The following is a 144,179-nucleotide window of genomic DNA, read 5'->3' as shown; positions in this document are numbered from 1 at the left end:
CTCTTAGTTGAAATGGATGTGTGGCAAGTCAATAGGATGCTAAAAGGTTCTGGTGTCCAGCCAAAAACAAACAAACAAAAAAATAAACTAAAAGCACAATTATAATAGATTCAGAGTTCTCTGCTAAACACTTACATGAAATTCTAACTCCTGATTCTGACATGCTAAGGTGGACTGTATAAGTGTGATTTCTGTAGTGTTTGATACACTGGTATCTCTATGTGCAGATAATGTGCATATCCACAATTCAGGATCTTAATATTGGAGCTATTCAAATATAATTGTAACTATTGGAAATTTTATTGTCATAAATACAATATGGTGTCAATCATGCATAGGGGATAATACAATTAGCCGTGAGGGGTGCGAATCAGGTGTGTTTTGCCGTTGCCAAGGCATTCAGACGACAGCAACGGCACTGCATCTCGCACCCCTCGTGACCCTCTTTCAGGCTGAACTTGCTCAATTTTGTACGCAGCCCTATGAGCCTGTACACAGTTTTGAGCGAGTTCAGGCTACTGCTGATTTACCACTCTGGTTTTCTGAATAACAAATCCCATACCTGTATATGTAAAAGCTATTGCTAAATTAATGATGAATTTATTGTATAAATATGCTTAGAATTGATTGGAATTTTAAAATATGTGATGAGCGTTCATATAGGATACAGACTTAAATTATCAAGTTAAAATGTTAATAATAATAATAATAATAATAATAAAATGTTTCATTTATGATATTTAAAAACATATTTGGTAATGTAAAAAGCCACCAATGTGCTTGTGATTGCAGATGAAAAGGTGACAGCATTTGCAGAAGATGAAGAGAGGAGTAGTGCAGAGTCTGTTACTCGAATTGCAAGGCAAAGGCACAACAATACTGTACATCTATTTTTGCAAAGTCCTTTTGTGGAGTGGAAGTGCCAGTATTCCTTTCTGCAAAGCAGGGAACAACATTAAAAATGACAGCACCCTCCATCCCTTTATGTCATTCCAACAGCAACAGCTCTGAGTTGCTGGCGATCAAAGGGTATATTTATAAAGCAACAGCTTTTAAGAGTCACTGCTTCTCGGTGGATGGAATAGAAATTTTAAGCAGCATTAATATTAAGTGCAAAATTCAGGCTTTGCTTAGTGCCACTTTAACAACTTGCCTAGCGTGGTCACATCAGATGCGACCAGACCAGGCTGGGCTTTCCCTGAAATAGTGATATCTGATGCGACAAGTCTGAAATGCCCACTGGGTGGCTTCTGTAAAATAATCTTTCAACAGCCATCAATCTCAGAATGACCTCCTGGCCCCCCTGCATCCTTGTAACCTCCTTCAGTGTCTGCTGTGCAGATGATCACACCCACCCAGTGCCTGCATCCTTGTAACCTCCTTCAGTGTCTGCTGTGCAGGTGATCACACCCACCCAGTGCCTGCATCCTTGTAACCTCCTTCAGTGTCTGCTGTGCAGGTGATCACACCCACCCAGTGGCTGCAGAAAGGAACATTCGCCCGGCAAATGTAAAGTTGCGATGCCGCAATGTTCTAATTATTGATAATCTTATATAAAAATAGGCAATATTTTAATCTTAATCTATATCAATGTTGTATTTTAAAAAATTGTTTGTTTTTTAAATAAATCCTGCTGGATAACTTTTAAATAGATGTCCTTCACCTAACACAATAATAGAAAAACAGACAATTTCTGAGCATTTTTTTTTTTATTATATTTACCCAGTTAAGTGGTCAAAAAAATAATTAAATGGTTGGAGGGAAATTTTAGTCAGTGTATCTCCCAAACCATATAACATCAAAAGATGGGGGTAGTCTCATCTGAAAGAGGGGTTGTCCACTGATCACCAGGTGCCCTTTTGTACTTATTGCCTGGTAATCGTTAGGTAGTGTTGCCCCATGCTATAAATCACATAACATTTTGAATATATGAGCGGGAAGGCCCTTAAATGCCCCAAATTACATTTTTTAAATGTGGGGACATCCACATATGACAGATGAGGAGCTAAAGCCAATATCTTCCTGATCCTGTGTCAAATAAAAAAGGGGAAAGGGGCTGCCTCATTTAATGAGGTAGGTTGTCTATTTTAAAAAATGGTAAGCCTTGTTGAGCTGCCAAATTATTCCTACATATAGTAAGAGTTTAAATTCAAATATAGATTTTTTTGGTGAAAACCAACACTTAGAAGGCTGCTGTTTGTTTTGAAAAAGTGGATTAATGTAGAAACAAGAAATTAAAAGTATTTCTTTGTGCTGTTTATAAAAAAAAATCACGTTTGTTTATGGTTGACTTTATTCAAATTTTAATTAGTAAACTCTTTTTGGTAACTCTGGTTAAATTTTATTTGATGTGTTAAAATGAGCAAAAGTCTAGTGGTATTTTCTGACATTACAAAACCTTCTGGAAAAAAAACAAGGTATACTTTGTGTGGGAACTGCATAAAAAGTGATCTTGCTATTGGAATTGTGATGAGTGCTAACGTCGAAAAATGGTGTCAGCACAGTGCTGAAAAACTTCTAAGCAGGCAAAGGGTTAAATTTTAAAGTCAAACCCGCTAAAGTGTTAACTTACAAAAGCCTTCACTTCATAAATATATATGCACAAGTCTTGTATTAAACTATTCTTGAGACATATTTTTGCACCTGGCAGTTGCACTGCATGAGAGTTGTACATTTATATTAGAGATGTGCGCAGACCCCTGTGTTTTGGTTTTGGTTCTAATTAATTTTCTTGTTTTGGTTTTGCCAAAACAGCCCTCATGTGTTTTGATTTTGGATTTCTATCTGTTTTTTTTTCAACAATTAGTAAACAACAGCAAAAATCACATAATTTGACCCTGTTTTGTTCCTACAGTATCATTAACTTCAAAAACATTAATATCCAGTTATTTCCAGTCAATTTTGACCAACTCTCAGCTCTGCTCACAATATTGTTATTACTAGTTTTCACTGATATAGGTCAAAGGCTGCAGTGAGCTGGCTGGGCAAACAGAACAGTGGCACAAATGTACGGCAATTTAAAAGAATATAGGACATCTATGAAACATTGCCATACAGCAGTGGCAGACAGTATGGCAGTTTAATAAATTATAAAAATGTTTGTCGTCTATACAAAATAATAGTCATCAATGTCCCACAGCGCATAATGCAAAACAAAAGAGGTGCAAGGTGCAATTGTCCTTGGGCACTCCCATCCACCTTCATGTTGTATATTAAAAAGGACATGCACAGTTTAACAAATGAAACACTTCAGTAACAGGCACTGCCACTTGTGGCTGAAGTGATTGGTTTGTTTGGGTCCCCACAAAACAAGTTATCAATGGACAGCTCTACAGAGACTTGATGTTGCTGCCATTATCATCCTCATCTTCACACAATATTAATTTGTCCACAATTACAGGTGCCTCTGTACTTTCATGTAATTGCTGGTAAAGGTCTTCCTCAAGGAATTTGTAGTTCATTTTGATGGACATCATCTTTTCCACATTTTGAGGAAGTAGCCTCCTACACCGATCACTAAAAAGGTTTCCAGCTGTGCTGAAAACTCTTTCCAAGTACACACTGGAGGGTGGACAGCATAAGTAAAGCAAAGCCAGTTTGTACAAGGTCCTCCAAAGTGCCTTTTTTTCCTCCCAGTAGACAAAGGGACTGTCTTACATGCCAATTTGATTGCTGTCATTAAAATAATCCTCCACCATTGTTTGGATGGTGACAGTATCAGATGGAATCACAGTAGAGGTTTAGGCAATTCTTTTTGACCCGACCAGCTGTCAAAACATTGTGTTGACTCATCTGCATCACCAGTGATTCTCTTGGGAATGCTGAGTTTTTTTCTTGGCAACCACTGTTGCTGGAGAAACTGAAGGAGGAGATGTCATAGCGTCAGGTTTTGAACTGACAACTTGCTCATCAGTGGCTAAGTGTATCTCTTAATATCTGTGTCTGTTGGAAAGAAAGACACAACATATGACTTAATCCTAGCATCAAGCATTGTCGCCAAAATGTATTAATCAGAATTTAAGATGTTGACAACCCTTGGAATTTGGTGAAGCAAATAAAGGACTTGATCTACAAGTCCAACATACGTAGTGGAATCACTTAATTTCATCTCCTTCAGTTTCTCAAGCTGTTTTTCCAAAAGTCTAATTAGGGGAATCACCTGACTCAGGCTGGCAGTGTCTGAACTACTTCACAGGTAACCACTTTGAAGGGTTTCAGCACTTTGCACAACATGGAAGTATTCTCCATTGAGATGGAGTAAGGGACATTCTCCCTATATCATGGCTTGTTGTGTAGCTTTGGATGGCCTTTTGCTGTTCCTCCATCTGCTGAAGCATATAATAGATGGCATTCCACCTTGTTACCACTTCTTGCTTCAGCTGGTAGCAAAGAAAATTGAACTGTTCTTGCAGGTGCTGCAATCTTCTGAAATTTTTTGGACCACAGGCAGCATATCTTGCATGCTCCTTTCATTTTTCACAAAAAATCTGCCCCACCAAATTGGTTGTGTGAGCATGACATGGGATGTGTTTGAAATCACCCAGCAGTAATGTTCTCACAATATTTGTAGCATTATCACAAATCACAAATCCCGAGGAGAGTCCAAGCAGGGTATGTCATTTTGCAGTGGCATCCCTGAGTTTTTCTAAAAGGTTGACAGTGGTATGTCTCTTAGTGAAGCCAGTGATACAGAAAGTAGCCTGCCTCTGAATGAGCTTGTGTTTGTTAGATGTTGCTGCTGTTCATGCTGCTAAAGGCAATACACCTACCCAGTGGGCTGTCACAGTCATGCAATCTTTAGTTTGCCCAGTTCTGCTTGTCCACATATCTTTGGTTAAGTGGACAGTGGGTACAATTACATTTTGTATGCCAATAATTATGTTTTTTTAATGTCCAAGTACAGGCGGGGAATTGCTTTTCTAGAGTACAATGGATTCTAGATGGAATTTTGTAGTGGGGACACTGGACCTCAATTAACTGTCTGAAACCCACTGCATTAATGGCAGATATTGGACGCAGATCTAATACTAGAATAGCCGTCATGGTGTCAGTGATCCACTGTGCAACTTAGTGACAGCTGTCATACTTGCTTTCTCTAGCAAACGATTGTTTGACAGTCATTTGTTTCTTTAAACTACTATTAGTAGGTCTAGTGCTCAAGGATTCTTCTGTGGAATGCTTGATAGGGGAGCACTCGGTTGACTTTATCAAATTGGATTCAAAGGGAGAAAGAAGAAAGTAACTCCTTTGTTTGAGGCACACTATGTCAGATATATAGTAAAATTTACTTTTTTTTATAAATTAGTTAAAAACGGAATAATGTAAAAAATATATTATATAGTCATCATAATCAAATCAAATATCAGAAGGCATGGAAATTATAGCCAATAATACCTGGTGACAATGAAGAAGAGTGTATTCATATTTCTACACTTTTTCATGTTTGACAAAATAGTAATGTATGTATATCTTTGAATATTCTTGTGATTTAAGAATGTTTGCACTCTGCACTTTGGATTTTGTATTTATTCACTGGTAGAAACAATATTTCATGAGAACAGGTATTGCTCATTTATACAATGAATGTATTTAATTGTACTTGCACTTTCACGTATATTGATCGCTGCTTTAGATTGATTTAATATTAGCATATTTCTAAGGACATTCTTAATTACACTAGCACTTTGGTATCTCTTGCTGCTAATTCAGATGATAATGGTATCATATAATATAATCAAACAAAGGCATTACTTTCTTCTTTCTCCCTTTGAACTCAGCTTTATAACTCCCTAGGAGCACCTTTGTCAAATATGACAAACCCATTCTATGATTTCTCTTATACAATATTTCCTAAATTGGAGAACATCTTTTCCATTTCCTTGTGCTGCATTCCCCTTTTTTCCACCATCCTCTTTCCCTTATATATTTATCAAATTGGATACAGGACTACTTCCAATCATTATTGAGGATTTTGATGAAGAAGGTGTTGGTGGTGGAGCTTACAGGTGCTTGGATCTAGCAGAAAGAAAGGAGCTAGCTGACATTGGACTGCTTGTTGTTACTTTTTTAGCATAAGTTTATGATTTTGCCAATAACTTTTCATAAACGAGCTGCAAATTATGTAACAGGGAGGAGGTTCCTAAATAGTTAAAGTGTTTACCTCTTATTGTGGTGTTACAAACACCACAAATGTCAAGACAATTGTCAGGATTTGGGTAAAAATCCATACATACGAGGATGATTTTTTCATCTTATGCTCAGGCATGATAATGGCCTTCTTCTTATCATGGGCAAGAACTGCTTCCACTGTTGTCTCACTTACACAAACAACATCCTCATCAGCAAAATTCTCATTAGCGCCAGCATCAGCTACACAAATAATCTCCTTATCATGTTGTACTTCCCCAGTGGCATCCTGAATTTGTAGGTCAGCATCTTCTTGACTTGTGCTGCTCATCCCCACATTGGCAGAGAGTGCAGAAATGTTGGAAGGATGCTTCTCTACGAGTACAGTATCACAAAGGTCAGGCTCACACTCATGGACACACTTCTCCTCAGGGATTTGTGACATTTCTGAACAGAGAGTTTGTTCTACTGCCTAAGTGTTTTTTTTCAGCATTGATATTCTAGTTTTCAATTTTTGACACCTCTTCTAGACTGTCTTGCATCTTTATGTGAGATAGAAAATACCACCACTCAGAAATATAGGACAGGGCCTGAGCCTTTTCTTGCAACTGCATGTGGAGTATGGCAATTTTATGTTTTTCTGCAGGATTTTTTTCTTTTACTAGAGGTGTTTTTTTCTTTAGCAATGTAAAATATGTTTTTTTTTATTTTAGATGCCCTGACTGAAACTCTCTATGCCCTTGAGCATTGGCTTTAGTGGATGTCATTGAAATGGTATCGTCATGACTGGTGGTCGCAGTGGCTGTAGTGCTAGTGCTTGGTTGCTGCTCCTGCTGTTCTACTGATTGATCATTGTGATCCATATTGACACCTGAAATCTTTGAACAAACCCTTTAAAAAAAAATAAAATAACAAACTGCCCACTGACTAAGATGCACTGTGCAGATAATATTAAGAAGGTGGCCCTTGACCTATTGACCATTACTATTAGACTTAAAAAAAGTATCACAGCCTGAAGTTTTTTCAAAAATATACTTTTTTTAAGAAAAAAGCAAACTGCCCACCGACTGCTATGCACTGAGCAGCTAAGAGTAAGGCAGTGGACCTTGACTGACTGACCGTTAGTGTTAAACATAAAAACATGTATCATGGCCAGAAGTTATTTCAATAAACACATGTTTGTTTATTAAACCACTCACAACAAGTAATTATTTTTATTACTATAATTACTAATCTTATATATCAAAATTCATTGGTCTGTTTGTTTATTTGTTTGTCTGTCTTTCTGGTTATGCACTTGGACACACCTGCATGGATTGGGATGAAACCAACGCAAGGTGGTCCCGTTGGAACATGGCCAGGTTTTAGGGGGGTTAGGGTCCCAGTTGGACCTCCCTTTGGTGTATGCCAGGCAGAAATTTGAACCAGGGCCAGAGTTCCGGGCCTTCTACTCGATCGATTTGGGCCAAATCTTCACAGAGTGGTAACACTGGATCCCAGAAGATATACAAGGGGGTTGAGGTCCTAGTCTCGAGTGATGTCAGTGATGAGCTTCCTGCTCTATTAGAGGGGCTTGCGGGAACGAGACCCTAACACAAGGGTCTCGTCGCAAGCCCCGATGGTCGCGATGGTCGTCACCATCGCCACCATCACCTGGCCACTCGCTAAAGCTGTGGGTGGTCACCCACAGCTATGCAAGTGGCCAGGAGTCCATCTTTAAAAGAAAAAACAGGGATGCCCTGATTCAGAGCGAGCGCTGCTAAAGAGCATCTGGCTCTGAATCAGGCCCTCAGTGCCACAGCTTCACCGATCAGTTTAAAATAGGTAATTGTAATCATTCTCTCAATTTTCCATGTTGATAAAAAGGGAAAAAATTAATTTCAGTTGTGCAAAAGAGAAGTCAATTCAGCCTTTTCCCAATATTTGGATCAGGCCTAGTCTACATAATGCTAAATTCAACATAGATTATTCATTGTAAATACATTATTCAATTTCATAACTAGTGCCAAACCACATGATCTTTTCAAAACTGAAAACAAGAAAATATTGTAGAAATATTTTTCTCAGGTTCTCATCTATCTATTCTAACACAGCACCACCTCTTCTCTTTCTTGAAACTTTTTAATCACTTAACAAGTAGAGTATTTTTGTGGCAAAGTGATCTGAATCCCTATTTTGATGATAAAATCAAGTAAGAAGGTTCCCCTGGCAAAACAGGATTTATACTACAGACACTGATCAAAGATAAGCACTTGGATGGCAAAGAATATGAAAAGAAGCCTTTGATGATATGACATTCACTGTGCTATTTGTAGTCACTGACAACATTATTGAAATATGACCCATGGAGTCATACATTTAATGTATAAGTTTACAAATTATAGAAAAAAAAGACAGTTGAACATCTCACACTGTATGTTTTCAATACTTTATCTACAGCATCAACACATGTTACTTTGGAGACTGACAGTCCCTTTCATGATTATACTTGCCCTTTTATGTGTTCTGCTATCTTTGCCAATTTGATGGCACTCAGATCTAAGCAGTTGAACAATATAATGATGGCACAGCAAGTGTTAGGTCATATCAGGAAACTGCAAGTATATATTATATATATATATATATATATATATATATATATATATATATATATATATATATATATATATATATCAGGGAGGAGCACGTTCGGATTTCTGAAATCCGAACACCCCCGATCCGAGTTCGACAAAACGTCGTCATCCCGCCTTCCGGATCTCGCAGGTTTTGGATTCTATAAAAGGCCCCTGCATCGGCGCCATATCTCACTCTGGCTGTTGACAGTGAAGAGGGAGGGTGGGAGCTAGGGCTGGCTGGGCTGTGTTGTGCTGCTGTTGTCCATAGGAGCTGTGTCCACTCAGTCCATAGGGGCTGACTGGGCTGTGTTGTGCTGCTGTTGTCCATAGGGGCTGGCTGGGCTGTGTTGTGCTGCTGTCATAGGAGCTAGCTGGGCTGTGTTGTGCAGTCAGTTGTCCAAAGGGTCTGTGGGTCTCATTCAGACCCGCTCGCAAGCGCAGGACGCTCGCAAGCGGGTCGATGTTACCCCAATGCGCATGCGCACAACGGAGCGAGCTCCGTCGTGCGCATGCGCAAGACCCAGATAGTGACAGCCAAGCTGTCGCTCCGGGTCTCGCACCAAAGGGGGCGTGCTGTCGATGGTGACTGACAGCACGCCCCCTCTGGTGGGCGTGCTGGGGGCATGGCTGCCAGACGGAGGCGTTCCCATGGGAACGCCTACCGTCTGGGTCCGGCCCCACTGACATCACTAGTGATGACAGTGGGAGTGATTTTGGCTCTGATAGTGCCAAAATCACTCCAGGGCTTGCGGCCACGAGACCCTACTGCAGGGTCTCATCGCAAGCCCGATGGTCGCGATGGTCTTGATGATCGCGACCATCATCATGGACGCTCGCATAAGCTGTGGGTGGCATCCAAAAGGCCGCTCCACATTTAAATAGGACGGCCATGATTCAGAGCGAGTGTCCCATAAGTACACGTGGTCCATCTAGGAGTGACACTGCAGTGGCAGACAGGATGGCAGTTTGAAAAACAAGGCCCCAAACAGTACATAATTCAAAGAAAAAAAAGAGGTGCAAGATGGAATTGTCCTTGGGCCCTCCCACCCACCCTTATGTTGTATAAACAGGACATGCACACTTTAACAAACCAAACATTTCAGCGCCAGGGTCTGCCACACGACTGTGGCTGAAATGATTGGTTCGTTTGGGCCCCCACAAAACAAGCTGGCAATTAATCTGTCCCTGCACAAACTGGCTCTACGGAGGCAAGATGTCATCCTCATCCTCCTCATCCACCGATTCCTCACCCTCTTCAGTGTTGTGTACATCCTCATCCTCACAGAGTATTAATTCGTCCCCGCTGGAATCCACAACCACAGGTCCCTCTGTACGTTCTGGAGGCTGGTCTCCCTGGAAGAGTTGATAATTCATTTTATGAACATCATCTTCTCCACATTTTGTGGAAGCAACCTCCTACGCCTTTCGCTGACAGGGTTCCCAGCTGCACTAAACACTCTTTCAGAGTGCACAATGGAGGGGGGGCAACTCAGGTAAAATAGAGCCAGTTTGTACAGGGACCTCCAAATTGCTTCTTTTTCCTGCCAGTACAGGTACGGACTATCTGACATGCCTACTTGGATGCTGTCACCGATGTAATCCTTTAACAGACAGATGCACGCTTGTCGCTGCTGCTTTGAGGATGCAAGTGCGGCTACAGCCCACACAATTCACAAAGACAGGAAAAAAAAGAGGAATTTTTTTATTGTTTGTGGAGTGCACTTTGAGGGTTACACCACCCTTTAACAGACAGACGCACGCTTGTCGCTGCTGCTTTAAGGATGCAGGTGCGGCTACAGCCCACACATTTCACAAAGACAAAAAAAAGAAGAATTTTTATATTGTTTGTGGAGCGCACTTTGAGGGTTACACCACCCTTTAACAGACAGACGCATGCCTGTCGCTGCTGCTTTGAGGACAGTATCATATGCAGTGACAGTAGACTTGTCAGAAACTGTTGGCACCTCCTTCAGTCCGGACCAGATGTCCAAACTGGCCCTTGACTTATGACACAGGCGCACGCTTGGCGCTGCTACTGTGTTGATGCATGTGTGCCTACATCGCATACAAGTCACAAACACATAAAAGAAATAGTTTTTTCTTTTTTGGAGCACTTTGAGGGTTACACCACCCTTTAACAGACAGACGCACGCTTGTCGCTGCTGCTTTGAGAACAGTAACATATGCAGTGACAGTAGACTTGTCAGAAATTGTTGGAACGTCCTTCAGTCCGGACCAGATGTCCAAACCGACCCTTGACTTATGACACAGGCGCATGCTTGGCGCTGCTACTGTGTTGATGCACATGCGTCTACATCGCACACAAGTCACAAACACATAAAAAATAGTCTTTTATTTTTTGGAGCACTTTGAGGGTTACACCACCCTTTAACAGACAGACGTACGCTTGTCGCTGCTGCTTTGAGGATGCAAGTGCGGCTACAGCCCACACAATTCACAAAGAGAAAAAAAAAGAGGAATTTTTTTATTGTTTGTGGAGTGCACTTTGAGGGTTACACCACCCTTTAACAGACAGACGCACGCTTGTCGCTGCTGCTTTAAGGATGCAGGTGCGGCTACAGCCCACACATTTCACAAAGACAAAAAAAAGAAGAATTTTTATATTGTTTGTGGAGCGCACTTTGAGGGTTACACCACCCTTTAACAAACAGACGCACGCCTGTCGCTGCTGCTTTGAGGACAGTATCATATGCAGTGACAGTAGACTTGTCAGAAACTGTTGGCACCTCCTTCAGTCCGGACCAGATGTCCAAACTGGCCCTTGACTTATGACACAGGCGCACGCTTGGCGCTGCTACTGTGTTGATGCATGTGCGCCTACATCGCACATAAGTCACAAACACATAAAAAAAATAGTTTTTTCTTTTTTGGAGCACTTTGAGGGTTACACCACCCTTTAACAGACAGACGCACGCTTGTCGCTGCTGCTTTAAGGATGCAGGTGCGGCTACAGCCCACACATTTCACAAAGAGAAAAAAAAGAAGAATTTTTTTATTGTTTGTGGAGCGCACCTTGAGGGTTACACCACCCTTTAACAGACAGACGCACACTTGTCGCTGCTGCTTTAAGGATGCAGGTGCGGCTACAGCCCACACATTTCACAAAGAGAAAAAAAAGAAGAATTTTTTTATTGTTTGTGGAGCGCACTTTGAGGGTTACACCACCCTTTAACAGACAGACGCACGCTTGTCGCTGCTGCTTTGAGGATGCAGGTGGAATCTAGACGGGATTTGGAACCAGGGACACACTACCTCCATCAATTGTCTAAATCACACTGCACTAATGGCGGATACCGGACGCACGTCTAACACCAACATAGCAGTCAAGGCCTCAGTTATACATTTTGTTTCAGGATGACTGCTGTCGTACTTAATCCTCATCGCTAGGGACTGTTGGAGGGTCAATTGTTTAGTAAAAGTAGTGGTGTTCCTACTTCCTCTCTGGGATGATGAACAACTCCCAGCAGCAGCAACAGCACTAGGAGGAAGTGGTTCTTGATCTTTCCCTATTTTATTTTTATCGGAGAAAGTTTGGTCCTCCATTTATGTTATATTGATATATACGTGCGGCTAAGGCGCACACAAACACAGAAAATATTTTTTTATTTTTGCTGGAGAGTAGTGCACTTTGTGGGTTACACGACCCTTTAATAAATGAGCCAGCCGGCTCTTTACTTATGGGACACAGGCGCACGCCTGGCGCTGCTCCTTTGTTGATGCAGCCACAGTGAACACATTTCACAAACACAGAAAATATTTTTTTATTTGGTTTGGAGTGTACTTTGTTGGTTACAGCACCCTTTGACGGTCAAGCCAGCCGGCCATTTACTTATGACACAGGCGCACGCTTGGCACTACTTTGTTGATGCACGTGCGGCTACTGCGCACACAATTCACAAACACAGAAAATATTTTTTTATTTGGTTTGGAGTGTATTTTGGGGGTTACAGCACCCTTTAACGGTCAAGCCAGCTGGCCCTTTACTTATGACACAGGTGCACGCTTGGCACTACTTTGTTGATGCACGTGCGGCTACTGCACACACAATTCACAAACACAGAAAAAATATATATTTTTTTAGCATTTGGGGGGAGCACCCCTGATGGACAGAGCACCCCCTGGACAACACTACAGCACCCCTTTAGGACTGGGACACTACACAGGACTTTGGAGTGGACACAGCCCCTATGGACAACTGACTGCACAGCACAGTCCAGTCAGCCCCTATGGACTTTGAAGTAGTGGACACAGCCCCTATGGACAACAGCAGCACAGCACAACACAGCCAGCCCCTATGGATTTCGAAGTAGTGGACACAGCCCCTATGGACAACAGTAGCACAGCACAGCACAACACTACCCTGCACTACACTACACTACACAGCCCAGCCAGCCCTAACTCCCACCCTCCCTCTTCACTGTCCAAAGCCAAGTGAGAAAATGGCACTGACGTGGGTACCTTATATAGGATCCAAAACCCGCGAGACCCGGAAGGCGGGATGATGACGTTCTGCCTCGATTTCAGATCCGAGTCAGGCGGGAAAAGTCGAGCCTGACTCGGATCGGCCTCAGATTGGCGGGGCTCAGGGGGGTTCGGATTTCAGAAATCCGAACCCGCTCACCCCTAATATATATATATATATATATATGCTGTACTACTACATTTACACTGGTGCTGGCCTGTAAAAACTTAACTGAGGGCTGCAGTTCTATTAACCCTTAGTGCACAACTGCACTGTTTTCTAGAGATGTGCGCTGTGCCATTTTTGCTAGTTTTGGTTTTGGATCTATATCACCTTGTGTGTTTTGAATCTGGATTTGGTGTTGTAAAACCACCCTTGCGTGTTTTGGTTATGGATCTGTATTTTTTCTAAAAAATTGTTAAAATAGCTGAAACCATATAATTTGGACCTGTGTGTATTATTACAGTATTAGTAACCTCAATAAAATGTATTTCTAGTCAGTTTTGACCACCTCACAGCTCACAATATTGATTTCATCCAGTTTAGGCCAAAAGTTTGCACCCAGCTAGCTGGCTGACTAAGCTAAGCAAAAGCACTGGGTGTTACAAACATGTGGGAGTTCAGTTTCCAACATGGCACATCTAGGAAAGAGAGTGGCACTGCAGTGGCAGACAGTATGGCAGTTTAATAAACTATACAACTGCATAGTGAAACCAAGAATGTTTTCATTAATCTAAAACTAGATCAGAGGCCCAAAGGAAATGGAGCATGTTTATGGATTAGTTGAAGGCAGGGAAAGGAAGCATTGATTATTTTGTACATTTATTAAAAATGTTTGATTCTGAAGAAAATGTATGAGGGAGGATCAATGTAGGAACTTCAGTTCCTGAAAGACATCTTTAATCTGGAGAAGTTTCTCTATTTGAGCATTAAGAGTTTGACAGAAGATTTTATACAGTGTCTGCACCATAGCACAGAGCTGCTTGGGGCATAGATGGGAGCACTGAAGCCCCATTGTGTTCAAACTTATGTAAACCAACCACCAAAAACCTGATCACCTGAGTGACATCTGCCGAGCACCTGTCGCTAACACACAGTGAGAGCAGCCATTTTGTGCCACATCCTGATTGAATATTGATTCATCCCATATACGCTGTATATTGTTTATAAACCTAATAGAAATGTCGTGGCCTTGCTAGTGGAGGTGCAAAATAATATACACTGTAAACAGATGGATAATGGGACCAAGACTTTCTGTTTACATCAGAGGAAAACAGCCTGTAGCTCTCCAGATGAACTACAACTCCCAGCATCCATGCTGTTTGCCAGACATGCTGGAGGTTGGAGTGCATCAGGTCACCTTAGCCTGCTTAACGCCCGGTATGTACCATGTAAATATGTATGTGACCAATAAATACAACTAATTTTTGTATTAACCTTATTTGCAATTTATTGCAAACATCTGGGCAGGAAGATACACTTTGCTGCTGCTCATATTTCTGGTCTCTCGCATGACACCCACCATCTACATTATCCAGTTATTCCACTTAGAGTCACTTACATACAAAGGAGGCAGGCGTTTATTGAGCTGCACTGCAGTGGCAAACAAGATGGTAGTTTAAAAAACTTTAAAAATGTTTGTCTTCTATGCAAAAAGACAGCACACAGTACTTATATGGAAACACTGGGGTACGGCCTGTAGCATCACAGTACTTATAGGGATACATTGTGGTTGGGCCTGCAGCATCACAGTACTTGTGTGTTAGGGATACACACTGGGGTATGGTCTCTAGCATCATAGTACTTGTATGGATACACTGGGGAACAGCACAAAAAAAACTATTTTTTTTACTTGTATTACTTTTTTTAAATTTTTTAAACTTTTCTTGATTTTACACTTTTTTTTATATTTTAACACTGAGGCAGATGAACACTGGACATTGGAGCAGATGGACACTGGACAGGTGTGTCAGCAGTAGTGGAGCAGATGGACACCAGACAGAAGCATTGGTAGCACTGGAGCAGATGGACACTGGACAGGTGCTTCGGTAGCACAGGAGTGGGTGGACACAGTACAGCACTGAGCACAGGAGCAGCCACTGGAGTGTATGGACAGAGCACAGTACAGACCCTGGATGGACACAGCACAGCCCCTGGACAGACAGCACAGCCCCTGGATGGACTCAGCACACAACCCCTGGATGGCCTTCAACGGACAGCACACAACCCCTAGATGGACAGCACAGCCACTGGATAGCACAGCCCCTAGATGGGCTCAGCAAAGCCCACAACTCAGCCTCACATCAGAGTACAGCACAGATGGAATAAGCAAATGGCGCCAATCACTGCAGGGAGGAACTTATATGCAATCCAAAACCCGTGAGAATCTGAAGTGGGAATGATAAAATTTTCACTTGATTTCGTATCTGAGTAAGGCAGGAAGACCTGAGCCTGACTTTGATCCGGTTCGTATCTGCAATGTTCATGTGGGTCCAGTTCTCAGAGAAACATATTGGCTCATTTATTCACTGTCTGCAGTGCAACATTAACCCTTTTTTGGTGCACACTGGTGCCCACCATTAAAAATGATTTGCAGCAGTGTGTAAAAAAATGTTAAATAAATTTTGTGTGTCTGTTCAAAAAACTTCAGGCTGTGATACAGTGTTTAAGAATACTGACTATCAGTAGGCCAAGGGCCACTGCCGTGGTATTATCTGAGCAGTGCCTCGCAGTTGATGGGCAGTTGTTCGTTTTATAAAAGTAAACTTTTTATGTGTTTTTAAAAAACTTCAGGCAGTGATACAGAGTTCAAGAGCACTATTGGTCAGTAGGTCAAGGGGCACTGCCTTAATTATTATCTGTGCAGTGACTTGCAATTGATGGGCAGTTGTTCATTTTATAAAAATGTTTGTGTGTGTTCACAAAACTTCAGGCCATAATATAGTGTTTAATAACACTAACGGTCAATAGGTCAACGGCTACCACATTAAAATTATCTGCGCAGTGCCTTGCAGTTGTTTGTTTTATAACGAAAAACCCTTGTTAGTTTGTGTTCAAAAAACTTCAAGCCCTGATAGTGTTTACAAAAAACTAATGGACAGTAGGTCAAGGGCTACTGCCTTAATATTATTTGCACAGTGCCTCAGAGTTGGTGGACAGTTGTTAATTTTATAAAAATAAAAATAAACTTTTTGTGTGTGTTCACAAAATTAAGGCCATGATAAAGTGTTTAAGAATACTAACAGTCAGTGGGTCAAGGGCTTACTGCTCCAGGTGAGCAAGTTGTCAACTCAAGCGGCACATGACCCAACAATATCTCCTCCTTCAGTTTCTTCAGCAACCATGGCTGCCAGAAAAAATGTGAGGTTTCCCAGGAGACCCACTGGTGATGTGAATGAGTCAAAATATCATTTTGACATCTGGTCAGGTCTAAAAGAGTTGCCTAAAATTAGTGACACCTCTACCATAATGCAATCTGATATGGTCACTGTCCATAGAATGGTGGCGGATTATTTTAATGACAGTATATAAATAGACATGTCATATACATTTTTAAACAGGCATAATGTGGTGCCTCACACATCTTATTTTTTTAATGTTTCAATCTATCAATCAAGCAATCAATTGATCATTTTAGTATTCCACTTAAATGTGGAAGGGTGGCAAAGGGGAGTGCAAAAACCCTGCTACTCTCCTGGTTGATGGTCCTGGAACCTCAATGGTCACGGAGTAAAACTGGATGACCACCACTGGAGTCAGTGGATGGTCATCATTGGCACTGTTGGCCTTAGACTCATAACATTGATGTGCCAAAGCACAGGGTATAACCTGGCATTTCTGTCCAGGTTACACCCTGTGCTTTGGCACATCAATGTTATCAGTCTAAGAGAGGAAAGGGGTAGAGATGACAATGCCCATGACAGTCCCCTTGATTGATGGATATTTTAATTAATGATTCAAAATTAATCAATCATTCTTGTATTCTTCATTTGGGTAAGGGTGGGCTGTGTGTGCTGTATTTTTTAAGGGGGATTGGAGAATTTTAAATTATTTGTAGCTCTACAGTGCAGCTATTACATTTCTTGGCTTACTAAGCCTTTGACAGGAATCCTAGGCTTTTAAATTGGGATTTTTTTTGGTTAACAAAATATTGCAAATTAGTAATAGATTAGATCAATAATAACCAATAAAATGTTGATCTAAGCAAAACAGACAATCCACAATGCCGCTAAAGATAAATTAAAATTTTATGAATTTTATAAATCAATCCTTCCTTTCTGTGCCTTCCACTACATATATACTCCACCTCCCTCGGGCCCTTGATCTAGTTCTTGATTAATGAAAACCTTCTTGGTTTCAACTTTCTATAAGGTTGTATAGTTTATTAAAATACCATCCTGTCTGCCACTGTGGAGCTTCCTAGATGTGCCATGTTTGAAGTTGGACTGCCATGTGTTTGTGCCACCCACTGCGGTTGTTTAGCTTAGTCAGCCAGCTAGCTCGGTGCAACCTTTTGGCCTATAGTAGATGAAAACAAGCTGTAAGGTGGTCAAAAATTACTGGAAATTAATATTATTAAGGTTAGTAATACTGTAGAAACAATAACAAGCCCATATTTTGTGACTTTAGCTGTTTTTATAATATTCTTTAAAAAAATGCAGATCCAAAACCAAAACAAAACATGTAAGAGTAATTTTAGCAAAACCAAAGCATGACAATAAATTAGATCTAAAAGAAAAAATGGGGGATGGTGCACATCTCTACAGTTTTCTTTGATTCTCATGCATATAGATGCTCTAGCTGTTTTGCCTCATGCCATCCCATACCTCCAGTGCCAGGACTACTCCTATCTCTCTTTCCCATTCCAATTCATAGGGTTTCTTAGTAAGTTGATTAAATACATGATATGAAGGTGTGCTAATTCATATATTACAAGCAAAAGGTCTCCAAAGGAGTATATGGTGGTTTATGGCAGGAACCAAATTGAAAGGAATGGAAGTGGAAGCTGGAAATACTGTTAAAAACATTTGGAGGGATGGCCAAATTTATCCTGCAGAATGGAGTACTCAGGAAATGTAGATAATTGTGAGAGGTCATGAAGAACCCTGATGTTGTATATTATATGTAAAAGGGAATGCAGTCGCAAAGGCTAGGGGTGTCAGTTAATGTACTCAAGTCAATAGTGAAACAATATACTGTACAATACATTTATTATAAAACAAATAAACTAGTAATGACAGCAATAAACATCACATAATATCTATAATAAAAGGTGATAATAACCTATATGATTCTTTAAAAATACATTGTACACATGTAACTTTACAATAAAAGATCCCTAAATTCTGGCCAAATATTAAGAAAATTCTTTCTCTCCATAGAGATACTTGCATTCTTTGAATTTAATGCCAATAATCATTCATGAGTAGATATTGACCCACACGCTTAGTGAAAGGTGAATTGACAGTCAGTTGATATTACAAGCAGACTTTTGTTCCGTATTGAGGGCCGACAGCTGGGGCTGAAGGGTGATGATTTTTTAGTGGGGGGGGCAGAATAGTGCAAAAAGGGAAGGGCTGTGGTGAAGAATTCTCTCCAGGAGTCGTACATATTGTGGGATTTCAGTAAATTGAGGAGTTTTCTAGATTCTCTAGACTGAGAAGGTGGTGATTTAGAGCCAGAAGATCTATCAATGGAAGATTCCATAACCGGATTGAAGTTTCCTCCCAATATAATGCGAGCCTTGGGTAGTCTAGAGAAATCCAAGAAAACAGAGGAAAAAACCTTGAGCCACATTCGGAGCATATATATTAGCAACAGTAACTGGTATCCCATTAATATTACCCACAAAGAACAGGAGATGAGTTATGTAAGAGAATTAATACACCTTTTTTTGTTGGTCAAACTAGGGTGGATCTGTAGGAAATGTGTTTCTTGGAGTAAAGCTATGTGAACATGTTGGCATTTAAGATATTGTAGGGCCATTGTCTGTTGTATGGAGAATTAAGGCCATTGATGTTGATTGAGAAGGGGCTAGAAAAGGTCAGTCACAGCACAAAAGGGAAAATAGACACCTTGAATCATTCACAATCCTTGCATAAGCTGTTTAAAGAGAAACTAAAGCAACTCTGCTACAATTGTAATGGGAATTTGATACTTTATTGCAAACAAACTGCAAACAGTTACTACATTGTCAACAACAACAGAGGCGAGGAACAGAGGGTTACTGCTGACATTAAGCACCTTCTCTATTTTAAACTCTTTTAAGCCATTCTAAGCTATTTAAGTTAATTTAAGCTTTTTAAATAGGTGTAATAATTTGATATGTAAAGTACATCCTTTAATAATAAAATCTTTTATAAAGCACTTTTTATGAATATAAATTTTATTTAAAAGTGTACACAATTATAATTGTCTTTAGTATACATCTGTGCATGTTATATCCATTCCTTCCATTATATTAATAAAGCATCCAAAAGAAATAGGAGTGCAGTGCTATTACCCTTACATCTATACTATTCCTACCTCTATGTATGTCTGTTATTATTACCCAGTTTTGTTCTATTACTGTTCCAAATGTAAAGCACAACGGAATATGCTGCACTATAAAATAAACTGTTAATAATAATAATAATAATAATAATAATAATAATAATAATAATAATCTAGATATATTTGCTATTTAGCATGCAGAGATTTTTTACTGCCGAATACACTTGTCTATTCAAGTATGCAGAGGCTAGATTATGGCATAAGCTTTCCTGTGACCAGAACAGGTAGAACTTCATAACATGCATGATTAACAGGAAAAAAGTATATAAGAGAACATTTGCACAACTTAGATATACTACTATACATTGACAACTCTTATTAGTAATCTGTTAGGCTGCTAAAGCCTTTGGCTGCTAAAGTTAGTGTTAGTTTCAAAGTGTTAGATTATAAGTGTACTCACAATTTAATAACTACGATGGAGTTATGCTGAAGATTTTATTAGCCATATGCACACCATGCAAAGACTGATCTGACTTATCTTTCTTCTGAATTTCAGGTAATCTGCTACCACTGTTCTCATCAGATGCTATTACCTTGATTGCTATTGCGCAGGTTTGAAAATTTATTTTAGGTAATCTGCTACCACTGTTCTCATCAGATGCTGTTACCTTGATTGCTATTGTGCAGTTTAAAAAAATGATTTTAGGTAATCTGCTACTACTTTTATATTAGCTGATATTACTATAAATGAAGTAAGAGTTTTTTTTTCAGGTGAATGTGTGATGGTCTACTCCCATCTCAATATTTGTTTATCTTAGACTTTATTGCATCCCAATCTAGTGTGTGTTGAGTACTGGGGAAGGGTTCACAATCAGTGAACACACGGACACATGTTTGTAGCTATACTTATTAGTGATCTTTTAGGATGCTAAAGCCTTTGGCTGCTAAAGTTAATGTTAGTTTCAATGTGTTAGATTATAAGTGTACTTACACTTTAATAGCTAAGACAGAGTTACGCTGGAGTTAAACTGGAGAAAAACTGAAAGAGAACATCCTGAAAGCCAGAACAATTTCTAAGGGACATCAAACTTACTTATGTGAATAAGCCAATTCACCACCACTAACAGCTGCTGTATGTATATCCAGGAAACTCCTTACTGCACTCCCTGCTTAAACATTGCAAGTACTTCGCAAACTCTGTGCTGCCCTCACTGATTGCTCTTGTTGTTAAAAACACCTTTGACTAGATGCCATGAGAAATCTTGGACCCGAGTATAGCAACATCCTGGGGTCCCCCCCTGGAGGGGGCATAGTCACTGCATTTTGGGGATGGCTGCACCTCTCTGTGGGTGGGCCTAGCATGTAAGAAGCACCCACTAACAGCAGCATGGCATAGTATCCAGCAGCCAGGACTATAGTACTCACTATTAGGATGGCGGGGCAGTCCCATATAGCCACATTTTTAGCTGGATGTATTTAGATGCTAAAATGTAACAGACAAAAGTTATAGGGCAACTACTTTATTTTGTACATTTCTCATGCAAATAACACATAAATAAAATCTATTTTTGTCATAGAGATAGATGAAGAAGGATTTAATTTTGACATAACACAATGTCATCTTATAACATACACATTCCACGGCATATATCCTAACCAACTGCTCCATGCTTCTTCCTCACTATTTACCCATCTGTCTTGCCCCTGTATGTCTGCCCCTCCCCTTTAGAATGTAATGAGCAGGGCCCTTGTCCCTCATGTGCTTTGCCTTCCCTACTTATACTGTCATGTACTGCTAACTCCCCAACTGGCACCTAACACTTGGTTGCTAATGCCCTGCTGCTTGTGCTATGCAGCAATGTTTATAAACCATGTCCTTGTCCTGCATTGTTTTGTACTACTATTACTGTTTTTTCTAGTGTGCTCATTTATGTACTGTGTAAGGCACTGCGGAACCTTTGTGACACCATATAAATAAAGGCTAATAATAATTATAATAATAATAACTTAAAACACGACACAACCTACTGTTCCTCCAGTACACTCAGCCTGCAGCTTTTGTTAAACTCCAACATTTCTAAACAGAGAGAAGTGGCAGTAAGCTTGACACATCTTATAATGTGTTATATTAAATATAATGCCACTAATTATATATAATTCATTTAAAATGTGTTGAAGATATAGATAGAAAATATATAAGATAGTTTTTCTAAATTGTTAAAACTTTGACCCTAATAAATAAAAATTAGAAAAGTGTCCTAAATTCAAATTGAATGCAATGTTTTATAACTTTAATTTTCATTAAGTTACCTGGAAATATATCAAAGTCCTTGTTAATTTATTAATCAGGCATCAGGGTAAATGAGAAACTTTTGCATTTTCTGCTTCTGTTTTAAACTATATTTTTTCTGTTACAATCGTATATTCAATGATGTCTCCCAAGTGTTAAGCATGTTATATATGAAGAGACATAGAAAAGAAATAAAGGTGGAGGAAAGAGGTGCTGTATTTTGATTAGGACCGCACCCATTTTAAAATAAACCAGTAAAGTATGTTTTTTAACTTATACACTAACATGGATTATAAGTGCCACCAATTACAAATATTCTGTTTTCTTTTGGTTTGACCTTAACAGAAGGGTCATGCAAAATGAGTCTATAAATATTTTGATTGCAAACACCAGTTAAATAGCTAATTTGAAACATCACTATTGTTCTTATTGTTTCCCAGATCCAGTACCACTCATTTTTAGATCACCCAATTGTATGTGCAAGTACTTTAATTTATTCTCAGACATAGCTGGGAATAAACTATAAGTGAATGGAGGGGATCAGAGCAACTTCTGAAGACCACTTATTGTTGCTTCTGTGTATTAGCAAAGACACAAAATAATGGAACATAAAAACATAATATTTTGATAATTATATTCCTGTCCACTTGGTAGTAGTAATAGTTAGTAGTTGTAGTTTACGTAAAGAAAATGGTTCTGGGAGTTTGGCATGGCACATTACATGCTGGAGTGCAATGAAGCTGGATAGCTTAATTATGTTATTCCTCATGCATGTCACTAGGAGTAGCAGAGGACTGATGCTGCAGAGTAATTAGCAGAACAGGTATCGAGAACTTGTGCAGGCTAGCATGATATCCCATGGCTGGAGCAGACTGCAATTATACTGGAACTGGGTACTGGGAGCTCAACTGAAGCAGGCTGCAGTGAAATGTTATGAAGAAATACTGGAGCAGGTTTCCTGAATTATACTGGAGATAAATGCTGAGAAGCAATTACTGGCGCAGGTGTGCTGGAATGCACTTAGGCAGAATGCTGGTAAAGCAAATCCTGGAGCAGGTTAACTGGATAGCACTGGAGCAGAATTCTATGAAGCAATAATGGAGCAGGTACTTGCCATGAGCAGGGGTACTAATCCTCAGAGAGAGATGTTGTACTGGCAATGTGCCGTTGGCAGTCCCTGGTTTAAGTAGGGCACACTGAGTGCTGACAGGCTCGGTGAGACATGTGACTGGAGTACTGGGAGCTGGTTATAAAGATGGATGTGGTGGGGTGTGGCTTGTCTGGCACTGTGAGGAGACGTGCTCTTCCTAAGCTCATGCAGCCTTGTCACTAAATGGCACTTTTAAAGGGCTCTCCGGCCCCCAGTTTTGATATATATAGTGTCCCTATACTGCCTACAAGCCTTGGGATTGTATTCAATCGCGACTAGTCTCACTCCAGACGGGACACCACGTGTGGGCCTTCTCCTTGGCTGAAGCCACTTACTCGAGTGGGTGGATACCTCTGCTGGATACTGTCGCGGCTGGCCCCAGACCGAATTGTGATTGCCCGGCAGTGCTGTCATGCACCCCAGGCTCCTGTGCACATCGGGGAAACATCTCCTGCTCTGGGTGTCCGGAGACCAGCTCCCTCAAAGTGCCCACTGTGTGTGCTGCATTCCGATTCTCTGTTACCTTTCCTAAGCCTCTGCTGCGGCATTGAATGGAGGGCTGGTGCTGCCCTGTTCAGCTACTGGTGCGGTCGTGGCTGGACCCGGACCTGCCCGTCCCTCCCTCTGCTGTACTGCCACTGTACTCCCCCAGATCCCTCTTACATTAGGAACAGTGGCTATTGGGTTTCCAGGATACCCACCATCTTGCTACACCTTATCCTCTATAGAAGAGAGAGACTGGGGGCGTGACTTAGCTACCATCGTCGTGGTCCGGCATCTGCCGGAGACACCTATGCTACCCACCCATGGACTCTGCTGACAGCCTCTCACATCACACCACTGAGAGCCCTCACCTGTGCCTGCTTATGGCCCCCTGACTAAGACAATCACTTCAGCTACTCTCAGCAGGTTCACTCAAACAGTGACCCACCTCTCACAGCCTGCAGACCTCTATCAAGAGAGGAGACATCCGAACCCTCACAATAGCCTGCTTCTTCAATCTTGCTGGGGCCACGGCATGCAGTAGAGCTTCCCTGCTTGCTGCCTCCTATGGAGCAGGTCTCTACTTGTTTGTCAGTCCACAGGAGACTTGGCAAGACCACCACCCCAGCAGCCTCCTCGCGACGTCATTCTGCGCTTTTACTATTTCAAAGCTAAAGATCAAATTATTACATCTATCAGAGGGATCTTGACTGTTTTGTACTCTGGATCTCATTTACAAATATTCCAGGACCTTGTTCAATCCACGCTTAAGAAGAGACGAGACCTTATTAATGTGACTAAAACTCTACAGAGTCATGCTATAAAATACAAATGGGGCTTTCCTTTACAGCTGCTTGTAACCAGAAATGGGACTGCTCACGTGATTAAGATGCCTACGCAAGGCTACGAACTGCTTCAAACTTTCCGCTTTATAGATGAACTTCCTGAAGCTCTCAGGAAACAACAGTCAATAAGTGCCTATCTCGGAGAGGTCAACAGTGTAATTAACTCTTTGTTTATATATTTACTGTCTTGCATGTTGCTATGCCACTCACTAACGCACTTGCTTTGCATCTGTTCTGATTTTGATGTAGGCTATATGTTTATAGTTATAATTATTGTTCCTATTTACTCTACCGCTCCTATATACTCTATCGCAATTTATTGTATTTCCAATTGTGAAGCCTTATGCCTCATGCCTCTCTAAACCTCCTCTGATTGTGTTATGTTTTCCAGGCTTATATACTCTGTTACTCACTGGGATTTCATTTACATGGTATACAAAGTTTATATCTATTGGGTTTCCTAATAACTGTTGTGTACTATAATTTTGATTAGCTTATAGAGAGGTTTCCTGCTTGTGCAACTACTCCTCCAATTCCTCTGTTTTATTGTGAAGATTATTTGTTTGCGGTATGTACCTCCCCCTATCACTGGGTCACCCTCTATTTTATTTTAATTACTTTTAGACATATTTCCTGCTCTACTCTGTTTTTTACTAAGCTTTTGCCATGCTCCCCACCAAAAGGAATGTCTATATGACACCTACTCTTTCCATGACAGACCTGACCCCGCTACAAGTAAGGGTCACCTACCCTTAACTACCCCCCTCATATCCCAGCATAATGTTTATATTTTCATTTACTCTTACCCTATTTTTTCTATCCATCAGTCGGTGCATGTTCTTTCATTTTTTCTCTGTTCTGACACATATTACTCTCCATGAAACTGAAGATTCTTACCCTTCATGTTAACTGTCTCAACTCCCCTACCAAACATGCCATGGTCATTCAATATTTTTCCAGATGCAACCCTGACATCATTATGCTACAGGAGACTCATCTCAAAGACCCGCACCCTGTGCTAGCTTGCAAACTATATCCCCACGTCTATTACTCTTCTATGTCAGCTAAATGCAGGGGTACCACCATCATACTCCGCCGCGATCTCCCTACCATTGTTTAAGACTCCATTTCGGATGCCCAAGGCCGATTTCTTATTCTAACAGGAACTTATAACCAAGCTCCAATTATACTAGCCTTCGTTTATGCCCCACATGTGCAGCAGGGTTCCATGTACTCCACCTTTTTTAAACACCTCGATCAACTCCCCCGCTGTCTAACTATTATTGGAGGTGACTTTAATGCCACTTTGAATCACTCTTTAGATAGATCTCATACAAACTCCTCTCTCCCAGCGCATGCTAAACTTTCCAAATCTTTCCTTTCCCAACTCTCTTTTTACGATCTATATGATGGTTGGCGAATCACCTATCCCCCTTTACACACATATGGATTACTTTTTTGTTGACAGAGCAACTACACAAAATCTCTTTGGGGCTCAGACCCTTCCTATATTCTGGTCAGATCAGTCCGCTATAGAATTAGAGATTGCAGTCCCACGAACCCTGCTTATAACCAGCAATGGCATCTAAATGATTCTTTGTTATTAAAGCCATCCAATGTTCAAGATCCCACCAAAAAATTTTCAGATTTTTATTCATTTATTGCAACTTCTGAAGTTACTCCCTCCATTCTCTGGGAAGCTCACAAAGCAACTATGCGGGGCTACTCATTAGCTTATCAGCTGCACAGAAAAAATCTGAGACTGCGACCCTTTTGACTCTTGAATCCACCCATGCCTCTCTAACCCAGCTCCATCAATGCAATGCCAAACGACGTACCTACTTAAAAATGCTAGCAACTAAAGGCCAGTTGTCTCAGATATTGTCAAAAAAGCTTGCAAAAACAATCTAATGGACTCAGCAGAGATTTTGCGAGAAATCACATAAAGTAGATGCATTGTTAGCTCAAAAATTGCAAGACAAATGTACCCGTAATCACATACATTTACTGAAATGCTTAGATAACTCCAATACTCATGATCATCCTGAGATGGCCAAGCAATTTAGTAGCTTTTATGCATCATTATATAATCTACCCTCTATAGCCTTAGATACACTTACCTCGATGGCTGCTATCAGTCAGTACTGCTCCCTTCCTAAACTTAATGTAGCCCAAGTCACTACTCTTAACTCCCCTATTACTGAAGATGAAATCTCTGAGGCAATTAAGCAGCTTTGGCGATCCACTGCCCCAGGACCTGATGGATTCACGGCCCTGTACTATAAAATATTCTCTGGCTCTCTCCTACTTATGCTTTGTTCACTGTTTGAGGGTAACACACTCGGTTATGCCACCACCAGGGCTGACATAGTGTGTCGCGATCTGGTTTAGGGATAACAACTATCTATGGGTAAATATAGACCAATTTCCCTTTTAAATGCTGATCTTAAATTATATGCTAAGATTCTTGCTAACAGTTTGTCTCCATTGTTGCCATCTCTTGTTCACCCAGACCAAGTGGGTTTCTTCCTGAATAGACAGGCTGCAGACAATACAAGATGACTTATTAACCTTATTCATATTGCACAGCACCGGTCTTTGTCAACCCTGGTGGTGGCTCTCGACGCAGAAAAGGCCTTTGACAGGGTTGCCTGACCTTTCATGTATCACATGCTTCAATGTATGGGATTTACGGGTCCATTCTATAAGGGTATCACATTAACCCTTAGGCATCTGTACTAGTTAATGGTTTCACTTGTGATCCTTTTATCATAGGAAATGGCAATCAACAGGGTTGCCTCCTTTCCCCTCTCTTGTTTGCCTTAGTGATGGAACGATTAGCTGCTAGAATTAGACTCAATCCTACTATCTTGGGCATCACTGTGCTATATGCAGACGATGTGATGCTAACTGACTAATCCCTGACAATCTCTCCCTAGTATGTTTGAAGAAATGGATGCATATATTCGGCTCTCTAACTATAAAATCAACACGATAAATCTGAAATACTATACCTCAATGTCCCCTCCATAGACATCACTTTCCTCCAAACAACCTCACAAAATTAAATATTTAGGGGTTTATCTTATCAAATATTACACTGATCTCTATGCTGCTAATTTTCCGAGGCTTATGGCTTCTATCAACTCCGATTTATCAATCTGGAATAGATTATTCATATTTTGGTTTGGTCAAATTGCTGCGGTGAAAATGAATATTTTACCCTGCCTGCTTTATCTTAGGCAAACACTCCTAGTGCATATATCAACAAAAATATTAAAATACCTTCAAGGTAAATTATCCGACTTCATTTGGGCAGGTAGGAAACTCAGAGTCAAGATGTGCCTACTACAGAAACACCATACCGCCGGAGGATTGGGAACACCAGATCTCCTCAAATATTATCGGGCAACACACCTCTCATCATGTATACACTCTGGTGTTCTCTTGCTAGCCACCCTACCACCATATCTTCGTTACCGACTGTTCGTTTCACATTGACCATTTGGGATTTTTGCACCAGATTATATGACATTCGGTCCTCCCACCCCTTACTAACTCCTCTCTGGAATAACCCTGCTTTTCATCAGGTATGGACCACAATGTATTCTATTTTTGGGCCCGCCAGAATATTCTTTTTCCCTTAGTCTTTGCGCCTTTATGCTCCTTTCCTGATTTTGCTAGTTTACAAACTTGTTATTCTCTCCCACATAAAGTTTTCTATCAATATCTACAAATATGACACTTTTATCAAACACTCCCACGGGGCCCTCTTCCCACCTCTAGTTCCCCCATAGAATCACTACGCAAACACTCTCAAAATACTAAAGGGCTTATCTCTACCATATATCAATTGCTCCTCTCCCACAATCAGCCCCAAAAGGAAGCACATGAGTTGGCATGGGAGCGCGATGTGGGTGAGGCTCTGACCCCCAAGGAGTGGTACGAAATCAGACTGGCAGTTGCCAAAAGCTCCAATGCCATTTGCATTAAAGAAAATTCCTATAAACTCTATTTCCACTGGTACTTAGTACCTACCCATCTTCACACGATATATCCTACATCTTCCAACCTCTGCTGGTGACAATGTGGGCAGCGGCGAACCCTGTTGCACATCTGGTGGACATGCCCCTACATCCAATCCTTTTGTAAAGAGGTCCATGATTTTATTAAATCTATAACTGGACTGCAAATGCCAGATATCCCTCTCTATTCGTTATTATCTAGACCCATTCCATCTTTCCCACGCCACACACAGAAGTTTATCAAGTATAATTTAAGTGCAGCCAAATGTCATATTGCATCGCAATGGAAATCGACCAAACCTCCCTCTATTTCTATTTCAGCCACAATTAAAGCTGTTTGGTCCATCTATAGACTCGAAAGATTCACATCATTCCTACATGATACCCCTGCTACATTGATTAAAATCTGGACCCCATGGATAAATCATTTTGAGGCCTAACCTCCTCTATCTCCAATTTAGTTTTGCTCACTTTTTACGTTTCTGGATGACACATCCTGACTGACTCTCTCCCTTTTTCTATATTTCTCCTTCTTTCCTCTTCCCCTCCCTTCTCCAATATTTTTAGTTTTTGTTTCTGATGTAAACACATTTTCTATTTTATTATTTGTTGTTCTACTGTTTTTATCTGAAGACATATATATACATATTTTTGTGATGTCAAATATACTTTATGATTATTTTTATTTTATTTCTAATGTCCTATATTGTTCATTCTATTTTTGGACTGTTTATCTGTATATCGCATATAATTGAAACATTCAATAAACAAATTTTTAATTAATAATAATAATAAAAAAAAAGATGGATGTGGTACAGTTCAAGATGGTGGAGCCCATGATTCAGAACAGCAGGAACTGATAGGAGTGGAACATCAGCCACATTGACATATAAGTGACCACAGGTCTCGGTATTGCTGCAGGTAGTCAACGGGGACACAGATGGTAGTAAGGTGACACAGCCAGACCCAGTAATGGGAACCTGGACCCCGATGTGTGACAGAACATACATCAATGTTTTGTCATCACCATGTGGTAAGATATCAAAATATAGTAAATCATTTTAAAATGTAGTTAACCCATAGTAAAGCAAGCACTCTTGTGTAGCAAATAGTTGAACCATCAATCTAGAAACCCCTTTGCTCATACCTAATACCAGTGTGCAGATTGTCAAGAGCTTACTCATTGAGTTCTATTAAAGATGACTGTATGGACTGAGTCTTCCAACATTGTGAGCTCCGAGCTTAAGGTTAAAATTATTTATCTAGATGACTATTACTATTTTCCAATACTCAAAGTGACATGGGCAATACAGAGCAATGTTGTACATTACACAATTCATCTTAGTTTTCTTAAATAATGTAACATATCAATTAAATTAAATTTCTGGGTGCTTTTGGAAATGTCACCATTGTGTTTAAATATACTATGTAATGTTATTTATATATTAATGTTTAAATATGACTTCATTTTTAATACAATGTTTCATGTAAACATTGAACTTATTGCACTGATATATTTGTTTTCTCACTTTTAGGCAAGTGATATAACATTTGAAAAGGAAAAATTAAAGATAGTTTATTATGTATTACCAATTCCATTCCTTTGTGTTTTTAATTTAATCAAGTAATAGAAGACAAAACATAATGTTTAATCATAAAATGTTTCCAATTATATGTTGTATGACAGTGACCCGCACACTCAGTCACCTTCAATTGTCAGCCATAAAATGTAAGGTTTATTATTACATGGATCATTCACTCCATACATGTACAGATAATTTATGACAAATACATTAATCACAACATGCTGCCACCTAGTAGCAACCATTTAGCCATAAGTGGAGAGCTGGCCGACTTCTGTACTACATAAAGTAGCTTGAGTATAAGCATAAATAAATAAAAAATCGCAGATCTAGCCACTTTGCTTGCAATCAGCAACTGACACATTCAATCATAAGAAGTTGATTAGTTTGTAAAAGATTTTGTTTAAGTTTTGGAAGAAATTGTGATTTCTAAATGCAGTAATTCTAGAAAGCACAACACGTACAAATGCTGATTTACCATTGTAAGGGCATATTAAAGCAAAGGGGATACTCTTCCCCTGTCACAAGAGAGCACTTCAGCTCTGCCAGATAGTCATTTCACATATCAAAGAGAGATGAGTGAAACTGCAGCAAAATTTTACATGAGTCAAACTTTTTAAATGAAACAGGTCATTTCTCAGAGGTGCAATATTCAGGCAATACAATCAAAGTTCACCACTCCGAAGAATTGGTATTTCACTTTGTATTTGTAAATGTGCAATTTGTTAACTTTATAGCCCATGAATAGAGCTGGGATAACAATGGTAAAATAATTCTACAGTGTGGTGGTGTTGGGGTGGGAATGGGATCACTTAATCTTGCAGCCAGATATGGAGTGAAATGAATTTTTGTGGAACAGTTTTAAAAAAAGTTACTATCATTTGAAGGTCACTCTTTTCAAACTAATTACCTTGACATTATATCATGTCAGTAGCTGCATTAATACTTTTTTATAGTGGAATACTGTAATTTATAAACCTGTAAACTTTGATAATAATTTTTTTTTTATAATAGTTATCATTATAAACAATGGATTAAGGTTATCCTTCTTGGTCAATTCAGAAGTTTCAGGAAAAAGTGTTTAAAAGATAAAGACTTTCTGGAACTATCCCAAAGAACATGTTAACTTGCTGTATATTTAAGTATATCCAAAAGATATTTTAGATAAGACCTGTCACAACTCTCGGATGGTTAATGGACGCAACCCATATTTTGAGAATTGGCAAGACCTATTTCCAAAGCGCAGAGTCTATTGTACTGGCGGTGTTCACCAGGGACCCTCGCAAGAGGGTATGGACTTATCTGCGTCTGACACACAGGTTTACGGCCCTTAGAATAGGTTCCCCTATACAGGTGCTGGTGTACTCTGGATGTAATGGAGAAGATTCCCAGCGTAGTCAACAGGCCGGGTCAAAACCAAATGGACAAATGGTACCAGGGAGCAGATGTATGCAGGTCACAGAAGATAGCCAGGGTCAGAGCCAGATAACCAAATGCAGTACCAGGGATTAGGCAGAAGCAGGTCAGAAACAAAAACAGGGTCAGGAACAGACTTGCAGAAGCTGATTGCAGAAATTCTCTAATCAATGCAGCTGGTGATTGCACTGAGCTGGATAACAGGCTGAAACTGTTGTTTTCTAAGTTCTTAGGAAAAGCTTATTATTCCTAAACTGGAATACAGCAACACACGAATCAGTACACAGGAACTGTAGATAATGAGCCAGATAGCAGTGATGGTTTTCTGCACAAAGGAGCCACAGGATAAAACTGAACTCTAGGAAGCAACTCTTTGCTCTGGCACCAGTGGGAGTTCTCACAGGGGATATGAATCTGCTGCAAGTCCTTGATAGGCTGCTGAGGACAGCTGAGGCAGGAGCACTCCCACTGGAAGAATGCTATCAGCTGACATAGTGCATAATGGTGATGTCACTGCATAGTTCTTGAACAAGGTCAAGCAGAAATCCTGACCTGCAGCAAATGGCAAATATGTCACACAATTTGAGCAGAGTGTTACAAGACCATCACTAATCTGAACATTCATAATAGGGGGAGTCTTCTAATATAAAGACCCTAAGCCTTTCCATTCTCATAATTCATATCCTTTTTGTTTCTAGTTCTACATGTAAAATCAGAAAGTTTTTTTTAAGCTAGAACATTCTTAATGATCAGATAATACTTGGGTGATTGTTTTTTAAAGCTAGAATCCTTAAAAATTTATTACTGTAGCACTATTTTTTCTTCTTTTTTTTAGCAACCTAATATTCGGAGTAGAATCAATAGTCGGTAGTTGGTCATTACAATCAATGCCTTTGCAGATGTTTTAGGTGTGGTTAAACAGTATAGCATGCCTCATTTGTACCCAATTAGAATATATTTCTAATAAAGATCCCAAAGAACCGACAACAACCAAATTCAGGGGTTACAAGTCAAAATGAGTTCTGAATCACTTTGGTGTACTGAGTCGAACCGAGTCCCGGTTCGGATCTTCCCGCGGTTCAGAACATGTATTTTAAAATCGAACTCGGGTTTTGGATTGCATGTAAACAGGTAAAAATTACATAATTTAAGCTGTTTTTTTTAATTTATTTAAAAAAAATACAGATCCAAAACCAAAAACAAAACACGTGAGGGTGGTATTGCTAAACCAAAACACAAAGATGAATCCGGATCCAAAACCAAAATCAAAATATGGGGTCAGCGTGCATCTTTAATTTCTAATAAAGGTACAAGTTTACACTATTGAAGATTTCATTAGTTGTGATAGCAACCATGTGATCAATATATTGGAATTTACATGGCATAAGGGTAGGAAAGACAGATGTAAAAGTCTTTGTTAGAGCTTTTTGACTCTTTATTTATGCAGTTTTACTACTGGACAGACTTAAATAGCCAAAAAACCTTAATAATTTAAATTAGAATTATCAATCACTCTTTTTACATATGGGTTATATGTACCTACCATTTGCACTTTATTATTATATGTATATACAGTGACAATGATATAATTTGTTAACATTTATGAGAAAATATATTATTTTTTTATATTATTTACATGTAGTGTGTTACTTTAATTAAATCCTGGTCCTGAATCGTAGATTCATGCATTCTGCATACAATGCCAATATTCACATAGTTGACTGATTATTTGCAACTGCGCATGCATGAAAAGTCCTGAGAACCCCTATGGCGCATGCGTTACACAGAGGGTATGCACATAGGTGCTGTTGCATTTGAGTCAGACAGTATCAGAAATGTGGTGGAAACATGGTGGGCATTCCTGGGTGGCGACTGGGAGGTGGATAGTATTGCATACAAAATGGTCCATTCACTGGGTGTACTATTGGGGTGTCACATGTGTGTCAATGCAAGCAGCTGTGTTCCCAGATGCACTTCCACAGACATAGGAGAAACTGCACCTCCCATAGGGCTGCTGGAAGTTTTGATGGTGCATGGATACTAAAAGTAGGCATCTCAGTCCTTACTCATTTGAGCGAATGGATGTACACAATGGATGAAGTTTGTAGGCCATTTGCAAAAAGTTGCAAACAGGTGACCAGGTGCTGCTGTGTGCACTTTTGTGTGCGACTCAGGCCCACTGTGTTTTTCACATTTAGCTTGTAGGCATATCTTCATTAGCATATTAGAATCTGATATTCACTGCACTGCACACTGTAAGCTAAACCCCCATACTCCACACATGGCCATAACAGTACAGTGGATCTGGCCCTTCATGCATCTTTGTCACTCCCAGTTCTCAACTGATGAAATTAGCAAATACACACAAGTCTATCTTTGCTGGCACACATGGAGAGGATGCAGAGCACACACCAGTGGGTATTTTTAGTAAAGTGAGAGTTTTTAGAAATGGAGATTTTCCCCATAGCAACCAATCAGATTGTAGCTATTATCTCCTAGAAGGTGCTAGTTAAATGTTAAGTAGAATCTGGTTGCTATGGGCAGTATCTCCATTTCTAAAAGCTCTCACTTTAGTAAATATACCCCCTAATCTCTTTTTATCCTAGACAGCCTGAGATACATGGATAATTCATTCCTATACAAGATTGGATGAGTATAGGAAAAATACTGTAAAGGGATCTCTTGATATTCAGATAACCAACATAAATGTATAAAAGTTTACAGAGAGCCTAATCTTTTTATCAGGTTGGTGGTGCTCCCAAGAGTCCAAAAAAGAATATATTTGGTTAATACAGGAAAATGGGAAGGGGACTCTTTTTGCTGGGGAACACTTTTAGTTTTGAAAATGTGTGTGATAACATAGCTTTCATTAGCAAAAAATATATTAAAATAGGTATCTTTACAACACAATAAACAAACAACTCAGAGTAAAATTCTATCTAATTACAAGTATTAGTCAATACTTGCTTTACCTGCAATACCTGCAGAGTTGGCAAAATATTCAGTTAAGATAAATAAGCTACTAATTCCATAATATAGTGAATATATATATATATATATATATATATATATGTGTGTTTGTATATATATATATAAAAGTAGAAAAAAGTATGCACAGGACCTAAACGTCGGATTTTGAAATGTTGTAACATTTTTACTGAGATATAATAAAGAGATGTTTTTAAGAAGACTGGTGAGTGCTACTCCCCCCTTTTTTTCTACTTTTGCATGAAGAGGATAATTGTGATCCCATATGGGTGTGTCACCCCAGCAATTTATTACTGAAGATGAGAGTGTGGATCTTTTTGGACTATATATATATATATATATATATATATATATATACTGTATATGGAAAATAATGGTATGGAGGCGGACTTAAAGTCAGGTGTAGGGTACCTTCAGTGAGAAAGTATGAACACTGGAAGAAATAACTGTGGCTCTCCAAATTCAGAATATTGCAAAGTGTATTGGCATATACTGCCGATGTTTCAGAGCTCTCTAAGCCCTTTTCTCAAGGCTGCTAAATACAACACGAATAAGCATCAAATTGGCTTTCACTCAGAAGATGTCGGAACAGCCAGTGGCACGCCATTTTTTGGAACACAGACATAATGTGAGTTTCCTCAAACATATGGTCATTGACCATATACCAGTATCTCTACGGGGGGGGGGGCGATAAACAGAAAAAAACTATTGAAACTGGAGACCCAGTGGATACACCAGTTTGACACTATCTTGCCACATGGCTTAAATTAAAAAATAATTGCAACATAATGTACTGATACATATTCGATATAATATCTACATATGATCGGCTCATTATGTACCATATTTATCATATTTTTGTCCATGGTCTAAATTCCTTCCTCAGGGTCATTTTAACTGTTATTGTTCTTAGTTTGTATCATATCTTCCAATTCACTTTGGGTTTGATATACTAGCCATGTTTTCTGGATTTTCTGGCATATGTTTCCCTGTATTAGGGAGCTCCAGAGATGGCACCTGCCTTCCATTATGACTCAGTCCAGGTCTGAATAATAGTATTATGTTCACACTATGTATATACCATTGACCCCTTAGAATGATTCGCCGTGTCACATTAGCACAGGTGTACCCTTGTTTTAGCATATAGACATCGTATATCCAGCTCCATAGTCATGGCTTTATTACATTGGTGCACATAACGCGACTATGCACATTGATCTATGCCATGCACTCTCATCACTTTGGTCTGTGTTGCAGACCGCAGATATGTAGTCAGCGTCTAACAGGTTGCTTGGCAACCTGGGCGCCGAATGCTGACGTCATCATGATGGGAGCCGCCTCGGCGATCTTCCATGCTGCTCCGGTCCGCTGTAGTTCAGTGATCCAGACTGCTTCTATAAGGTAAGACTTGTTACCATTTGCTTGTTTGTTTCTGTATACTTATTCGTGTTGTATTGGCTGCCTTGAGAATTTAGAGAGCTCTGAAACGTTGGCAGTATATGCCAATACACTTTGATATATTCTGAATTCGGAGTGCTGCTGTTATTTCTTACAGAGTTATATGGAAAATGCTGTTAAATTAGGAGTATGTACAATATATCTCAAGCTCCAGGTAATATTGTTAATATAGTTTTATCAACCACATGAGACCTTTTACCATGTGTGCATCAATATAACATATAGAATGGTACCAATATTTCTACCACAATTATAGAGAGGGTCAAGACAGATTATCAGAGTTACATGGAAATGCCTAACTGCTTCTACTTCTCCCCTGTGTGCAAATTGCAGTGAACAAGGGAATGAGAACACAGTGAGGAAGAAATATCTCAGATGAATGAAAGTAAAGTTGTTAGATCTTTTGTGGGAGCTCTTGATCTCTGCAGTCCCTGATGGAAAAAATCAGCACAGGGTGAGTAAGAGATCGGCCCCACAATGAAAGTCCAACAAGAATAAGTGGATATGATAAAGAAGACTAGTAAGTATTTGCAGTTAATACCAAGTATGCAAATGATTGGCAGTAAGTAAAATTTAGGGGTGAGTGGGTTCGATTTTACTCGGTTTTACTCGGTTCTTATCGCCACTTTACCGCAAATTTGGCTCGATTTTATTCGCTATCCAAAACACATGTTCAGCGATAGCCAATAAAAAGATCCGGGTAAAACCGAGTAAAACCGAACCCGCTCACCCCTAGTAAAATTATATAAGATAACTGATTAGCAGCAAGATAGTATAAAGTAACAGTGCATATGTAGGATATATAATATGCAGTTTTAAGGAAGACAGCTCAATGAACATATGCAACTGAATAACAGCATGTAATAGTATAAAGTGACTGATTATTAACAAATAAAGATATCAAGTGACTTGTTAGCAACAACAATTATGTAAAGTTACAATGCTTTTAGGTCTAAGACAGCAAGAGAGCTTCACCAGGAAAATATGCATAAAGTGATGGTGAAATAGTTTATAAATATAAATGGAGCACAATATATTATATGCATGCAACACAGGGAAATCCAGAACCTAACAACTGCACATCTAGAAGATTCCAACAAGCATAAAAAATGATGGTACTAATTTATGCATGTAAAATGCAAAATATACTTCCTATGTATATATCTAAGAGGATTGAAGCCTATCTGCCTAAAGACAAAGAGAGTGGCAGTGCAAATATAATACATTTATATAAATTAAGTAGGGGTGAGTGGGTTCGGATTTCTGAAATCCGAACCCCCCCCCGAGCCCCCCCGATCCGAGGCTGATCCGAGTCAGGCTCGACTTTTCCCGCCTGACTCGGATCTGAAATCGAGGATTCTATATAAGGTACCCACGTTGGCACCATTTTCTCACTCGGCTGTGGACAGTGAAGAGGGAGGGTGGGAGTTAGGGCTGGCTGAACTGTGTAGTGTAGTGCAGTGTAGTGTTGTGCTGTGCTGTGCTGCGCTGTGCTGCTGTTGTCCATAGCGGCTGTGTCCACTCCTCCAAAGTCCATAGGGGCTGGCTGTGTTGTGCTGTGCTGCTGTTGTCCATAGGGACTGTGTCCACTCCTCCAAAGTCCACAGGGGCTGGCTGTACTGTGTTGTGCAGTCAGTTGTCCATAGCGGCTGTGTCTACTCCAAAGTCCTGTACAGTGTCCCAGTCGTAAAGGGGTGCTGTAGTGTTGTCCAGGGGGTGCTCTGTCCATCAGGGGTGCTCCCACAGAGTGCAAAAAATAATAATAATTTTTTCTGTGTTTGTGAATTGTGTGTGCAGTAGCCGCACGTGCATCAACAAAGGAGCAGTGCCAAGCATGCGCCTGTGTCCCATAAGTAAAGGGCTGGCTGGCTTGTCCGTTAACCCTCAAAGTGCAATCCAAAAAAAATAAAAAAACATATTTTTTTGTGAATTGTGTGCGCAGTAGCCGCACGTGCATCAACAAAGTAGCGCCAAGCGTGCGCCTGTCATAAGTAAAGGGCTGGCTGGCTTGTCCATTAAAGGGTGCTGTAACCCCAAAAGTGCACTCCCAAAAAATAAAAAAATATAGTTTTTTGTGTTTGTGAATTGTGTGCGCAGTAGCCGCACGCGCATCAACAAAGTAGCGCCAAGCGTGCACCTGTCATAAGTAAAGGGCCGGCTGGCTTGACCGTTAAAGGGTGCTGTAACCCCCAAAGTGCACTCCAAATCAAATAAAAAAATATTTTCTGTGTTTGTGAATTGTGTGCACTGAGACTGCACGTGCATCCTCAAAGCAGCAGCGCCAAGCGTGCGTCTGTCTGTTAAAGGGTGGTGTAACCCCCAAAGTGCACTCCAACAAAAATAAAGCATTTTCTTCTGTGTTTGTGAATTGTGTGCACTGTACGTGCATCCTCAAAGCAGCAGCACCAAGCGTGCATCTGTCTGCTAAAGGGTGGTGTAACCCCCAAAGTGCACTCCAACAAAAATAAAACATTTTCTTCTGTGTTTGTGAATTGTCTGCACTGCACATGCATCCTCAAAGCAGCAGCACCAAGCGTGCGTCTGTCTGTTAAAGGGTGGTGTAACCCTCAAAGTGCACTCCACAAAGAATAAAAAATTCTTCTTTTTTTTCTGTCTTTGTGAATTGTGTGCACTGTAGCTGCATGTGCATCAACAAAGGAGCAGCGCCAAGCATGCGCCTCTGTCCCATAAGTAAAGAGCCGGCTGGCTCATTTCTTAAAGGGTGGTGTAACCCACAAAGTGCACTAGTCTCCATCAAAAATAAAAATATATTTTCTGTGTTTGTGTGCGCCTTAGCCGCACGTATATATCAATATAACATAAATGGAGGACCAAACTTTCTCCTATAAAAATAAAATAGGGAAAGATCAAGAACCACTTCCTCCTAGTGCTGAAGCTGCTGCCACTAGTCATGACATAGACGATAACATGCCATCAACGTCGTCTGCCAAGGCCGATGCCGAATGTCATAGTAGAGGGCACATACAATCCCAAATGACAAAGTTCAGGAAAATTACCTTAAAAAAACATTTAAATCATCTGAGGAGAAACGTAAACTTGCCAATATGCCATTTACAACACGGAGTGGCAAGGAACGGCTAAGGTCTTTCCCTGTGTTCATGACTAGTAGTTCAGCTTCACATGACGATGGAAGCCCTCCTCCCACTAAAAAAATCAAATGAGTTAAGCTGGCAAAAGCACAGCGAAGAACTGTGCATTCTAAGAAGATATCACAAATCCCCAAGGAGAGTCCAAGTGTGGTGGTGGTTGCGATGCCTGACCTTCCCAGCACTGGACGGGAAGAGGTGGCTTTTTCCACCATTTGCATGCCCCCTGCAAGAGCTGAAAGGAGCATCCACAGTCCACTTGCTGATATGCAAATTGAACATGTCACTGTTGAAGTACAACAGGATGAGGATACTGGTGTAGCTGGCGCTGAGGAGAAAGTTGGCGAGGAGGATTCTGATGGTGATGTGGTTTGTTTAAATCAGACTACGGGGGAGACTGTTGTTGTCTGTTGGATGAAAAAGCCCATCACGGTCATGCCTGGGCAGAAGACCAAACATTCCACCTCTTTGGTCTGGCAATATTTCTATCCAAATCTGGACAACAACTGTCTTGCCATATGTACCATATGTAAAGGTGAAATAAGTAGGGGTAGGGACGTTAACCACCTAAGAACATTCTCCCTTATACGGCACCTGCAGTGCGTTCATTAAAAGTTACTGTCAAGTTCAGAAACTTTGACTAAGACCGTAAGCAGTCCAGGGACACCTAAATCCCGTTGTCCTGTTGTATCCAAGCGCCTGCAAACCACACCGTCAACTCCCTCCTCATCAATTTCCTCCTTAGTCAGGATCGGAAGTAGTCCTGCAGGCCATGTCACTGGCATGAAAGAATCTCCTATCCGGGATTCCTCCGGAGGATCCTGTATTGCTATGCCTACTGCTGCTGCTGCTGGGAGTTGTTCATCATCCCAGAGAGGAAGTAGGAACACCAATACTTCTACTAAACAATTGACCCTCCAACAGTCCTTAGCGAGGAGGATGAAGTACGACAGCAATCATCCTGAAGCAAAACGTATAACTGAGGCCTTGACTGCTATGTTGGTGTTAGACGTGCGTGCGGTATCCGCCATTAGTGCAGTGAGATTTAGACAATTGATGGAGGTAGTGTGTCCCCGGTTCCAAATCCCATCTAGATTCCACTTCACTAGCAGGCGATACCAAGACTGTACAGAAACATCATAAAAAGTGTCCTCAGTGTCCTGAAAAATGCGGTTGTAACCAGTGTCCACTTAACCATGGACATGTGGACAAGTGGAACAGGGCAGACTAAGGATTATATGACTGTGACAGCCCACTGAGTAGATGTATCACCTTATGCAGCAACAACAGAAGCGTCACCAGTAGCATCATCTCAGAAACACCAGCTCGTTTCAAGGCAGGCTACGCTGTGTATCACCGGTTTCAGTAAGAGACACACCACCGACAACCTCTTAGAGAAACTGAGGGAAATCTTTGCCCAGTGGCTTACCCCACTTAGACTCTCCTGGGGATTTGTGATATCTGACAAAGCCACCAATATTGTGCGGGCATTACATCTGGGCAAATTTCAGCACATCCCATATTTTGCTCACACAGCTTGGTGGTGCAGAATTTTCTGAAAAGCGACAGGGGCATGCAGGAGACGCTTTGGGTGGCCCGAAAAATTTCTGGCCACTTTCGCCATTCAGCGACTGCATGCCGAAGACTGGGGCACCAGCAAACAATCTTGAACCAGCCATGCCATCACCTGAAGCAAGAGGTTGTGACGTGGTGGAAATCAACCCTCTATATGCTTCAGAGCATGGGGGAGCAGCAAAAGGCCATTCAAGCCTATACATCCACCTATGACATAGGCAAAGGAGGGGGTATGCACCTGACTCAAGTGCAGTGGAGAATGATTTCTGTGTTGTGCAAGGTTCTCCAGCCCTTCGAACTTGCCACATGTGAAGTCAGTTCAGACACTGCCAGCTTGAGTCAGGTCATTCCCCTCATCAGGCTTTTGCAGAAGCAGCTGGAGAAAGTAAAGGAGGAGCCAAGATGGAGTGATTCTGCTCAGCATGTGGGACTTGTGGATGAAGCCCTTCATTCGCTTTGCCAGGATTCCAGGGTGGTCAATCTGTTGAAATCAGACCACTACATTTTGGCCACCATGCTCGATCCTAGGTTTAAAGCCTATGTGGTGTCTCTCTTTCCGGCCAACACAAGCCTGCAGAGGTGCAAAGACCTGCTGGTGAAAACACTGTCAGCTGAAGCGGAACGTGACATGTCAACAGCTCATATTCATTTTCTACCGCAACTGGGGCTGCCAGGAAAAAACGTAGGCATCCTGAGCAACCTGCTGGCGGTGATGCAGAGCAGGCAGGACCAAGTTTGGACATCTGGTCTGGACTGAAGGACGTGCCAAAAATTTCTGACATGTCTACTGTCACTGCATATGATATTGACAGAATGGTGGAGGATTACATCGGTGACAGCATCCAAGTAGGCATGTCAGACAGTCCGTACCTGTACTGGCAGGAAAAAGAGGGAATTTGGAGGCCCATGTACAAACTGGCTCTATTTTACCTGAGTTGCCCCCCCTCCAGTGTGTGCTCCAAAAGAGTGTTTAGTGCAGCCAGGAGCCTTGTCAGCGAAAGGCGTAGGAGGTTGCTTCCACAAAATGTGGAGAAGATGATGTTCATAAAAATGAATTATCAACTCAACCAGCCTCCAGAATGTACAGAGGGACCTGTGGTGGTGGATTCCAGCGGGGACGAATTAATACTCTGTGAGGATGAGGATGTACACAACACTGAAGAGGGTGAGGAATCGGTGGATGAGAAGAATGAGGACGACATCTTGCCTCCGTAGAGCCAGTTTGTGCAGGGACAGATTAATTGCCAGCTTGTTTTGTTGGGGCCCAAACGAACCAATCATTTCAGCCACAGTCGTGTGGATGACCCTGACGCTGAAATGATTGGTTTGCTAAAGTGTGCATGTCCTGTTTATACAACATAAGGGTGGGTGGGAGGGCCCAAGGACAATTCCATCTTGCACCTCTTTTTTTTCTTTGCATTATGTACTGTTTGGGGCCTAGTTTTTCAAACTGCCATCCTGTCTGCCACTGCAGTGTCACTCCTAGATGGGCTACGTGTTTGTGCTGCCCACTCGTGTCGCTTAGCATAGTCATCCAGCTACCTCGGTGCAACCTTTTGGACATAAAAACACTATTGTGAGGTGTGAGGTGTTCAGAATAGACTGGAAATGAGTGGAAATTAAGGTTAATGAGGTTAATAATAGCATAGGAGCAGAAAGACCCACAAATTCTGTGATTTTAGCTGTTTTTATGCTTTTTTTCAAAAAAATACAGATCCAAAACATAAAACCCAGAACCCAAAACACGGAAGGGTGGTTTTGGCAAAACCAAGCCAGATCCAAAACACGAAATAAAGATCCAGGTCCAAAACCAAAACACAAAACACGAAAAGTGGACGGTGCACACCCCTAAAATTAAGTATGTCAATTTAAGGTAAATATGTATAGACTATGTCTATCCTATTGATAGATAATAGAAACTGTGCAATGGTAATCTAGGTCAGACATGATGGTCTGTTAGTGGAAGATAAAAAATCCCATTAGAATTATACCAGGTATAGTCAGAGGGGTCCAGTCCATGCATAGACCATGACAACCGGTTAGGACTCAACGTTTCACCAGGTGTTGACTTGTTCACCTAAACATGGTATTTGTACTATTAGCCATGTAGTAAAAAAATATTTAGTATTATGTTTTGTGTGTAGTAGCTTATATATTTTTACTGTTGTATGAATGTACCCGTGGTTACATAGTGGAGTAGATTATTATAGATATGATTATAGGTAGTGAATAAATCAGGTTCTGTGTTTTAAATATTTGTGGTGAACTGTATATACAGTAGATATGGTTAACTAATTCCTGCAGTTTGTGTTTGCAGGATGGGTTATACCAGTGGCATAACTTCATCCCAGGTGCCCGGAGGCAAGATAAATGTTGGTGCCCCCCCACAAATTTTAATGTACCACCCCCCAGCACCTATGCCAGCCCCAGTTGCCGCCGCCCCCTATGCAGTTCCTCTCATACAGTGCCCCCAGTAGTGCCCCATATACAGTGTCACCAGTAGTGGTCCCCTTATGCAGTACCCCCAGTAGAGGTCCACCTATGTAGTGCCCCTTATGCAGTGCCCCTTATACAGTGCCCCTTATACAGTGCCTGCCTATGTAGTGCCCCCCAGTAGTGGTCCCCCTATGCAGTGCCCCCAGAAGTGCCCTTTATACAGTGCCCTCAGTAGTGGCCCTTCCTATGCAGTGCCCCTAGTAGTACCCCTTATACAGTGCCCTGTTATGTAATGCCCCCAGTAATTGGTCCCCCCTATGCAGTGCCCCGTTATGTAGAGCTCCCAGTAGTTGGTCCCCCCTATGCAATGCCCCATTATGTAGTGCCCCCAGTAGTGGGTCCTCCCTATGCAGTGCCCTGTTATGTAGTGCCCCCAGTAGTGGATCCCTCCTATTCAGTGCCCCTTACAGATATAACACATAACACAAACACACACAGATTACTTACCTGAATCCTGTTCCTGTGCCTGCCACCATTCGCTCCTCTGTCCTCCCACTCAGCACTATGGGAGAAACATCATGACATCTCTCCCATCACCACTGCGAGAGCCAGAAGGCAGAGCTTATGAGTGAGGTCCGCCTGGCTCTCTCCGTGGATAAAGCAGCTAACGAGAGTCTATCTGACTCTCATTGGCTGCTAAAACAATCACATCGCCGCCGGCGCCGCTGGTGATGTGTTTGTTACTGATCAGCGGGCAGGGGGGGTTTCAGTTTACTCAGAAACCCCCCCTGCATGCGCATCCGGTGCTCAGGCAGATTGCGGCGGTCACATGCTATATGATGTCCGCGACCATAGAGCACTCCGGCAGCAGCAGGTCATGGAGGTTGAGCGCCAATCAGTGTCGCTCATCCTCCATTCAGCTCCTCAGCAGTGCAACAGGTGCGGGTCCTCAGTAGTGCCCGGAACGGCCGGGTGACACTGGAGCTGGGTGCCCCTTCAGGGCTAGTGCCCGGCAGCAAATGACTCCATTGTCTCTGGGAGTTCCACCACTGGGCTACACATCTCTCTCCTTCCCTATGATGACTCTAAGGAGCAAAGATCTTATGCTGAGAATGTGTAAGATTTGCTGTATAGGAGTTATTGTATTAGATATTCAGGAATTGCATAAGTGGATGTGTAGATGTGTTCGCTGGAACATATGGAAGCTGTTGCTCAATATACATATATTTTTTATCTAACTATGGTGTTTTGTGAAGATCAAAATAGAGGTCAGTATGTGTGTTTATACCACACATTTATACATAGCATGGCATAGAGTTTAGACTGTATATGTAACTTATCAAACAATAGATTATATGAGGCAAGAAGGAGTGGCCAGGCAAGGTTTAATGGGATACACTCACATCTCCCCATCACACATCACATCACACTCACACATATATAGTTACACACATAAAAAACAGATAAAAATATATTGTATTGTATTTCATGATAGAATATACTGTTTTATATTATATATAATTATTATTGAATTTTAGTTCTAAAATAAAAATACATATTTCCTTAAATGAAACTACATATTTTGGTTGCAATCTTTCTAATTATAAATATAATAGACCTAGTATTACAGATGCATTACACCTATATTTTTTTTAAAAACATGCGGGACTCCCTTCCTGGGTCCAACCAGCCATAGCCCTAGTTCCAAAAGCACCAATTTTATTTGTCTTGGCAAAATAAAAATATATGAACTGTTAGACTGATGCTGAGAACAGTCTCTTGGTCAGTACCAGTACATAGGAATGAATAGGGCCACTCTACGGTCACACTGTATTGACCCTTGCTGTGCAGTTTTGCAAAATTTGTTGGATACATGTGTGGCGAATGGGCCCTCAATATGATAATGTACAATGTATGATGTTCTGTCATTTTATATTCTGTATGAACATGGGGGGCCAATGTAATAGGGTGAGAGATTAGAAAATGTGAGAGAAAACTCACTTTTTGAAACTCAGCCAATGTAATAAAGTCACAGAACAAGCAAACTCGCATGTGTTTCAGACTCAAAAAACTCTCAAGATTTAAACTCTCATCCAGGTGTTTCCTGTATTGAAAATACAACTCAATCAATGTATTAGTGTGAGAGTTTTACTGCTAAACTTTCACATTTTTTAAACCTTCACCCTATTACATTTGGTCCGGTATGTCAATTGCTGCATTTGATGTCTTTTAATTGACCTGTGTGTGTTCAGAGGAGCTGATGGATAGGCTGTGGTTTACAACCCTTTAAAGCCAGCCACACCAGGAAGAGGAATTGATAGTGATCTCTGTCAATTTGTGCAATTTGAGAAGTGTTTATATAACTGTCTTGTCTCCTAACATACAGTTATGATCAGTTGAGGAAAATAGACAAGTTGAGGAAAATGTGAAATTGTCTTGTGTTATTTGAAGAGCAGAATGTGTGTAAGTCACATAATTTATTACAGCTAGAATTGGGAGAGTTAATCAGAAAAGTGAGGGAGTTATATAGTCACACATGTTTATAGCAGGGATCCTGTTAGTTTGGCCAGGTAACCCTGTATTGGAAATCTATTGATCTCACCCTGCTGACCTGATAGGGAGAACCTGTTTAAGTATGAACAAATAATTAGAAATGTATAAAAAGAAAGGACCTCCAGCATTTAGTTTTCACTAATTGGGGATCAGACGGAAGTGCTGGGAGTGCACCAGGATATTATTGTGGGTAAAATCCCCCACCTCATCAGCAGTGCTAAGACCTATATTGTAAGTTGTCTTAGGAATGCTGAGTTATTTATCTTTTATTTTTAGAAACTATTTGTATATACTGTATAATCTGTGTGTAATTTTATTCATATTTTTGTAACTAAGCCTTGAAAATATTTTTTGGATTAAACACATTTAATCTAGTTTATTCTCTGTGATTCTTATTGAACTTGCAAGCCTGTGAGGACCATTCTACATACCTGTGTGTAATTAAAGGTGATTTATTAATAATCTGTTTGGATATTGCAGAACTCCAGAAAAATTCCGTGTGGTGGCAGAAGAATCTTGTATTTTGGTAAGTGACCGAGGTGCACCGGCATCACATACTGCTGATCCAAATTGCTGTATCTGGGAGTCAGCCCAGGTTCGTGACACATGTGCTTTACAGTACTTTGCACAATTATATGAAAGCGGTACTGGACAATATTCATGTACTTGCATGAAGAGTATTATAGTTAACCAAGAGCATAGCAATGAATCCTTCATCATTTCCGAAATTGTCACAGATCTCTTCCGAAATTGTAGCACACCGCTTTGTAAATTGTCACACATTGCATTAGAAAACTTGTCCCAGTCAGAATTGTATTGTGTTGTGTACTGAATGTTCACATTTGTGATTGCTTAATGTACGTTCTCAATGTGCCACCAGTCAAGGCTTACTATAGTGCTGCCTCCACCCACTGCTACTGTATATTGTAGTATTCATTAGCCGAGCACTGGCCAACCAGCAGTTAGCTGTGTACTAAATGACGTGTACTATCTTGCATCTTAGAGTGCTGAGCCACAGCTTTTCCGCTAGCTTTATGCCATGACAAGGACAACTGTATGGCATGATTTGAGTAAGTGTATGTGGACACATCTGTATTTTGAGTAAATATGGTAAACTGGTACTTTGCAAGTGGTTTATTTAATGAATTATACTATTGACCAATTAATAACAATTTATAACAAATAAATATATATATATAGTTTTGCACATCAGCATTTACTAGACAAATCTGATGGAAATTTACTGAATAAATGAAATTTTGCATGTCAATAGATGGCAATAGACTGTTGGACTAACTATTGTGTATTTAACATAGATAACAATAGAAAACCTGTATTTACTAAGCATAGGCTTCCAAAAATTATTAGAATGCACTGAAAAATGCATAACATATTTCAGAAGAAATAGACTATCAATTGAGTGATGAGTTTGTATCTAAAAGAGATTCTATTCGACCAAGCTTTATCATGATGCCAATAAAAAGGGACAGAACCACCTGCAGCTTGTGGCTGTAGGACAAATGACAGCATCAGGATTTTCAGTGATCACCACTTACCAGAGATATGCAGCACTTCATCAGCTGACTAAAAGAGTCCTAGAGACAGAAGCAAAGGAATATCAGCAGCTTCCAGAGGTATTGCAGAGATAACACAGCCCTAGATTCTTCTGTAGGTGGTTGAGCCTCAATGCAGTGTCTTGGTGAGGTCGTACAGACCACCAGGTATCTGCCTCAACCATACAAACTTAATGAACCTCTATGACTATGTCAAGAATCAGCCTGAGCCATACACTAAAAGGTTATATGCTGTATCAGACCTGCGTGAACTTCTGGCTGCTCTGCAATTGTTTTCCACTAATTCCTTACAGTCAGTGTCCTCTACAGTATTGATCATAACTGGTCATCATTCTCCTGTCATCTCACACAGGTCATGGCAACTGTGAAAACCCTCTCCTACATCTGCTTTTGAATCCAGGAGTCCAAGTGGCACGAGCTAAGGACAGTCTTGCTGGGATGTTTAATATCCTGGTCACTATAAAATGCACACACATTGGGCTAAGACCACCTAAGAATAGTGCTGAAATATCTATATTTATAAACATCACACCTATTCTATTAATGTGCAGGTGGTATGTGATGCAAAACAATAAATCATGAATGTTGTAGCTGGCTATCCTGACTCATGTCACAATGCCTTTATCCTCAGTCATTCATCCCTCCTCTATTGATTAGGCCCATTAGTAATCAATAGAAATTAGATATCATGACCTCTTTATGTATAAAGCAACTTTATTCTATTGAACTATGTGTGTTTAGTGTATAAAATGGTCCTGTGTGTTCATGTACCAAATAGATGCCAGGTACTATGTCTTATAGATGACCTAGGTCTGTACTGAAGTGGGGATGATGGGATGATGGGTAGAATGAGGTTTATGACTGTTGAGCCCTTTAAAGCCAACCCAGACCAGTAAGGGTCCGATAACCATCCATTTTCCAGATTGACAGAGGTTGTGTTCTGTTTGAAGCTCTTCCAAAACAGTGGGTGTTGTGCAGGGGATCAACAGAAAGAGAAAATCTTTTTATGGGGATTATGCCTGTGTGTAAATCCAGAGCATGACTGGATATTCACAAAGATCTAGCTCTCAAATGTTTCTGCAAAATGTGAAAAAATAACCTGGACAAATCTGACAGAAGAAGGGGTGTGAGTCACAGAATATATTAACAGTTGGCACTGAGAGAGTTAACTAGAAGGTGGGGCTAGGCAGACCCCTTAACAGCATAAAGAGGAATCTCTGCCAGCAACTAGTGTGAAATCATTTGGGGAAGTCTGTGCAGGTTTGATTGGTCCATTTCTCCTCACGTTAGTACTTTTATGATTTCTTACAATTAAGTTATTCTGTTTCTATTCCTTTTAATGTATTAAAATTATTTTTCATATTAATCTGTGTGTTCTTTATTTAATATTTTTGTGTTTGACGCATTAGAGTAATTTTATAAACAGATTAAAATCCTTATACTTTGTTTGCTTTCTACAGTTTTTTTCAATGTACCTATATGCTAGGATTGCTAAGGTCTATGCAACAGATATATATGTGTGACATTATCATTGAAAATAATAATTATGTGAAGATAGAATCTAAGGGCTACCTTCAATTAGCCCTTGATGGTGAAAGCTGAATTGTATTGTTCAGCATGAGTGATGTGTCCAGAATCACTGACATTGATATCAGATTGAGGTATCTGGGGACTGGCTGATTGTGACATTTCCATGATAAGTTTGAAGTGGTACTAATGCCATAGATATGGCTACTGGGCATGTATACATTTTGTTTTTGCCTTAATTCTAAACAGACGCACATATATGAATGTTAATATTTTTTTGTTTCCCAATTCTCTTTTAAATTACAGGAAATTCTGGGAATGGCTGTTACTCCTGGCTTCTGACTCCATTGTCACTTTTGAAGACTCCTGATGAGCATATAAATCTAATAGATCAATGATAAAAAGCACTTTTGGGGTGTTAAAAACTAAGTTCAGGTTTATTGACATATCTAGTGGTGTATTGATTTATTTTCTGGCTAAAGGCCTGATATTATGCACTGCTGTTGTCTACTGCATAATCTGGCATTCAATAAACCTCCTCCCTCAGATTATGCAATATGTAGTGAGCAAGTAGGGGTCTTGTTACCAAGTAGTGACTCTCAGAACATGGAAAATGGAAGGCAGTTCAGTGAGATGCTAATAATCAACTTTTCACCTGTAATTATATGTAACACCATGAGGGATGCTGAAGAAAACCATAAATTGCAAAAATATTTGTTTAAAAAAAGTGAATTATACTCACATTATATTTAAGTAAGGTGTCATATGTAAATGTATGCTTATAGCTATTGTACTAATTAATCCTGCATAATGTTATACTACATGTGTTTAAATTAATTACTCCCTTTATATGCAGCAGGGATTGTTTTGTTAAAATTGTGTTTCACATTGTAGTTAAAGTAACTGAACCATAATGTTCCATTTTGAAACAATCTTCACTTCTACTATTTGTCTTATATTGTAAATATGAAAACAGGATTTTAGCAATAATGTACATAGTTAAACCATTTCCAGGGTTGTAACTAGGGGTGTGTGAGCAGTGCCACCACACAGCACAGGATCCTGTGGTTAGGTCCATCACTGCCCCATGGTTCCTGCAACTGGCTAGCAGGGTGCCTGGAATGGCACCATGTAGTCAGAATCACTGCTATGGTGCCAACCAGAACATCATCTGGATGCTCCAGACGTGGATATCACAGCCTATAAAGCCCCATTGAGCATCCTGAGGATACTCTGGACACTGCTTTTCTTCTGGGCATGGATGGCCCTGCCCCTCCTCAGCATGATGTCATGCGCTCAAGGGGATGTGGTCGGCAGAGTGCACCATAACACCCAGTTATGGCATTGACCATTTCTCTATGTGTATAGATAAAACAGGTAGCAATTTCAAAGTTTATGCAAACTTCAAATCTACAAAAGGAATAATTCCTGTAGTGGCCTGACACCTAATAAGCAGCAACTAATTACTCAAGAAAACAGGTTATACCCTTCAATCCTCTCAGATAACAGAAATAAAAATATTGATAACTCAGATGTACTAATGTCACACAACAAAAATAAACAAAAATTATATACTTCGCTTAAAGAAGCAAACAGCCGGTCTCATATGTAGATGGTTATGATCCATTACAGGCAAGATAAAAACATTGCACATGACATAGTGAAGTATATCAATACAAAATTTATTTCTCCACAATTCAAATACAAAATAGTGTATTTCAGGAAAATCCACAATCCACAAAAATATAAAACATTAATAAAGATGGGGAATTACCATAAGTACCTCTCGTAAGGGACCATAGATTTTATGTGGTGGAGGTCTCCAAAAAACCTCTTACAGGTTCCTTATCAGGGAGTTACTCTGGTTAGTTCTTAGTCATGAGTAGTCCTGTCACACTGCACCTACATGTTTTGGGAGTGGCTTCTCCCTTCCTCAAGGTAGAATGACAAGGGCTCTCAGGTTGCATCTTAAATACCCTGTGTGTGATACACTTCCATGTTGTGAGGAGTTTCTAATAGGAATGCCTTGAATCAGCTTAATTTTATTACACCTAGTGTAAAGCTAACACTCCATCCATCATCCATCAATTATGGTATTCATAAGTATATTAATGTATATAAATGGTATAATACATTAAAATCATAAGGAACGCCAGACCAGACGTTCGGCAATTACACTTCCAGTATGCACCGTCAGGAGTAATAATGGCCAGTGAATAGTCAATATGTCTAACATATATGTCCTCTTGTATTAGTGTCCATCACATAATGGCTGTGTTCTCCTCTAATAATAAACAAAACTCCTCGAGTCTCTCCTTGTTCCAGACTGGAGAACTTTCTATGTTTGGAATGCAAGATGAACCACACGGGCTTCCGGTTTGGTAGTCATCTTGGAATGAGTTGATTCCTTGCTGTGGTAGAAGCAGCCAATTTTAAATGGGGAATCATTGTTAAGTGCAGGTGTCTGTAAGGAATATTGCCTATAGTACACAAATTTGTGCAAACATCATACAAAATTATAAAAAAATAGCAAGACCATTTACTGCAATAAGCAATGTTGTTTATATAAGGTGTATATAATGCCAAGTAGATTGTGCAATGCAACCATTATTTGTGCTTTTAGGATGTAGACTAGGAGGGGGTCCTTTAGGGCTTTTTTACACATAACAACAATGAGTGTGGAGGCACCACCTGGGCAGAGATAATTGGCCAAACTTTTGTGGAATGCTGCATGAAAATTTTGTTGTATGCAAGCAATCTTTTATGCTCCTAATGACAGCATATCAGTGTTTACATTTCTTAACCACTTAACCAAAAGCTGCTCAGAAATTGTTATTTTTTTATGATTGAATTAGGTCAAGAAGATCTATTTAAAATGTATCCAACATGTTTTGTTAATTATTTTTCTTTAAACACAGGATACCATAAAAATAGCAATTTTTATGGTATACTATAGGGATGGTCATCGATAGCTCTGTCATCATGAATGGTTGATGGTTTTAAACCATCATTAGAAAACCATTGATAGTACAGCCATGAATGGTTGGGTTTTTACGCATGTGCAGAGTGCAACCATCGGGTCTGCACCACCAGTGTTTTGTTAACATTGGGCGCTGCCACTGATGGGGTGACATCAGTGCTTGCTTTCAAGCACAGACCATCAATGGTTTTATATCATCAATGATATACTGTGCATGAACTTTAAAAAAAAAATTATATATGGGTCTTTAATAGCAATAATTTAAAAAAACATTTTTACAATTCTGTAGTATACCATACTGAACATGGCTGGGCTACAACAATATGGCACCTATGATTAAATATATTGGTTTTCCCACATACACCTATTTGAGTTTTTTTATTCCTTTGAGTAAAACATTATACTTTTAAATTACTACACTATGCTGCGCCTCCTTGTTTTCTCTTTTTGAACAAATAGATTCAACCTTCAAGGAAAGGTTATACAATGGCACTGGATTTTTAAACATTCTGGATGAAATATTGTGAACATACTAGACTGTGTGCAATAACAGGAGGCTATGTTTTATATGTGTTTAATATATGCATGTGTATACAACAGTGTTCACTTAAAAATACCCATGAACATTCATATCCACTTCCAACTTGAATCAATTAAAAAATATCCAGAAATTGCAAATCAGATCAAACCTTTATTTAATTACAATAGCTTCTTAACTTAAAAAAGTACACAAAATAGTGCTGTTCCTAATTTAATGTGCCCTATCTGTGAGATCTCAAATATTGTACCATCACATGAATAAAAAACGTGTCTGTTAATTGATGCCTCTACATTTTTGTAATTACTGGTACCTAATTCACTGGTCTTTTTTATAATTTTTTAATGAACTCCTCTACAAAATCCTTCCCTATTTGTTGTTTCAAAAATCACAAAAAGTAAACCACAAATGACCCTCTAATACATTACCTTTTAGCACATTTAATAAAAACTACAATGTATCTATAAAATGTCACTAGTGGGTTAAATGGTAACTGGTGATTTCGACACCAGTTAGAGACAGTTGATAGGGAGTTGTTCCAATAGCAAAAATATAATTTGGTCCCCAGAATGCATAGAATATTAGAAGGGCTTCTTCTATGTATTATTGGGATTAAACTGTTAAACTATAGTCTAAATAGCAGGAGGTAGTTAGCCTACCTGTAGTTGAAAGCATTTATGATGTCTTGCTTCCTGCATGCTGTGCATTGCTCTGGAATCTGCTTTCTGTATCCTGTCCTAATGAAATTTATGTTACTGGAAATCTGCTGTTTGATGACTGCCCTGACCTTAGATGATGCTGAAAAGCAGCTATAGAGAGGCTTTCCTAACCTTTCCTAATGTTTGACTTTGTTTGCTAATGTACACTTGACCCATATTCCTGCAGTCAGAAAAAATGCATTACTAAACTGTAGTTAAAAACATAAATATGTCCAGTTCTAAATATACATCGGTGTGTTCAACATAAGCCAAGCCATGACATACTGCATGTGACATATTATATCATGTAACCAAAAATATTCTCTAGTCCAAAAATATTTATAAATCTGCGTAACACTAAATAATTATAAAAAGTGTAACTTATAAAGCTGTGTTATCACATACAGTACCAGTAATTTAGTGATACATTGAAAGCAAACTCCTCCCATTAAAAAAACAAGGCTCATCAAATCCCCCCAAAAATCATTAGTCTTTCCTAAAAATGACCATCTATCATGATAGCTCTTGTACAACAAATAAATATATTATGTGTACATCCAATATTTATCCCAAGATTAGCTAAAATGATGAGTACCCTTTACTGGATAAATACATTTCTGTTTATGCTAATATTGTTCTGCAGTTATCCTTTCAAACTTTCAATCATATTTTTTTGTTTTTGTATCATATTGAGAAATACCAATTTTTTTACAACCTATTTTCAAAGGCATTTGTAAAGCAGTCCTTACAAATGTTCATATTTATATATACATTTAGGTGGATATGCAATAATATTACTGACTAAATCATCTTTTTTCTAGTTGCCTGGATTGGCTACTAAATTTAACAATAAAGGATAATATCAACCACTGTTTTTCATTTTTTCTTCAAATATTTTCTGTCAATGCTATGTGCATTTTTGGCAGCTCTGTTGACTGAGTAAAATTTCAGTCTGTATACAACTGAGATATATCTACCTATTACATCTCTTTACACATACATTACAGTAAGCATATGTTATGTATATGTTAATACACAACATACATTATCCCTTTACTGTAAAAGAAATTGTTCTAGTGCACAACCCCTAGGCTGGTCGATGCAAAGCTGAGATAAAATGCCAGGCTCATGAAATTACAGCAAGGAAGGCCATATCATAGGGTCCCCCTGCCATAGTTCCAACCAACCCTAAGCTGGTCATCACTGGGCTCTATTCTCTATAGTAATATGGCACACACACAAATCATCTCACACTTGAGAACAAAGCAACATAACACTGTCGTTATTCCTAAAACTCCTGATTGGTGGGTGATGCTTACTATGGTGAAAAATCATCATTTATACCTGCACACTACAGGTCCCATCATGTGAAGGCTATTTTGAAGAGATTTGGAATGCTGGCACTTATAATATTATAAGCTCTAGCATACAACTGACTGTCAGAGCATGTTGGCACTCATAGTGTGCCAAATAAAAACTATTTAAAAAACAAAACAGCAAATTGATGAAAAAATTTATTTAAAATAAAAATTTCCATATACGGTACATACCCTTATTATCTAATATATTGCACTGCTTACCTAAGTGTCCAGGGGTGTTCATATTTGATATGGCATCTGTGATCCTTGTCTGCAGAAAATGCTCATGAACATATTTGCACAACTAGGGGTAAATCAGGTGCCCATTGCAGTACCAATTCTCTGGATGCAAAGTGATCCTTAATCCAAAATAAATTATTTATTCATTCGATACTTTCCAGTGAAAAGGATTTCAGAGCATCTGTGTAACAATTTTATTTATTTATTTTATTGTTTTTTTATTGTTTCTCATATTAGCTGATGATTAATAATGGTGTTTAAAGAACTGACACAATCAGTTACTAAGATGAAGTCCTCCTGCTAGGTAATGTTACCAAGTAAAAATATACAATCATATTCTTCAAATATATTTTTATATTCATCACATATGCATTTGAAGGATGGTTAATATAGTTATATACATTTGTTGTTATAGAATAAGTGCCTTCTCCTGTGGGTCTACCATAGGTGGAATATTTGGGTCCTTTTGAGCTTTGGTAGAATATATAGTAAATGAACTGTCTGATTTTGGACAATTAGATATTCATCCTTGTGAGAGATGATTTTCCTATTGTTATATATTTTGTATCAATAGATGTATGTTTTGCATTGGGTTTCTTTTCATCTAACTATCTTATGACTTCCAACTCGTAATCATCTATATTCAAGGCAACAATCCCACACCCTTCATCCACTGATTTATAATTTACTAATTATTACTTTTAATGATTTTAAAGCCTCTTTCATTCTGTGAGGTTTTAATGTCACTCACTGATTTCTAAAAATTATCCCTTTTGTAAACAGTATCAAATTTGTATTTATTTATTTTCTATATCCTGAATTATTTTCAATAGGACTTTTGTGTCTTCTTATGAACAAAACAGTATTACACCATACAGAGAAATTTTATATATCTGATTAATGCATATAACTAATCTTGGCAAAACAGTGCACCCAATTGTTTGTTTACAAATGACATCAGAGAGACATGACAAAAGTAGGAGGGAATAACTACCAATCATGGAATTTCAATTCCAGCAGCGTGACCACTTATCTTGCCCTAAGACAGCTCTGTAGCCAAATGTGCATCAACATGTTCACTGCTTGTGTGCTTACAGTATGTGTCAATATCAAATTGAAACTTGTAGAGGGTTGAGCCACTGCATGATCAGAAAGTAAAATAACCTATGAAGTAGATCAGATAGTCAGCTTTACTATATATTCACAACGCACCCTATATTTAGGAATAGGGAAACCAAGCACTGTGAAAAGCTTTATTCTAATAGGAGAAATTGTATATGAAACAAATGTTTAAATTAATTGCTGTCTATCCATAATGCATCAGAGATACACTACAAAAACAGTAAATACAATGCTACATATCCACTTAAATGGTATATCGATATACAGCATGATCCAGCAGTGAGGAGAAACCATCAGCATGTCAGTACAAAAAATACAAATAAACAGAAAACAAAAAATAACGTAACTCATAGGACATGTAGTGTATATAACTACTATTACAAGAATGTATTAAACAGGTAATATGTGTCTGAAATTGAAAGTAGTAGCTAAATGAATATTATTAAAATAATACAACCCACTGTCTTTCAGCAATAGATAAAGGAAGATTTCCCAGCAGGATTGTAAAGTTTTTATCTATCCAGTAAACTTTCACATTCTACGTAATTATATAATACTGTACTTACTATGGGGAGAGCTACAGTGTATACTAATAGACTGCTCCAGTCAGGCAACAGTATATGGGAAAGGGAGAATGTGAATAGCTGGTAAATGTATACAACATCTGACCCTCTTCATTATTATGGGAAATATTTTTATTAGGGAGACATCACCTACAGTATCTTCACTTTATTTCTAAGCAGGTATTCACAGGGTATCCTCTACTGATATAAGTATAGAAGTAATTTGATGCTACTAACATTGTGACATTAACTGTTAACAAACACACACATCATTACAGTAAACCATTCATATTTCACAAAATGTAACTTCTTTTTCACTTATATTTTAATATCTTAAAAAAATGTATATATATATATATATATATATATATGTGTGTGTATGTATATATATATATATACGTGTATAGATATATATATATATATATATATACAGTCAGTATATATATATATATATATATATATATATATATATCCCAGTGTGTATGAATGGCACTCAGAGTCTCGGCAATGTTTAATAGAACACAGGTAATGCTGGTATTGTAATAGCCAATGTTTCGGAGCTAGAGTAGAGGCTCTTTTATCAAGACATGAATATATATAACTGACAAAACATATAAATACCTGAGTGAGCACCTCTGGTGTCTGTTCAATTCCTGCCCTCGCTCCCACCTGCAGCCTAGTGATGTCATGAGCCTGAGCTGCACTGAACACCCAGGACATCACAGGGGGCGTGGACATGGGGGTGAAACCAATCACCATAGTGACTGTAAACAACAATATTATACATAGGAAGCAGGGCAAAATATAATAAGCAGTATACAGAATACAATATCAAAATAACATGGCAATGTATGTGGACTGAACTGTGTGTAATCAGAAGCTAACAAGGCACAGGCATTGCCAACTAAACCAAGCAGCAACACAGCTTCACTGTCATTGAATAGCACTGAACAAATGTGTGATGTAGTATCCGCTCACACTTGTCTATGCTCAGAAAATGTTGCCATATTTATCTAAAGCCAGCATCCTGGCTTTCTAATGGCAGTTGTCTAATAATGTAATGAACTAAAAGGCAAGAGACTTGAAGTATCAGGTGATATACTCTGCTCAACAGGGAAAGCCTTTTATATATATTAGAGATGTGCGCCAGACCATTTTTGCTGGATTTGGATTTTTGGATTTGGATTTGCCAAAGTGCCGTGACTGGTTTTGGATTTGGATTTTTTACAAAAATTTACATAAAATCAAATAATTTTGGCTTTTCTTTGTTCCTAGAGTATTATTAAACTAATAACATTAATTTCAAGTCACTTACAGTCAACTTAGACCAGCTCACATGGTTACTCATCGCTGGATGGTTACTAAGCAACAGAGTAGTGGCACAGACACCACAGTTTAAAGTGCATCTATGAAACATTGCCACACAGCAGTGACAGCAATGAAAGGTAGTGCAAGATGGAATTGTCCTTGGGTCATCCCACCCAGTGGGGTATGGCCAACGGAGTCACAGTAATTGTATACACAGTGGGCTATGGCCAACAGAGTCACAGTAATTTTATACACAGTGGGCTACAGCCAACAGAGTCACAGTGCTTGTATGCACAGTGGGCTACAGCCCAAGGAGTCACAGTGCTTGTAAACACAATGGGCTATGACCCAAGGAGTCATGGTACTTGTATACACAGTGGGGTACAGCACCAAAAAAAAGGTTTTTTTTTACTTTTTAAACTTTTAACTTTCTTGAAAGTTTTTTTTACTTATTTAAACTTTTTTTAAAAATATAATTTTACTTTTTTATTACACTGGAATAGATGGGCATAAGTACAGCACAGCATACATCAGCATGCCTTGTACACACAGGCACTTGTGAGACTGGACAAAGCTAATTTAATCAGCAGACTACTGCACAACATACATGAGCGTGCAGTGTGCCCCTAATACATAGTTACTTTAACAGCACAGCCACTTGTGAGTCTGGACAAAGCATATTTAATCAGCAGACTAAAGTGCAGCATACATCAGCGTGCAGTGTGCCCCCTATACACAGTCACTTTACCAGCACATCCACTTGTGAGGCTGGACACAGCCACTTTAGTCTGAGGAGTATAGCGCAGCGTACATCAGCATGCAGTGTGCCCCCTAAACACAGTCACTTTAACAATACATCAAGCCACTTGTGATTCTGGAAACAACACAGCCAGCCAATACAGCAGAGCATAGCGCAGCATACAGCAGTGTGCCCCATACACAGTCACTTAACAGAACAGCCAGCCACTTGTTGTGAGTCTGGACACAGCAGCTGCCCAACCAAAACAGCAGAGCAGTGTGCAGCATTCAGCAGCATGTGAGTGAAATGGCGTCAAGTCCCGGATGCGGTGGCTTATATAGAAGCCAACTATAATGAGAATCCGACGTTGGGAAGATGAATACGTTTCAGAGAAAATAAAATTAAAAAATGGTGCATTATTTACAAATAATTAATAAGTTTTGTAGCGGGATTGATTATCAGACATATTTTTATTACATGTACGTTTATAAGAAAAAAGGGAATGATCCTGCACCTGACCAAATAATATATGACGACAACATAAATTAAGGAACAATGCATTTGTAATACATATGAAAATCAAGGTAGTATGTGAAGGGTTACTGGTGCTCCTCAGAGTTTACAGTGTCTGTTTGAACAGGAAAATGTATGCAAGAGAGCAAAAACAAAGAAGAAGATAAAAACTTTTTGGGGGCAGTTTTTGAAATGATAATAACATTAAAAGGCAGAGCCGGCCCTAGCCAATTCGGTGCCCTAGGCAAAATTTTGGCTGATGCCCCCTAGCATTTATTATTTTATATATATATATATATATATATATATATATATATATCTAATCTATCTATCTATCTATCTATCTATCTATATATATATATATACGTAATAAAAGGCCAGCACCCCACCTTGCAGTTCCACCAGCCCCATTCCCCCAGACCTAGTGAGTGTCTCAGCCCCATTCCCCCAGACCTAGTATGTGTCTCAGCCCCATTCCCTTAGACCCAGTGTTTCTCTCGGCACCATTCCCCCACTGTGTCAGCCTCATTCCCCCCCAGCCCCAGGGTGTGTCAGCATCATTCTCCCCTCCAGCATGTTTCCCTGCCCCAGTGTGTCAGCCTCTTTCGCCCCACCCCCAGTGTGTCAGCCTCTTTCTCCCCCCAAGCCCCAGAGTGTGTCTCAGCCTTGCCTTCCCCCTCCAGCCCCAGTGTGTCTCAGCCTTCTCCCCCCAGCCCCAGTGCATGTCTCAGCCTTCCCCCCAGCCCCAGTGCATGTCTCAGCCTTCCCCCCAGCCCCAGTGCATGTCTCAGCATTCCCCCCCAGCCCCAGTGCGTGTCTCAGCCTCCCCCCAGCCCCAGTGCATGTCTCAGCCTCCCCGCCCCAGAATGTGTCTCAGCCTCCCCGCCCCAGAGTGTGTCTCAGCCGTGCATCCTCCCCATCCCATACCAGCGCAGCCACCACCACTTACCTTGGCTGCTTCTTCTCCGCGGCTCCTCTCAATCCTCTCCTTCCAGCAGCCCGGCCCCTTGTTATGACACGGCGCGCATGATGTCACGCGTGCCATGTCATAACAAGGGGCCAGGCAGTGGTGGGTGGCTTTTATGTTGGTAGAGCCAGAGCGGCCGAAGTGGGCCCGCTCTGACTCCAACCATTTAAATAATGGGGACCGGGTCGGCGGGCAGCGGCGCTGTTGGATGCAGGCTGCCACGGGCCCCTGCACCACAGCAAGCCCCGGTGCAAGGCACCGGCTGCACCGCCGCTAGTTCCACCCCTGTCCTGTAGCCAGAATGAGCTTTTGTGCAGAAGCTCATTCTGACCAGTCAAAGTCACCTGACCGGCTGACAGGTGTGCTGCCAGGTCGGAGCGGAGCTCCGATCGTGGCGGTGGCCTGTGGGAGGCAGCGGCAGAGCCTTGAATGCCCCTAGGCATTCAAGTCGCCCCTAGGCATTAGCTTATTATGCCTATGCCTAGGGCTGGCTCTGCTTGGAGGGATGAAAGAAGATCCTTCCAAAAGCTTATTTTGACCTTATAGGTCTCCTCCCTAAACACACACACACACACACACTATTATTATATTGATCATATCTACCTATTAATCAATAAATATGCTATTTTGTATAACATTTGGATCGAAATGTTCACACACCTCTATAATGTTTTTCGAACTATGCACTAAGTACTTTTAGTCCAAATTTGCCTTCCAATAACAGAGAAATGGGAAATCTCTGATTATAAATGTCCCAAGAGGCAACATTTTGAGAAAGCTTTTTGCACTCTATTAATCCACTGGGAAAGGTGTGCAGATTTGTATAGCACCAGATTTGCACTACCTTACCTAATAATAAAACATAATATATAATACTATTTATATTTTTTTTCCTTTGTGAACTATACAAAGCAGTATTATCAATTTATTTCTACAAAACATTTAATTGAATCCTTCAAATAGTCACCAATGACTGAACTAGACTAACAGCTCTATGATTTGCTCGTTATAATTTTATTCTCTTCATTAAAAATTTGCAATGAATCTGCTTTCGCAAAATTTAATAGTTACAGAGTTAATCCACAATAGCTGAATTTAATTTCTTTAGCATATTTGAGTAGATGTGTAGATTCCATCTGGGTCAAGTGCCTTACCTTTGTTAATTTGTTTAAACTTAAATGAACCATCTAAAGTAAAGCAACTAATCTTTAAAATGAGAATATAGATAAACAGTATAACTTATTATTTTTTTCTTATTTATGTATAATAAAGTTCTGTAAAACCACCCACACTTTATGTATAATAATCAAATCAAATCCAGGGTACAGTGACATAAAATTATTATAATCTTTAGGAATCAAGCTCAAGTAAACCAGCACACCTCAATTTCAATATGTAAAAATGTAGATGCATTTAATGAAAGTCAATAAAAAGGTCATCATTCCATTAAAACAAATGTAATACTTATCAGGAAAGCCTAAATAGAACCATTGTCAATCTATGAAGGACCCAACGACCAAATATACACATTTTTCAATTACTCACAATATCAAGAATGAAAATATGCATCGCATAAAGGACCGAAGGACATGTAAACAAAAATATAAACACTCATCTGTGGAATCGTATGTTTAATGGCCAGATAAAAACAGAAACTGTAATTTTTGATGCCGCCAAATTGCACATTGACACACACCACAAGATATGTCAGCCTAATGCATATCCCTAGCTTCCAGCATCATCATCTGAGGTCACAACACCAGAAAGGATACAACATCATGTGAATGGGAGCATGTCAGGACAATTGCAATAGAAGAGAAGATGTGACAGAGAGCGTCTCACGTGGTCCAGGATAAAACATAAATAACAGAAACATACACATACACCGAACCTTAAACTGTGCCAAATAGCCCCATTTAGCGTGCAACAGACTTAGCTTTTTAGGGGTCCATTTACTAAGCAGTGTTAGGAAACAGAGTGCCAGCCAATCAGCTCCCAACTGTCATTTTTCAAACACAGCCCATGAGATGACAGTTGGGAGCTGCTGGGAGGTGAGGTGGCTGCTGGGATAAGTAGTTCTCTCTTATTCTGCCTCCAGGGGGGGCTCACACACATTGGGGGTCACATAGACACACACACTCACACATACTACACACACTCACAATATACTTACACACCGCTGCTGCAGAAGACCAGATCCCGACACTGGCGGATGAAGACATCGCTTTGGAAGGTGAATAAGTACTGACTAATTAAGCTAATTGGAAACTTCCAATTGCTTAATTAGTCATTAGGGGGGATTCCACAAGGGTCTCAGAGCAATTCCAAATATGGCTAATGATGCATACACACGTAGCAATCAGCCAGCGATACAATATCACTGGCTGATCATCCTGCACCCTCTCTGGTGTGCTGGATGATCGATATCGATCATCCAGCACACCATTAACTCACTGATGACTATAGCGATCCGCGATCAATGATCGCAGGTCCCTATAGTGACCTGCTCGATATCAACTCATCCCCAAAACTAATAACTATATCCAATTTGGGTCATATAATTGCCCAATATAAGACCACATGATAATGGCACATACAAATATACCTGAATTGAGAGCCAGCTTACCTTGGAGTCACCCCTAAGTCCTAATGGTTACAAGAACTATGCCTCTCTGATTGATATAGCAATAAGTTTTGGGGATGAGTTTGGGGCGTGGTGCCCCCCGGGGTTTGTGGCTAGGCTGCTCTGGGGTGGCACACTCTAACACTTTATTTAGCACTTTAACACCTTCAAATTATATTTTTTTCCCTTAGCATATATACTGTATATATATTTTTTTCTCTTAGCATTTTAATTACACCCTTCACCTATGTATCACTTATTAACACATAGTTTTTGCTTTATTCTTATCAACACTTACTAACACTTTAGTCTTTTACTGGTGTGATTCCCTAGGGTGGATGGCCTTCGTCGGCTTTTTGGGGTTCTGTGCCCCTGACTTTGACCAAGTATTAGGGACCTCCAGTATCAAAGAAGTTGTAATGTCGCCTGTAGGCTTAGCAATATTTTTGCAAATATATGCAACTGAGATCTCTGAAATATCTACCACCATGTAGTTTTTCAAATTTTATTGCTGATTTTATTCTGAGTGCTGGAGGAATACTTTTTGCTGTTTCTTGTATAGAATAACTCCTCCTTTACATGCACCTGAGTGATATTACTGAATTGATTGAGCAGCTATCAACATGTATTATTATTAAATCGGCATCCGATGAGGTAAAGAATGTATCTGCTCTTGCAATTTAGTTGATGGTTGATCTCGCATAACACCCCATTTTGTGGATATACAAATGTGTCACCAACAATCATGTGCCCACATTTAACATAGCCCAGACACTTGAATGCCAATGGTTTCAATGCCATCCAGTTTTACTCCTTGTTGCCAGAACTGACATCTATGAAACCATGTCTTTGATTCTCAAGCTGTGTGTATAGCAAAATATGAGAATTACACTGCATCTTGAGGTCAGCACTGGATCAACCTGGATTACATGCTCATGTTTAGGGATGTCTTATTTTACTTTGGCAAAATAAATTGAGATTGTTCTGAAAAAAATTATTTTCTCAACAGACTCCTTGTTGATGATTTTGGGATGTAATAATTGGCTTGTACCCAGCTTAAAAATTCTAGCAATTGCGTGGGATCTGATGTGATTTCAGTAACTCTCACCAGTTATGAAAAGTGTATTGTAGTCCTGTTTGAGGGAGTTTGAGTGAAAGCTATCCACATAAAGAAGTGTGTTTCTGTCTTTTTTTGTAGACAGTTCTGAGAAAATATACATTAATGATGTTAACTGATACATCCAAATAGTTGATGCTATTAGGGCTAGAAACAAATGTCAATCTGATTGTGCCCGCTAAGCTATTAAGATGGATGACACAATCAACATGTCTTTCCTAACCACCAATCCACACCGAGAAAAGGTCATCAATATTTCACAAATACAGTGCAATATATTAACTGTTATAATTTGCCATTTTTCATATGCACATATATATATATATATATATATATATATATATATATATATACAGTCAGGTGCATATATATTGGGACATTGACAGAATTTTCATATTTTGGCCTCTATTCACCACCACAATGGCTTTGAAATGAAACAAACAAGATGTGCTTTAACTGCAGACTTTCAGATTTAATTTGAGGGTAATTACATCCAAATCAGGTGAACGGTGTAGGAATTACAACGGTTTCTATTTGTGCCTTCCACTTTTTAAGGGGCCAAAAGTAATGGGACTATCAACTCAAAAGCTATTTTGTGGACAGGTGTGGGCTATTCCCTCATTATTTAAATTATCAATTAAGCAGGTAAAAGGTCTGGAGTTGATTCTAGGTGTGACATCTGCATTTGGAATCAGTTGCTGTTGACTCTCAATATGAGATCCTAAGAGCTGTCACTATCAGTGAAGCAAGCCATCATTAGGCTGAAAAATCAAAACAAACCCATCAGAGAGATAGCAAAAACATTAGGTGTCGCCAAATCAACTGTTTGGAACATTCTTAAAAAGAAAGAACGCACCGGAGAGCTCAGCAACACCAAAAGACCCGGAAGACCACGGAAAACAACTATGGTGGATGACAGAAGAATTATTTCCCTGGTGAAGAAAAACCCCTTCACAACAGTTGGCCAAATCAAGAACACTCTCCAGGAGGTAGGTGTACCGGTATATGTGTCAAAGTCAACAATCAAGAGAAGACTTCACAAGAATGAATATAGAGGGTTCACCACAAGATGTACGCCATTGGTGAGCCACAGAAACAGGAAGACCAGATTAGAGTTTGCCAAACAACATCTAAAAAAGCCATTACAGTTCAGGAACAACATCCTATGGACAGATGAGACAAAGATCAACTTGTACCACAGTGATGGGAAGAGAAGAGTATGGAGAAGGAAAGGAACTGCTCATGATCCAAAACATACCACCTCTTCAGTGAAGTATGTTGGTGATAGTGTCATGTATGGCTGCCAATGGAACTGGTTCCCTTGTATTTATTGATGATGTGACTGCTGACAAAAGCAGCATAATTAATTCTGAAGTGTTTCGGGCAATATTATATGCTCTTATTCAGTCAAATGCTTCAGAACTCATTGCACGGCGCTTCACAGTGCAGATGGACAATAACCCGAAGCATACTGCAAAAGCAATCAAAGAGTTTTTTAAGGTTAAAAAGTGGAATGTTATGCAATGGCCAAGTCAATCCCCTGACCTGAATCCGATTGTGCATGCATTTCACTTGATGAAGACAAAACTGAAGGGAAAATGCCCCAAGAACAAGCAGGAACTGAAGACATTTGCAGTAGAGGCCTGGCAGAGCATCACCAGGGATGAAACCCAGCATCTGGTGATGTCTATGTGTTCCAGACTTCAGGCTGTAATTGCCTGCAAAGGATTTGCAACGAAGTATTAAAAAGTGAAAGTTAGATTTAGGATTGTTTAGTTTGTCCCATTACTTTTGGCCCCTTAAAAAGTGGGAGGCACATATAGAAACCGTTGTAATTCCTACACCGTTCACCTGATTTGGATTTAATTACCCTCAAATTAAATCTGAAAGTCTGCAGTTAAAACACATCTTGCTTGTTTCATTTCAAAGCCATTGTGGTGGTGAATAGAGGCCAAAATATGAACATTCTGTCAATGTCCCAATATTTATGCACCTGACTGTATATTCACATTTGATAGGTTCACATACATTGGGGCCATATATGACCCAATTTCTGTACCATGGTACTGCAATAGACCATTGCCTATAGAACTTCTATTGTTACTCCCAATACTTATCTTATATTTTTATTCTAAAGCTTCTGCAGACATTCCACCTGGCCAGGTGCTAGGCATTTCTTCATCATCACAGTGAAAGTTTGTCTGATTGCTCACCGATATGTTTATAAGGCTGAGTTATTCTCATGTGTTGCCTGTAGAAGCTTTTACTAGTCTGGCTTTCATGCTGTAGTTGTTGTTTGACATTTTACTCATTACTGACTTTGCTACTGACCAATCTTTTCTGTTACCTGCCTCAACCTCTAAGATTGACACAGTAATTAATACTATTTGAAAACTATATTTTATGTTTTGAAGCTGGCCCTCTTAACTCTTTGGCCCCCATTTACTAATGAGTTTTATCAACAAAATGAGTTATAAATTTCACTGTGTATGAAAAATGGTGCTCCAGCCAATCAGCTCCTAACAGTCATTTTTCTAATAGTTGACAGTTGGGAGCTGATTGGCTGGAGCACCATTTATCATACACAGTGAAATTTATCACTCGTTTTGGTGATAAAACTCGTTAGTAAATGAGGCCCTTTGTCTGTTATTATGCAGTCTCTTCTTATTACTCTTTTGTTCTCAAATGAAAAGCACATTGGAATATACTAGCACTATACTGTATATAAGAACATAACTAAATATTCATAATGGTAACTTTTGTGCTAAATATAGTTTTTCATTTGTCACTTTCTCTAATCCGAACAAGATTTTAAATTCTTTGTAAATCTAACCTGCAAAAAGATAAGTTCCCTTGAACTGATCTAACATCATATAAATCAAAGGTAGTAGTGCAGGAGTCACCAGACTTTTGGACTTGGTGACCTACTTTCAAAGCTAAAAATCTTCTATGATCTACCAAGTATCTACATTTGTGGATGCCGCAGGTGCAACCCTAAAAATTGGGCATGGCATGCCAGAAAGGGGGCATGATCTCGCAGCAAGGGGCATGAGGACTATCCTGCCAAAATAACACATTGGCCCCCACAGGGAAAGAAAAAAACATACACACATTGGCCCTCATAGCAAAAAACCCAAATACAATGTCTCCCCACAGGGGAAAAAAAATCATTGTTCCTAACATAAAAAAATAAATCATACATTCAATTGTCCCAGCTCTCCACAGAAGACCTGTCTTTATAGAGAGGGGCACCCAGTCCCTCCCTGCCTTCAGCCATGGGCAACATCAGCAGCAGCCTCGGTGCAGGCCCATCAGTCTTGATCAGTACAGGCTGCTTCCCCCTGCCACCCCCTTAACCTGGCTCCAGCACCAGTGCAATGGAGGATGTTACATGTGACAGTATCAGCCAATAAGAATCAGCCAAATTCTTATTGGCTATTGCTGTCACAGTGACAGCCAATAGAGACAGCCACAGCTTCAGTTCGGTGCTGCTGAGCTAGCCAATACAAATCATCCTAATTCTTATTGGCTGCTAATGGACACTTGACATGACAGCCATAGCTTTAGCTAGCTGTGGCTTCAGCTCCCCACCTGTGATTTCGGCACAGCAGCCAATAAGAATCACACTGTTTATTATTGGACTCTGCTAACTGCTGCTGGATGGGCCAATGCTATTGACAGGTCAAATATCTGCAGTCAGCCAGTTGATCACGATCATTGCTCCGGCCACATCTGCACTAGGGTATCTATCCTTGGTAGTAAATTTATTAAAGCCTTAGAAGTCAATACAAGAACCTGTTAAGAAACTCCTGCACTATTACATAAGACTCCTAGGGGTAAATTTACTAAGGTGAGAGTTTGTAGAACCAATCAGATTTTGCTTAACATTTAACTATGCACCCACTCACAGGAGCATGGCATAGCACCCAGCAGCTGGAACTAAAGTAGTCACTACTGTATTAGGATGGCGGGACAGTCCCATAATAGCTGCATTTCTTGTCAGGCTGTATATAGATGCTAAAATGTAACACACAAATTAAAGTGCTTCTACTTTACTTTGTACATCTCTCATGTAAATAACACAAACAATCTATTTTCTATCATAGAGATAGATGTATGAAGGACTTAATTTTTACATAACATCAGGTCGTCTTATACACACACATTCCGCAGCACATATCCTAACCCACTGCTCCATGCTCCTTCTTCACTATCTACCCCTCTGTGTCGCCCCTGTCTGTCTGCCCTTCCCCTTTAGAATGTAAGCTCTCACGAGCAGGGCCCTCATCCTCACGTGCTTCTCCTCCCCCTACTTATAGTATAATTTACTCCTAACTCCCTACAATGGCACCTACCACCTGGTTGCTCATGTCCTGCTGCTTGTGTTTTGCAGCTGAGTTTATAACCTTGTCCTTGTCCTGCATTGTTTTGTATTACTATTAACTGTTTTTCTTGTGTGCTCATTTATGTACTGTGTAAGGCGCTGCGGAACCTTTGTGGCGCCATATAAATAAAGGATAATAATAATAATAATAATAATAACTAGCACCTTCTAGAAGATAATAGCTAGAATCTGATTGGTTACTATGGGCAACATCTCTATTTCTAAAAACTCTCACTTTAGTAAATTTACCACCTAGAGCAGAGGTTCCCAAATGTGGTCCTCAAGGCTCCCCAACAGTTCAGGTTTTGGAGATATCCATGGTTGACCACAGGTGACTTAATTAGAGCCTTAGTCAATTTGATTTAACAACCTGTGTTACACCATGGATATCTCTAAAACCGGAACTGTTGGGGAGCCTTGAGGACCATGTTTGGGAACCTCTGCCCTAGAGTTCCTCTATGGAGGGTCTTTTGCCTGTAACAGCCACTCACTGTTCCCTTAGTGTTAGATGCACTCACCGGTACTTAGGCAGCCTCCATGTCTTATACCCCCAAACAGTAGGGTAATTTGAAATATTTTACAAGAAATTTGATTATGTGAACTTGTTTACTTTCCTGCATTTTTACTCTTACAGAGAGTTCCTCAATTGCATTGGAGGGTACTAGAATTAGCCATGGCTATACCTATATGCTGCATTAATAGATACATTGGGAGAGTTTAATGGTCATGCTGATAATTCCCAATGTCACCCATAATGATGTTTGTGCTTAGGATGTGGCTCCCAAGATAGCTGTATAAAGATCAAGGTTGGTTAATAATAAACAAAACAAAGTTCTGTACAGACCTGACAGATGTATCTGCAGATGGTGGTTGTTCATACACACTGAACAACCATCATCTGTCATCTGGTGTGAGTCCCACTGGCTGACGTCTTTCACAGACATATCACTGGTACACACTGGCCGAGAGGCACCCAATACATCTGCCAGTGTGTACCCAGCATAAGCAAAATCAGGTTTAAAGAAAATATATTAGAACAGCAAGTGAAGCAAATAAAGTACAATAAAATAAGTTTAGGCAAAGTAACTATTGCTGATGATTTCAGCATTGATCTGTCTATGTATGTATGTATAGTATGTCCCAACCAGTATTATGTCAAAATTAAGAATTTTAGCACGGCCAAAATGTCGACATTGTCATTATTTCAACATTATGATTGCTGACAGTCACAATGTCAACAGTACAGGTTTAGGATTACTCTTAGATATAGGGTTAGGTTTAGATTTAGGCTGCATTTAAATGCTAAAAAAATTGCAGTGTACAGTTACAATTGAGTGCGGTCGTGGCTAAAACTTCCCCATTTGTTTGATGTCAGTGTAAAGGAAAATTCTATTGTAAAACTGTTATATTTTAACAGCCATAGCTTACATCAATTTTACAGGCACCCCACAGGTGGACTCAATACCAGCCCCAATGCTGCTTTAAATTATTTTAGTGCATATTATTCCTTAAAGAATGATACACAGTTGTGGGATGGATTCCTTTGGAGGAATATTTGAGTGTTGTAATGTATCTAGTCTAAAGGACTAAAATCTCTCTGTTTGCTCTAGAGGAACATGCAATAAAATCTTCAGCTTTTTGTGACATGTCTGGAGTAGTCCAACGTATATAGGGGGACCTAAGAGGGTGGTTTATTGGGCTAGGGAGGAAACACTTTATGTACAGTATGTATAGAAATTGTGTGTATACACAATGTGGTGTATTCTTTTTAAAGAACAACTTAGACCTGCTTTCTCATCTCACATCTGATTGCTGCTTATGCTTTTCAAAGGGCTAGTTTCTTAAAAATAGGACAGCTCTGGAATTAGAGACAGTAAGCGCGATAAGCTATATGTTTAGTTCCATCAGCGTTCAGCAGTGAGCTGCAAAGAATTATGAGATACAGAGGTTGCTATGGAAACTCTGTGATAGTTGAGCCTTTTGCTAACCTGATATTTGTATGTTATACCGATGCTAAAGCATGATTAAAAATGAGTGCAGTTATGGTTTAGCTATTCAAAACACAGTACATGAAACATATCAGGCTAGATATATTTATTCATATAAGAATAAGTCTATTTTTGTTATCATGAGTTAGCACAGCATGCTATATTACTGTACATAGTTTATGTCATTTGCATGGGAAATCCAACTTGTGCAGATCAAGCTGTTTAACACAATAATCCAATGTGGTAACTTTTGATTGCCTTGTGTGCCTTTTCCTTATTCTGGAAGCATGTGTAGTTTTTATACTTTGTTTTTTCCCAATTTACAGTTTCCTGGATTTTGCTAAAGTAAGGTGACACCAATTTGCAGGTGTTCCTGCTAATTTATACACCGTTTATTAACCATGCAAATTTACTTAAAGCAAAAAATGCAATAAAATGCATATTAAATTGCACACAAAAAATAAAAACTTTGAGGTCTTAGGTTCCCATTTATTAATAATTATATTTACAATGCGATTTGGGTGCGGTATTAGCACCCATGATCACATTGTAGGATGTGATCATAGCCCTCAAATGTATCAAAATGCACCCGCACGGACAGGGGCTCCAAAAGAAGCCTATCCCTATGATGTGATATGATACTTTTTAAAGAAAAGGTTGTGATTGTAATAAGAAGGATAACTATAATGTCCTAAAGAAAGGAGACAATACCTGCACCAAACTTGTTTTAGATCATATGATCAGTAATAATCATTTAGTACATCGTTTATCAACATTACTTGACAGTTTAAAATGGAACAATGCCAATTTATGTATATTGATTGTTAGTGTTGCTCCCCAGGGCTTGTGTTTATGGATTCTAGGGGTAGCTTTTGGCAAGTGAACAAAACCTACCCCTAAAATAACTCTAATGTCACCAGGCTATGTAGTCTGTGCTCTTCTATCAGTATATATATATATGGATACAATGGGCATATATATCCTTCTCTTAGCATAAAGCAGCACAGCCTGTGCAATATACAGCTCTGTGATTTTTATCATGGAACACTTTTTGAACAATATTGTGGCACAACAATTCCAAGTATGCACTTGTGGGTGTATGAAGTTTGGCACTATAATTAATTCAATATTTTTTCCCTGGATCCCAAAGGTCAGGGGTACCAGGAAGGACCAGTACTGTACTGTACTGTTTGGGTTAATAATCCCTCCTCCCTTGCCGCCCACAAAGTTTAATAAACTGGGCTCTGTAGTTATCTGTAGTTACTATAAGGGAGGAGATACTTTTTTAAAACTTTATTATTTTGCCTTTTAAAACATATTAACCTGACTTATGGTATGGCGTGAGGACTTCTGCTGTGGAGCTCCGGTCTGTTTGATCTCTTTTGCCCTTTCTCTTTGCTATAATTAGCCACATTTGGCTACCTGCCACTGGCCTGTGTTCCTCTCTCAAATGCTGGTTAGACATGTTAGACTCTAACATGGTGCCAGACACTGACATGGATGCTCCATCTCCGGCATCTAAAAAAACCTGCAGCATATAAAGTTCACCAGGTAGGACATGCATCTGAATCTCCTGCTACATATGGAATCATAGTGGATGTTATCAGGTCTACTATGGCTCATTTACTCTCCCAGGTAGTGTCTGTCATTTCAGCACAGACAGCATGTCTCTGACACAGAGCTCCAGCTTAAGGCTACAATCCATGATGTAGCCAATCTCTGCCATGAAGTTAAACGTTTACACAAAGTTAATCTCTATTAAGATACAAGGTTGATGATCTAGAAAATGCTGGAATAACATACAGCTGGTAGGAGTACTTGAGACAGTTAATGGGGCCGCATTGTCACATTTTGTGCATCAGACTTTGCCTTCATTACTGGGTATTGAAGATGCTTGTCATGTTTTTGAAAGAGTGCATCGAGTGGGTCCCCTGCCTAATTCTTCCTCCTCTCGTCTGCAAGTGACCCTCTTCAAGTGTCTCAATTATCTACAAAATTCCACTATCTGGGCAGCTTCTCACAAAATATGAGATCTCTCCTTGGAGGGACATAAGCTGTTTGCTTTCCAGGTCTACTCCATAGAACTCTCAGGGGCACTTAAAGCCTTCTCTAATGTTTGTTCCCAACTGGTGAAAAATAAGTGCAATTTCTCCTTGTTGTACCCTGCCGCACTGCAGTTATAAAATGGATCATCTCTCATGGATTTCAACTCTCCGGCTGATGCTGCAGGATACCTCCATGAAGAATCCATAATGAAAGAGGCTGATATTTCTGATCCACGGCCTGCTCCATCTCCCCGCTAAAAATGTCTGATCCCTATTGTAGTTACAATGCTCGTGACTTTCTCACATTTGACCATTTTAACATGTTTTATATATCCACTTTTAGTTATACAGTTCATCCTGTACGGTGAATGCTGGGTACCTATTTCTGCTATTACATGTACATTTTAATTGAGATTCATAATGTTATTGGACAATAGGTCAGTCCCATATTTTTCATCACATCTCTTAGGAATTTCATATGGCATTGCTTTGATTCATACAATATGTAACTGGTGCCCATATATATATATATACTGTATATATATATATATCTTCATATCAGGGGCGTATCTATAATGGCTGCTGGGTTTGTGGTGCACATGGCCCCCTGGGTCCAGGGGGGGGCACGTAGCGCACACCCTGCACCCATATTATCTAAAACTTACCTCTCTGAGGTCCCATATCAGGTCTCTCAGCACTGCTCAAAACCTCGGAAAATGGCCGCCGCAGCCATTTCTCCAGTGTTTTGTGCATGTGAGGAAATCCCCAGGAAAATGGTGGCTGCGCCATTTCCACGGCACTATGCGCATGCGCAATAGACTCTGCTCACACCTGACGGCCCAGAGTCTACTGATTCTGCAGTGGCTGGCTTGCCGCGTCAGTTGGCTACTGACCACCAGGGTTACATGAGGGGGCCCGTGACTGGGGATGCTCACGGGCCCCCTCCACTCTCAAGAAGCCCCTGCTTCATATATATGTCTCTTTATGTCTTTATATGTCTTTATATATCTAAATTGATTTAGTTGGGGCTAAGTATTAGGCTGGGCCTCCTCTAGCCCTTAGTTTTATTGCTTATGTCCAACTTTTCATTATTCCAGAAATGCATACTGGAAGTCTGTATTGAATACTTTCTACTCATTCCCTTTTTTCTATTTTTTTTCCAATGTTGCTTTAAGCATTTCTTTTTTTGTTTTTGTTAGTTTTCCTCTTTACTTGGGGATAAGAATATTTCTCTGTGCTCCCACTGGTTTACGGTGGCCTGATTGATAATGACACACTGTTGGTCTACCCCTGTACAGTTTTCGTCTTCTTGTGTCTTCCCTTTCTCCTTTTCCCCCCTCATTGTTTCCATGGTCTTTACATTAGGGGTTTTGTTGATGACTTTATTTTAGCTTTAGTTCATGCTGTGACATGACTGACCTAAAGATTCTCTCACTTAATGTTGATGGGTTCCACTCCCCAGCTAAGAAATGTAATGTTCTTCTTTATTTAAGTTAACAAAAAGTTAGATTTAACTTTCCTACAGGAGATGCATTTAGTTTCTCAAGAAATTCTTAAGCTCCAGATGTTACAATGGTATGCAGTGGCAGTGTCTCCCTGCAACTCTAAAGTACTTTAGTTATAGCAAAAAAGCATCTGTGACTTGATACTCACTCAATAACTTCTGACCCAGAGGGCTGTTATGTCATAGTATCAGTTTTTATTCATGGTATTACATTTGTTTTATGTAACATTTTTGCTCCGAATGTTTATTCCAGAACCGTTTTTCAGCCCCTTATCGCTATCTTGAGCAGTGATAGTCATGAGTTACTTATAATTTGTGGGGATTTTAATTTAATTTTCTCACTCATTCTTGATAGGTCTTATCCATCTTCCTCTCCCACTCCTCTCCCTAAACTAGGAGTTCCCTCTTTTGCAAAAAATCCTGAAACTGGTTTATGTTTGGCGTGCTTTAAACACTCTTGAAAGGGATTTTACTTGCCTTTCAGTGACTCATCAGACATTATCAAGAATTGATTATCTCCTTTTCTTGGCTAGTTTACTCCTTAATGTTTCTGAAGTCCATATAGAACCAATCTATGTTTCTGATCATGCCTTGGTATGGCTGTCTCTTCATCTACAGGTAGAAAAGGGTGGTAATAGGCAATGGAAATTTCCTTCTCAACTTTCTCATTCTTTGAAGTTTCAAAGTAGGGTTGAGTCTGCTTGGGAGGAATTTAAAAATAATAACCTTGCTCATTTAGAGAATGACTCAGCTCTTTTCTGGTAATTGGCTTAGACAGTGCTTAGGGGTGCTATTCTCTCTTAGTTGTCAGCACATAATAAAATATATTCTAATTCTTATGTGGCTATACAAACCCCTTTGGCTGAGATTTAGAAAAAATACAAAGAGTGCCCTAATCATCTAACCAAACAGCTTTATGTAATGGTAAAAAATAATTTTGATGAATTTATTCAGAATATAGGGGTTAAATATTTTTTAATGTAAATTTTCACTTCCACAAATTTGGAAATATGACTGGTCGGCTGCTGACAAATTTCCTTAATGGCACTCGCACTCCTATGTTGGTCCACCCTCTACGGACCTCTGCTACCAACACTCACATTGCAGAGATAATAATTAAATTTTATGAGGACCACTATGCCTAACCAGGCTCAAAGTCTTCTCTTTCAATATCTACCACTTCCCCACCCCCCTTTGACCCCTTGATGGATGAATCTCAACCTTCTACTTCTGATTCCCACTCTGTTAAACTAGGACTCTCTTTCTTTTCTGGCTTTATTTCCTGACATGACATCAGTGTTATATGCACGTGTAACTCTACAAGAAGTTCTTAAAGTTATACAACATTTGAAGCCTGGTAAAGCTCCTGGTCCAGATGGTCTGAGTGGGGATTTTTATAAAATTATTTAAAAAGGTTAGGTGCTACCCTTGTTGCTTTCTATAATAACATTATTTGTACAAAATCTATTCCATTATACTTTAATTTGGCTATTATAAAGGTCCTACCTTAACTGGGTACAGATTTATCTAAACCAATTTCATATAGGTCAATTTCTCTTCTCAATTTAGATTAGAAGATTTTCACTAAAATGTTTGCTGAATGATTAAAAATTGTCCTTCCAAATATCATCCACTCAGGCCAGATGGGCTTCATATGGGGCAGGCACTCACTTGTTAATGTCAAGCGAGTGTTATTGGCAATTCAACATGTGAAGTACTCTGGGTTTCCTAACACTAGTACAGGGGTGGAACTAGTGGCGGTGCAGCCAGTACCTTGCACCGGGGCCCGCTGTGGTGCAGGGGCCCATGGCCATCTGCATTCGACATCGCCACTGCCCGCCGACCTGGTCCCCATTAAGTAAATGGTTGGAACTGGAGCTGGCCTGCTTCGGCCGCTCCGGCTCCAACATGACAGTCCGACACCCACCGTGGCCTGACCCCTTGTAATGACACAGCATGTGTGACATCATGATGTCACATGCACTGTCATAACAAGGGGCCGGGCTGCGGGAGAGAGAGGATCAGGAGGAGCTGCGGGTTGAGAGCAGCAGCGAGGAAGAGAAGCGGCCAAGGAAACAAGGTAAGTAAGTGGCTGCGGTGTTATAGGCTGGGTGGAGCAAGGCTGAGACACACACCCAGGGGGGAGAGGCTGACACACTGAGGCTGGGGGGAGCAAGGCTGAGACACACACTGGGGCTGGGGGGGAAGAGGATAACACACTGGGTGGAGCAAGGCTGAGACACAGTGGGACTGGTGGGGAGGAGGCTGACAGGCTGGGGCTGGGGGGAGCAAGGCTGAGACACTGGGGCTCGTGGGGAAAGAGGATGACATGCTAGGGGGAGCAAGGCTGAGATGCTGGGGCTGGGGGGAAGAGGCTGACAAGCTGTGAGGAGCAAGGTTGAGACACACGTTGGGGCTACGGGGGAATAGGCTGACATTCTGGGGCTGGGGGGGAGAATGAGGCTGTCATGCTGGGGCTGGAGGAGAGAATGAGGCTGACACACTGGCGGGGAGAATGAGGCTGACATGCTGGGGCTGGGGGAGAGAATGAGGCTGACATGCTGGGGCTGGGGGAGAGAATGAGGCTGACATGCTGGGGCTGGGGGAGAGATTGAGGCTGACACACTGGGGCTGGGGGGAGCAAGGCTGACACACACTGGGGCTGGGGGGGGGAGAAGATGACATGCTGGGGGGAGCAAAGCTGAGATGCTGGGGCTGGGGGGAAGAGGCTAACAAGCTGGGGGAGCAAGGCTGAGACACACGCTGGGGCTACGGGGGAATAGGCTGACATTCTGGGGCTGGGGGGAAATGAGGCTAACATGCTGGGGGGGAGAATGAGGCTGACAGGCTGGGGGAGAGAATGAAGCTGACATGCTGGGGCTGGAGGAGAGAATGAGGCTGACACACTGGGAGGGGAGAATGAGGCTAACATGCTGGAGCTGGGGGAGAGATTGAGGCTGACATGATGGGGCTGGGGGGAGAAAGGCTGAGACACACTGGGGCTCACGGGGAAAGAGGATGACATGCTGTGGGGAGCAAGGCTGAGATGCTGGTGCTGGGGGGAAGAGGCTGACAAGCTGGGGGGAGCAAGGCTGAGGCACACACTGGGGCTGGAGGGGGAAAGGCTGACTCACTGGAGGGAGCAAGGCTGAGACACATGCTGGGGCTACAGGGGAAGAGGCTGACATGCTGGGGCTGGGGGGGGGGGAAATGAGGCTGACATGCTGGGGGGGAGAATGAGGCTGGCAAGCTGGAGGAGAGAATGAGGCTGACACGCTGGGGCTGGAAGAGAGAATGAGGCTGACACACTGGGGGGGGAGAATGAGGCTGACATGCTGGGGCTGAGGGAGAGAATGAGGCTGACATGCTGGGGCTGGGGGAGAGAATGATGCTATAATGCTGGGCTGGGGAAGAGATTGAGGCTGAAACACTCGGGCAGGGGGAGAGAATGAGATGGACATGCTGGGGCTGGGGGAGAGAATGAGGCTTACACGCTGGGGCTGGGGAGAGAATGAGGCTGAAATGCTGGGGCTGGAGGGGAATGAGGCTGACATGCTGAGGCTCGACAGACTGGATTTAATGACTGGGGGGCAGTGAGGTGGTGAAAAAACAAGGCTGGGCAGCAGAACAGACACTGGATTTAATTACTGGGGGGGGTGAGGGGAATGACACAGGGTTGCCTTTTGTCTCTGCTCCTTTTTGCGATTGCCTTAGAGCCCTTAACTATAACCCTCCATTCCTCTAACCTGTTTTGTGGAATTTGCATAGGCAAAGTTGATCTTAAAATAGCCTTTTAGCAAATTACATGTTATAATTTATTTCTGACCCCTATTCCTCTCTCCCAGAGATTTTCCATGCATTATTTCCAATTTTGGCTAAGTTTCTGGATATAAGATTAACTCTGACAAATCTGTATTCTTACTTTTAGACAAACATACATCTACTTTTCCACTGCCTCTATTTCTATTCCCGTTACCTTGGCCTCCTTTCATGTTAAATATCGAGATGTCTTTATACAATCTAATCTAATACAATTATACAATTTGCTTTTTTTTCCCCATTATTAATAAAATTATAACTTTACTTGACAACTGGAAATTGTCTACTCCCCTTGTTCTTCATAATTATCAGGTTCACTATTTCTCCATTATAATGTGGATCCAACTTCAGGCTTACAAAACCTTGTTGTTTACATTTATGTTTGAGTTGGTTTGTCAGTTTCTGATGCAACATAATAATATATATCATGCTTCAGTTGGTTATATAATGTTGACTTTGTACACTTTTTGTTCTGTATTGTATCCCTATATTTATGATTTTGTTTTCTTCTGATCGAAAACGTCAATAAAATAAGCTTAAAAAAAATATTAACCTAGTACAATGGCACCAGAAACTTACCTGTTAAGCAGATGACAGACCATCTCACCAGACACTCTACATAGGCCAAATGTAAATGCTAGTTCAAACCAGATTTTGACATATGGTTTTACCAGTTGGTTTGGATAAAAATGCATTGTTAACTGTGGGTTAAAATTTTAGCCTCCAAACCACAATTTGATAAATGTATCAGTCTGGATCTGAAATAACATCCAAAGTGTGATAGTTTACAAATTGAACAATAAACCAACATTTGTGGTGAAAAATGTAAGTTACTTATTGCAGATATGACCTACACCAGCTAATGAACTAAGAACATCACTGAAACAAATATGTTACTTCTGCTTCATTGAACATCTTAACATAAAGTAGAGAGCTTTATGATTTCCATATTGGAAAAATATAAGAGGAACTGACACAGGGAGCAAGAAATGGAACAAACAAAAATACTTTTCAATTTAACAAAAGTTAACTTGGGCTAAATAAAGACGTCTTCCATGATCACTACTACTTTATCAATACCCCTGAGGCAGTAGGTTCCACCCTGCTTTATGCAAAAAATATTAAAAAGAACAAAGAGCATTTCCCCAGTGGGATTCTGTGATGTTTTGCCCAATTTAAAGATTCCCCAATCCACCAATATGCACCCATACATTTTAGAATTTGTGTCAGTGATTTGCAGATAATTTTCAGAGATCTGCCTATCTTGAAAGGCTCATCATTTTACTTCCAATCACTTTTTGGTTGGAATCTGCAATCTGTAAACTCCATACATTGCAGATATTTTTACAAAATCATCTGCAAAACACAGAATTGTACCCATCTATTGCTTGTGGGTCGGGTATTTAGTGTACATATTCTTGGCAAGCTATACTGTAGTTGTTTTCTGTTGCAGCAAGTGTATACACATTTTAGGCTTCTACTACATAGAACAGTCTTGTCTATAACCAAGGTGGTAAATCCCCGAATGAAGTGAGTTTGGTATCTGGACTATAGATAGATAGTTAAAAGGTCAACAATGTCTAGATACACACGAGATGTTAGAACGCCAATAGGTCGACAGAGGCAAAAGGTTGACAGACTCAAAAGGTCTACACAGTAAAGGTAAACAGGGAAGAAGGTTGACAGGTACAAATTATCAACAGGTTCAAACACAAATATGGTCAACACTTTTTTTTGTTTTTTAGGGTTGAGGTTTGGCACTTACCGGAGGGCTTGGGATAGACAATTACCCTGAAAGTTAGGGTTAGGCACTTCCCCCGATGGGTAGGTGTAGGCACTTACTGGAGGGTTAGGGTTAGACACTAGAAGGGACAATTAGGGTCAGGTACCTACCCTGGTGGTTAGGGTTAGGCATCAGAAGGGAGGGTTAGGGCTAGGCACAAGGGGAGGGTTAAGGTGAAGATTAGGGTTCAAAAACAAAACAAAAATGTGTCTACCATTTGTGTGTCGACCATTTTCAGGTTAATATTGTGAGCACGTCAACCAGTTACACATGTCGACGCTCTTCCACGTTGACCTTTACTCTGTCAACCTTTTGTCCCTGTCGACCTATTGCCTGTCTTACATCTGGTGTCTATCTAGATATTGTAAACCTTTTAACTGTCTATTTTTTATACCATAACCATGAGTTCTGGGATGTAAACTTATGCAGAATGCACAATTTGCAGATAGCTAACTAAAATATTCATATAATCTGAAATCTTTAAATTTCTTATCTATATAGGTACAAATATTTCTTGTATGACATGAAATTCAGGCCTATTTTATAATATATCCATGCAATGATATATATATGTTAAATATATTGACACGTGCTAACATATATGCGTAGGATCAGGCTGGACCAGCACCAGACACATGCATAAATTCAAGCACAATATATTTATTTATCAAGACCTCTGACTTTTAAATGATGATCGACATGTAGTGTAAAGGACCCGCAGAGAGCAGATATCACCTTGTTTTTTTACTCTTGGCTAATTGCTTTTAAAGTATTCTCCACATCTGGGGAGATATAGTCAAGCTGTGAATCATTTGGGAAGTGGCAGGGATCTGACCTGAAGCATAAATTTGCAACCTAAGTGCTAACAATGTTTCTTTAGTAGAACATATTTCTTTCAGCTTTTCTTAATTTAACTTAGAAAGTTTACCTACATATAATTTAACTGTTATTTTTCTACTATACTGCAAAGGTCAATTGAGCCAAATATCACTCCAGTGTAAAAATATAATCGCAAATATACAGTATATGAAAATTATAAATAAATCAGGCTATGGTAATCTTTGTATCTCTATCTGCTGAACTACATATCCCATAATGTTCATTCAGCCCATGGATTTTTCTGGAAATGTGCTTCTCAGGCTGGTATTGACAGCACTTTTAGTTGTAGATTTGTTCCCACAATTCCACCGAAGTTAGGTGTGTTATGTGAAAAGTAACAGATGGGGATTAAAATGTGGAAAATATATCCACATTTTTCTATGATGATGAGTTATTAATGTTAAGGTTTCTGGAATAGGAACGAAGCTTGGAAGATGGCTGTAGCTCAACAGAGAAAGTGCCACTTAGGTCAACATCTGCTTCAGTGTCCTCCATTTGTAGGTGGAATAAATTAACTTTTTCTATTTCAACACTATTATGCATATTGAAAAACACTGTATGCACCATTTACCTAGAAAATGTTAGTAAAATGGCAAAAGCTGATTTTACTGCAGCAAATTCTCTCAACCTTTGTCAAGCTATGCATATTATTCTGTTGTTGTCTTCTTTGTGCATATCATGTATAAAACATGTTACATATAAATAAAATGTTCAGATACCTATCTATTATGAAATTCTGTATATGTCCAATCATAACTGTACATAGTGGAATAAACTTTTGCTTCTAGCATGGTCATACAGCTGCAGAACTAGAAGTTGATGGACGCAAAAATAATATAACTATTGTACAGTATATGCAGTAAATAAGCAATTGATTCCTTGATCAGGAGGCAGATTTACTAAAGCTTTTAAAAAATTAGAAGTGGTGGCATTGCCCATAGCAACCACTCACATAATAGCTATCATTTCTCTGTTGCATCCTAGAAAATGATAGACAGAATTTGATTGGTTGATATGAGCAACACCACCACTTTTCATATTAGAAACTTTAGTAAATCTAGGGGGTAAATTTACTAAGAATCGAGATAGGTCGAGATGACCATCTGGGGTGATTTATTGATTTTTTTCCTGCTTGCAAATTTACTAAAGTTAAAGTCGAGTGAGTTAGAGAGAGATTTCTCTCATCTCACTCATAACCAGCCTTTCCTGGTTCTTAATTTACAGGGAAAAAAATGTGTAGAGTTCCACTGTAAATCATGAACCAGCAACAGGCAGCAGGGACAGAGCTGGTTTTAAATATACGGAGAAAAAAAATGATGTGAGGTTCCCCCGTATATTTAAAACCAGCCCTGGACCATTTCTAACAGGGGACTGATGCCACAGCCAGGGGTGCCCTTTCACCGGGCCCCCCAGCCGCAGCGTCAACCCTGACCATTAGCCAGCCCAAGCCAGGGATCCCTGGGGAGTTGGGGACCCCCCCAATAAAGGGGCAACCACTCCAGGACACCACTGGCCTAGGCTGATAGCCCGGGGCTATCCCCGCCACCCCTGGGTGGTGGGTGGCGGGGTGATAGTGTTAGGTGTAGTGTAAAACTCAGAATTTTCATCATTGTCTTTACAGTTGAACTACAACTCCCAGCAAGCCTCCCCTGCATGCTGATACTAGGAGATCCACAAGTACCAGCATGCAGGGCATTAAGGGCCCACTGGTACCTGCAGTTCACCTGTAAAGAAATGGTTAATAAAACACACAACACACCATGAAAATAAAGCATTATTGCATCCATAAACACACTTACACATACTCACCTGTTTCCAGATGTTCATGTCCCCTTGTCAACATAAAGTATCACAACGAATTACCTGTAAAAAAAGATCCAATACTCACCTTTATGCCCCTCAATGTTCTCCGCAGAAATCCAATACGGGCTCTGGATACAGTGTAACAACATGCTTCTGCATGCAGTTACACTGAGCTAATGTTAGCTCATGGGAAAGAGTTGACATTAGTCTCGGGGCACCGGCCACTCAGCAGCGGCTAACATTAGTGGCCGCTCATTGGCTGGGACCCACGTGGGCTTAGCCAAAGAGCGGTTCCTCCATGTGGGTGACCCCTTTATTGGGGGGGTGCCCAACTCCTCAGGGATGCCTGGCCTGGGCTGACTAACAGACAGGGCTGATTCTGCAGCTGAGGGCCCAGTGAAATGGCACCCCTGGCTGTGGCATCAGTCCCCCATTAGAAAGGGTCCAGGGCTGGTTTTAAATATATGGGGGAACCTCACGTCATTTTTTTTCTCTTTATATTTAAAACCAGCTCTGTCCCTGCTGCCTGTTGCTAGTTAGTAATTTACAGTGGAACTCTACACATTATTTTCCCTGTAAATTAAGAACCAGGACAGGCTGGCAAGCCCGAGGCTGGTTAGTCTTTTGGGGGGGGACCTCGCGTCATTTTATTATAAAAACATTTATCCATTTTTTACAAGTCTTAACACATAAGCAGCAAGCACATATCTCACTGATATGTGCAGGCTGCTTGCTCGGGAGAGATTTGCAGAGAGAAAACACTGCAATCTCAGGTGAGAAAACTCGTTCTGCTTCACCATCAGCAAACTCGCAAACTCGTTTAGTCTCATATCGCCTTTTGGTAAAGTTGGTAAAAAAAAGGGATTAAATCACCCGAATTTTGTCGAGTACCAGCGAGATAAATCACTTTGAAAATCTGGACCATCTCGAATCTTAGTAAATTTACCCACTGGTGTTAAAAGTTCCCAATAAAATTAAAGTAGGTTGAATGTACACTTCACAAATGTACTATACAGTATATCACTTCTCGTGAAACACTGAAAAATTAATCAAATAAAAAAGTAAATTGCAGGAATAAGACATGCATGAGTATAATATTTTTCTACCTGTGATATTGCTACTGTTACTGGTAGTATTGTAAATGGTTAAGTCTTAAAAATGGTTACACAGTGAAAATGTGAATAACTACGTAAGCTACACAGCATAGAAACTTTTTGTCTATTCTCTTATAATGAGGTGCATCAGAAATAGTTGCCCAAGAGAAAATGTGCATCTGTTAGACTTTCCTTAGAGCCTATTACAAAATGCTCTGTTGCTAAAGGGAAAGAAATGAGCAAGATAGAAAATAAAGACTGCTTTGTATTTCTCAATAATCTGGTGCATTTCAGCAGAGAGTTCATACTTCTGATCATCATGCTAAGCTGTTTCATATCTCATGGGCTAGGTTAGTGAAGCACATCTCAACATCAGCATAATCATCAAAGACCAGATGTGCCATACAGCTGTTTATATAGACATAGCAACTATTTTCAATGGAGTATGTATAATGCTGATGCAGTGCAACAATCAGAAGTCACAGATTTACAAGATTCATTTTTATTTGTTGAGTTAGTGTAATAGATCATAGGTGGCAATATTACATGTATAAGTAACAGACAAATTATTTATATCACTCATTTGTTTTTATTTTCTCTGGCTGCTTAGGAGTTACAAGTACAAATAGTGAAGGGAATTGGTGCTAAAAAGACAAATGGATATTCCAATAATAATTACCCAAATAACCGAGAACATGTGTTAAAGATGTGGAATTTCCGAATTTAGGGCCTGATTCAGAGTTGGGAATAGAGTGAGATATCTCTCTCAAATCATCATCTTGGTAAAACCAGGCTGCACTGCAGGTGGGGCAGATTTTAAATGTGCAGAGAGATTTAGATTTGGGAGGAGTGTTTCCAAACTGACATCTAAGTTGTAGTGTAATAATAAAGCTGTGCAGTATTTGTGGGCTACATGTAAAAGCAGCCCATATTTACACTACATGCCAAAAAAAATAATGTATTTGCACCCCTTGCATTGCAACATGGTTTGTCCAGGTACACAGTTAAGTGCTATTTCTCACTCTATTCCCAACTCTGAATCAGGCCCTTAGTCTACACCTTTTAAAAAAATATTTATTTAAAGGATTATACCTTTTATTCATATATGCAATGAAAAACAGATGATATTCAACTTGCAGAGATAATCATATTACCCATGTTATAGTGTACACAAAAAACAATAGCGTTATTGCAGGTTTTGAAATTGCAAGTATGTTTATTAAAAGGTTATCAGTTTTAATTTTTTCTCTGTTAAAAGACATTTATAGTTATATACCAATTTTGTATTATTATTTATAGAGTGTTGTGCTTGCATTTCTACCAACTCATATTGTTTATGTAAGTTTTATCTACTGCTCTAATAAACAATTATGTAAAATAAAACTTATGTATTATGCTTTACTACAGTAAGCTACATACATAGAGTCATCTACTATACATTAACATAAAACATAGACAAATGTTTAAAAATGTGGGCTCATTGGCTATCCTGCTTGCTGACATATGCTGCCCTGCTGGTTTGTGACCAGTCCTGCATGGTATATTTTTATTTTTCCCACTTAGGCCCGTATTCAGTTTGAGGCGAAAAGCCGTTTTCGCGTGTTTTAGGCGGTAAATTTTCACCGATGACGTAATTTTCGCCTGTTTTGACTTTCCTCCGTATTCAATTTGGAAGACTTACCACCTAGGCGGAAAGTCAATGCAATGTAATAGGCAAAAAAGTATCGCCTATGAATAGCAGGAGGAAAAAAGTGCAGAATTGGAGGTTTGGGGTGCAACGTTGCGGGAACCCCCGTGAAGCCTTCAGACAGTCCCCTAAAGGTAAACTGTGTCAAACATTTTTTTTAAAAACACTTAAGGACACCCCAAAAAATCACTTTGAATTTGGGGGAGAAAAAAAATGTTGGGGGACAAAGTTAAAAACTAGCGCACTTGACTCTGGGGGGGTCCCCAAGTATGCCCCAGGTGTTTTTTTCATTGCAGGGGCTTGCTGCAGGTGGATTTTTCAAGATTTTTTAAACTTAATTTTAGCAACTTTAAAATATGCTGGCCCCCATTGTCAAGTACCCCAAATTTGCTGGGATAAGTTATTTTCTGCAAAAAAACCTCCAGAATACTATTCTGCACCACTTATACAAAAACGCTATTTAGCAGCTATTGAGCCTGTTTAAAAACACCAAATACCTTCAGCAAGCCAAATCGGGGTGTATCATAGAGAACCCCCATGTCAGAGCATCTTTTGGGGGGTGTCAAGCTGATTTCCCCAAATCTGACAGTACTTTCCATTTGTTTATGTTTTGCTGAACCCATTTTCTCCTACTTTCAAATTGAATATGGGAATAAGCGGGCATGCGCACAATACTTTTCTGCAAACAAAACACGCGATGTAGGCGAAAAGTCCGGGAGGCGAAAAAATATCGCAGTTCCGCTCAAATTGAATACAGCTCTTAATTTTTTAACTGAGATATTCCTCTATTGTTAATAAAGTCTATGTTGTGCTAATGCCCTCTTGGATCTTGGTGAGGGTTGGATGGTTCTGGTAATAATGTTTTTATATTTCATACCGTTATATAGGTAGTCCCTGTCATCATGGAATGAAGGTGAGCAATGTCTACCTAATCCCTAGAATAAAGTATGGTAAGAAGAAATTAAGCCTAGTATTTTGGACCCTATGCACCACCTCTGGTGTGATGGATACTGTATAGACTAATAGTCAACATCTTAGTGTTTGGGACAAAACTTGTCAGTTATGATGTAAGTGTGAAATAGAGCATAGCACCTGGGAGAACTACCAAACCCTGCTATGTAGCTTGTGGGGGTTGGGATTATGCTGTAGTGTATTTCCAGAGAAGATAGGTAGCATCTAAGTATATAAGCATAATATCCCTGATGAGTACAGTACATGTCAGTTAAAAAAATAAAAGTATAGGAAGTACATGTACTCCGGGAGATAAGGGGGCCAAATGAAAAAGACAAAGAAATTCCCTGTACATACCGCTTCTCGATATGTACTCGATATGGCGATCAGCCAGTTAGTGCTAAGAACAGGCTAGAATATTGCACTGCCATAGGCACCTATGGCAGTGCTAAGTGTCCCAGATGTTACTAAGGAGAGAGGTCACTTGCCATCAGCTGTCTTCTCCAGCTGCGGCTTCTGGCTACCGTTATCTGCCTCTCCTCACTGTAGAAGCAGGAAGTGACCTCTCTGTCACTTTGGCCACTTGTCAATAAAGTTTTGACAAAAAAAACCCTCTCTGCTGTAGCTGCATGGGACAGGAGAGAAGTGAGTCCACAGTACAATCAACATGAAAAGTGTCTCTGCTGACACCACTTAACAATCGCTCTCCTCGGTGGAGCAATTTTTAGTAATGATTGAAACGATAGCAGGTGAATCAGGAGCTGTTTTTTCTCCATGATAAGAGGAGTTTTAGTACATGGGGGTAGATGTACTAAGCCTCAGAGAGAAAGTTCCAATCAATTAGCCCCTAACTGTCACTATACAGTCTGTGTTTGAAAAATGACAGCTACAGTAGGAGCTGATTGGTTGATACTTTATCTCTCTCCAAGGCTTAGTACATATAACCCATGGACCCCTAAGGTATTAATAAATAATTATTGAACTTCAAAGTTCTGTACAAACATTGTTGCATGCATAGTGATATGAAGCCCTCATTCTTTCAGTATCCTGTGTGTTGTGGTCCAATAGGGTTTGAATAAAATCTAAAATCCCCCTTTCGTGGGCACCAGGCATAAACTATAATTTTTTCTGTATCCAAACACTTTGAACTATCCACCTTTCAATTATCTGTGTGGATGATTTCTGGTTTTGATATTTGTTTTGGTTGGGTGATTCACCATGAACTAATAATATAAAAATATGAAAATACAAATGCATTATATATCATGTTTGGTCAAGTAACAAAAGGGTAAATTTAGCTAGGCTGACAGTGTCATTTGTCCATTTGCCCTATCCTAGCACCCATCTGTGATCTAATGCCTTTTACAGATGAGGTAAGGATTATGGCCAGCCAGCTGCTCTGAGTGCAAAGAACCAATGTAGTCATATATAGTCCTATGGAGATGTAACATATCAAAACCATATTGGGCCTGATTCAGAGATGTGCACAAACTTGATGGCCCTGGCAGAGGAGTTCCTGCTGTCATTCTGAGTATACTTAGGTTTATTCATATGGGTGATAGATGCAATCATCATGACCAATGGTATTGATGGTGATCCGATGTTGCGTCTTCAGATGCAGCACTCATATCTGCAATGCCAGCAGGAGACATCTTTTTTCTTCCCACGCCTCCTGCGGCATTACCATATTTTCACATTACAGCAATGCGGTCAGCCTACAACTCAAAATCACCTCCATTGTTCATAACTGTTACAAGAGATATTTGTATAATTTTAATCCATGAAGTTGAGCCTTTGATATATGTTACATTGGGATGTACTGTAGTTAATTGACCGACGGCCGGGATGCTGGCCTTTGGAATCCTAACATCAGAAGCCCAACCCAGGACTAAAGATAGGTGTCATAATCCCGATGCCTATCTTTAGCCCGATGCTGCAATCTCAACAGCCAGCATCCCGAATGAAGATAAGTGGGCCCCTGTAAGGTGCTAGCCATGTGGGGTGAGGGTTCGTTTTCGGGACCCCAGGGGGAGTTAGGGTTAGGCTTTCCCCCAGGACAGTTAGGGTTAGGCTACAATGATGGGGGTTAGTATTAGGCACCACCAGGTGCAGGTTAGTGTTAGACATCACTAATAGAGGGTTAGGGTTAGCGAGGAGAGGGGTCGGGTTAGGCTACTTACCGCCCCTGTCGGTCTTTATTGTTTGGGCTTCTGGCGTCAGGATATGAACCGGCTGCCGGGATTTCATACCCAACTCTGTTAAATTATATATTTTATTCTTTGGTAGTGATGTTCTGGTACCAGAACCTTGCATTGCTCTTGTGAGGATATCAGGCATCAGAACAGTAGTTTGCTAGGTGTGCCTGCATCCTTACATTCGACAATCATGCAGATAAGGAGGATAGAAGTGTACATTAGCAACTTTAATACACAAAAAGCACACACACACACAAGTGAAATACAATAGTGTCTATATACAATACTAACTGTAACTCATTATATAACACAACAGGGTACTACTACCAGTCTCATTAATCCCCCATAAATCTATAACAGTCCAAAGGCAAGCAAACTAGCACAGTTCTTTTATCTCACCATGTAGCAAGGAGAGTCCAAATGGTTTAAGGATAATTCTGTAGACAGGATCATTGCTGCTCTCCTTGGCTGACTCTTGTTCCAGTATTTATTTTGAGGGTCCAGGCCACTCAGCCCATCTCTCCACCAGTGTGTTGGGGATCTGGGTTTCAGTTACCCTTCTCCAGCAGGCACACATCATAGCACAGAACCAGCAAGCTACTCCCGATGGAGTGATGTCTTGAAATGTCCTCAAAAGGGAATCATGTTTTCCAGCAGTCCAGCAGAATGTCTCCCACATATATCCTAGGTGCTGGTAGAGATCAATATTTTGACATCAGAACGGATCTAAGTACCATGCTGCACCTGTGCTGCTCCTTTTAAAAAGTCCCAAATTCCCACAGGGATTGACTTGCCGTACAGGGCTGTCCAAAGGGTTGTGTGTGCTTGGATTCTGCAAAATAGGGGTTGCATATGGGAGGGAGAAAGGCCAGATCCAGTGCAGGCTTTCCCCTGCTAATTAGCACAGTCACAGTCCTAGGGGTGGACAATAGGTGCTGATGAAGTTAGCCTTCCTCCAGATCTCAGCATCCAGTCACTTCCAGAATTAACACCTTACATGCTTTTTGTGATTCGAAAGGGATTTCAGCTGCTATTTAATTCCTGTCTGAGAAATCCTGATAATTAGTGGGTTGAAATCGGATAGGCCACTGGGCGGCATTTAAGAATGTTTGAAGCCCAGTGGTGCCCCTCCACATCCATTGTTCCATTAAGAGTTCAGTATTACAATCCCTGGGTGAAACAGAAAACATTCACAAATAATCCCAAATAGTTTAAGCGGAAAGTAGTCCTATGGGTGGACCGTTAGGACTAGTAGTATAATACCCCAATCCCTGGTCTCATCACAGTTCACTTTAACACTAAAATATTTTTGCTATCTCTACCTCTTTTTTTTGGGTTGGAAGTCTATCACTGTCTTTATTTAACATTTTTCCCTACTTTGCTCTATTCAATTTTAATATTCATTGCACTTCATTTCCTGAAATTCACAATGTTTTATTATTACTACAATAACTTTCCTTGCACTAATTATCTTTCATAGTCCTGTCTATTATGTCTCTTTTTTATCCTTTTACTTTCTCTTTTTACTTTTTCCTATTTTCCACAGAAATCATGTCAGACTCTATATAATCCCCTCATTTTCCCCTAACTATTTATTGCTTTTTCCCATCAGAAATCCTATCAGATTATATATTATCATCACACTCTCCCTACTTGTAGCTTTTGCTTCAGAAGACTTGTTAGATAGTATGTAATCCTTTCTCTCACCTTTCTTGTAACTCTTTCACTTCTTCACTTAATCCCCATTTACATTTTCTTTACTCACTCTCTATTGCACTTCTCTTTTACTTATTATTCTCTCCCTTTTTTACTGAAGTGCTGTGTGCAGACCACTGGATTGTACAAGCTTTTTCCTTCCAACTGCTGTTTTTGTCTCTTTATCTGGGTCTAGCCAATATTAGCACTTCAAGAACTGTTCACCAATGTGATATGAAATATTGTTACATCAGTAAATAACTTTACAGAATATTATATATCGCTATAGTTTATATTCTTATACCCTAAAACCTAGGCTTAGATATGTTTTTTTAGTACAGGTTGAGTCTCCCATATCCAAATATTCCGAAATACGGAATATTTTTAGCATGACTATAATAGTGAAACCTTTGATTTTTGATGGTTCAATGTACACAAACTTTGTTTAAGGCACAAAATTATTAAAAATAAAGTATAAAATTACCTATAGGCTGTGTGTATAAGGTGTATATGACATATAAATGAATTTCATGTATCTACACAAACTTTGTTTGAGCCACAAAATTATTGAAAATATTGTATAAAATAACTTTCAGGATGTGTATATAAGGTGTATATGAACAATAAATGCATTCTGTGTTTAGATTTGGGCCCTATTCCTAAGACATTTCAAAATGGTATGTAATTATTCCAAAATACGGAATATTCCGATATCCAAAATACCCTTGGTCCCAAGCATTTTGGATATGGGAGACTCAACCTGTATATCCCATTTGCTGGCTAAAATAAGTAAAGTGAAGATTTATTAACCCTCAATGTGGTTACAAAAAAATAAACATTAAGAGACAGAAGATCCAGGTGCATTCTTATTTATTCAAAGTCATACTGTATAAACATGCAGTATGTGTCCAATCTCTCGTCACAGAGACTGACCATTAAATTAATGTAGATTTCCTCAGTCTAGACTGATTTACTTCAACAATCACATGATATTGGTATGTTAGATAGATATGAAGCTGTATGCTAAGCAGACTGTGATTAAACTAATATACCATGTGGGCTAAATAAGATCTTTGCAAGTTGAATATCTCTTCTCCATTGCATATTTGATTAAAAAGCTTATCCCTTTAAGCAGGGGCAGTTTAAGAGAGGAGAGGGCATGTGTTCATTCTCCATGCAGGCCACCTTCTCTCTGACAACGCAGTAGTCTCTGGCTTTGTACCAGACTCTGCTGTGTATGTGCAGGTCTCCAGGAACATGGTGCTTGCGCGATGTTCCTGGAGACATCTTTAGTGTTCATGCATAAATCATCGGGAAAATGGCTGTAACTCAATTTTTCTGACAATTTCAGTCTACAGCACTGGCAGGTGCAGGATTCTGGAGAGGTAAGTATAGTAGTAATATGAGTGTGCACCGCACACCCTGCACACATTATAGATATGCCAATGCCTTTAAGTATACATTATGTACATGTAGATCATCTGACTTCATCTAAATCCCATTTAATCCTTTGTACATTAATCCTCCCACTGATAATCATACCACAAACCATATCCTCCCACAAAAGATTATAGTTTCAAGTTTATGTAACTCAAATAGCCCCCTGGTTATGCTGTATGATTCTGAGCCAAGGAGTAATAGAGAAAAGATAAGGATAAGGGTGGATAAATTGATAGATTAATGGCAAGTACTGTACTTTATCATACCAGACAGTGAAGTCACTAATAGCCAACAAATTACCATAAGGATTCCAAAAGGAGTATGGCTATTTATCTATCATTACCATGGTTGGAGATGGTGGTTTTTTTTTACCAATATCAATTCTTGAAAATGTATGGAGGGGATCATGGGCTAAATCTAATTTACATAAAACTGACTCATTTTATATCCTGCCTATTTCTTCTATGTCTGCCTGTATATTGCCCATATAACCTGTGATAGTCAATGATATACAGTAATGCACTGTTATTTTGTAAAGCAACTTCTCTAACTTGAGTCATATCCTAATTGTATTATTTACAAAGGTAGATGCAATGGCCTGGGGAGGCAGAAAGATCTGCAGTACACGTTGCTTCTATTTTTAGGTAACTATTTTCCCAATTTCCCATTCACTCCTGCATTTCTTTATTTGCTGCTTCATAATATTTTATTTTTCGCTTTCATTATTGTTTTCCTTAGTTTAATACTTATATGTTAAGTGCAATTATTTTATGTTTTAAGGTTGACGTTTTTTCACCTTTGAATAAATAGTAAATGTTTTCTCTATTGATTGTCTTTTCTTAAATTGGGAGGGCCATCCCTAATTGGATATTGTTTTTTCTGGGAATGCGCTGACACTCCATGATATTTAGGTCTCATAATGAGATAACAGGACTTTATTTCACTACTATTAAAACTATGAACATCAGTAATATAATGAACGTCCAAGGCAAATGACACATTTATAAAGGGTGAGTATGATCCTGATTAATTTATTTTGTCTGATTTAATGTACAGGACAGTAGACACTATTTTGTCTATGCCCCTGAGTATCCTGAGGAAAACCTACCACAAGGAAAGCCACCAAAGCAATCTGCAATCACTGGCATGTAACGGTGCAAAATTTCTTAAGGCTTGATTACATTGAAGATTTGTGGGCATATAACATATTGAGTGTATGTTTTTGGACTCACACAGTGTGCACTATATTTGTTACCCTAAAATAACCCACACATTTTGAGATAAAATGTTGGATAAGCATTAGAATACCCCCCGCCCACATTTGATCATAGGAATATCAAAAGTTCTAGATGCATACTCCTAGCATCTGTTGGATCTTTTTCATTTAGTGCAAGTTATCTTCACTTCTCCTAAAAGGTCACACACCATTTTAAACACAAGTCCAGTAAAGTGAATACTTTAATCTGAGATAATAACTTTAAATATATCATACCTACTGTACATACAATTTACTGCACCAAACTCTTTGCTGTTTCAGTTGGGGAACTGTATATACTTTTATCAGTCCCGAAAACAGATCTACACATACTGATATATACAGCAATTAGATGAAGTCTCTACTAACTTCAGTAAGTGGAGATGACAAAGTTCTGTTTACTATTGGAATATATAGATGGCAAGTCCCTTAGTGCTCCACACCTATTGAGCAGCTGGTAGTCACTTTCTATGGTATCCCTTTTTGCCCAAAACAATAGAAATATGTACAAGAAATGAAAGTGATCTCAGCGCTAATGATGTAACCTAAAAGATTTAATATAAAATGAGAACTTAATATAAAAACAAATATACTTTCTTTATAAAAACATAAAGTGCATACATTACTTACAAAATGAGTAATCATAAAAGCATGTATAATTAGCTCAAGCAGGGAGCATAAAAAATATAGATAGTTCCTACCATAAGGTAGCTGTGAGTGTCACTCCAGGTCTAAAAAGCAGGGGCTCCGGACAACACCCTGTTTTTGGACACTCACAGGCAGAGTCCATTTTAAGTCCTTGGCAGGATGAGTAGCTGCACCTCCAAACCAGCAATGTGTTTCAAGCTTGAATGCTCTTTATCAAGGCTAGTGTGCAGTTACTTCACCAAAGGCTCCTTTTAACTGTGTTGATAATTGCATCACCGGAATTGGATTCAACATCACTTCCAGTTTTCACAGGGTTTCAATAAAGTTGTTTTTGTTGTTTAGAGGGGTAGATTTGATGTCTACAAGCATCCCGCTTGTATGGCAAAGTGTCTATAACTTTAAAAAAGTTAAAAAAGCGGAAATCCATTTTTGCCGCAAAATCGAAAGTTGATGGCCATTGACTTCCATTTTTTGTATATCCGGTTGTCATAAGACCTCTAGTAGCAGGAAGTGCTCTGAACTCTATTTTGTTGAAGATAAATTTGTAGGAAGTCCATTTTTGCAGATATGGTTCATGAAAAGATATAAGAGAAAATATTAGGGATACTCCTATAGGAACAGGGGTTTGATATATATGTATATCTAAAAGGGATAATGCATATATATAAAAAGACATTTATACCAAAAAAGGAATATTTAAAACAGGATAGCTTTTGATAAAAGGTATGGTATCATATAGTATAAAAAATGGGAATTTAGGATAACAGTAAGAAAAAATGAATACAATTGGTATAAAATCATTCATTTAAAATATATACATTTAGAGGAACCACTTTATTTAGACTATCAAGGACAAGTGTCTTTAATTTATGGATCCACTCCATTTCTCTCTGGGCAAGTCTTGTCTCTTTGTCCCTGCTCCACCAATCGCTCTTTACATTTTCTATACCCATAAAGTTGATAATCTGATCTTGTGAGCAGGAATGTTGTTTTTAAAGTGATCCACCAATGAATGGGTTTCCAGGCCTTTTTTGATGTTTCTTAGATGTTCTGACATTCCAGTTTTTAAGGCTCTGGAAGTGCGACCAATATATAGGAGTCCACAACTACATTCGATAAAATAAATAATATTAGTTGTGTAACATATAATAAAGTCCTTAATAGGGTAATCTTTCCCATTGATTATAAATTTTGTAAATTTGGTTTCTTTCCATTTTACTGTTTTGCACATGCCGCATGTTCCACATCAGTTGAAACGCTTCGTTCTTATTGGATTATAGTTTTTTTGTTCCAAGGTGCTTTTCACTAATTATTTTTTTAGGTTGGTTGATTTTTTGTAGATAAAAACTATTTTTTGAGGTAAAATGGATGATAAAATTGTGTCCTTTTGTAAAACATGCCAGTGCCTTCTAAAAATATTTTCTAAATGTGTGTGGTGGGAACCAAACTGTATAATAAATCCAAATCCTTTCTGTTTTGTTCTTTGTTGGTTTTGGGTATAAGAAGGGTATCTCTTTCCAGTTTCAAGATTTCTACTTTTGTTTTATGTATTTTATCTTTATTGTAGCCTCTGGACAGAATTATTTTCTGGATATAAGTCAAGTCTAGAAAGTGGATAGAATCCTTCCTTGTATTGAAGCAAAGTTTAATATTCAAAGAGTTCTGGTTGAGATGGTTATAGTATAGTAGTAATTCGTCCATAGAGCTACTCCAAAAGAAAAGAACATCGTCAATGTATCGATGCCAGGCTACCAGGTTCATCCCCCAGGAAGGATTATATCAAACCTCATCCTCTTCCCATTTGGCTAGGAAGAGGTTGGCATAACTGGGGGTGAACCTGGAGCCCATTGCTGTTCCCACCTGTTGTAAAACATAATCTCCGTTGAAGTAAAAATAATTATTAAAAAAGGATACATTTTATACTTTCTGTGATAAATTATTTTTTCTTTTCATCCATATTGATTTTTTCTAGATACCAGTTCACTGACTCCATTCCTTTTATGTGATCAATGATGGTATATAAAGAAGTTATGTCTGCTGACACCATGATCATGTCTTTGTCCCATGTAATTCTTTTAATCTTTTGAATGGTGTCAGTGGTGTCTTTCAAATATGCAGGGTTTTCTTTAACAATAGGTTGTAGATGGTGGTCTACGTATGCCGAAAGGTTGCTTGTCAAGCTATTTGTTCCTGGTATTATAGATCGTCCTCGTGGGTTAACTTCACTTTTGTGAACCTTTGGCAGGATATAAATCATTGGAGTTAAAGGATTTGTCATTTCTAAAAATTATTTTTCCTCCATGGTAGTCGAGCCATTTCTTAAGTGATCCTCTAAAAAATTGTGAAATTTTTCCTGATTCTTGCTGTGGGATAAGTTTTTTATTTCCTGTAGGATTCACTTTCTAGTTGTCATCTAATTTCTTTTTCATACCATGTACGATTCATCAGTACAATACCACCTCCTTTATCTACAGGTTTGATGATGGTATATTTATTCTTACAGAGATTTTTTATTGCCAATCTTTCTTTGCATGTCATGTTCCATCATCTTATGTGTTTTTTCTCTGCCAATTTGTCAATGTCATCTAAAATCAATTTGGTGAAGCTCTCTATAAAATGTCCTTTAATGTGGGCAGGGTAGAAAGTAGATTTCTTTCTAAACAATGGTATCTCTGTTGTTTATTCTGGATTTGAAATATTTTTTTAAGAGTGATTTTATGGACAAATTTTTTGGATGTCCACAAACCTTTGAAATGAATTCATACCTCTGGGGCAAATTTAAGGTCTCTTTGTAGGGCCTTAAATTTTTTTATATATCTTTTCATGAACCATATCTGTAAAAATGGACTTCATACAAATTTATCTCCAACAAAAATAAGTTTAGAGCACTTCCTGGTACTAGAGGTCCTATTGCAACCGAATATACAAAAAACAGAAGTCAACGGCCGTCAACTTTTGGTTTTGCGGCAAAAACAGATGGTCACTTTTTTACCTTTTTTAAAGTTATAGACACTTTGCATACAAGCAGGATGCTCGTAGACATCAAATCTACCCCTCTAAACAACAAAAACAACTTTATTGAAACCCAGCGAAAACCAGAAGTGATGTTGAATCCACTTCCGGTGATGCCTTTATCAACACAGTTAAAAGGGGCCTTTGGAGAAGATACTGCACACTAGCCTTGATAAAGAGCATTAGAGCTCGAAACGCGTTGGCGGTTTAGAGATGCAGCTACTCATCCTGCAAAGGACTTAAAATGGACTCTACCTGTGAGTTTCCAAAAACAGGTTATTGTCCGAAGTCCCTGCTTTTTAGACCTGGAGTGACATTCACAGCTACCTTATGGTAGGAACTATCAATATTTTTTTATGCTCCCTGCTTGAGCTAACTATATATGCTTTTATGCTTACTTATTTTGTAAGTAATGTATGCAATTTATGTTTTTATGAAGAAAGTATATTTGTTTTTATATTAAATTCTTGTTTTATATTAAATCTTTTAGGTTACACCATTAGCGCTGAGATCTATTTCATTTCTTATGCACATTTCTTTGTTTACTAATCTGCCTTGATTGCTTACCACTGACAACATTTAGCAGCAAAGTTGGAGAATCCAGGGCATACCAGGAGGTCTTTATCCGACTTACCATATCTGTCTTACCTACCTGGGTTAAATCATGTTGCAGATCAGACAGAGGAAGAAGGGGAGACTTAGTTGCTACTTTATTTTCTTCTATTACTGTGCTACAATACTTGGGCATCAGTGACACATCACCTGTCCTTCTATCTGGAAAGTTCCTGTAGAGAACATGCTGATTGCATAAATATTAAAGTTTCTTCATCAGATACAATGATAACACTCACATTTTCATGAACATTAAAACATTTTTGAGCAACTAGTGATCAATTATTGCATAATTATAAGATGATTACCTCCAGTAAATCTGTGATAACTACCATTTACATAAAGAGTCAGCTCAGCATTTCACGCAGATATCTCTGTGAGCTCTGGACATAGTGGACATTTTTGCTCAACTATTTGTAAGCAATCTTGTTTGGATATCTACCTCTCTCTTCTCCCTCTGACACTGCTCAAGTGTCACTAATTGGCATTGGTGTGGCAGGATTGAATATATTGCATTTGTGTAGTATATTGTTATTGGGGTCAGAAGGGCCAATTCCTATTTGGTAAGAAGAGAAGAGGTGAGGTGATGTGACATGCTTGGTGGCAAGTGTGAAGTGAGGCCACAGTGTGTGTGGGATATTAAGAAACAACCTAAAACACTTCTCATAACAAAACAATGAAATGCATAGTTGAGCTGGGGCCGTTGTAAGGTATTGTGACAGTGCAGTAAAACATTCCATTTTTATCAGTAGGTATAAAAATGCTCAAATACCTCCTTAGTAGTCTATAGATAGAGTGTTATAAAAATGCTCAAATACCTCCTAAGTAGTCTATACATAGAGTGTTGCAAGAAATTGGAAATAGAAACAAAACAGAACAAAGATCAATCACTGGGAAATGCAGCAATGTCTTGCTCAAAGATGAGTTGGGAAAGATGATGCACATACATATAAAGTACATGTATGTGCCACCTATGAAAATACTGTAGAGCTATTACCTCTTAGTAACATACTTCATTTCACTACTGTTAGAGTAATGAAACAATGGGACAGTAGACACAATGCCCCTCTGCCCCCTTTCATCTCATGAACAGGGAATTGGGTGTGTTGCAGGAGCAGTCAGTGCACTGTGTCTTCAGTAATGACAATTGGCAGACAATCAGGGCTGCCTCACTGTTGGTGTAGTGGATAGTATGGACATTAGTCACCACTGAACTCAGAAATTCTGGACTCAGAGAAGGATAGATCTAACAAAACACAAAGTTAAGGGATTGTTCTCAGGGAAGACACTCTACCTCTCTTTTCACACACACACACTAACAGGACACAATATTAATTTAAACACAGGACATACAGTTTCAATCAAAGATAATTTTTGACGGTTCCGAAAATACATTTTAATTACTTGTTGATTGTTGAAGTAAACTTGAAAAACAAAGTTTAAATTTTCTTTTGGCGTTTTGCATATACATTATACAATGTACATATACACAGGCTCATTGTGTTTTTTCACACATCTGGATTCTGACTCTACATTCCAAATACATACCATTTAAAGAAACAATTCTACCAGTCACATATTTGACAGTTATCTGTAGGTCAAAGTTATGCTGGAGACCCTTTGGATAATTGCATCAGCAATTGATTACTTCCCATTGCAACTACACCTTTTGCTTGTCAACAATACATACATTAACACAAATGTCACAAGATAGTGTCCACTCGCAGGTAAGACATGAACCAAGTTACTGCTGTATTAACATATATTGAATAAATTAATACAAATTTTAACCTTTTAAGCATGAGTTCATCACATGCCTAATCTAACCCTTTTTCTACATTCATTAGTAGAGGTTACAAAATACATTAGACTTTGATATTTGCTTATCCAGTCAGAAAGAGTTATCTACAGTGCAACGGAATATGCTGCGCTATATAAGAAACTGTTAATAAAATAAATAAATAAATCTACAGTACTAATGTAACTAAGGTTCACATTTACTGTACTGCATTTCCTAAAACAACAGAAAAGCATTTAAGCTAAATAATAGTATAGTATAGAAAACATGCAGAGCATACAAATATAGTATAGAAAACATGCAAAACATACAAATTAATTATTATTAATTAATTATTAATTATCTCTTCAAATGGAGCCCTAATTTGTAAAATAGAAAGATACTTACATAAATATCTAAAATGCAAAATGGGTTAATGCTGATAAATTTCAATGAAAAAAAAAACATTTGAAATCATTAATTATTTGTAAAGTGCTTGGTAGGGAGAATAGAAAAACAGCATGTGATGTATGCAATTGTATTATTGACTGTGCTGAAGACTCATCCGGCATTGCCAGGCATATTCGTTCCCAGGTGCAGCTTTTTCAGCTTCCGTGCCTCACAAAAGAATGCCTGGGTAAACCACTAATTTAAGCATGAGGAACGTGATTTGCATTTTTTTTAACAAAAGATATAAAAAAATGTCAGTACTAAAATGCTTAGAACATAGTTGTACCAATTATAAATACAATTTCCAATGTCTTACTTCAATGTTTTAGAATGGTAAGTGCAGTTAGAAAGTGTCAAGTACATTCTTGTAAAGGAGATCTTCACCCCGACACAGAATGTTTTGGCTCATCCATAACTGTCTCCAAATTCTTATCCATATGCAGTAGCATTCCATTCAGATAAAACTAATAATAAATATTGGCAAAAACTAAAAATTCTGTAATATTCAATTAGCATCAACAAAATTTTATTATTCAGCTAGTAAAATATATAAACTTTGCTTCATCAGGTGTGCTTTGGAACCACTGGATTCACACATGCATTTGGCTCAAACTATTTTCCGATAATTACCATTTAAATGATTAGATTGGCTATATATTGGAAAGATGACAACCCACATGGCTGTCATCTAGGTGTGCTCTCCAGGACCAAGCAGTCTCAGCTAGAAGAAATATAGTACTCCAGACCCAGTAGGTACATTTCACAGAGTAATATGCAACATCCTATTAATATTGTAATGGTCTAATAGACTACATGTTGTTGTCGTATAAATATGAAAGGTGTTTCCACCCTAGAGAAACTCACCTAAACATGTAACATATATCCATTTTTGTATTCCTAAATTATTTCCTTATATTTCTAATCATTCTTTGTATTCAATAGTATATTATTTAAATGTTTTAACATATAGCCCACACTATACTATCAGTATGTTGCTTTGGAGTAAATCTTTAGCAGAGTGCATACAATTACTTATTATACTTTAAACTAAGTAAATCTGCAGTTATTGTGTGCTTTGTGTAGATCTCAGGTGTTGTCTGTGAGCGTAAGCACACCCAGTTAAAAATGCTTAGTATACCATCTGGTTCTAAGTGTTTCACATTTCACATTACTACCAGATCTTTGAGTAGAACTGAGGGCCTGATTCAGACCCGCTCGCGAGCGCTGAGCGCATGGAAGCGGGTCGATGTTGGCACAGTGCGCATGCACATGATAGAGCCGGCTCCGTCGTGCGCATGCGCGAGACCCGGATAGCGACGGGCAAGCCGTCGCTCCGGGTCTTGTACCAAAGGGGGCGTTCTGTCGATGTTGAGTGACAGCACGCCCCCTTTGGTGGGTGTCCTGGGGCGTTGCTGGCCAGACGGAGACATTCCCATTGGAACACCTACTGTCTGGGGCCAGCCCCACTAACATCACAAGTGATGTCAGTGGGAGTGCTTTCAGGCTCTGATAGAGCCGAAAGCACTCTAGGGCTTGCGGCAACGAGACCCTACCACAAGGGTCTCATCTCAGTCCCGATGGTCTTGACCATCACAACCATTCCTGGCTGCTCGTTATAGCTGTGGGTGGTCACGCACAGCTATGTGAGCGGCCAGGAGACCGCTCAAAAAAAACAGAGGGCCGGCCCTGATTCAGAGCGAGAGCTTTGTCAGAGCATCCGGCTCTGAATCAGGCCCTGAATCCCTTGGAAATGTTGCAGCATAACAGTCAAACATTTACACTGAATGCCCAAATTATTATGACTTCTGGGTTAGTACTGTGTTGGGTCACATTTTGCACTTAATAATGCTCTATATTCTTCTAGCCATAGAGGGCCTGATTCAGAGCCACTCGCAAAAAGCGAGCGCTCGCTCTAAATCAGGGCAGGCGCTTGCTTTTTAAGTTGTGGCCTCCTGGCCGCTCGCATAGCTGTGGGTGACCACCCACAGCTTATGCGAGTGGCCAGGTGTTGGTCGCAATGGTCAAGACCATCGCGACCATCGGGTTTGTGATGAGACCCTCACAGTAGGGTCTCGTGGCTGCAAGCCCCAGTGGACTTCCTGCTCTAATAGAGCAGGAAGTCCACCTACTGACATCACGAGTGATGTCAGTAAGGCCGCCCACAAACGGCAAGCGTTCCTGCAGGAACGCCTCCGTTTGCCCAGCCAACCCCCCGCCCCGCCTTCCAAACAGGGCGAGCTGTCAATCAACATCGACAGCCACCCATTTTGGATGCGAGCGCTGGATCGAGTGCTTTTTGTGCTCGCTCCGGGGCTCACGCACACCGCGCGTGCTCACTGGCCCACCATCGACCCGCTTGCTAGCGGCTCTGAGTCAGGCCCAGAGTCTATTAACTGTCAGTAAGTTTTGTGTGGAATATTAGCCCAAATTCAATGAACCACATCTCCATGATGTTGCCTCCTCCAGCCTGAAGAGTTGTGACCATGCAAGAAGGTTTCATGCTTTTGTGCTGCTGTCTCCATATCCTCACCCTACCATATGCATGATGTAATTGAAAATCTGATTCATCAGACTACATGACCCATTCCAATCATTTGCTGTCCAATTCCTGTGTTTCTGAGCACACTGGAGGCGTTTCATCCTGTTTGGAGCAGATAGCAATTGAGTACAAACAGGACTTCTGCTTCTGTAGCCTGCATTTGTAAATTCTGTGTTTCACAAATTTTCTAGTCCATAAATCGTGCAAAAATGGCAGTGTAAATTAATTCTGCTCTGTGGTATATGTGAAATATAATAACATCTGGGAAGACCAAAAATGATGGGAATTCTATGTGAAATGTTTAAAGCCAAATTTCACAGTAGAAAGTTCTTCACCCAAATTAAATATGTTGTAATTTTTCTCATCTCTCTAATGTGATGCTAGATGTCAATATTCCCATAACATTTAGAACAAGGGTAGTTGTGGTCTTATGGCCCTTTTTCTTGGAGCTGAATGTAATTTTTTATAATCAGTTGCCCTCAGGACATGTGTTAGCAAGGGCTTATGCTGGCCAAAAATCAGACTATCTCTCCTCCAACCATCCAACTAACCAACTGTCTAACTTGTCTGTCCAACTAAAATGTTGCCATACGCACCTAACCAACTTTTTCATCAGACCAGCCAACTTTTCTCCAATATGTGAAGTCACAGAAGTAGGAGTACAGTGTCTGCTTACTTGAGGACCAAGGGCCTGATTCAGAGCTGGATGGAATTGGAGAGCTGCACAAGTGGCTGTGCATTTCTGTCCATCTAAAATGCAAATGCAGCAGGAGGTGTCAGACTCCTCAATGTTGCATTTGAGATCCCAGTGTGGGACTGAGGTCAGAGTCTGAATTGCCATCACAATCATGGTCATGAGGGTTGCTCCTTTGGTCAGGCTGTGGGAGCTGAAGATTCCCACAATTTGGCCGGGTCCTGCTCACTTGAGAGGCCACAAATCTACTTCCACCAATGCAAACCCTGGTCTTGTCCCTCCCAGAAAATATGGATGGCAAACCCCCATTTCCAGGAATTGTAACCAGCCAATCCCCTGCTCTGCACCCCAAATGCTGCAGCATGTAAATCATGCCTGTGGCTTGGGCATCTGCGAGCATGATCACAGAATGGGTCCTACATGAGCGGAGATGTACGGAGGGTTAGTGTACATCTCTGAATCAAACCCAAAGTTTGGGAAACACATAAAACAAACCAATTGCTGACACACTGGACAATTTGTGGCCAGAACCAATTTTCAGCCTATCAATTCATTATTAATCATGTACATGTGGAGAAAAAAAATTGTGGCTGTTTGTTTTAATCCTCCCACATTAGTTATTGGTCTGGGCTAATTCTAGAATATAGATGAGGCAGTTCTGGTCTCCTGACTAAGATTTGTTTATAGACACAGGATAAGTGATAGTGGGACACGGATGCCGATACTGGGTAACAGAGAGCCCTGCAGTGAGATGCCCAGTCGGGCCCATCTTCTGTATTTATGCAATATTAAGTCCTTAATCGGAGACTTAACAATAGGTTCTCTCTTAGCAGAATCGTAAAATAGCTGTGGCCACTGTGTACTGCATAACTGCCTTTCCCGATATTCAAATTAAAATACCTTAAGGGAACTGTCCAGTGTCAAAGGGTGACCAAAAGGTTGCGCTTTTGCCATTTTGCAGACATGGCTTATTATATCTGGATTTTCCTAGCAGTTAATGTTGGAAGATAAGTACTAGTAGTTGTTTGCACTAATATATATATATATATAAAGTTCAATCCGAACAGGCACACAACCAGACTAATTCACATTCAACTGGTGCAGGGTCCATATGTATAGTAATAATGCACACTCACCCCCTCCTTCCAGAGAAGATTCCAGGACTTGCACTCCACCACAAAAATGGGTTTAATTCAATATAAAGGTTACATAATACAGACAAATTCAGAGGCCCAAAAGTCTGTTTCAACTGCTCACAGGCAGTTTTCATCAGGGGCTAAACAACACATCTCATGTGAGCCTATTTAAGTACTGTAGTAGAAATCAGACAGCCAATCACACAGCCTGAGTAATCTTATATGTGCACCTGTGATGCAGGTAAGGAGCAGGCTGATCAAAGGCAACCCAATGAATGGTGAGAAGGCAGGGTCCCTGATAGGACGTCATCTTTCATAGTCCATGAAAGATGAAGTTTGTCCAAGAAAAGATTACATTTTGCCTCTTTCTGAGACCTGATTTATGGTGGGAAAAATCCGAACTTGGCGGGAAAATCTGAACTAATCCGAGCACGCACATCCCTTGTCCCTGACAGGAATCCCAGCTCATGACGTGTTGACTGCTGCTGTTGTTTTATTTTTATGTTTATTATTTTTATAGTTCCAAGTGTAGTTGTTTTCATGTTTTGGGTGAGCACATTGGGTTACACTGGGTCTACCACCGCTCACTGATATCCCTGTTTGAGCTTCTCTTTCCTATTAAAGCATGGCTGACAGTGCCTGGGCTTCCCTGGTAACCATGGCTCATGGTGATTGACAGACTGCACTGAGGCAGACATGTCATGAGCCGGGATTCCTATCAGGGACTGTGAGTCTGCGAGCAGTTGACACAGACTCAAAGAAAAATCAGAATACACCTCTGCACAAACAAATCAGCCACTCTCTTCAACAGGTCCCTGAGTGTCACCCAACACTCAAATATCTGAATAAAACACATAAAAATTCTAGGTTCTGTGTGGCTGTTTTTATGGACTTTAGATTAACAGGTATACTGCAAACCCAGTAAGGTAATACCACAGTTTTTTCTCATCCGGAGAGTGGAAATTGTTTTTAAGATCTGTTATTATCTTGTAATGTCTGGACACAGTACCCTATCTGTCTTGTTTACAATAAATTAATTTTTATAAACTTAATACTTTGATGGACATCGATTTTCCTATTTTAATTAGGGGATAGTTATACCCATGAAAAGAAACCTTGATGTGAAAGTATCATCTTACCTTTACGTGAGTACGGTATGCACACATATAAAGAAACCTTGACATATTTGAGTACATCTATCACAGAGTGAGTGGGGTACGCACCCTAGTACTTCTTCTTACAATCATCTCTACTTTATTTGTGGGGTTTTAAAAGGCACGTACAGAGGAGAACTCTTCCTTGTAGGACATACCAATCACACTCAGCTAACGAATTTTTTTCTTTACTGTGGAATATAGTGGACTTCCTTCTGACTTACGATTTGCCACCCATTATAAAGATATACACATTGCTTGTTTTTTCTGTTTTGTTTTTTTCTCCTTTATGGTTACTCACTATGGAGGGATTTTGAGGTGACATCAGAGGATTGGAGAATGAGAACTACAACTATTGCAGATGTTCCTAGTGGTATACTTTTTTTACATTTACATTTCTTGTTGAATTTTCTTATTCATATTACCTAGCACCCTCCTCTGGGTTCCAATTTTTGTGTGTTTTAGTTGAAACAGACTGTTGGGCTTCTAAATTTGTCCGTATTATGTAACCTTTATGTTGGATTAAACCCATTTTTTTTGTGGTGGAGTGCAAGTCCTGGAATCATCTCTGGAAAGAGGGAGTGAGTGTACATTCTTTCTCTCTCACTATATATATATATATATATATATATCAACACAAGCCAGCACTCCATGGCATCAAAGATAGCTGCGGCTTGGTGCCCTCCACATAAACCCTTATGATGCAAGGTGTTATAACAATACCAGTTCCAAAAGGCGGCACTCGAGATGACTCCTCAAATCAATTATGTAATCGGTAACTTGATTTTCAATGTTTCTGAACTCTTTAGTAGGTTTTGTCATCTGATGAAAGAACCAAATACAAATAAAGGGTTCTGAAACATTGAAAATCAAGTTACCGACTACATGATTGATTTGAGAAGTAATCTTGAGTGCCGCCCTTTGGAACTGGTATATATATATATTTATATATAATTATATATATATATATATACATATATATATATATATATGTATATATACTGTATATATATATATATATATATATATACAGCGGAAGGTCCGGCTCTCCCTTATGACATACAGCAGCATCGGGTGCCCGCACAAGGTAAGATACACAGCGTATAAAGAAAGTGGTGCAGCACTCCAGGCGTCTTAGAAATGAAGAACTCTTATGCAGCATATGTGAAAAAGGCAACGTTTCAATGCCGTTTATTGTGGCATTTTCGTCAGGCTAAAGACAAACAATTACATCTTACCTTAAATAACCCCGTGAAGTGAACGCCGGAAACGGGACCACACGCCCGTTCAATCGGCGCACAAAGGATGACGTCATCAACAGATGCGTCATCAAAGTGCTACCATCACCATAGATACAAAAAAACAAAAATAAACCAACACAACAAAAAATATGGGTAATAGGAACAAAGCGCATGTATATAGATAGAATAGATGATCATGTCAGGGACATAAAGCCATGGAACAATATTATATATGGCCAATAATTATAAAGTAAACAACAATATAAAAAGCGATTGCAATATAAAGATCAATTAGATTAATAATAACTAACACAAAGATAATAGGTGCAAAAAATTATAGAAAATTACTGAGTCCTAATTGCTCATTAAGTCCCTTGGGAACAAGAGTACCCAGGCGAAAGATCCAGCGAGTTTCTAGTTGAAGCAGCTTAAGTGACCTATTACCGCCGCGGACAGATAATGGAACCTGGTCAATCATCCTATATTTCAAAGTGGTAAGGGGGTGATGAGCCTGGCAGAAATGACGTGCAACAGGCTGGTCGCTATTGCCACTGAGGAGAGATGCTCTGATGGATGACCTGTGAGCTGCCATACGTTCTTTGAACATACGTTCTGTTTTCCCAATATATGACAGCCCACAGGGACAAAGCAGTTGATAGATAACAAATTTAGAACAACAAGTCAATCGCTGGCGTATAAATAATGTACGTCCCGAATGGGGATGTTGAAAAGTGTCACCCGGAATCATGTATTGACAGGTGGTACAAGTGCATTTAATGCATCCTTTCTTTGACGTTAGAAAAGTTGTTTTGTTACTAGGTATGCGTGTAATATCAGATTTAACTAATATATCACGAAGATTCCTACCTCTAGTATAGCAGGGCATCAAAGTTGAATCACTTAATCCCAAATCAGGATCAGTTTTTATAATCGGCCATAGGTTCTTGGATATACTATTAATTCCTGAACTAGCAGGATTAAATTGACATACCCAAGGGATCCTGGATGCATTGCCTGTCTTACGATTATATTGCAATAAAGTATTGCGATCTAATTGTAATACTTTTTGTTTAGTTTGTTCCAAAAAATTAGAATGATATCCTCTTTGCTTAAATTTTTCTATCATGGTATCCATTTGTCTTTCTGCTACAATAGGATCAGATGTAATTCTCTTAATCCTTAGTAGTTGGGAATAGGGAAGGCCACGTTTTAATGGTTTAGGATGAAAGCTACTATATTGCAATAAGTTGTTCCTGTCAGTGGGTTTAGAGTACAATGCTGTGTTAATTCTACCCTCAGTTAGTGAAATTTCAACATCCAGAAAGTTAATTGAAATATTACTCATGGTATACGTTAATTTGATAGGATGAGATTTAATATTATGTTGATCGATGATCCCAATAAGGTTATCTTTAGAACCTCTCCAGAACAATAAGATATCGTCGATATAACGATAGTAAAGGGCGATATTAGCTGCAATATGGGCATCTGTAAAGAAAATATCCTGTTCTACTTCGAACATGAATATATTAGAGTAGGCGGGGGCCACACTAGAACCCATGGCACATCCCCTGCCCTGGAGGAAAAAACGACCATCATAATAGAAAAAGTTTTTTGTTAATACCATCCGCAGTAATTCTAGAACAAGTTTCAAATCTGGACCATGGTAATCTGGATGACCCGCAAGATATTTGCCGGCAGCCGCCACGCCCATATCATGAGGGATCACCGTGTAAAGACTTTGAACATCAATACAACACATCAGAATATCATCACTAAATGTAGGCAAATTATTAAGTTTGATCAATAAACTCGTGGTATCAAGTAGAAATCTGGGGTGTGACTGAATACAAGGCTGTAAGATAGAATCCAAAAAGAGAGCCACAGGTTGAAATAAAGAATTTTTTGCCGATATAATCGGGCGGCCCGGAGGTTTCACAAGTGACTTGTGTATTTTAGGAATTATGTACAACAATGGTACGACAGGACCTATCGGAATCAGGGCATCTCTAATTTTACTTGATATCAAACCGCCTTGTACTGCACCATCCAAGAGATCAAACAGTTCTTTTTTAAAAGAAAAAGTCGGATCCCGCGGTAATTGACTGTAAGTATCAAGATCCAACAGCTGGCGATCAATCTCATCCTTGTAGTCTTGGAAATTAAGGATAACCAGGGCACCCCCTTTATCCGCGGGTCTAAAAATCAAGTCTTTATTGGACGCTAAAGACTGTAATGCTTTTCTCTCGTGAATAGACAAATTACTCCTTAATGTTGGTTGTTGTGAGGCATAGATATTAGTCTGATTTTCAAGTAATCTCATGAAAGTACGGATAGAGGCATTATGTGACTGTGGCTCAAAGGTAGATTTAGGGAGGAGTTTAGAGACTTGTGCGGGCACCTCACGTAAAGCTGATGGCATCGGAGGATTTTTGAAAAAATATTCCTTTAACTTCAACTGTCGATGTAATCGGAATTTTTCAATTTCCCACTGTAAAGGATTTTGCCGATAGGTGGGTACAAATGACAGTCCTTTAGTTAGTAACTGTTCCTCATAGGTGTTTAATTTGTAGTCCGATAAATTGACTATTAAGGTCTCCGACCCCTGGGCGGTCTGCCCACTCGATTTCTGCCTCTGCCATTGCCGCCCCCGTCTAGGGTACGGGCGCCTCCGCCTCCCCCTGCACCACCTGTCCTGGTAGTAACCCCTAAAGGGCGATTATCAACAGGATTAATATGCATACTATCCGATTCACTCGCTGTAGATGTATAGCTGTTTGATGAATCAGGATCTCTCTCTATACGATGTTTACGACGAAAAAATGGTTTTTTGACACCAAAGTTACCTGGTCTATCGGTCCACCGATAGACATTATGGTTCTCGTAATCTAAATCTACCTTTGTTCTTTTATCAGATTTAAATTTGATTAGGTCACGCTTATAAATATTTATTTGCCCATTCAATTTTTCGTACCAATTCTGAGTTGTATCAGCCTCAATGATGGATTTATGTATAGATTCAAAATCAGCAATTTTTGTTTTAAGACAGTTCATTTCTTTGGTAGATTGTTCAATAATTAATAACATGAGATCCATGGAACATTTGTTAAGGATTCCCACCCATTTTTTACAAAAGGTGGGATCATTGCGCCCTATCGTGGGTGAGTTTCTTACTCGAAGCCCTCGAGGAATCTTCTTAGCGCGATGGTAATCACTGAGGGATATACAGTGGTAATAGTAGTCAATTTCCTTACGTTTAAGTTTTAACAATGTCCTATATAGATCATCTACCGGTGTTGATTCAACTTGTTCAGCCAGAATCTCTTTATAAAGGATATCATCAGCTTCAGCTTCAGAGTAACTGTGTACATCTCCTATGGTATACGTCATAAATGAATAACCACTAGCCTCATTCAAACCAGTTTCATCTGTCATGTCTTAATTTTATAAATATATGTAGTAGATCAAGAGAAAAAGCAAATAAATTGAATGATGTCAATAGATGGTATCAAAATTGATCGATATTATATCCAAAAAATGCCAAATAGATATATATCAACAAGAAAAAGAAAAATTCAAACAGTCCCAATCATATGATCAACGTATGATTAAAAACTCAATTATTGCACATAGTCCCCCAAAAAATGTATATTAAAATAAAATTCAATACATATATTTAATGAGCAGGGGATTCAGTATAAACCCTCCTGAATAGATAGGTGACGATATAAGTCCACTTCATTGAGAATCCAAATAATATATAGCAGGGAGCCTTGACAGAGTTAGCATATGAATGCTATATATGTAACTCACATAAATATACAGCGGAAGGTCCGGCTCTCCCTTATGACATACAGCAGCGTCGGGTGCCCGCACAAGGTAAGATATAAGATACACAGCGTATAAAGAAAGTGGTGCAGCACTCCAGGCGTCTTAGAAATGAAGAACTCTTATGCAGCATATGTGAAAAAGGCAACGTTTCAATGCCGTTTATTGTGGCATTTTCGTCAGGCTAAAGACAAACAATAACATCTTACCTTAAATAACCCCGTGAAGTGAACGCCGGAAACGGGACCACATGCCCGTTCAATCGGCGCACAAAGGATGACGTCATCAACAGATGCGTCATCAAAGTGCTACCATCACCATAGATACAAAAAAACAAAAATAAACCAACACAACAAAAAATATGGGTAATAGGAACAAAGCGCATGTATATGGATAGAATAGATGATCATGTCAGGGACATAAAGCCATGGAACAATATTATATATGGCCAATAATTATAAAGTAAACAACAATATAAAAAGCGATTGCAATATAAAGATCAATTAGATTAATAATAACTAACACAAAGATAATAGGTGCAAAAAATTATAGAAAACGTATGGCAGCTCACAGGTCATCCATCAGAGCATCTCTCCTCAGTGGCAATAGCGACCAGCCTGTTGCACGTCATTTCTGCCAGGCTCATCACCCCCTTACCACTTTGAAATATAGGATGATTGACCAGGTTCCATTATCTGTCCGCGGCGGTAATAGGTCACTTAAGCTGCTTCAACTAGAAACTCGCTGGATCTTTCGCCTGGGTACTCTTGTTCCCAAGGGACTTAATGAGCAATTAGGACTCAGTAATTTTCTATAATTTTTTGCACCTATTATCTTTGTGTTAGTTATTTTTAATCTAATTGATCTTTATATTGCAATCGCTTTTTATATTGTTGTTTACTTTATAATTATTGGCCATATATAATATTGTTCCATGGCTTTATGTCCCTGACATGATCATCTATTCTATCTATATACATGCGCTTTGTTCCTATTACCCATATTTTTTGTTGTGTTGGTTTATTTTTGTTTTTTTGTATCTATGGTGATGGTAGCACTTTGATGACGCATCTGTTGATGACGTCATCCTTTGTGCGCCGATTGAACGGGCGTGTGGTCCCGTTTCCGGCGTTCACTTCACGGGGTTATTTAAGGTAAGATGTAATTGTTTGTCTTTAGCCTGACGAAAATGCCACAATAAACGGCATTGAAACGTTGCCTTTTTCACATATGCTGCATAAGAGTTCTTCATTTCTAAGACGCCTGGAGTGCTGCACCACTTTCTTTATACGCTGTGTATCTTACCTTGTGCGGGCACCCGACGCTGCTGTATGTCATAAGGGAGAGCCGGACCTTCCGCTGTATATTTATGTGAGTTACATATATAGCATTCATATGCTAACTCTGTCAAGGCTCCCTGCTATATATTATTTGGATTCTCAATGAAGTGGACTTATATCGTCACCTATCTATGCAGGAGGGTTTATACTGAATCCCCTGCTCATTAAATATATGTATTGAATTTTATTTTAATATACATTTTTTTGGGGACTATGTGCAATAATTGAGTTTTTAATCATACGTTGATCATATGATTGGGACTGTTTGAATTTTTCTTTTTCTTGTTGATATATATCTATTTGGCATTTTTTGGATATAATATCGATCAATTTTGATACCATCTATTGACATCATTCAATTTATTTGCTTTTTCTCTTGATCTACTACATATATTTATAAAATTAAGACATGACAGATGAAACTGGTTTGAATGAGGCTAGTGGTTATTCATTTATGACGTATACCATAGGAGATGTACACAGTTACTCTGAAGCTGAAGCTGATGATATCCTTTATAAAGAGATTCTGGCTGAACAAGTTGAATCAACACCGGTAGATGATCTATATAGGACATTGTTAAAACTTAAACGTAAGGAAATTGACTACTATTACCACTGTATATCCCTCAGTGATTACCATCGCGCTAAGAAGATTCCTCGAGGGCTTCGAGTAAGAAACTCACCCACGATAGGGCGCAATGATCCCACCTTTTGTAAAAAATGGGTGGGAATCCTTAACAAATGTTCCATGGATCTCATGTTATTAATTATTGAACAATCTACCAAAGAAATGAACTGTCTTAAAACAAAAATTGCTGATTTTGAATCTATACATAAATCCATCATTGAGGCTGATACAACTCAGAATTGGTACGAAAAATTGAATGGGCAAATAAATATTTATAAGCGTGACCTAATCAAATTTAAATCTGATAAAAGAACAAAGGTAGATTTAGATTACGAGAACCATAATGTCTATCGGTGGACCGATAGACCAGGTAACTTTGGTGTCAAAAAACCATTTTTTCGTCGTAAACATCGTATAGAGAGAGATCCTGATTCATCAAACAGCTATACATCTACAGCGAGTGAATCGGATAGTATGCATATTAATCCTGTTGATAATCGCCCTTTAGGGGTTACTACCAGGACAGGTGGTGCAGGGGGAGGCGGAGGCGCCCGTACCCTAGACGGGGGCGGCAATGGCAGAGGCAGAAATCGAGTGGGCAGACCGCCCAGGGGTCGGAGACCTTAATAGTCAATTTATCGGACTACAAATTAAACACCTATGAGGAACAGTTACTAACTAAAGGACTGTCATTTGTACCCACCTATCGGCAAAATCCTTTACAGTGGGAAATTGAAAAATTCCGATTACATCGACAGTTGAAGTTAAAGGAATATTTTTTCAAAAATCCTCCGATGCCATCAGCTTTACATGAGGTGCCCGCACAAGTCTCTAAACTCCTCCCTAAATCTACCTTTGAGCCACAGTCACATAATGCCTCTATCCGTACTTTCATGAGATTACTTGAAAATCAGACTAATATCTATGCCTCACAACAACCAACATTAAGGAGTAATTTGTCTATTCACGAGAGAAAAGCATTACAGTCTTTAGCGTCCAATAAAGACTTGATTTTTAGACCCGCGGATAAAGGGGGTGCCCTGGTTATCCTTAATTTCCAAGACTACAAGGATGAGATTGATCGCCAGCTGTTGGATCTTGATACTTACAGTCAATTACCGCGGGATCCGACTTTTTCTTTTAAAAAAGAACTGTTTGATCTCTTGGATGGTGCAGTACAAGGCGGTTTGATATCAAGTAAAATTAGAGATGCCCTGATTCCGATAGGTCCTGTCGTACCATTGTTGTACATAATTCCTAAAATACACAAGTCACTTGTGAAACCTCCGGGCCGCCCGATTATATCGGCAAAAAATTATTTATTTCAACCTGTGGCTCTCTTTTTGGATTCTATCTTACAGCCTTGTATTCAGTCACACCCCAGATTTCTACTTGATACCACGAGTTTATTGATCAAACTTAATAATTTGCCTACATTTAGTGATGATATTCTGATGTGTTGTATTGATGTTCAAAGTCTTTACACGGTGATCCCTCATGATATGGGCGTGGCGGCTGCCGGCAAATATCTTGCGGGTCATCCAGATTACCATGGTCCAGATTTGAAACTTGTTCTAGAATTACTGCGGATGGTATTAACAAAAAACTTTTTCTATTATGATGGTCGTTTTTTCCTCCAGGGCAGGGGATGTGCCATGGGTTCTAGTGTGGCCCCCGCCTACTCTAATATATTCATGTTCGAAGTAGAACAGGATATTTTCTTTACAGATGCCCATATTGCAGCTAATATCGCCCTTTACTATCGTTATATCGACGATATCTTATTGTTCTGGAGAGGTTCTAAAGATAACCTTATTGGGATCATCGATCAACATAATATTAAATCTCATCCTATCAAATTAACGTATACCATGAGTAATATTTCAATTAACTTTCTGGATGTTGAAATTTCACTAACTGAGGGTAGAATTAACACAGCATTGTACTCTAAACCCACTGACAGGAACAACTTATTGCAATATAGTAGCTTTCATCCTAAACCATTAAAACGTGGCCTTCCCTATTCCCAACTACTAAGGATTAAGAGAATTACATCTGATCCTATTGTAGCAGAAAGACAAATGGATACCATGATAGAAAAATTTAAGCAAAGAGGATATCATTCTAATTTTTTGGAACAAACTAAACAAAAAGTATTACAATTAGATCGCAATACTTTATTGCAATATAATCGTAAGACAGGCAATGCATCCAGGATCCCTTGGGTATGTCAATTTAATCCTGCTAGTTCAGGAATTAATAGTATATCCAAGAACCTATGGCCGATTATAAAAACTGATCCTGATTTGGGATTAAGTGATTCAACTTTGATGCCCTGCTATACTAGAGGTAGGAATCTTTGTGATATATTAGTTAAATCTGATATTACACGCATACCTAGTAACAAAACAACTTTTCTAACGTCAAAGAAAGGATGCATTAAATGCACTTGTACCACCTGTCAATACATGATTCCGGGTGACACTTTTCAACATCCCCATTCGGGACGTACATTATTTATATGCCAGCGATTGACTTGTTGTTCTAAATTTGTTATCTATCAACTGCTTTGTCCCTGTGGGCTGTCATATATTGGGAAAACAGAACGTATGTTCAAAGAACGTATGGCAGCTCACAGGTCATCCATCAGAGCATCTCTCCTCAGTGGCAATAGCGACCAGCCTGTTGCACGTCATTTCTGCCAGGCTCATCACCCCCTTACCACTTTGAAATATAGGATGATTGACCAGGTTCCATTATCTGTCCGCGGCGGTAATAGGTCACTTAAGCTGCTTCAACTAGAAACTCGCTGGATCTTTCGCCTGGGTACTCTTGTTCCCAAGGGACTTAATGAGCAATTAGGACTCAGTAATTTTCTATAATTTTTTGCACCTATTATCTTTGTGTTAGTTATTATTAATCTAATTGATCTTTATATTGCAATCGCTTTTTATATTGTTGTTTACTTTATAATTATTGGCCATATATAATATTGTTCCATGGCTTTATGTCCCTGACATGATCATCTATTCTATCTATATACATGCGCTTTGTTCCTATTACCCATATTTTTTGTTGTGTTGGTTTATTTTTGTTTTTTTGTATCTATGGTGATGGTAGCACTTTGATGACGCATCTGTTGATGACGTCATCCTTTGTGCGCCGATTGAACGGGCGTGTGGTCCCGTTTCCGGCGTTCACTTCACGGGGTTATTTAAGGTAAGATGTAATTGTTTGTCTTTAGCCTGACGAAAATGCCACAATAAACGGCATTGAAACGTTGCCTTTTTCACATATGCTGCATAAGAGTTCTTCATTTCTAAGACGCCTGGAGTGCTGAACCACTTTCTTTATACGCTGTATATATATATATATATATATATATATTCAAAACAGTAAGTCTGGCACTCCCTGTATATTGTAAGTATTGCTGGGTGCCCGCACAGCACATAATATAAGTAATCCACCAGGTCCTGACGGAAGTGCCACGAATATATAGGCACTGAAACATTGCTGCTCTTATTACTGGCATCTGAGTATTCTTTATTTGACTGGAGTGCTGCACCTGGTGGATTATATATATATATATATATATACACATAGTCCAGAAAGCTGCACTCACTGTTATAGAAACTCCAATAATAGTGGGGTGCTCCATTGAAGACGTTAGAAAGTCCAAAAATATATAAAGTCCAAATGAATGGAATAGGTGCCTATTCCATTCATTTGGACTTATATATATATATATATACAGTGCATCCGGAAAGTATTCACAGCGCGTCACTTTTGCCACATTTTGTTATGTTTCAGCCTTATTCCAAAATGGAATAAATTAATTTTTGTCCTCAAAATTCTACTCACATACCCCATAATGACAACATGTAAAAAGTTTTTTTGAGATTTTTGCAAATTTAAAAAAACAACAACTAAGAAATCACATGTACATAAGTATTGACAACCTTTGTTCAATACTTTGTTGTTGCACCTTTGGCAGCAATTACAGCCTCAAGTCTTTTTTAAAATGATGCCACAAGCTTGGCACACCTATCTTTGGGCAGTTTCGCCCATTCCTCTTTGCAGCACCTCTCAATTTCCATCAGGTTGGATGGGAAGCGTCAGTGCATAGGTATTTTCAGATCTCTCCAGAGATGTTCAATCAGATTCAAGTCTGGGCTCTGGCTGGGCCACTCAAGGACATTCACAGAGTTGTCCTGAAGCCACTCCTTTGATATCTTGGCTGTGTGCTACACTCTATTCATCTCTATTCCCCAAATTGATCTCACCTCCTCGCTACAGCAACCCTGATAATCTCAATTACATCTCTCCCATAAACACTGTCCCTCTAACCTGTGCCCTCTGTAATGCCTCAACCTCAGATCCGGGGGTCACCATGGTGGTGGTGTTGGGGTCCTTCTATCCCCCGGTATCTCCTACAAACTCATACTCTCAGATCCATCCCTTACATTCTCTACATTTAAGGTTCATGCTATACGCCTCTTCCAACCAGTACACCTTCAAGCAGCTGTCAATTATCATCCCCCTGGCCCTCCCTCCAAATTCCTTGACAACTTTGCTTCCTGGCTCCCTCACTTTCTCTCCTTAGACCTTCCCGCCATTATCCCAGGTGATTTCAATATTCCAATTGACATCCCCACAGAATCGTCTGTCTCTAAACTCCTTACTCTCACATCTTCATTTCCTCGTTCCCAATGGACTTGCTCACCCTCCCATGTGAACGTCACTCACTTAGCGTAACATTGAGGCTGTGGACACAGTTTCTTTTTCCTCTTTTGCCCTGAACAAGTTGCCTCCCTATGCAATACCTCCCTTACTTCTGCTCTTGAATCTGTTGCCCCAGCAATCCCTCACCCTCACAGATCCACACCACAGCCCTGGCATTACAAATCCAAAAAAGTACTCATGCACTGCCAAGCAACAGTTGAGAAAATTATGCTTTAAGGCAGACGTCCTCCATTTCAAATTTATGCTCTCATCCTAACACTGCTGTCCTTTCCCTCTCTAGACAGCCATATTTTAATAACCTCATCTCCTCTCAGTCCTCAATCCCTCGGTGGATCTTCACCACCTTCAACTCCCTCCTCTGCCCATCTCCTCCTTGCCTTCCCTCGTGGTTTTTCTGCCTTTGGCTTTCCACATACATTACATCTAAAATTTACCTCGTATGTCAGGACATCATATCCCACCAGATCCTCAACACTCCAGCCACTCCTTTCCCAGACCACCCTTCTCCCTCCATCTTACCAACATCCTTCTTCCCTATAACTGGAGAGGACGTTTTGGCCCTCATCCGGTCGCCCCTCCCTTCCACCTCCACTTTTGACCCTATCCCTTCCCGTTTCCTCCACTACCTCTCTCCCTCTGCTTGTTTGCATCTTGCCCATCTTTTCAATCTCTCCCTCTCATTTGGCACTGTCCATTCCACTTTCAGACATGCCCTTGTCTCCTCCATTCTTATAAATCCTACCCTTGATCCTAATACTCTCTTCAGCTACTGACCCATCTCTCTCCCCTCTTTTCTATCCAAACTCCTTGAGTGTATTGTTTACAACTACCTTACTGCCTTTCTTTCCTCCCTTGTCCCTCCTTTACCCATTTTAATCTGGCTTCCGCTCTCTCCTCTCCACTGAAACTGCCCTTACAAAAGTCAGCAATTACCTCTTTGCTGCCAAATCCAAGGGCCTTTACTCGATGCTCATTCTCCTTGAACTCTCTGGTGCTTTGACACTGTGGACCACCCTTTTCTCCTGCAAATGCTTTACCCCCTTGGTCTAGGTGGCACTGCCCTTTCCTGGCTGCTGCTCTACCTTTCTATACATTCCTTCTCTGTCTCCTGTCATGACTCCTCTGCCCCCCACTTCCACTTAAATTAGTTGTTCCTCAAGGTTCTGTTCTGGGACCTCTCCATATGTCCCTCTATATGTCCTCTCTAGGTGAACTCATCAGCTCTTTTGACTTCCAATAGCATCTCTATGCTGATTATACTCAGATCTATGTTTCCTCTCCTGACCTCTCCCCTCACTCCTAACTTGTATCTCAAATTGTTTCTCTGCTATCTCATCCTTGATGTCCCTGTGCTTTCTTAAACTTAATATTTCAGGCATTATCTTTACACAATTTCAGCAGCACAAATGCTGTAATGGTTAGTATTACTGCCTCACAGCACTGAGGTCATGGGTTTGAATCCCACTACAGCCCTAACTGTGTGGAGTTTGCATATTCTCCCTGTGGTTGCATGGGTTTCATCCGGGTACTCCACTTTCCTCCCACACACAAAATATACTGGTAGGTTAATTGTTCCCAACAAAAATTAACCCTAGTGTGTAAGTATGTGCATGGACTTGTGGTTGGGAATATAGATTGTAAGCTCCAGTGGGGCAGGGACTGATGTGAATGGACAAATATTATCTGTAAAGTGCTGAAGTATATGTGTGTTCTATATAAATATCTGGTAATAAATAATAAATAAATAAATAATAAATACTGGAGGGGGAGTTATAGATGAAAATTGGCAGATAATGGTTGTTCCAACTACTGTAGTAAAAACAAAACCTAGCTGGAAAATCAAACATGTTTGATTCTTCCCAACTTATTATTCTAGTGTAGTGGGAAAGTTCCCCAGGTTCTGCCTATTTTTGTCACTCACCTCTCATGACAGCCCCTCAGATAGCTACCGGTACAGCTGCTGCTGTCTCTGCATCCTGACCCAGGCACCTCTAGGACTGATGAAGGGCCAGTGTGGGCTCCCAGTTCCCCGGTCAAGAGCTGTGTGCTAGCATACTGAGAGAGACAGCAGCAGCTCAGGCAGTACAGGCAGCACTGCACCTCTTATCCCCCCAGGTATAGGCGGCACCTGTAACTCCGATCTCCCCCACCTCAGTAAAGGTGGCATCTATAACTCCAATTACAACTTGCTTCCAACTGCCACTTGCCTTACAATCTGGCACCCCTCATGTGACATCCTCCTGACTTCTTGAGTAGCTGCAGAGGCTGCTGTGAATTGCACTCTTATACACTGTAGTATGGTGCTCAATGTCAGGTGTAATCCCTTGCATAGTGGGGTTTTACAGAAGGGCTTTAGGTTAGCATAAGTTCTTTCCCTTAAAGAAAATCTGATACTTTTCCATTTGGAAACTCCCCTGTTTTCTATAATTACACATTCCTCTTTCATTTCATATTTTTATTTTTCTTCTTTATTTGTTTTAAATTTTCCTTCTTTTGCTTTTCCCCATATTCTCTTTTGCCAAGCCCCAACCCAAGCATTCTGCTTATCCCCCAGTGCCTTAGTGAAGCCGGTAGCCCACTCACCTTAGCTGTCAGCCTTCCAAGTCATGTGCGCATGTGTACCTGGCAGCTGTCTTGTTTTTGGCTCCTGTACCTCCTACTGTGCCATATTTCATGTCTGCCAGGGCCATAAAGCTCTCTGGCAATTTCATGACCCTTGGAGGTAGTTCTACAAAAAAAACCTTAATCGATCCATGTCTCTCATTTTTACACCTGCAACTTCAAGTGTTAGTTCTGAACCCTAGCCTCTGGTGCCCATTTCAATTCCCTCTACACCTCATTTACCTGGTGAACCCCTCTCTAAGACTACCCAATTATACCAGATTTTGCGCTCCAGCTCCAAATTAACCTCTGTGTCCTCCTCTGTCTCTCAAACCTCCCCCTTTCACCTATCACTGTTCCCAATGCTGTTCCTTCTGTTCTTGGTTCTTTTTTTCTTTTCATTAAATTTTTTCAATTTATATTGCTTCTCAGAAGCAAATTTAACCAACCCATTACTATCTGTGTGCTACTCCCTTCCCCACCTTGACATCTCCCAGTATTTTACCTTCTTTTTCCACAAGGTTCCTCCCTTTACCTCTTTTCTCTGTACTTGCTTCTTCTACTCTCCCTACAGATGTGTCCTCATGCATTTTTGCAGCAGTCACGCCAAACAGATCCTCCCGGAATGCCAGGTCCTGTTCGCCTATTCTGCTGCCAGTTATCTTTTTTGCCAGAAATGTATGGGTTTTGCATTGGAGGTGTTTATTTTGTACATAAGTGATTGCCAATTGGATGTACTATTTCTTGTCCTTGGTCTGAGGCTTTTCAGTTCAATCTTCCATTGGTGCATTTTGGCTGGCACTGGGCACACTGATGTGGCACACTATCTTGATAACTTTTTTATTGATAGTTACAAGGCATTTTGCTTTTTTATGTGGTATAATTTTTTGGTGGATTTTAATAGGGTTCATACTGTATGTGGCCTTCCCCTTCTGTGTATTCATTTTACCAATGAGGCAGGGTTGGTTTAAAGGCATATTTTGGAGGCAAGTGGTCTGCAGCCTCATGGCCACAGGTCTGGTGATTTGCTAACTTGCTGCTATTGAAGTTGGTTCTGATATTTGAGTCTGTTGATTTATGGGACTTTTTATTGAAGGACTGAGATATTCAATTTTGGTGCAACAACTTGGGTCTTGTTCAGGCTATCAATAACCAATGGGCCCATTGTCCCTTTGTGTTAAATATACTGTGTTAATTAGTGTTCTGTTGCTTGCAGTTAGTAGTTGTTGGTGTTGACAGTGGTGTGGCAGGCACATTGTCGCACTGTGTTTGGCATATTTGTGTGTGCTTGTCCTTGTGCTGAATTGGCAAATTATCAGACTGGCATGGAAGGGCTTACCAGAAAAGCCATTGCCCCAATGACTATGATAACTTTATTTAGTGGCAGCTTTTTCTTGATGATGGTGATATGTCTAGTAAGTATCTGCATCAGTTGGTTTTGCAGTTCATGTAGGGTCATTTTCCGGTGGGTCATCTAAGACGTCTATGTATTCAACTCTTTCCAGAAATGCATTATTTTTTGTTTTGTAAGGTTTAGGCAATTTCCAGGCAACTCTTGATAAACCACTGACCTTTTGTGGGCAGCTTGGATAGCACAGTGCCTAAAAGCACTGAGGTCTTGAGTTTGATTTTTACAAACTATTTGTATGTGTGGAGTTTATATGTTCTCCCCGTGTTTGCGTAGTTTTCCTTTAGGTTCTCTGGTTTCCTCCCACAAACCAAAAGCATACTAGTAGGTTAATTGGATTCTGACAAAAAACTTAACCTTAGCATATATTTGTGTTTGTACATTTGGTAGGGAATATAGGGCCAATTTGTACACTATTGCTGTTGCTGCTGCATATCTGCAGGGAAAATATTCTGCACAAGATATGAGATTCCTCCGATTTTAGATAGATTGAAATTTATAAATAGTAAAAAAAATAGCATATATCCAACAATTTAGGGATATATTGGGAATATCCCATGATAAAAAATATTAGAATGTTGGCGGTGCACCCTAAAATTTTTAATATATGTTGTACACAAGCAGGGTTTAGTTTTTTTGGAGATTGCAATCTGCAAAATAAAAACCTTCTTGAAGCTATGGTCCTGCAGAATGAATATGGGAAATTGAAATATCAGAACCATATTTCTTGCACACGCCTGCATTCTTTGTCACCACTTTATGTTACCTCCCCCAAATGCTTTCTGGCTACCAATTACACTGCATGTAAATAGTCACCGTGAGCAACTATGGTTCCTCACGAATGCTTATTGCAACTTAGATGCGTGCAGTATCTGTATAATTGGGATGGTGTCCACCTTGGTTCCAGGGGTTTAGATTTGTTGGTTGATCTGCTGTTTTCTGTTGTGTGATTTGGCAGGGTTTGATGCACTATTCAAACCTAGTTTATTAGGAAAGAATGGCTCGCAAGTGACTCCATTGGGTGCAAGCATGGTTGGTTGGGCATTTCCCCTTTGATTAAGGAAAGAAGGTTAGGTGTGGGCCTGGCCTCTGTCTTAGGGACAGGAACAGTACTAGTTAAGTAGGATGAGGTGGTTCCTGGATAACCCAGGTTGTGCCATTGGTGTGTGTAATCCCACCCTCAGTTGTTATTTGAGATTTATGATTTGGCTGTTGCCAATGCTCAATGTCTTCTTGCCACTTGAATTAGACTTCTATTATTTTTAATAAATACTTTACCTCTATTTCACCAAATATCTTTGTCTGTGTCTTAATTTTAGAATTAACTTTGTTTTTTTTGTTATATCGAAAACTCAGTCAATTTAGATTAAAGCCATCAACTATTATATAAGAAACTTTAAATGAGAGAGGGCTGTATATTGTAGGCATAAAGTGAAAATAAGCAATATTATTTTTTTGAATTACAAGTTTTTTTTGTTGTTGTTTCCTGTAGTTTTTTATGAGCTAATCATAATAGCTTAGGGGTGGAATGTGGTTGAGCATAAGTTATTTCCCTCTATGGAATTTTCCCTCCTTTCTATTTGAAATCCACACCATCCCCCCTGCTATTCATTAGTTTGTGCTTACTGATCAGTTTTCTTTCAGAGAAGGTGCAAGCTTTGCGTTGCTGCGGGTAATGGACTATGGTTATTTGAACATGGTGGGAAGGCACTGCTTGCCAGAGGCCACTCAAGAGTGGTTGCATGAGCACTTCCATTTTGATTATGGCCTTTTCTTTAGGGGTGGGCCTGCCTTTTGTTTAGGGGTGGACCTGGCCTCTGTCTTAATGACAGAGCTAGTACTGGCCAGGTAGGAGGGCATGCTTCATTTTATTTAAAACTTGCAACATAAAATATGAATAAATACATAAAATAGAATAAATATACATATCCATAATATTACATCATATTAAATCCCTACAAAAAAAACTAATACAAACTACTACGGGAAAACTAAGCAAAGAATTAAAGACACCCCTAAACTATCTACATCACATACTATTCTATCTAAACTTAACCTACCATTACCCTTCACGACTATCTAACACCTACAGGTAGATGTATGCAAACCTTTCCTTCAAAAAACAATCATAACATCAAAAATCTATGGGGGAGTGAAAGAAGAAAAAGAACCCATAGCTGGACATAGAAAAGACTGTCTACCACCCACTCAAGGGGGCTTCAACTACACCCACCAACGAGACCAGCTTGACAGCATCCAGCCTTTTCTTATCTAGATCCATCATCCTCATCATCTCTTGCAGAATTAAACCCACAACCTCTTCACAAGGGAGGACCTATTTCCTAATGGTAACATTACACCATACATTCCATGTGTTAAATCTAACCGCTAAACTAAATAAATAAATCATGTTCAAATTAAATCCACCATACCTTCTGACTGCCCTATAAGCCCACTCAGGGTAACTGAGATCCGAAAGACACAGGATACCAATGGCCCTTGATACCCCCTCATAAACTTTTACATTAAAGGGACACTCAAACAGGAAATGGTCCATCATCTCCTCCACCCCTGGACACTCCTCCCGTGGGCAACCACGATCACTGGTATTCCTCCACCTGAGGTTCCCTCCATCATAAAGCTTTCCATGAAAAGAGAGCCAGGCAATATCTTTAAACTTCTGCGGTATCCTCTGGGAATTTAACAGAGTTAACCTGGCCGAAGCGACATCGTCTGGACAGTCCTTCAGTGACAGTGGGACATGGAAGTGGGTCTGCAAAATTCTCTTCCCCAACTTTCTTCTGGAAAAGTTTTTGACTTCACCCACTTGCACACCATATTGCCTTATCACCTTCAAGCTCTGGATGACGTAGATCAGGAGGTAATCATGCCGAATCCAAAGGCTTCTCACTTGGCCTCCCTCTATCCACAAACTGAGGAAGGGAGACACCCACAATCTAAAGCCCTCTACCCACCGAGGGGAAGCATCTAAAAACATACTCCCAATGTTCAGTTTTAAAAATGCTGTTACAAAAAAGACGACAGGGTTTACCATGTCTAAACCCCCGTCTTTCCTCGGTCTGTAGGTGATGCCCCTCTTGATTATATTGATCCTATATCCCCACAACAGCAGGAAGAACAAGGAATTCAATCTTGACCACATAGATTGAGGCAAAAAACACACATAACTGACATAGAAACAAATATGAATCAGGTAAGTTTAGCACAAGTCAACCTTTTCCCTCAAAGATAACTTCCATCTTTTCCAGCTCTCTAACTTCCTGGTAGCATCTTCCAGCTTTTTATCCCTATTTAGGGATGCATAATCACCATGGTCAAATTTGATGCCTAGAATTTTGATTTGCTGACTAACCTGAGAGAAGCTGTCCAGATGGCAGAACTCATCACCTTCCTCCCCCATCCAAAAAACTTCACACTTCTCACGATTTAACCTAGAGCACGAGGCCTCAGAGCATTCACAGATGAGGTGTCCTACGTCATGAGCCTCTGCCTGTGAAGACAGAACCATTGTCACGTCATCCGCATAGGTCAACACCTTCAGCTGGGACTCTGGGCCCAGCCGCACCCTCCCACAATTTCAATCTCTACCCTTCTGATGAAGGGATCGATTGCAAAAACATATAGGAGGGGGCTCAGGGGACAACCATGACAGACACCAGAGCCCATGCCAAATGTGGGACCCACCCAACCATTTACAAGTGGGAAGCTTTCAGCCTGACAATAAATAGCCTGCAACCAATTCACCACCCGCTCTGGAAGACCATACCATTTCAGTAGTGCCCAAAGGTACTCATGGTTTACCTGGTCAAAAGCTTTAGACTGATCCAATGCCAGTAGGTACTTTCCCCACTTCTCAGCCCTGCACCGCTCAATGACCTTCCAGACACCAAGGGCAGCACTAAAGGTGCTATGACCCTTCACCATGCAGTGCTGGGAAGGTGAAAGCAACAGCTCAGAAAATTCTGATAGCCTATTAAACAGTACTTTTGCGAAAATCTTCCTGTCCACATTAAAAAGGGCTATGCAGCACCAGTTCTCAATACAATATGGGTCCTTTCCTTTGGACAGTAAAATTAGAGCAGATAACCTCATGGAAGGAGGGAGAAATCCCTCATCCAGACTCTCATTAAACACTCCTAATAGGTGGGGAATTAGGAGGTCTGAAAAGGTTTTATAAAATTCAGATGTTTACCCATCTGGTGCTGGTAACTTTTTGGGGTTTAACCCCACTATTGCTTTCCTAACTTCCTCCACTGTTATATCACTCTCCAAAGAGTCAAGAGACACAACCTGAGGATTCAGACCTGGTATCCCCCCCAGAAATTCCTCCATCCTCTCTCTGACAAGTGAGTGCTCAGACAAAAGATTAGAATAATAAGACACAATGATATCCAGAATGCCCTTCATATCAATATGAAGAACACCCTGTCTGTTTACCAGTCCTCTGATCTGTTTGGCATCGACTGACCTCCTACAGTTCTGGTAAGGATCCGGTGAGTGGTACATTCCATAATCTCTTTCCAGAACCAAGGATGCCAGCTGGTTATACTGAAATTCCTTCATCTGGTCCCTCACCCGGGAGATTTCCCCACTATCTCCCTCCTCAGAGGTCAAGAAATCTAAATTATTTCTAAGGTTATGGTAGACATTCTGTTTTATTAAGTTTTTCTTAGCTATGAGCCCATGGAAAAACTTATGGATTCTATTTTTTATCACCGCTCACCACTCAGATCTACTCCAACCAGCCCCCAAAAGTGTCTCCTGAGATTGAAAGAAGTCCCTGAAAGACTGCCTAACCCTCTCTTCCTCTAGAAGCTCCGAGTTCAAACGCCATAGGCCCTACCCTTTCAGAGGGGTTTCTGAGTTCAAAGTTACTTAGAGAAAACCGTGATCAGATAATTCCACCAACCTCACCACTAGAGATGAGGTTTTAGAAGACTCCTTAACAAAAAACCTATCTATTATAGACCTATGGCTACCACTACAATAAGTGAAACCCATGAGGTCAGGGGAGTGACGAATATGCACATCCACCAGACCAGCCTGACTAACCATACTAACTAAAAAATGGGAATCAGGGCCCATAGGTCTACTTGAACCTCCCCTGTCCTTTAGCCTAATAACGGTATTAAAATCACCACCAAAGATAACCCGCTGAGCCATAAAAAGGAAAGGTTTAATTTCCATAAAGAGATATTTCCTATCCCACGATGTCTGTGGCCCATAAACATTGATCAACCTTAGGTCCTGTCCCTTCATGTTGATATCCAAAATCATACATCTACCTGCTTGTAGTTCTATAACTTTGTGCACAGTTACCATGTCAGTAAAAAGTACTTCCACCCCACCGTATGGCTCAGCCGCAAGAGACCAGTAAGAAGGACCCCTACTCCACCCATGTATTGCTTTGTGGAGGAGTTCCAATTAACTAATCCAAGTCTCTTGCAAAAATAAAAAATCAACCTCAACCTTGTTGAAAAAAATCAGGCCAACCTATGAGCACGTTCAGAAACTACGGAAGCCACATTAATAGTGGCACATCATATAGGATGGGGATCCATGTTTCAAAGGTTATAAAAAGCAAGACCTTGCTTAATTTTACCTTGTACAATACCTGTCACAGAAAAACAATACAATAATCTATAGACTAACCCCACTTGGGTCAGCCTACCCTACCATAGTGATTCCTGCCACTACCTGCATTTCCCCCTGATCACCTACAAGGACATCTTCCTGCTGAAAGGATCCAGGATCATGTGGCTTAGGGTTCAATTTTGTTACCTGACATCCCAAGCCAGGTTCATAACCACCTTGTGCCCCGCTGGGTCCAACCATGGAACCCTGAGACTCCTCCAGTTCTTCTTCCACCACCAGATCCTGAGTTTCCTCTACCACATTATCAGTCACTACAATCCCATCAACTCCCCCTTCCCCCAGCTGAGTCCCAACTGAGTTGCATTCCAGGCCATCTTGACCATTCTTCTCTTCCTGATTTTCTCTCCTCTTTCTCTTCCTATTATTTCCCTCACCACCACTCTCTACTTTCCTCGTCTTCTTGCCTCCTACCTTCCTGCTTGCTTTCGTAACCAAGAATAGCTCCCCATTCTCCCTTAGAACTTCTCCATCTTCATCAACTGAAGAAAACACATCAAATTTATTGCTCAATACAATTCCTCTGTCTTCACCTTTCCTTTTTTTCTTTCCCCCTCTCCTAACCTCCTGAAATGGTACCTCCTCCACCCTTTCCCTGTGCTCTGATACTGCATTTATCACTACTGGTACCTGCGTCCTTCTTCTTACAGCCTCCTCCCCCTCTCTTCCTGCATTGTTTCGCTATTGTGGCTGGTCCAGGGGGCATCTGCTATAAGGTTGCCCATCTTCCCCACAGAGATTACATTTTACACTACAGCACTCTCTTGAGACATGACCCACTTTCTCACATAAGGAACACTTTATTACGTTGCAGTCACTGCTTAGGTGCCTGAAGTTGCTGCATTTAAAGCAAGTTCATGGCTGTCCATTATAAAAACATTGTACCCTATCACATCCAATGTATGCCGCTGAGGGTACATGCACAAATCTAGAATTAGAATAGCGTAACTTAATCATCACCTCCCAAGCTCTGCCCCATACCCCCAAACTATATCCCAATTTCACAAGGTCAGATTGCACATCACAAAATCTCGTTAACCAATAATTTATATCCTGGACTGGTGTAGATTCATTTCTTACTAATATTGTTACTTTGACTCTATCATGTTCAGCTACTAAACTCGCCCTGTATACCTTGTAGGGGTCATCCGCCTTATGCGCCTGCCATTTGCCCCAGAATGCTTTTAAACCTTAATAGGACAAGAAACTAACATCAAACTCAGCAGATTTCATCAGGTATATACATGCGTATAAATCAGATGCATCAAATCCCAAACTGAATATCAATTGCAAAAATACTTATTTTGTAGGTACTGCACCTTCCCCAGCCCATTTAAATTGTATTAAATTCCTTCTTTTTCCCACCTGTCCAGAACTAACAGGCATCTATATATCATTTCTAACTGGCACATTTGAATTAGACACAATGTTTGCATAAGACATAGTCCCAGGTACAGTTTGTTTAGAAGTAACATGTTCCCCTCTTCTTCTCACATCTTCACTTATTAATTTAGCTGCTGCACCAACCCAGGCCGGAACCGGCATACAGTCACCATACACAGTCTCTATCACAGTTTTTTGCCCCTGCAGGAGCCCCGATCTATTCAGAGCAACAAACTCTGTGCCCTCTGACAAGTTACTGCCATACCGGCCGCAACACTTTTACCGCACCTATCTCCACTGTGCACTTCTCTGGGCACCATTACTAAAGCCACCACAACATCAGGCACAGTGCCCTCCGCTGCTGGCTTATTCAATGAATGTCCCTCCGTGCTTGCCTTCTGCTTGGCCTCTTCTACCTGAAGCTGTGTCAAAATGACGCCCATCTCTGCCCTAAACACAGCTTTGCCACCTCATCAGTCACACCACTCTCCCCCCCAGGTGGAACTGATCCATATGTGGCACCCTCGGGCACAACAGACAACGGGTACCCCTCATCATCTGTGCTCCAGGCACCCCGCATACAGTCACTCACCTGAGGGTTCGTTGGTTCACTGGAAACGCCCTCCACTGATCCTCTCCTTTCCATGCTGGAATCCTTCCTCTCTGGCCCCTGTACTTGTACCTACAGCTGTTTGTTGGAATCTGCCATGTCAGCCCAAACCACTCATTACTGCCTTCCGCAACACACTCCACAGCAGCTTGCAGGTGGTCCACCTCTGTAATTGGTAACTCCTTCACCACAGGTGCTTGCAGTAATTTAGATTGCCTTTGATCAGCCACTTCTTTCTCTTTCTTAATCCTTTTTAATGCAGCAATTCTTGTTTAACCCTTTCAAGGGCTATCGATATTGACTGAACTTCATAATTTAATGCTGGATTTTCCCACTTATAACAGTGGTTGCATTTTTTCTTCTCAGCACTTAACTTAAGAGTTAGCTTTTTTGATTATTTCACTAACTCCTCAATTGTTCACCCAGCATACTCTTCATCCTCCTTGATTTCTGCTGCTGACTCTATGTCACTGTCTATGGCTCTCTCTCCATCCATCTCGACTTGAACAGCCCTCCCTGTTTCACCCCTGGTAGGGCAGACATCGGATGCTGCCACGCCACCCCGAGCTATTTCACTCAGGGGAGTACCCTCCGGGGGTTTGGGGAGAGCTGTCCCCAGCTCCAATTGCTCTCTTGAGCTGCATCTGCACTGCTGCCTCTTCTCGCACCGGGCTGGCCAGCTGCCGATAATACCCAGGCACCTGTCCTCCTCAGCTTTGCAGACCCCTGATCAGCACAGGGTTGGGAATTCTTTCCCTCAGGAGGATCCATCCCTCCTGGGGAAGCTGCAGGGCAAACCCCAGCTTCACTTCCACATCAGCAACACACCAACAGCACAGCAGTATAGCACAGCAGCTCATCTGGAGACTCCTCCTTTCCTGGAACACACCTCTCTCTCACAGGGCAGTGACAGGATGTGAGTAGGAGAATGGACTATGGTTATTTGAACATGGTGGGAAGGCACTGCTTGCCAGAGGCCACACAAGAGTGGTTGTATTAGCACTTCCATTTTGATTACGGACTTTTCTTTAGGGGTGGGCCTGGCCTCTGTCTTAATGACAGGGCTAGTACTGGCCAAGTAGGATGACATGCTTCATTTTATTTAAAACTTGCAACATAAAATATAAATAAATACATAAAATAGAATAAATATGCATAACCATAATATTACATCCCTACAAAAAAACCTAACACAAACTACTGAACCTACCACCTATATACAATCCACTCCCTCCAAGGGAAAATTAAGCAAAGATTTAAAGACATCCCTAAACTATCTACATCACATACTATTCTATCTAAACTTAACCTACCATTATTCTTCACCACTATCTAACAGCTACAGGTAGATGTATGCAAACCTTTCCATAAAAAAACAATCATAATATTAAAAAACTATGGGGGAGTGATAGAAGAAAATGAACCCATAGCTGGACATAGAAATTACTATCTACCACCCATTCAAGGGGGCTTCAACTGGCCCCACCAACGAGACCAGCTGATAGCATTCAGCCTTTTCTTATCCAGATCCATCATCCTCTTCACCTCTTGTAGAATTAAACCCACAACCTCTTCACAAGGGAGGACCTTCTTCCTTATGGTAACATGACACCGTGCATTCCACATGTGAAATCTAACCATTGAACTGACTAAATAAATTGTGTTCAAATTAAATTCACCGTACCTTCTGACTACCCGATAAGCCCACTCAGGGTAACTAAGACCCGAAAGGCATGGAATACCAATGGTCCTTGATACCTCCTCATAAACTTTTACATTAAATTGACTCTTAAGCAGGAAATGGCCCATCATCTCCTCCACCCATGGACACTCATACCGTGGGCAACCACGATCACTGGTATTCCTCCATCTGAGGTTCCCTCCATAATAAAGTTTTCCATGAAAAGAGAGCCAGGCGATATCTTTAAACTTCTGTGGTTTCTTCTGGGAATTTAACAGAGTTAACCCGACCAAAGCGACATCGCCCGGACAGTCCCTCAGTGACAGTGGAACATGGAAGTGGGTCTGCAAAATTCTCCTCTCCAACTCCCTTCTGGAAAAGTTTTTGACTTCACCCACTTCCACACCATATTGCCTTATCGCCTTCAAGTTCTGGATGACGTAGATCGGGAGGTAACCATGTCGAATCCAATAGCTTCTCACTTGGCCAGCCTCTTCAAGTAGGAGGAGGTAGTTCCTGTGTAACCTAAGTTGCACAAGGTGTGGGTCTAACCCCAAACATCCTTGTCTGTGTCTTTATTTTAAAATTAAGTTTGGTTTATTATTACTGTACAGTATTTAGAAAACTCAGTTCATTTAGTTTAAATCCATCAACTATATGTAGCTTACTAGTTTGAAATTTGAAATAATGTTTTGTTTCTTTTTTTATAATATTTGAATTAAAGTGTTTTTGCCTGTTATGACTGAAGTAATGGGTTCTGTCATGAAAAATTAGCAGTAAGCACTCAGGGCCTGATTCAGACCTGGTCACAAGTGCTGAGCGCTCGCAACCGGGTCGATGGTGGCCCAGAGCGCATGCGCACGACGGAGTCGGCTCCGTCGTACACATGCGTGAAACCCGGATAGCGACGGGCACTCCGTCACTCCGGGTCTCGCAACAAAGGGGGCGAGCTGTCGATGTTGAGTGACAGCTCGCCCCCTTTGGTGGGCGGGCCGGGGGGGTGAATGCCCAAATGGCGGCTTTCCCATGAGAACGCCTACCATTTGGGGGCAGCCCCACTGACATCAGGAGTGATATCAGTGGAGAGATTCTGGCTCTGTTAGAGCCGAAATCTCTCTGGGGCTTGCGGCCACGAGACCCTACCACAAGGGTCTCGAAGCAAGCCCGATGGTCGCGATGGTCTTCACCATTGCGACCATCAACCTGGCCACTCCTTATAGCTGTGGGTGGTCACCCACAGCTATGCGAGTGGCCAGGAGGCCGCACAAAAAAAAAAAAAACGCCCTGATTCAGAGCGAGCGCTCTTTCAGAGCATCTGGCTCTGAATCAGGGCCTCGGTGCATTGTTTGGCTGATGGTGCCAGGATGCTGCTATAACAGTGGACTATGAGTTGTACACTATTGCACTAAAGTGCAATAATATGCTATTGCTGCAGGATACATCTTGTGTAAATAGACACCTCATGCCGGCTCCTGTGATCCCCAGCCGCGTACGAGTATGCAGCCATCAGATCACTCTCTTTGTGACCATTGGTCATCTGAGTAATCTTCAGTGCAACCTATGATTGGCTGATGGTGTCCATTCTGTAGACAGTTCAATGCTATTGTCTGATTATAGATATTGGTGACAGAGCTTGGGTATCCCAAAGAATATGGTAATTGTGAGTGCACAAACAGTGATTCCTTCACAATTAGTCCCAAATTTCTCTAAGCATAGAACAATTGTTGTTCAATATAATTACTGTGAGAGTCTCGATTTTGCAGAATTCCTCCCAGATCCCAGGAAACTACTTGCATGATGAGGGCAGACATATGATAAAATTATTTGTTATGATTTGTGTATTCATGGTCCTGGCTTTCACGACATACTGCATAATGAATCGTGGGTGCAAAGTGGCAATGATGCCATTCATTGTTGGTGCCATGATCCTACCTCTCTCCTAGACCTTCCTCTCTTGGATACCACAGGGGAGAAGCAGGTAAATATGTGAAACATCTAGATCCAGAATTTACCAACTAGACCCAGCATACATGTAGGGTCTCATATATTAATTTATATAAATATAAAGGTGCACAGATATTATTTTAACATATAAGGGGGCTCAGATATTTGAGGGCTGATTCTGAGTTTGGAGGAAATCAAAAACGCTAGTAACTTTGTACCCTGGTAAAACCATGTTGTACAGCAGATGAGACAGATTTAAAATATGTAGAGTGCTTTAGATTTGGGAGAGGGGTGTCCAAACTCAAATCTAAATTGCAATGTAAACTTAAAGCTGCAGTGGGCTATATGGAAAACAGCCAGTGTTTACCCTGCATGCAAAAAACATAAATGCATTTGCATCCCTTGTATTGCAACAAGATTTGTCCAATGTGTAATGTGACTTGCTTTTTTTGCCTAGCTCCAAACTCAGAATCAGCCCCATCACTTTTAATTATTAAGGGGTACACATCTTATTTTTTTAACCTGGTTCGCATCAGCCATTGATATCAGGAAGGGTCTAATTTATCTTAAAATTACACTGCGCATCATTAGGTGTGGACCACACCACTTACAGTAGTAATGTGAAAGTGAAATAACACCTTAAATTGTGTCATTAGCCTTTATAGGAAATACCTTAGAGTGTCATTAACACTCATAATTTAGAATGTGTACCAGAAAAAGATTCTGGGGGTCATTCAGACCCGGTCGTTAGCGCCGATGCGCTCGGACTGGGTCGATGGCCCCCCACAGAGCATGCCCACGACGGCACCGGCGCCGTCGTGCATATGCGTGAGACCCGCTTTGACCCAAAGCTCTCTGGGGCTTACGACAAGGGAGACCCTACCCTAGGGTCTCGTCTTAAGTCCCGATGGTCGCGATGGTCTTGACCATCGCGACCATCACCTTAGGCGGTCATAAGGCTGTGGGTGTTAACCCACAGCCTTACCACCGCAAAGAAGAACGTCTTGAAAATTGAAGATGTCCTCCCCTCATTCAGACCGACCGCACGCTCTGTGCGACCGGCTCTGAATGAGGTCCTCTGTCCTGGTGCTAAATACTAGCAACACATATATACCATATATATCATGATATTATAAAGAAGTTCAAATAATGTTCACATAAATCTTTGGCTGAAGTCTTGTGTTTGCTTAAGACACTTTTCCCACAGTCAGCACAGCTTCTCCAAATACTGTAACGTCAAAACCAAAATATAGTGTAGTACTGTGAGTCTTGTAGTATTGAAATGGTTTGCCTTAAACCACATGTAATTAAGGGTTTCTTCTCAGCATACATCACTGGCCATTTTGGTAAGCCTCCAAACCACTGCATAATAAAACAGGTTACTTGGAGGGCAAAATCGTCAGTAATGTGCAGGGTTGTGTGGCAATATGCAACAATTACAAACACCCTGAAAAACTATCCATGGATACATTCTCTCTGATACAGTATCTCATTCTGTATATACAGTGCTTCATTGGATTATCTCTGTCTCATGTTTTCCTTTATTCCTTGTCTCAAGCCACAGAGCTACTTTTTGACACATTGCAATCAATCAAAGGAAACGTGTGAAACCAGCTAATATACCAATTACACCCAACATTTTACTATTATGGATAGACCTTGTATTACCTGAGGTAGTAGAAATAAGTCTACAATATTTTGGAGGATGAGACTGGTAAGCCATACTCCATTGCATGCCATTTTTGGGGCATGACAACGCATAATGTCCCTGTTTCTAATCATGCTGGGGACGAGCCCAGCTGAATCCAAGCTGATTATTATTATTAATATTATTATTATTATCATTCTTAATTTATAGGGTATCGCATTTGGTCTGTCGCACTGTAAATGACAAGACAGTACATGGTAACAGTGTACAATACAATAAGCAATACAGTATACCAGTGGCGGAACTAGCGGCGGTGCAGCCGATGGCTTGCACAGGGGCCTGCTGTGGTGCAGGGTCCCATAGCTGCCGCTGCACGCGCCGCCGCAAGTTTAGTGCAGACCGCAGAGAGAGCGATCAGCACTACACAGTAATAAACACACAGCCGCCAGCCGTAAGACAGACTTTCATTGGTTGCTGCGTCCATGGAGGGAGCCGACTGTAGCTCACTCATGAGCTCCGCCTTCCGGCTCCCCTCACAGTGGGTGATGGGAGAGACATCATGACATCTCCCCCACAGTGCAGAAGAGTTGGCCAGGAGGAGCGGACAGTGGCGGTCACAGCAGGAACCAGGATTCAGGTAAGTTGTGTTTTTTTTTTGTGTGTGTGTATGGGGTCATGGGAACTGGCACAGCATAGGGGGGACTCTACTGGGGGCACTGTTTGGGGGGGTGGCAGCAACTAGGGGAACTGTATAGGGGCCACTACTGAGGGCACTGTATGGGGGTGGCCGGTACTGGGGGCACTGTGTAGGGGGTGCTAATACTGGAGGCAATGCATAGGGGGGACTACTACTGGGGGGAATGCATAGGGGGACTACTACTGGAGGCAATGCATAGGGGGGACTAATAATAGGGGCACTGCATAGGGGGGACTACTAATGGGGGCACTGCATAGGGGAGACTACTACTGGGGTCAATTCATAGGGGGGATTATTACTGGAGCCAATGCATAGGGGGGACTACTACTGGTGTCAATGCATAGTGGGATTACTACTGGGGGCACTGCATAGGGGAAACTACTACTGGGGGCAATGCATAGGGGGAAAACTACTATGGGGAAATACATAGGGGGACTACTATTGGGGCACTGAATAGGAGGGACCACTTCTGGGGGCACTGTAAAAGGGGCACTACCTGGGGCACTGCATAGGGGGACCACTACTGGGGGCACTGTATATGGGGCACTACTGGGGGCACTGCATAGGGGAACCACTACTGGGGGCACTGCATAGGGCGGCCCAAAGCATATTCTTGCACCTGGGCCCACCACTTTCTAGTTTTGCCACTGCAGTATACAATTAACAAATAACACTATAACTCACAATATTGCTACTTATGCTAGTGAGGCAAACTGAATATTTGCTATATGCTGAAACCTGTACCCATATGTTATAGCGCAACTAGCAGATTTAAAGCCACTGCAAAAAAATATAAAGGAAAGATAAAGATGAAGTGGAGTCACAGACAGAGAGTCCTAGGAGGAAGTATATGAGTGTAGCTGATGAGCAAGAGTAGTAGATGAGGAGACAGGAGAAGGAAAACCCTGCTCATAAAAGCTTACATACTAAAGCAGTGTTTCCCAAACTGATTTTTCAGGAAGCACTAACAGTGCATTGTTTTCATTTTCCTAGTTGGTACACAGGTGTATTCATTACTAGCTAACACATTTTAGAAGATCCACAGATGGAGATAATTATTTCACTTGTGATTCTGAGAGGAGTCCTGGAAAACATGCACTGTTAGTGCTCCCTGAGGAATGAGTTTGGGAAACAACTAGATGAAACAGGGGAGCTGAGGGCATGTAGCAAGAGTGGTGGAAATGAAGGATGAATGAGGGATTACATTCCAATAATGGGGGAGAGCGCATGAGAAATCTTGGATTCGGGAGTGAGAGGTAGTAACCAGAGGGGAGAAAAGGTGATGATCTTTAGCCAACTGGAGTGGGTGGATGGTTAAAGATGTAGGTAGCAGTGGAGTTGGAGAAGGCCTTATAAGCAAGAGTGAGGAGTTTAAAGATGGTTCTGTAGGGGAAGGGGAGCCAGTGTAGGTTTGGCAGAGAGTGGAGGAGATGTGGAATGGCAGGAGAGGAAGATTAGTAATCTGCTGCATTAAGTACAGATAGAAGATGAGAGAGACAGGAGCAGGCTGAGGCCAGTAAGGAAGAGGTTGCAGTAGTGAAGACAAGAAATGATCAGTGAATGGATGATAGTCTTGGTGGCATCCTGGTAGAAATAGGGTCTGATGCAGAGCTGGGAATGACAGGATTGATCAAGAGATTGAATGTGGGGGTTGTGAAAGAGAGGTAGGAATCAATAATAACCCTCAGGCAGCAGACTTGGGGTCAGTAGAGATAGTGGTGTTGTCAACAGTGACAGAAATGTTGGGGAGGACTCTTAAGGGAAGGAAGACAATGAGTTCAGTGCATTATGATGACCTGCCACCAGCCTGCAGGTATCAGTGAGTGCCCTCCCAACCTTCTACTCTTCCCTTCGGGACACTGCAGATCGCAGAAAGCATGGCAGGAATGTGTCTGAAAAAGTGGGACTGTTCGACGAAGATCAGGATGATAAGCATTTAGACAAGTCAATAATTATGTAGTGCTATATGAGTTTTATTTACATTTATTAAATTATGAGTAGGGGAAATGAGTCTAAGTTTTTGGAATGTTTGGATCAATTCACTCAAAATTGTATTACTTAGCCCCTTCTACTTCATCCATATGGTCAGATACAAATTATTTTACCATTGAGGAGATTGTTGGTGTATCATTTTGTTATGTATTAAAATATATGAGAAATGCAATTTTCGATTACAGAGCATTATTAATATTTTAACTTTTAAAGAATACTACTTTAGAATTTTTATATATTTTGAGTTATAATTATAATATACTGCGGCCCCGCCCCATCGATGAGTTCCTACTGTATCTCAGGCTCCCAAAATAAATGAAAGTGTGTGTGAGTTTTATGTAATATATGTGTATGCTATACAGTATATATAATGTGTATATATATATATATATATTTATATTTTCTATACTGTGTATTTATACTGTGTATATATACTGTAGGTTCTAATATGCCAGCGCTTGCAAGCAAGTCGATGGTCCCCCACTGTGCACGCGCACGCCAGAGCCGGCTCCAGCATGTGCATGTGCGAGACCCGGCCAGCGACGGGTTCTCCGTCGCTACGGGTCTCGCACCAAAAGGGGCGGCTGTCGATTGTGATTAACAGTTCACCCCATTTTGGAAGCAGGCAGGGAGGGTGGCTGGCCAAATGGAGGCATTCCCGATGGAACGCCTGCCGTTTGGGGGCGGCCTCAGTAGTGAGCTTCCGGCTCTAGAGCTGGAAGCTCATTGGGGCTTGCGATGGACAAGACCCTACCACAAGGGTCTCGTCACAAGCCCGATGGTCGCGATGATCGCGACCATCACTTGGCAACTCACAAAAGCTGTGGGTGGTTACCCACAGCTTAGCGAGCGGCCAGGAGGCTGACTCTGAAAAAAAATTGCTACCCTGATTCAGAGCAAGCGCTCTGAAAGAGCGTCCGGCTCTGAATCAGGCCCTGAATGTGCCCAACCTCATCCTATCTTGGAAGCCATACAGTGTGAGCCTGACCAGTACCTGTTTGGGAAACCAATAGAGAAGATCAGATGCTGTAGATCTTTCCCTTAGGGCAGGACAGAGTACCTCCATTCCCTCTAACATCAGTGCTATACCCAAATTATATTTGTAAAACATGTACTAACACTGTAATTAACATGTCTCAAACATATGGAATTTCTGCAAAATGTTACATTTCATCTTTATTTAGGTAATTTTACCACACAGAAAACTCAATGTTTAATTTTATTTTGTTGCAGGTTCTTTTACCACACTGAGAACCTTGAAGTCCGTATCTATAAAAAAAAATTTCTAGCAAGAATTTTCCAAACAATTATATGTTTGGCATATACTATTTTTTGAGATGTTGACCACTAAAGGGGGCATTATAACAAATAATCTTATACTCTTATACTTATGGCATAATATCTATACATTCACTTTTGTTATAACTAAATCTTAATTATAGAAGGATTGCTACAAATGCTACCTATTTGCCACTTCTCTAATGTTATGTATTTCCTAGTAGTTCACTAAGAAGGACACAAAACAAAGAACTTGGAGTAAGACTCATTTTCTGACACCAAAAACATGGCTGAGGTTAAAGCTTGCATCCCAAAGAATGACCCAGTAACAACTTCCGCATTCCAGGGACAGGACATGACATCCGAAATCCCAAATGTAAACAGAACAAGATGGCTGCTGACTAAACAGACATGCGCACAGGATAAATCCATGCATGTGAGGCATCAAGCACAACATCCGGCTGGCAGAAGGAAATGATGAGGAGAAGACACGAAGACCTCACCAGAAGTGGGTCATGAGACGAGGAGGAGACACAATGATCTTACCGTAAGTGGGACACGAGGAGTGGAAGTGAAAGATTAGGACGCACCTTTCACGAGCAGGCCATAAACATAAATCTACTAATATCTTTATTCCCAGAAATAGATCAACTTAAGGACTGTACAACATTTGCAATCTTCCACAAATATGTTGGCAAAACACAGTATAACAATTAATCTCCCGATAAAACTGGAAGTGATGTCACCAGAAGTGACATGACGATTGAACTCATGTGCAGGAAATGTACCCAATCTTTAGGGTATAAATACAGCAACATCCCACATGCATAACAATTCCCTTGAAGAAGTCCACCAGTGATGAAAAGCATTGGAAACATGTACTCTATTGACATTATGATCCTCTATATCAGTGGTTCTCAAACTCGGTCCTCAGGACCCCACACAGGTCACATTTTCCAGGTTACCCAGCAGATTTCCTAGGTGTATTCATAACTCACTGACACATTTTCAAAGCTCCACAGGTGAAGTAATTATGATTCTGTGAGGAGACATGGAAAACGTGCACTGTTTGGGGTCCTGAGGACTGAGTTTGAGAAACTGTGCTCTACATCTAAAATAAGATAAGCATAAATCTATTTTTAGAGTATTTATGCATTTAAACCTACCTCATCCAGAACCATTGCTTTTTACTTTTGTGTCTTGTTGCATTTTGTATATATATTGTGTCTTAATAAATGTATACCCTTTTACATATGTGTTCAATGTATATTTTATCAGTTATGGGGCCCAAAGCAAACTCTTAATTAGTTATGATCTGTTTTAAATCACATATGAATTTTTGCACTGCCAGCACGTAAGCACTATCATTTACCTTGTGGCACTTTATAGCACTCTGATCTGATTACACTGTCCATATGTCCATATATTCGTGACCACCTACAATGGACACAAGAACAAAATGAGGAATTCTTTACAGAAACATTGGCATATTTTACTCATGGACCCAGTTCTAAAAGAGGTTCTCCCCTTAAGGCCTGACATAATTTACAAGAAAAGCAGGAACTTGAAATATATTTTAGCACCAAGCATGATTAAGAGTGGGACATATAAAACTAATGAAGTCCTCCCCAAATGTTTAGGTTGTTACAAGTGTGGACATTGCAATGTTTGTAAGTTCATTCACCCACGAAGAAAAGTATTTTACAACTTTGATGGTTCAAAGGAATACAAAATCAGGAATTACATGAACTGTAATACCACCTCCACCATATACCTCTTAGAGTGCAAGTGCGGCTTGAACTATGTGGGGAAAACTAAGAGACCATTAAAGATGAGAATTCAAGAACATGTCCGCAATATTAAGAACAAGGTTGATGGACATGCGGTGTCTAAGCATTTTTCTGTTCACCATGATTCCAATCCGGAGGACCTTACTTTTAAAGCAATTGAGCATGTGAAATTAGGAGAGAGAGGGGGTGATTTAGGGAACAAACTTTCAAGAAGAGAAATGTTCTGGATCTTTGAGTTGAATTCCATGGCCCCACAAGGATTTAATGAGAGTTACGAGATTTCTCCATTCTTGTAAGAGACAAGGTGGTAGTTGTATATGTTAAAAGGGACCTACAACCCCACCAGTGTGTATATGCCCAATCTCATCTGATCTTGGAAGCTAAGCATATGTGGGCCTGGCCAGTACTGGGATGGGAGACCTCCTGGGAATACCAGGTGTTGTAGTGTCAATACATATTTACAACTGGGAGTGAGTCACTGGGTCTCTGTATGGATATAACTCTCTACCCTTGTTCCATGGTTAAATATGAATTGTATCTACAATCCCCTCCTCCGTCATTTTCACTAGAAAGACTATTGCTCTTTATTAATATTCAAATTGCTAATATTCATATTCTCAATTATTCATTTTTATCTAATTAGATATTGTGTTAATGTCGTCATTTTTAATTATATTCATTCATATCACTTTTAATTCATAATATTATGATTCCAAAACTGTGTTGCCACATCTAGTTTTTAGAAAGTATTTCACGATCAGTCCCAGTTTTAGGCCGTGTTTACTGTTATTATTATGGTATGCCTATCTAATTGGTGTGTCTCTTAATTATGGGCTAAGCTACCCTTTTCCAAAATGGCGCTTGTAAATTCGAAAAAACTACTGTCTTTTGCTTCCGCAGATGTATGGCTGTGCCTATAAAAGATCCTGACCACGTTACGGGAAGAAAGTGCTCGACCTAGGCGGGATGCACTGACGTCATCTATGGGCAGATGTTCGCGGAAATGGTGGACGATCGAGCCAGGGCGGAAGTCACGTGGACCGGACGTGAGCTGTGCACCCGCGATACTATTCCTGGATGCTTACTAGGAGAATGGACGCCGCGTGGAGCCTACAGCGAGGGCGGAAGTCGTGTACATCAAGCGGATGTCGAACTGATTGCCATGGGTCTCTGTCCAGATCTGGAAGAGGGCGGATGTTGGTGCTAAGGGCGGAAATTCACCTCTATTGGGTGGAAGTAACCGCCAAGCTAAACGCTTATTTTTATATATTTTTAGCATTATCTGGACATTACTGGAATCCTTTTTCATTTTTTAAATAATGCATTATCACATAGGAGTGCTTTGGAATTTCCTTTTTGTTTAATCCCATCGTTAGACCGGATATGAGGTCATCAATTGACCTAAGGTGGATTAATCAGATCTGTTTAAACCGGGTATAAATATGGACTCATGTTTGCTAGCTATCATCCCTTGAAAAAGTCCCATTGGATGAAACGCATTGGGAAGCTGCACTCTTGCCTTTGAGTTACCAAGATAAGCACTTTTATCTACTGCTGCTTTTAGAACCTAATTCTCTGGTTAATTGCTTTTAGTATATATTATTGGGCCTGTGCAATATATACTATTGCCTATCTGCACTTTATTCAATTATTATGGTGCTGAGACTTGTTGACCTGCATTTTTAATATAGCTTAACATTAATTAGTTTCATCTTTGCTCCTTTATATTATACTAACTAGCTTGACACTTTTAAATTATCAATTTGCATTTTTTATCATTCTGTGCATTTTATTTGTTTATATATGTTATGTCCTTATGAATTTTGAATAAATTGTTTTTATTTTATATATTTATTGCACTGTGCACTTTCATCATTAGAGATGCCTGTCACTGTATCTTTCACCGTATATATATATATATATATATATATATATATATATATATATATTATATGAAAATAGCAAGTGGACAAGAGGGCACTCTAAAGTGCATTAAATATATTTATTGCATACAATGGTAATCAGCATACATCATGTACGATATATATCAATGCTTTTACCTAAATAAAAACAGTGTGGGCTGGTTACCATGTGGTTCAAACATAAGGCATGCACCGTTACCACTCTCCTCCATCAGATTCAGCCCGTCATATCCAGCCACCGATGGAAGCTGTCTTGAGTCTGATCATCCCAGTCCAGCTGCAGTGCTAGGGATGCCAAGGGGTGATTATGTGAGGAAACCTGGAAAACATGTACTGTTTGGGGTCCTGAGGACAGAGTTTGAGAACCTGTGATATACTGGAATGAGGACTGTACTATCTGCCATTTATTAAGTTGTATATATACTGACATAGCAGCCCTCAACAAAGTCTCTGACGAAACGCGTTAGTGCGGGGCTTTGTGATGTGTTTTTCTCCTTGGCATCCCTAGTGCTGCATCTGGACTGGCATGATCCGACTCTAGACAGCTTCTATCAGCGGCTGAATACGAGGGTCTGAATGCGACGGAGGAGAGGGCGGTAACAGTGCATGCAATAAATACGTTTAATGCACTATAAAGCACCCTCTTGTCATAATATCACAGAAAGGACACTAGTGTGGAAAACAGATTTTATTATATCGGGAATGTGTTCTGGAGGAGTGTGAGGCAATTAAAGAACTTATATACACATCAAGGAACAAGCGCTTCACCTGTTTTTTCACCTAATATATATATATATATATATATATTCAGTATTTATATATAATAAAAATCCTGCATTTGCCCCTGTTATAAATAATTGAATGTATCAAAATCTAAATTTTAAAATGTCTATTGGGATGACATGAATGGAATGGAGAAGTAACCAATTCATTTAGGAGTTAGCACTATGCCTTGCCTAGCATAATACTGTAGCTCAGTCAAGCCAGGCATGTCTTTAAGCACTGAGGCAGCAAAATACTTTAGTGTCTGTCAGCCAGATGCCTAGGGACTTATGTTCACACATGAAATTTACAAAAAGGAATATTTTTGGTACATTTATCATTGTATAGACTAAAAATGGCTTCTAGTCACAGAGGTGATTCCATAGAGTATCAGGATGGTTTCATAGCTCTGTGACTTAGATTGCCTAATCAAAACACGTTCTTTTCAACTTCTACCTATACAAGCATGGACATTCAAAGCAACTTATTCTACATACTGTAAGTGTGGATTTTAGGTCTTGTAAGTTAATCACATGATAAGTAATCATAAGAAGGAAACAGTGGAGGTAATTTATGACAGCTCTGTGGTGAAAATGCCTAGATTTTCACAGGTGCTATCTTATACTTTACAGCAACCCCGCTAAGTAATGTTACTTCATTCTTTAAAACTGAAGTGCCAACCAAAAAAGGAGTAAATGAAAATTAATTTGACTGAATTCAAATTAATGTGTTCCCAGAGTCCCGTAAAACTGTATAAAATGTAGTAAAAAGTGTCTATCTAGTATCTACATTTTCTACATACTGTACTATCAACATTTTCTCTAAATACATTCTCCGCTGTCACTTCAAATAAGATTTCTCACGTCTCCAACCATGTTACCAGTTGCCATTTGTCTCTTCAACTAAAATTAAATCCTGCTCCAGTAGTACAATAGTATGCATGTCCAGAAAGAAAAAGAGCTTAAAATATTTTTTTAAATGCAAAACATGTATATGGCATAATATCAAAAAAGCTTAATCTAAAAAATTTTAAAATGAAAGGGCTTAGACAGGGGGATTAGTTTTAATGAGAAAAAATAGTTCCCATGCAGAGTGCATGGGTGAAAAAATATAATTATATTTAAAAAAAGGCAATGTACCCAACTTTCCTAAACACTCAATCATCGCTAGTGCTAGATAGCCTAATTTTCACAAAACATGGAGCCCATGCGGTTGTAATTCCATTGGTATAGTGAAAGCCAACCACTGGCTGGTCAGCTCAGGGCTGCTTCATCTATTATTTCACCTCCCACAGTCTGCCAGACCCCATGCTTGTGACCTCCCTGTTATATTGGAAACCAGCACAGACAGTTTACATCTGGGGTGAGGTAAAGATATGGGCTTCCTGCTTATTTTTATAACTTATTTATTAATTGTAGGCAGTGCATTGTTCTGATGGGACTATTTTACTAAAGGTAACAATTTTGTGTGTGAATTGTGTGTGACTGCAAATGTAATTCTCTACAAAAATGAATGATTCCCACTAGCACTTGGCCGAACATGGTATTACTAGAAACATTCCAAGTAATGCAGCTTTAAACACATATACAAAAACACTCCTAGGGGTAAATTTACTAAGAATTGAGTTTGGTCGAGATGAAAAAAGTTTAGGCATGTTTTTCATCTAGCAAGTTTACTAAAGAGAAACTCGGATCAGTTTGGGAGAGAGTTCTTCAATCTCACTCATAAAACTCGGGTGAGATCACAAACTCGAATCAACTCACCATCTGACAAACCCCGTAATTTAGGAACCAGTACCTGGCTGCAGGGCCAATGCTGGTTTTAAATATAGGGGGGAAAAAATTGCATAGGGGTCACCCTATATTTAAAACCAGCACTGGACCCAAACCGACCGGGAGAACCTATTACCGGGTCTCCATCGCCAAAACATTCGCACCCCAAGTTGGTCAGGCCAAACCGGGGATCTCAGGGAAGGTGGGGACCACCAAAAAATGGGGTCCCCCTCTCCCAAAACCCCAGGCTTGGTCTGAAGCCTAGGGATCTTCTCCACACCCCCGGGCTGTGGGTACGGGGGTAATAATGTGTAAATTAGTTGAAAACTATTGTATTTTACAGTGGAACTACAGGTGTCAGCATGCCTGCCCTATGGCACTTGTGAAACTATAAGTGCCAGCAGGCGGCCGGCACCCATACCCCCACTGTAAAATAAATAGTTAAAAAACCACAGTACACACACATTGTATACAGTAAAACTTTATTACATAAACCTATCCCACTCACTTACTTACCTGTGCCAGCTGGTCTGTCCCCTTGTCCCATGTAGATTCCACAGGTGTACCTGTAATAAAGATCCCATACTCACCTCCATCCTGGCACCACTCCCCGTAGCATCCACGTAATTGGCAAATAAGAAATGAGTTTCGCAAGCCATACGAACACGAGCAAGTATATGTTGTGACATAATACTTGCACCTCACGAAATGACTGATGACTGTGATCATCTGTTAGTGCCCACGGGCCGCTAGCCAATCAGTGGCCGCTTTACAAGTAGCAACCCCTCATTGGCTGGGACCCACGTGTAACCAGCCAATGAGCAGCTACTACATGTACTACGGTTTGGGTCCAGTGCTGGTTTTAAATATAGGGGGACCCCTATGCAATTCCCCTCCCTATATTTAAAACCAGCACTGGCCCTGCTGCCAGGTGCTGTTTCCTAAACTATGGGGGAACCCAACTAGTTTTGTTCCCCGTAATTTTTGGTATCAGGACTTGCTGACCAGTCCGGGGCTGGTTATGCTTTTGGGGGGGACCCTACATAATTTTTTAAAAATATTTAACCCTTCTTTAACAGGTTGACCACACAAGCAGTCTTCACATATCTCACTGATATGTGCAAGCTGCTTGCTTGGTAGAGTTTTGCAGACAGAAAACACTGCAATCTCGGGTGAGTAATCTCATCTAAACTTGATACTCG

The 144,179-nt window shown here is 40.2% G+C and overlaps 1 pseudogene; it reads left to right on the top strand.

The window, feature by feature from the left end:
- Positions 1–138,850: 138,850 nt before the first annotated feature.
- LOC148523860 (5S ribosomal RNA) lies at positions 138,851–138,969 on the top strand (annotated as a pseudogene).
- The last annotated feature ends 5,210 nt before the right edge of the window (positions 138,970–144,179 follow it).

The sequence above is a fragment of the Taudactylus pleione genome, unplaced genomic scaffold (assembly GCF_031769625.1).
Source record: "Taudactylus pleione unplaced genomic scaffold, aTauple2 ptg000127l, whole genome shotgun sequence".
NCBI lineage: Eukaryota > Metazoa > Chordata > Amphibia > Anura > Myobatrachidae > Taudactylus > Taudactylus pleione.
This window is presented reverse-complemented; position numbering and strand designations above follow the sequence as displayed.